The sequence below is a fragment of the Antennarius striatus genome, chromosome 6 (assembly GCF_040054535.1).
Source record: "Antennarius striatus isolate MH-2024 chromosome 6, ASM4005453v1, whole genome shotgun sequence".
Taxonomy (NCBI): Eukaryota; Metazoa; Chordata; class Actinopteri; order Lophiiformes; family Antennariidae; genus Antennarius; species Antennarius striatus.
This window is the reverse complement of record NC_090781.1, coordinates 8,511,982-8,633,708: the sequence shown is the minus strand read 5'-3', so window position 1 is coordinate 8,633,708 and position 121,727 is coordinate 8,511,982. Positions and strand designations below refer to the sequence as shown.

Below are 121,727 nucleotides of genomic sequence, written 5' to 3'. Positions count from 1 at the left end.
CAGATAGCGAGGTCCTTGAGTTTCACCTCGGAGCTTCAAAGACAGAATTATGTTGAAATTCAATAAGCAAAACTGGACATCTGGGGCGCCGAGCGAGGCAGGTGCAGCATGTGGAAATGCTAAGCAGGTGGACCGGAAGCGGGCCGTAGCAATCCGCAACCCTGACGGCTGAGATCTGGGAGGTCTGCTGTGTCTGTGTATGTCTCTTTTTCACCAACTGTGTGCATGTATGTTTGATGTTGCAAGAAATTCTTAAGAACCATCTGTTGCACTAAATCCATCTATATCAGTCATCTCAACCTTAGAATGTATGTAAGAGCCAGTTATACCATCTTAATCAAAAGTCATTCCAATGTAAACTGTTTATTCATACATGTTCCGTCCACATCTTCATTTATGTTGGCTGTCCCATTCTACTCAAAGTTGTAATTATATTTTAGTTAATATTTTAGTTATAAGTACTGACAGGGATTTAGATAAAATATCACCGTAACAGTGTGGTTCATCAAGATTGATCAACCTTATCAAAAAATCCCTTCATTTGCAAAAAAAAAAGAGCAACAATAAGCGTAAATAAAAGATGATCATGACTTGTTAGCAAAGCACAAAATCCTGACGGTTAGTTTCAGCAGTCATCAGCTTTTGTGATTTCTTCAAATAACCTACAACAAAATAGAAAACACAGAGGCTGCAATTTACCCTCACTCATTTTGACAATAAAACATTCAAGGACAGGCAGCATGGTGGCGCTGTGGGTAGCGCTGCCGCCCCATAGAAAGTCCTTGGTTTGATTCCACGTGGGCCCTTTCTTCGCAGAGTTTGTGGGTTCTCTGGCCTCCTCCCAGCTCGTAAAACATGCAACTTAGATTGGTCACACAGAAATTGTCTATAGGCGAACTCATTTAGGGAGCTCCAGTGTAATCTGTGACCCGTATTTCGGATCAGCGACTCATGACAAGATGATTACGGTCGTCTCACTATCAAGAAGACAAATGAATGATTCACGCACCATGAATGCGGTCCATGTATGAGTTACAAACCCAACCCCGGAAGAGTTAAACCATCCGTCAAATGAGGCCCAGCACATTTACTCATGCTAGACCTTTCTGACCATTAGCGTTGATGAAGAGTATGACAGCAAGATTTCTGTGGCTCTGTCAAACTCCTGGAATTCTCTTGTATTGAAAAAAAAATCAGCCTTGAACTGAAATCATGATTCACTAGTCATCCTCATCAGCCTCCATCACTAAACTCACCAAAGGCTCAGACCAGCAGCAGTTTAAACACATTAAATACTGATGTTTAGCTGTTGAAGAACTGCAGAGAGAGGGAGAGAGCGAGGACAGGACAGAATTACTGAAACAGAGACGCACTGCCTGTGGGGAAAAAGAGAAAATTTGAAGGAGGAAACAAGCGATGAAGAAAAGACAGGAGCTGGTTTATTTTAAGCACATTGCTCTTCTCCAGATGTTAAGCAGCTCACAGAGGAAACGATGTGAGTGATTGGAGGTTCGGTTGTGGTAAACAGGTTGGAGCGCTCCTCGTGAGCACTGGATTCATTCGGAAAAGTTGGGGGCAAAAAATGTGTGTTTTGCAGGATGGCGTTGGGATGGGGGGTGGAGCTAGCAATACTACTCTTTAGTCTGCTGTAAGGTTGGAGAATTTAAAATGACTCATTTACTCAAAGCAATACAGCGTGTTACCTCAACACGTCTACATACACACCAGACTGGTCGTTCTGTCGCACACAGATTGATGCAGTCGGAGCAGACAAACAGAACAGCCAAGTAACACTGATCATGGTTCAGACTTAATATAAAAAAAGCATGTTAATGTGACTAGGTATGTTAGATTCACTGAGAATTTATTTAGTAAGCAAGAGTAATAATTCCTACCCCAAATAAAACACGACAAAACAAGCGAGTTCGAGATGACCCGTCATTGAAATACGCATTCATATTTCTTCTTGTTTAAGGTCTGTTCTCCACCGTACCCAGCTTCTCCTCTTTCTGAGGACGTGTGGAAACGAATCCATCCATAATGCAGCTTCCCAGTTTACTGAGCCAGTCAGAGCTGAAACATAAACATCTGCTGCTGCTAAACAGTCTTCTGGCCACTCTGATTCGAGGCTGTATGACCAGGCAAGGGTCATGATGTGATTGAAGGTCAGATACAGTATTACTATTACTACTATTTTTTTTACAGGTTGTACTGGAATTAATAAGTGTACAAGAATTTCTCACAGGGGTGGAGGTAGGATTTTTCTAACTCAGGGGTTACACCGGGGCTGTATTTTCCATGGGGGTCAAATATATGTTCAACATTTACATGTCAATATTCAGTAATGTGTATATGGGTCATGGGTATATGGGTCTAACAAATTTGTGCAAATTGCTGTCCCACGGTAAGAAAACTACTTAACAATTAAAAATTCAGAATTTCAATATTTACAAAGATTATGTTGTGATCTAGTTAAACACAATACTGTAACTAGAGAGTAATTAAACTAAATATATACAAAATCCTCATTTACGCTACCTTTCTAGGTACTTTCTATTGGGAAGTAGTTGTCCCAATCTCCAACCCCTAAATTTCAATCCCTGAAAATAATACTTTTTTTTTTCTTTTTTTTCTTTTTTTCCAGTAGTATATTTTAAAATATATGTTTGGTTTATTTTAAACAGAATGTAAAATATTTAGATTCACTTTACAGTTTATTTTTTTTAATCACAAAACATTCTTCAATAAATGCTGTCCCACGCTTTTATGTCACAACCGTAACACAAGTTGTTTTACCACATTGGTGGAGCCTGGTTTTAGCCACACATCTGAATTTTTGGCCAGGAAGTTACACAGCATCCCTGTCCCTTATGGCGGCAAGGTGAGTCATTATCTCTCATCCTTTTTAAGTAAATGTGTTTAAAAGTCTGAAAAATCAGTATGTTACATTAGTACGTGTCACAACCGTACATAAATTGTCTACAAGTCAGTACACCTTTAAGGACTCAAAACAAAATATTATGTTGTGTTGTGTGTACAACTGTTCAAATATCTGTTTCTAGCCATTTACTTGTTAGTATGTTTGAGCTGTGCTAGAAATTGTCTAAAAATGTCTCAACCGTAACAATTTGTAACATTACAGTTGTGACAATCGTTACGGTAGTGACAACATCTAATGTTTCACACATTTAAGGCAATGTCTCATCATTATTGTAACATTATAGTCATGGTAATGATACGTAATCCAGCTTCAAAGCGGTGATGTATTTGTCAGTGTTTGTGTGTTAGTCCATCCGTCCATCCGTCCATTAGTCCACCAAATATTTTCGCAACCGTTGCAGATAGAACGATGAAACAAAAAGCACATTACTTGGGCGGCAAAGGGGATGAAAATTAGATGATGACCTTGACCTTGACAAAACTAGGTCAAGGTCAATTTTCTGTAAACTCCAGGTAAGATAGAGAGATGAGGAAGAGGGCCAGTGAAGTAGGTCAGAGGGAGGTGGGAGGTGTCACTTCATCTCCTGAGCACTGCCAAGGCGCCCTTGAGCAAGGCGCCATCCCCTTCATAAATTGCTCATTGGAGGTGCACCAGGAAGGAGCTGTTAGAGGTTATCAATTCAGTTTTTGAATAACTTGGTTATTAATGTTCTATATTTTTGCTATTTAATGTACTTTCAAGTACAAAACACGTTAGATGTTACAATAGATGTGCTGCTATGCTGAAGTAATGTAAAAGAGTAGATGACCACATTTTATTGATTATAAATATTTGTGTTTGTAAAATTCAAATTGTAAGGCATGTTATGAGTTAATGTTCAACAATATGGTTGAGGGAATACAGTACAACTTTTTGATAACATAATAATGTGATCACGACCAAGCAGTACAGTCACTACCATAACAGTGCTGTCACTACTGTAACACTGAATGTTTTGTAAAATAAAATAAGGATAAAGTCATTAAAATAAATTATATGATAACTATTAGTTAAATGTGCATTCAATGTAATAACTATTTAACTCTGAGATGTTTAATATCACTGTAATTAGTTTTACAAAAAAAGATTGCATTTAAATTTGGATGAGTCTTGGAAAACAAACTTTGATATTTGTTTAAAAATTGATTTCAAGTGATTTAATTGTAAAACCCTGCATAATGAATTTCTAAAAATATGCTTTGGAGGGTGGATTCACACACAATTTTAACAAATATAATTGTTTTTATTGCAGTGTGTGGCTGTGTTACGGTAGTGACACATTTCAGGTGCGGGAAAACATTTCAAGAACAGGCAAAGCATTAATATAAGAAATTTGACCGCTTCTTTTTGAGACGTGTGTCATAGAAAAATGGCACAATTTCTGTATGGACAAGGTTTCTGGGCAGAAAAATTTTTTTTTTTTAAATGTATCTCCAACTCCGACCTTTGCACAAATTTGGTAGAAGGGCCAACATACTGTACATTGCATTCTTTAGCTTTCAGAAAAGCCCATTAGAAATCATAATTAGATGTAATTTTGACATTTGTGCTTGCTCATGAATGTCAGAAATCTTAAAAACACTTTTGTCAGGGGAAAATGTCAAAATCTTGAATTTATTCTCAGAATTCTACCATGTTCATTTCACACTGGAATTACTAGTTCTCACCTATAAATAAGACTCAAATCACCACATGAAGTACACACAGTGTTTCTATAGGTACAAGACTATTTGTGAGTCACTTCTAAGTGACAGGACAGGAATTTCTGGGGCCAATCAAATTTCAGCTTTCGCCAACGTCCCTCTGGCCTCACCCTTTGATCCGCCCATGAAACGAGGACACTGCAGATGCTGGCCCCCGTGTCTAGTGCCCAGACTCATCAGGCTGTATTTTATGACTTACACAGTCAAAGTTCAACAAGGTCAGCAATCGGGTCAACTAACGGGCGTTATCCTGTGACGGGGCGCTCTGTCGCAGGATTACTGAGAAAATGCAATGGCCATCAACATATTATCACATTCATTTAACACCAGTAAATCATCTCAGGAAGTAAAAAAATAATTGAAATATAAAGACAAATACAAGAAAAAATAACGTGGATAATATCTGTGGACCTATAAGGAATGAACTCATGTTCTCATGCAAATCAATGACTCAGTACCTCATTACTTCTCACACTTCCATAAGTACCAGTATATTTAATTTCTGATTACATTTCCAGGTTCCGTGACCTGAAGGATTTTCCTGGCAGTGGCTTCTGTGTTTAATGCGTAGCGTGTCAGGAGTCAGAAGCTTACACCACTGAATTTGGTTTGCTGTTAAATTCTGCAGTGTGAGATTACCCTCTGTAACAGTGGATATGGGAATCTGAGGTTGTCATCAGTCTATTCCTATGTAGCTGCTTGTGCAATAATGTCCACCTCATTAATCATCTAATGATGAAAAATCACAGAAGTAGAGGAATTTTTTAAAAACTGTTTGTCAAAACTTATCTGAATTTCTTAAATTTTAAGAGTTCAGTACAATCTTTCTTCACCCTGAGAGTCGCAAGAGTTGTCTCGCACCAGCGCTGAACTGTAACTACAGGTAATGTCTGTGAAGTAATGAGGTGCCAGAGTGCAGAAAGAATTAACACCAGGGTTGGTAACTGGCACATAACTCGAATAACTGGGACAAATTACCAAACGGCAGGACATGATGCTCCTGAGATGCCCTGACACTGTCCGCAGCCTTTGCAGCTTCACTCCGGAGAAGAAGAAAAACTGAGGCAGTGAAAGGGAAAGACAGAGAGGAGGGGGAAGGCCTGGCATAAAGATTAGATTAGCACTTTAAAACATCTGTGAACTCGTCCGGCCTAAACTACTGCTTCCCCACAGATTTGGATCTGATCTCACATTTGCTTTCTTTCCTTTTCTTTGCTTCTGCTTGTTTGCACTGTTTGCTCTGCATGTCATTGGCTTTTATTTTAATAATGAGGCTGTTATTGTTTTATTTTTTATTATCTTTATTTGCAAAATCGGTCTGGTTAGGCTGATTTGCATACATCGCTGTGCCAGAGAGGCCCACTGATCTCTGAAGCGTAGCTCCTTCTAAACAGTTTTGTGTGTGATGTACTGCAGCATGAATCTGTGATGTGCTTGGCAGACTAGGGGTGTAAGAAATTTGAAATTTGTTTTTGAATGAGAACTGAAAATAAACTGAACTCACATGAAGCAATGACAAAAATGAGAACGATTCATAGGCTGAAATATTGTAATGTAAATGTACAGTTTGATTCTCTAGAATGTACCGAGCTACTGCAAAGCAATTTAGTATTGGAGATCTGGTAGATGGACTACTTGCCTCCTCACTCATGTCACATCATTAGCATACACCCACTGGAAAGAAAGTGGAAAAGGGTTTCCTCCAGCTCTTTCCCTTTAAGTATGAGCTTGTTTCCAGCAGCACTGGGCTGTATCTCCAAAGGGAGGAAGGGTGGGAACAGCATAAAGACAAAACCGATGGAAAGACTGATTATATACCCTCTAATCTTCACTGACAGGCTGTCTGAAGATGAGATGAGATGACCTGAGGCTCTTGAGGGACCAAAGGAATCCCAATCTAAAACCACAAATGTGGCCTGAATGCTCTATATTCTTACAGGAACTGCGTGATTATCTCAAGAAAGCCTTACTAGCACTGCCAGAACATCCCACAATGTAAACAGTCCCTTCAAAAGCTGTTTGGTGATGTTGATGATACTTGTTACAAGTGCAAAAGGAATCCAGACTGGAATGCAAAATACAACAGTTTTATGGGCTGTATTGTGATGTATGGAAACAGGGGCTAGGGCTGAGAGTTCTATTTCCTATTTTCCCACAGTTGTTTCACCATTTCTTCCTAATCTGTGCATTTTAAATCAGTTTGAGTACGCAACAGCAAGGGTATCTGTACTGACATCACATGAACATTAGCTCATGTGATTCAGACACACCCGACCTGAAACTGCTCCAAATAAAAGCGTGACAAAACAGATAGTGTAAAATATTTCACAAAGATAGACTCTGATTATGTCAGAGGAGGCGTTAGTCAGGTAGGTCGTCCCAGTCTGGGATCCTGTTCTGTCAGGGCATAAATTGACCTCAAATTAGAAACAGTGAAAGTTAGGGTCAGATTGAGTATCTGGATGAAAATGCTCCAAAATGAAATCAAGGACCATTATTTTAAAAAAGAAACGGTCTGAAGTCTGATTGCTAGTTGAATGTTGTGGTCATTCTGAATGGCGCACATGCTTTATAGGTCAAATTTGGGATGGGGGGGGGGGGCCTGAGGTGGGTTGCTCTAAAAATAATGTTTTTGTTGAAACACAATATTCTTAATGGTCTGCTACAAAACTCCCCTCATTTCTTAAACTGATGTACTTTCCCCCGCTGTAATGTCTACAATTCTCTGGCTGTTCTAAAATACAAACTTCCATTCAAAATCCAGCTTTTACAGACAATTTCACCATCAGCCAGATGTCCAGCCAAGATAAGTGCTTTACTGGAAGTGTGTACCGTTTTCAAATAAAAACAAGAAGTCACATTGTCACACAGATTCCCAAAACTGAGTCTGAGTGAAGATCAGGTGTGTGTGTGTGTGTGTGTGTGCGTGCGTGCGTGCGTGCGTGCGTGCGTGCGTGCGTGTGTGTGTGAGTGTATGAGGATGTGATGTACCCCACATTTGGCAGATTATAAGAACAGCTAAGTAGGAAGGAAGAGAGGAAAGGCCAACAAGAGGCCACTGAGCATTTCCATCTGGGCGCTCACGGGATATCAACAAAGACTGTTATAATAACACTGCTCCAAGCAGGTGTCCACGTAACGGCAATTTAAAGACACCTGGATAAAGAAGAATTGAGAAACAACTGTTATAAAATTCATGCGTATTTCAAAATGTTACTGAGCTTTATTTGCAGAGGTAGAGAGACATTTTGATGGTGGTTTGGTTACAGCATGGAAATGCCGAACGATGCCAATAACATAAACATGTTTCATACACCATTTGAGTTCATTTACCTTGGAGGCATTTCAGGAACCAAAGCTCTGAGGATTGACTCCATTAAATGATAGAATGACAACCGCAAGTCAGATGGAGTGTACCAGACATACCACCAAACATATGCAGCGACAGGCAAAATTGCAACGATGCAAAAAACCCAAACAGCAGATCAGACATGAATGTCAGGATCAGCAGGTCAACTGAGACAGAAGCAAGGGGAGGGGGGACAGTGACTAGAGCTAAAATATTACCACAGCTGGGTTTTAATTTACTTTGAACAAACCAAAATTGATTGTCCAAAATGATTGTCGATGAAAACGTTTATAATTTTAGATTGTGTGGTTGTTGTTATCCATGGGTGATGTGTGATGGTGCCTGTGGGCTTCAGCTTGTACCCTTGCTTTAGCAGTTTGAAATCATCGGTATGCCCTTCAAATACACACCGTAAACACTTACCTCTCTGAAATCACTTCTATTTGAAAAAAAAAAAATTCTTCTCAGAATACAGTAAGTGGTTGGTTCTATACTGCCATCGAAAGCTGATAGTAGCCCTGTAAGTGACAATAAAGGAGAATTCACCAAGGGTCAGTTAGACAATCTGAACATACAAAGATAATTATAATTTAGCAAGGGTCACTCATTAGCTAATTTGACATGAGAGACAATTTGACAACATGGGGCTTCCCTCTGGGCTGCAAAGCATTTTGTTTTAAAAGGTGTCAAAGATATTAGTCCAGCCTATTTCTAGCACATTTCAATTGTAATATGTAACATCAGTGATTGAGGCGACCATCAGTCACGTCAAGCCAGCTCTCAGTAGTCAACACTTTGTTCTGTCCAGTGGCCCCACCATCCCTCCCCGTCCCCCTTGTCCTGCTTCCCGTCATGTTTTGGACGAGGCAACGGCCCAATAACGTAAATCACAGACCTGTTTGTAGCCAAAATGAGAAAACCAAGCCTGAAGCTACAAGAGCATCTGTTCTTCCCTCTAAAAATCCACAAACATTCACAGATATGCACGCAAAACAAATGCAGGTCTGAGAACAGCCTTGAGCTGTCAACACATTGGTCCAAACCCTGCAACAGGTTTTTTTTATTTGTATTGACAGGCATGGACAGATAGACCTGAGGCATCATGGAAACCAAGAGGGAGGAGAGGATGAAAATAGAAGAATGGAAAAATAGGGGTAGAAAAAAAACATGAGAAACATTAGGAAAGACACAGAGAAGCAAAAACTGGCTGGGATAAAGGAGATATCCCGAAAACAAGCCATGACCTACATGTATCAGAGATAGAGAAGAGTAGCTAACATCACAAAGACCAGTTCTCAGTAGCATTTAAAATAAGTAAAATCTCAGGACATTTTTAGATGAGATTCAACTTTGTCAACTTTGCGTATGTTACAGGTAAAAAGCAACAAAATGCAGATTGCATCTAACCAGAAGTGCGTAAGCAGTGATTAAATAAGTATGAACAGTATATACAGGTAATGATATACTGTATATACATTTTGATAATATATTGTGTGCCATGCATTACTGGAAGATTTAAAAAGCAGTAGCTGGTAGCAATTTACATTAAAATGTTGCAGTCAGAGACTGCAACATCCCGCGACACCCCTAAATTCAACATTTGACCCTGACCTACACATTTTGTGCCTCTAGCTTCCTGAAAATGTTGATTTTTGTTTTGTGATTATATCTCATCGGGTTTCAGAGATGTGTACCTAAAAAGGTATACAGTGCGCAGTCGTTCCTCGCGGTTAATTCGTTCCAGGAACCACACGCAATTGTCGAATTCCGCGATAGAGCAACAAATTATTTATTATTTGCTGTAATTTAAGCGTTTATGAACCCTACCCATACTGATATTAAAGCACATTCTATCTGTATAACCGTTTCCCACACTTTTATCAACTGTTTAAAGCAATTTTGTGTCTCACAGAAGTCCGAGACTCACAGAACGTAGCAGCCATCAGCCAATAGAATGCGTGTACAGTATCACGTGATTGCCTCCCAAAAATCTGTGATGAGTGCAAAAGTTGAAATTTGACCTTGACCCAGCTTTCCCAAGGTCAAGGTCAAATGTCATTTTTATCTCCTTTGCTGCCCGAGTAATGTGCTTTTTCTTTCATCTTTCCATCTGCTACTGTTGTGAAGATATTCGGTGGACGGACGAACACACAAACACTGACAATTACAACACATCAACGCTTCGCCGGATGTAAAAAAGATGAAATTCATAAAACTTTCAGTTTGGGATGAAATCCCCTGTCCATAAACTTTAAAATGACAGAATTATTTTCTACACCACACAGGACTTGGGGAGCTTTTTTCCCTCTTCATTAACCTTTTCTAGTGAATAAAATGTTGCATAATCTTGAGAAGGCTTGGCACCATAGCGAGGAGGGTAATGCTGTTGCCTCATAGCCAGAAGGTTCTGGGTTTGAGTCCTCTCTGTGCAGAGTTTGCATGTTCTCCCCGTGTCTGTCTGGGTTCTTTCCTCCAACAACATGCAGTTTAGGTGAACTATTCACACCAAACTTCCCGTAGGTGTGAATGTTTGTCTTTTGTGTGGTCTGCAAATGAGCTGGCATCTTATCCAGAGTGTACCCCACCTCTCGCCTGTAGACACCTGGGATAGGCTCCAGCAGACCCGTGACATGCAGGCGGATGAGCGGCTGAAGATGAGACGATCACCAGAAACTGGATGGATGGAAAAATGTTGAGAACCACAGGTGGAAAAAGAAGTAGAAAGAGAAACTGTTGAATGTTCCGTGCTAGCTAATATGCAGTTAGCTCAAAATAAGCAAAGCAAAAACCATGCTGCTATATCATTATAATATACTGTACAGTATTTAATGACTCAGTTGTACTTCACTGTCACTTCCTTTTGTGACCCAGCCTTGAAACAAAAGCCAAATGTGTTCCAGACTTTTTCACAACATCTCTCCCTGATCTCAAACGAACAAAAAACTGAGAGGCTGCAATTCCACTGAACGGCTTCCTGAAAAGTCTATTTCTCGATGTGTGAATCTTATATAGTAAAAGAATCTGAAGTAAGTATTATTCCTTGTGTCAGCTAAAAAAATAAAAATATAAAAGGAGAAATTTTCCAGTCTCATCCGATTCCAGTTCACCTGTTTATGTCGGGAAAACATGCCATAACATCCTGAGTGACACCCTGGGAATAGTTTCTGTCAAAAGGATTAAATAAATTCTTAGAAATTTCCAGCTGTGAAATAGACTACTATCTTAGGCTTATTAGCTCATGGAGCTTTGCTGCTTGTTCATGAAAGGTGATATTATCAGGGGAAAAGGGAATTGCAACAACAAATTCTGTGACAGAATCCAGAAAGCAGAAATATTAAATAACAGCAGCCTCCATGGCACAGGGGTAAAGGTCCCTCTCTCTCTCTCTTTGATGCTATTTCTACTCATGTCAGTCTTCATAAGGTGGGAATTTGACCAACTGGAAGGGGAAGAGGAACCGCTGCCAGGAATGGCACTTCCTAAATGCTAATTCCCAGGGAAACAGGAGGGCTGGGAACAGGAAACCGCCCAGAAACAGTTCACAGAAATTAATATTTAAAAAATAAATGTGGATGTTTCTGTAGAAAGGTACCAAGAGTATAAGCAGAAGAAAGAAAGCAGAGGAAGTAAATTAAACAATGAGTAACACAGAGGAGAATTATGTGAAAGAAATCCAAAACAGCTTCTGTTTGAAATGAAGGAAAGACAGAAAAGGAAAAGAGGAAAGCAGATGGAGGAATTAAATGCAGAGAAGAATGGGAGTTTGCACAGGTGGGATGGATGGGTGGTCCGGTGGATGATGGAAAATCTTTGTCCTGTGCTTTCCCTCCTTCCTCTAATGACATGGCGGTGAATTTGCGGTAGTTTTCTTCTTCTGGTCAGTCCCCACACATAGGTGTTCAGTGCCAGATCAAATCCTACCCCAGTTTTATATCTCCCAAGGTCCACCCTGTGTTTTCATAATGTTTAAAAAGGGATATAGTTTTGTTGGGGAAACCAGCGACATGTGGTGTAGACATGTGGTAGCCATCACAACTCAGTTCAGAACTGAGGAGGATAAAAGGTGCATCTGATGATACAAATGATGAGGAAGGTGGAGAGAGAAGAAGAACAGCGTGATGTAAGAGGGAATTTAGATTACAGTATTCTATTCTAGACACTGCTAATATTCACAATTTTCGGAAGCAGACTTTGGAAACAGACCTAGCCTAATATTATTCGTTTACCATACATAGTAGGCCTTTTCTTAAAATGTTTATGGAGCTAATATTAACTGTGTGGTTTGTAAAGTAGATATAATACAGATTTGTGTAAATATAAGTTGAGTTACTAAAACTTCTGTTTCTTCAAACACCTTTAATGTCATTATTTCCTTCCAGCTGGTTCCATTACCTTACAGAATTAACTCAGACATTTATGGAAACCTTTAGTGGTTTACTTGTAGGAAATTAGACAAAGAAATCAATTTTGTCTTCTTGTTAGAAGCTAAAGCCCTTAACTTTTAGTTTATCTTAGTACAAGCAAAAAAATATTTTCTTTATTTAAAAAGTATGAATACCCAACAGCAATCCTTTTTAGAAGGATAATGATGTGCTGTTTCCAAATGTTTTGCTATCCTAACATAACAAGCAGCATGTGGTAGATTTCTGTAATCTTGAAACCAGAAAACAAACTAAAGCCTCTGATAAGTCAAAGTATTGCTTTGGTATTTATCCATGCTCATTTGAAATGAAACGTTTTCATAAAAGTCATGAGAAACAGTCACATCCTGACAAGAATCCCTAATCAAGAGGCGGCAGTCTTCCAGCAGCTGGAGGTTCTGGGCCTCCTGGTTACATCGTGGGTGGATGTCCATAAAGTTTCATAATTCAAGTGGATCCACTCACAGAATGACTCACTCTCCAGTTACTGTGTGGAGACATCACATTAATTGTCTCTTTATTAACTTACAAATTACAAGAAGGGCCAGAGCATTCAACGCTTTTTTTTTTTCTGCTATCAAGGCTCCATATGAGGCTAATGTCGCTGTCAGCTGAATTTATGAATGAAGGAGAAGTGCTTCGTGATGAAAAGGCTATTATCTGTTGAAAGTGATGAACATTAGCGATGAATAAATCCTCATGGTTTGCTTTTTTTTTCCTCAGTGGGGTTACTGACCGTTTTCAGTAATGAACGCTCCCTCCACATGGAATCATATATGTAATTGTACAGGCGTGCCTGCTCCTATGGTAGAAGTCATTGACCCTTGAGTTAGTTTCTTGTAGAAGATAAATTGCTTTCCTGAAGAACAGGCACAATGTCCATAAAGCAGAAAAAAGGGGAAAAACTAGTAGTCAAAGTAGCAGTGAAATCCTCCTAAAAGCCACGTCTACAGATTTATTACAGCTCAGGGAAAAGAAGAGGAGGCCTCTGCATGTCAGCAAAAGAAATTGAGGCAGACTTCTCTGTTTGTCCATCCACCTGTCTGCTGTAACCTCAACAAACTACTTGTGAAATTTAGGTTGTATATCTGTAATTCAAAGTATCCTGAGCGTCCTTATCCCGGTGCCTGGTTTTGCCTTCAGTGTCTAAGTTTAATCGTGTGTTTGGATCATTTCGTGGCTTCCTCCGCTTTCCCTTTCATGTCGTCTCCTGGCAGCACAGCAGACTGCAAACTTCACTGTTAGTAGCTACTGTTGCTAATAAATACAGAAGTCCTTCAGCCATTATCCAGACAACAACTCTCAGGAGAAATGAGCAAAAACAAGTGGTTTGCATCAATTTTGACAACAGTTGATGATGAAAAACTGCACAGCCTTACACTGAGCCTCCATTGAGTGCATCTAAATTGTGTTAGAAACCAGCCGGTGTGTCCACTGGCTTCACACTTGAAAGTCAGGCTGCAGAGATAGTAAGTTGGAACTGTTCTGACAGTTTGTGAGTCTGGTCCTGTCCTCCATGTGTCGGGAGGATGTTGAGATGTTGAAGAGAATCACATTCAATCTGTCCAAGGACAACCTGGAAGGTCCCCGTTTAATTTGTCTCACCGTTCCTCTCCTATTGGCTCTTTGCCACATTTTAAAGTGAATATGAACAGTCAAAATCTCTCTCTCTCTCTCTCTCTCTCTCTCTCTCAATGGAGGTGGGAGAAGACAAACAGCACAAAGGACAAAGCTGTTTGCTTTCAAATTTGGAAATGAGGATATTAACAAGGACGGAGCAACTGCTGGTTGGATTACAGCAAAAACAAAGTTGGACAACATGTTAAAAACAGTGTGATCATGTGGTTTCAAAATATTTTCCTTTCGCTCTGCCAGACGAGGTCTTCTTTATCTATGACTTTAGATGTAATGACAAATTCAAATAGAGGCCTTTTCGAACTGCAGTCTCATATGTTCGTAAATGTGCTGCAATCAGAAGTGACTGTTTTAAGGATTACTGAATGGCATAAAAGCATTTTGCTCTGAAGAAGCCTCTTGGATGAGAGACGAAAAGTCTTCAAACTGTTAAAACGAGTCCATTTGATTCTGTACAACACAAACATCCAAAACATAACTAGTGACATTGATCACGGCTTAACAGCAACTAAGCTCAGGAAGAGGCGCTGATTTAGTAATATATCGCCAAGCAACTATTTTGTGTTTAGGAACAGACTTTGTCACTGAGTTTAAGGACATATTTTATCACTGGTACCATGCTCATAAAAATAGCCTTATGCTATTGAAAAATAAAAATCATTCTGCATTAATGTGGTCCAAGTAAACAAAGAAAAACCCTCAACCCGTCGATCTCTCAATCCAACTTGTGTCCTTCTTGGGTACATAAATATGGACAGACAAGGAATAAAGAAGCACAATGTGTAACTGGAACAGTCGTCCTTGACTAAAAGGCACAGGAGTGTGGGGATTTGCCTGCAGAAAGAAGTAGATGATAGTTAACATTATTTATCTGGAACGCGACAGAACTATTGGAATAAATGGGTTTGAGACGAGACAGAACAAGAAGATAACAAGTATCTCCTAACAATACAGGAACTCCACATGAACATGGGTTACCACATTCTGATTTGTACTGCGAGCTCCTTTCAGACCTTCACATGTGAAAAAACCCTGAATACCTCTGTCTATCTCTGAATGTTGTAGCTAAACACTTGATAGTGTGTGCTACACAGAGATAGGAGGAGAGTCATCACTTCTAAGGGCCGTTATTTAGTCAGCACATCAGACAGATGCTGTCAAGCACCTGATAAAGAAGTACAGAATCATGGCACCACTGAGTGGTGATTTATAAGATTCCAATAGGAATAACTCAACTGAATAGATAAATAATTATAAACAGACTAGAGCTGGGTTGAGGTTGTGCTGCCATCTGCTGCTGGGGTTTTTTCAGCGCATTTAGATGACATCATAAGGGAAGACAAGAGATGAGGAATTACAGAGCTTCACTTCCTCAAGCATCTGTCATTCCACTTCTCAACTCTGCTGTTGTGCAGTTTCCTGAGGAGTATATTGTAATGTGTACTCTGTTTTACTTTGCAGTATTATTACTTTTGAGGATTTATATTCCTCTTTATTTGAAGCTCAAGTGATTATTACAGAGTATCAATAAATATATTTCTCTAATGTCTTTTCAATACTACAAGCAAAAACAACAAAGTACAGGCAAACTTTTCTTCGGAGGTAGATGTCATCAGTATCCAAAACATGCACAAAATGTGTCTCCACATTAATTTGAAATAATTTTGAAACCAGAAAAGAATGTTTTTAACACTTCAGTGTAGTTCATATGTTATGGACTGTATATCTTTTGTTTTTTTGGGGTTTTTTTGAACTTTTTATTACATCAAAACTTCAGCACAGTCATTTCATTTGCAACATCAACAACATCCAAAAAAAAAAAAAAAAAGGGCTGAGGGGTAAAAGACGTCTTGGCTTGTGTAGTCCCCATCCCCAAAACTCAAATCAAACTCTGCTCTCAATACAACGTTTTCAATCATTTCATACATTGAAATGTGTTGTCATTGTGGCACATTTTTGTTTCTAATTAAACAAAACATGAAGGCTGCTATCAGTTTTTCTTTGTTATTCTTTAAAATATTTTGTCAAGTATCAAAAATAAAATGTGCTTAATGTGGAACAGTGAAAACCTTTAGTGTTTCTAAAAATCTAAATTCATATTATTTGATAATAAATATTTGATGCATTAACATATAAAAAGCATTTGGTAGATGGTCGGGGGGTCGGGGGGTCTGAAATCTTTTTTCATCAGGTTTTACAGGTTAAATCATAATTTTGCAAAGAAACTAATTCAAGTAACTGTCTAATAAATAAGTATTTCATTAGATTTCTCTGATAAATATCAGAAGCATGATGTGTGCAAATTGTTCATTTGTGTATTTCAACCTTAAGTCAAAACATCATTCATTGCCATTGAAAATCTCTCTAGTCCCAGTGCGACTCACTGAATGCTGGAGGTGGAGGACGTGTGGGTATCAGATGGTCCAGATGGTTAAATGCAGGTGATCAAGTGAACTCCTTGTAGCAGAAGAACCAGGTGTTAGCAGTTAACCCATTACTGCTTTGCTTCCTCATATAAGATCAGTGCTCTGTGTTTGAAGGTACAGCTGCTGCTTCAACCAGGAGGACCTACAGAATATTAGTGAGTGCTGAGTCAAGTTTGCTGTGGTGATTTTATTTGTGGATTTTTTTTTTTTATTAAATGATTGTGCTTTAATTTTTATGCTTAGAAAATTAGCTGTTTGATGTGACATAATTCTGTAGGTCTTTTATCAAAGGTGATGTTTGGATGACTCCTGTATAAAGTCCACATATGTTTGACTTCGGAATTAACATACAAATCCAGGTGTTGCTTTTTATGACCATGTAACCTTTATTTCTCTCAGATCACAGTGAAGATGTCTGGCCGTGGGAAAAAAGTTGCACTCAAACAAAAACCTATAACGTCTCGGTCCACCAGGGCAGGGATTACTTTCCCGGTTGGTCGCATCCACAGGATGCTGAGAAAAGGCAACTATGCTGAGCGAGTTGGCAACGGTGCAGCTGTGTATCTAGCAGCTGTCCTGGAGTACCTCTGTGCTGAAATTCTGGAGCTGTCGGGAAACGCCTCCCGTGACAACAAGAAGCAACGCATTGCTCCTCGGCACATCTTGCTGGCAGTGAAAAATGATGAGGAATTGAACAGACTGCTGGCAGGAGTCACATTCTCTGATGGTGGGGTCATTCCAAATATTCATGCAAGCCTTCTCCCCAAGAAGACAAAAGCACCTAGAGATGACACTTCAGCTAAAGATGTTCAGTCTCAAGAGTTTTAATGTTTTTAATTGTTCTGTGAATTTACTGAAATTAAATAATTTTTGTTTTTAAGTGTGCATTTCATGTTTAGGAAGGGCAGATGTCTTTCTAGGGCATCGGTGTGTTCATTTAAACCACTCTAAACTAGCGTTATATCTTGTTCCTTTTGTCATCTAATGCTTCCCACATTTTGTGGCCATTTAAACATTTCAGAAAGGCAGTTTAAAAACAAGAGGGTGACAAAAATTAAGCTATCGATAACTTCTCCTCAAAATCTAGACTGGTCTTTAAACATGTGCCACAGGGCAAAGATTTCACACAGGTTGCTGACAGGAAAGTTGGGTCACTTGAAGTGGAATATTGTGATAAACTGTCTGATATGGCAAAGTGATCCAAAGTTTTGTTACTAATTACATACTGTATAAGAGGAAGTTGATTAATAGTTTAAATGTACTGTGAATTGACAGTCCATTGCTTGGACTTATACAATACTTGAGAAAAGAGAAATCGGACTTTCCAATTGGTCTTAGGAATCTTAATACATACCAAGAATTGATCAAATCTGATTTCACACTAATGGAAAGCTCAGAAAAAACTGAACATAGAATTTTAAATGTACCAAATCAACCCTTTTTTTATTTGGTTTTACAGATGTATTAATTTTCAACATCCAAATTTCAATAAATTTATATTGCGTACTGAAAAGGATTGTATGAATCTCTTTTCAGGTATATTTTATATGTGGCTGTTACAAATAGAATAGAAGCTGATGTTTTAACTTGAATGTCACTCCACGAGTGTCCAGTAGTGCAGACATTGCTGATCTTAAATAAAAATATTGGTTAACCTTTCACTTCACGTTTGACAACAGTTCTTCAGGTGATCTGTTCTCTTGAAGTACAGCACTGTCTCTGCACAAGAATGCAAACAAAAATTGTTTTTGAATAATTGTTTTTGAAATTATAATGGTAATATTTCAAAATTTAAACAAATGAAAATACAATGTCGAAATTTAGTATATATTCAATTAGCAGATTTTAAACGCGTTTCAGAACGTTTAACAAAATCGTCTCAAATATTCCCACTGATGTTTTTCGTAACCCTACGTAACACTGCGTCTGCTTGAATGCAGCCCGGCAGGTTACGACGTGATGACGTAAGACGCGTGAACAACAAACAGTTGTTAGACTTTAACAAGCTAGCGAATGGTAACGGTGGAGCATAACAGGTCCGACGCAGTTCTGCCGGACAGAGAGACACCATCCAGTCTCCTGCCTATGGGATATGTTAATAGTTTCAAATGAAATAGCAATGTAAGTACCGACAGATGTTCGGCTCACAGCGCTAACATTAGCCACCGAAACATGCTTATTTCTTGGAGCGTGACGCCAGTTTTATTTTCTGTCTGCCTTTGCTCGGCTGTTTTTTTGATGTGAGCTGATTTGCGCCACGACGGAGGGTGAGACCAAAGCCGGGGACTATTTTCTTTACACCATGTAATGGACTTTGTTGGGAGACGGAACAGATGAGCACATGCAAAGAAGCGGGCGCGCTACAGTTTTACGGGCCTGAACGTCATTGTTGGGCAACATTTGCAAGCTAGCTAATATTAGCGCACTCAAATACGTTCAAATTGATGTGTTTGATGTCGGACGGTGAGCTCAGCTTGCTAGCGTAATGGAGGCGCCCTGAGTGACGTGTGCTTTATTACCGCCCGTAATGTGTGACGACCTGTGAGTCCTGCCAGCGTCCCCAGTAGGAGCTTCACAACACGGTTCGATATACCGGGGTGATAGCTTCACAAAGTTGCCTCGTATGACACATGCATTATTACTTTAACAGTATTTAACTCAACCAAGTGTCGTTTATTTATCATTAACAATATTTGGTTAAAACTGCACTACCTGTTTTTATGGATCCATGTGGATCACATGCGACACGATAATTCAGAGTCAATACAAGTAACCTGCAAAAATGCAGTAACAATATAATATTCTGATTCCACTTGAATGGACATTAATCTTCAGGGAACTTAGACGACGTGTTTATCTACATATCTTGTCAAAGGAACAAAGTCAGGCGTATCTATTAGTTGGTCCCAAATTATTGTTTAATTCAACATACAGGCTGTGTGGCACCGTATGATACCGAGTTCCCTTGGAAATGAAAAAATGAATATCGAAGAGCAGTGTCTAGATTTGTGCAATATCAAGACTAAAAGCAATGTGGATTTGGATCACAACACTGCCAACAATACAGAAGAGGTCACCTCACAAACCTCTGAACTGACAACGGACAGTAACCTAGAAAAACAAAACACAGTTCCCTCAGAGGCCTCTGAAACATACCTGATGCCTCAACTCAACGATAACCTTCATGCAGCGGAGGAGGGAAACCAGCAGGCACTAAACACACTGGAAATTGATGAAGCCAATGGAAATCGACACAGCAGTGCCCAAGAAACACCTGTGGTAGTAAACACCACTGACTTGATTTTTTCCACTGAAGAGCAGCACAAGAGCAATATTGGGTCAGAGCAAATGAAAGGACATACAGACAAGTTTGTTTTACAAGATGATGGCGGGGAAATGGATGTGGGAGTGGATCTGAGTCTGGATGAGAGTGGGGTGTTGGAGGGCGACTCAACAAATGTCAGATCACTCTCGGACAATTCTTTAGACTCAGAATTCGTGTCTCAGGATATCCAAGTCTGCAACACAGCAGAGAGTCCATCAGATGCAAGCCAGATCAGCTGTACAGAGGATTCTACCACAGACAAGACTGGACTGTACCCCTCAGTGGAAGAGGGGGACGATGGGCACAAACCAGCTGGCAAAAGAGTGACCTTTCCCTCAGATGAGGATATTGTTTCGGGAGCAGTGGAGCCTAAGGACCCCTGGAGACACGGTACGTGTGGTGTTTGTGTGTCTGTTTTGATATGACAATGACTTCTATTTGTCTACAGTACCTGTACAAACAGGTTTTGTTGAGGGTTTAGTCTCAGCTGTTGATTGGATTTAAAATATCCACTCTTTCTCTTTCTCTCTCTCTCTCTCTCACCCTGTTTCTTGTGTTTTGTGTCAGTGCAGTTGGATGCTGCATGCTAACACTGAAACCTGAGTGGTAACTTTGAGAGGAGGTTCTGTGTTTCTTCAAACTTGTCACGTCAGACATGATCACGCTATAATCTGTTTAGTCCTCAGGCAGCACGTCTGCCCCTTGTTAGCTCTTTGGGAGTGACCAGGATGGATAGGATACATAGGTCATATACATAGGTCAGTTTGAGATGGTCAAATTATGTAGATAAGTACTTGGATTGACTTGTGTCCAGAACAAATAATATATATGAAAACACAGTAGGCCAATGTCTTACGGTGTGAATGGATCGTTCAACCACACTTTCAGGTGTGCCCTGTTCCAACGTGCACTTCCTGTTTGCTCCGTGAAAACACATCCAAAGGAAGCTCATGCAGGATATGGCACTGTTTTTACAGTGTTTATATAAGGAAAGTTGCTGCTAAAGGTATCAGTTTTTCATTTTAACGTTAAATCTTCCATGTTTCCACCACAGCAGTAGATCAGAAAGATTAACTGTAGAGAAATAGAGAAATAAGAACAAATGCAGATAGGAAAGTTAAGTATATATAGTATTTTAAATTTGTGGTTATTTGTATTAAGAATTTTTAGGAAATGCTATAATATCAAATACAGTGAATCAAGGACCAATATGCTTTGAACATATTTTTCGAGATTTATTACGTGTGCATTATTGAAAAATAATTAAAAAGTAATGTCATTGATTTGCATACTTCATGTTCATCCTCAATTTTTATGTCTCTGTGATGTCATCTTGACCAGAGATATTGTTATTCTCCTATGTTTGCTATATTTAAGTCCATTGTATCCATTGAGTTTTTCTGTCGATTTGGCCCAACCTCCATTTGAACTCAAAGATGCACTGAATTAGGTTTGCTGGTCTAAGCTCAAGGTCACTGCAACTTCATGTCCGGCTCATTTCTATGAATGCAAAATCTCAGACACCTGGAGAGACTTTGACCACATTGTGCCAACTTGTCCTGCAGCCACGTTTGTAATTAAACACAACCTTTTCTATTTGAGGAAATGTATTAATTCATGAATTGGCCAATGCGCACCATTAACCAGTTAATAACCGTCGTTCATAAAGGCATCTGTGTATTATGTTGTGATATCCAACAAGCATTTAAACACCCGTCAAACTGCTACTACTTCTTCTCCTTTTGGCTTTTCCCTTCAGGGGTTGCCACAGCAATTCAGTTGCCTACATCTAACCCTGTCTTCTGGATCCTCTTCTCTCACACCAACTACTTTCATGTCCTCTTTCACTACATCCATAAACCTCCTCTTTGGTCTTCCTCAAGGGCTCCTGCCTGGCAGTTCAAAACACAGCATCCTTCTGGGCTTACGCCAACCATTCGCCACTTCGCCAAAGGAGGAGTAAATTCCAGAGTGGCTACAAGGTTTTTAGCCAGTGTAGCCATGGTGGCGTTCTTATTTTTAGGGAAAAAAAGGCTAAAACTTACGAATTTTTTGGACTCGCGAAAATCCCCGAGCGATAACATAAGAAAACAAACTTTTTCTCTCGCAAGGCGGAGCTCTTCTTCGTCTTCTTCTTCAGGGAAATTAGTTGGCACACGTTCACATCATGCATATACATGTGTGTACAGGTCCTGAACACACAAACACACACACACATGGGGCCTGTACGCATGCAGAGGAGGGAGAGTGGCGGGCAGCTCCTTTGTGGTGCGCCCCAAATGAGCAACTTGTAAGGGGGATGGCACCTTGCTCAAGGGCGCCTGGGCAGTGCTCCGGGGGGGAGCTGACATCTCCCACTGTCAGCTCACCTCAGAGTGTTCTTTTTGGGCGGGAGCGGGAATCAAACCGTCGATCTCTGAAACATTGGACGACCCGCTCTACCACGCACTCTACCACTGAGCCACTGCCGCCATCTCCAAAACTTCTAACATGTGCTGTCCCCCTGATGTACTCATTCCTGATCCTATCCATCCTCCCAAAGAGAACCTCAGCATCTTCATCTCTGCTACCTCCAGCTCTGCCTCCTTTCTTTTCCTCGGTGACACTGTCTCTAGACCAAACAGCATCGCTGGTCTCACCACAGTTTTGTACACCTTTCCTTTAATTTTAGCTGAAACTCTTCTATCACACAATACACCTGACACTTTTCTCCACCTATTCCATCCTGCCTGTACATGCTTCTTCACCTCTTTTCCACACTCTCCATTGCTCTGGACTGTTGACCCTCAGTACTTAAAATCTTCCACCTTCTTGATCTCTTCTCTGTGTAACCTCACTCTTCCACTTGGGTTCTTCTCATTCACACACATGTACTCTGTCTTACTGCGGCTAACCTTAATTCCTCTCCTTTCCAGGACAAACCTCCACCTCTCTAGCTTCTCCTCCACCTCTTCCCTGCTCTCACTACAGATCACAATGTCATCTACAAACATCAAAGTCCAAGGAGATCCATGTATAACCTCATCTGTCAGCCTGTCCATCTCCATAGCGAACAAGAAGGGGCTGAGAGCTGATACCTGATGCAGTCCCTCCCACCTCCACCTTGAACTCCTCTGTCACACCTACAGCACACCTCACCACTGTCCTACAGTCCTCATACATGTCCTGCACCACTCTAACATACTTCTCTGCCACTCCAGACTTCCTCATATAATACCACAGTTCTTCTGTGGGCACCCTGTCATAAGCTTTCTCCAGATCTACAAAAAACAGCTCCCTCTGGCCATCTCTATACTTCTTCATCAACATCCTCAAAGCAAATACTGCATCTGTAGTACTGTTTTGTTTTGTTTTTTGGCATAAAACTATACTGCTGCTCACAAATGCTCACTTCTAGCTTCCACTACTCTTTCCCATTCCCTTAATTGTATGGCTCATCAGCTTTTTCTGTAGTTGCCACAACTCTGCACATCACCCTTGTTCTTAAAAATGGGCACCAGCACACTTGTCTTCCATTCCTCAGGCATCTTCTCATTATATAAGATTCCATTGAACAACCCAGTCAAACTCTACTGCCGCCTTTCCTAGACACATCCATACCTCCACAGATATATCATAAGGACCGAATGCCTTTCCACTCTTCATCCTTTTCAATGCCCTCCTCACTTCATCCTGACTAATCTTTGCTACTTCCTGGTCCAAAACGGCCACCTCTTCTAGTCTTTGTTCTCTCTCAACAGCCACTTCTTTTAGTCTTTGTTCTCTCAAAACACCCATCAAACTACATATAGCTGAAAATGTGATTCTGTCCACTTACAGCAAATTACATATTTGTAGAATTTGTGGCTTTACTGCTGTCGCATAACCCCACCAATGTTTCATCTTGCGTTACCCATGTCCAACCATTTATCTAGTGCTACAGCATGAGATTTCCCAAATACAGTGATACCTCTACTTACGAATGTCTCTACTTACGAAACTTTCTACTTATGAAATTTCTCAGCAGGAAAATATTACCTCTACTTTCGAAAGAAATTTCGACTTACGTAATGTAAAAACACAGTATCAGCTGATACTTGACTCCCACAGGTTCCTGAACGCAACATTCTCATAGCTGCTCTGCCATTGGCTATTACCTATTACGTATCTTCCTGGCATCCCATTGGGTAAGAGGGATGCCGCTCCACCTCTGTGTGGAGCTAGAACGGTGCTTATGGAGTTTCTCGGCATTTGGCAAACGACCCGTGAGGTAGTCTGATAGTTTTGCGCAAATATAATAAATTTTGTAATATTCGTTATGGACCCCAAGAAAGTGACGGAGAAAAGAGGAAAAGAAAAGAGTTTTTTGTCCATACAAACAAAGCAAGAGATAATAGAAAAGCATGAGAAAGGGATGTGTTTGGTTGAGAATATGCCAAAGAATATGGTCAAAAATCTACAATCGACACGTTATTAAAACAAAAGGAAGTTTAAGGAGTTTAAGGCATCGCGTGGGTGGTTGGATAAGTTCAGGAGGAGGACTGGAATTCACTCTGTTGTTTGGCATGGTGAGATAGGAGCGCATGAACCAAAGAGGGCAAAAAACAATGAGGCAATTAAAAGGTAAATGACCGTCATTATTATTTTTTATTTTTTGTTTTTTACGTGATGCACAACTCTAATTTATTGTGTAATAATCTAAAAGTAACATGTATTTGTTACATGTTTTGGTGCATTTTTATGCTTTATAAAACTTATGTCGGACTTTTTGTGGGCTTAGAAAGGATTAGGGCATTTGCATGGAAAACTCGTCTCTACTTACGTAATTTTCTACTTACGTAATTTCTTCCGGAACCAATTAATTTCGTAAGTAGAGGTACCACTGTATGGTAACCATCCCAGGATATACTGTTGTGGTGTTTCACTATTACAATATTCTAATATAGTGAAATCACTCCATTATCAACTCTGGAAGCTTGAGTAAAAAGTAAAAATCTAATCTCGCTTTATTAAAAAGTGTAGTGGTACATGAAAAAATCCAGACCAAGCATATTTTTTACCAGACAAATTTATAAATTGCATTTTTGTGTTCTTCATACATTATTTTCTATACATTTAATTGTAATAAAGTATTATGTTAAATGCAAAGTTAAAGAAGAGTCCAGAGCAAAGTTGAAGCAGATTTTTTTATATTGATGAATAGTTGAGCAATTCAAGAATTCAGGTGTTCGACTCAAAAGGAGAGAAGTCAGATGATCTACAGTCACGATAGGCATGAGTCCCTGAACAGAATGTGAGATGCTTCACCCATCATGGTCATCACCTTCTTCTTACAGTCCATATAGTCTGCATGCCCCTGACCTGCCCCTGACCTTGTGCCACAACATGAGCTCCTGATTTCTGTTGAGGCTCAGACTGAGTCCAGGACACCAACATTTGGCTACGCTAATGGTCATGGAGTTTTTCCAGTTTCATTGCTTTATTCCCAGTGATTTGAACTGTTAATGTTGTACCAATGATTGGGGGTTTCAGTAATTATCACCAATTTTGAATGAAATTGGTACCAAACATATTTAATGAAAACTTAACTATTTTGAAAATTTTTCAGCGTCCCATGATCCAGTTTTATGTATCATTGATAGAAACTGTTACCCAGTGTGGTGGAAAAACCTCTGTGATTTACTCGCCAAATGGAAATTTTAGGATGGGCGGTCAAGGAAGTGTCAGATACTTTGTGTAAAAGCAGATATAACTTGAGATGAAGCATGTTGAATGACAAATGGAGTTTTGTGATTGACATTTAAGTGCAAACTAGGATCTTTCAAAAAAACAAAGAAAAAACCAGACATGCGATGCTCACGCTCAAGGAAGGAGACGTCCAGTCTCGTTGTCGTAAACCGGAATTTAAATCTCTGACCTAGTTATTCATGTTTTCTGAGACCTTAGGAAACAAGCACCCAGTTGGCTGACATGTGAACTGAGATTATTCATCACAGCAACCTTATCATGTAGTTTATTTAAATTCCAAAAGTCCACCAGATTGAGCCATAGCTTTTGAGGTGCAAAGGCAGTCGATAGTGGTCAAGCTAGACACACAAAACAGATTCCTATCTAATGTAAGAATGGATAAAACATACATGCTACCTCAAGTAAAAAAGTAGCGCAAACAAAACTGCAGAATAAGGCGATTAATCCTAATTTTGCTGCAGCCATGTGGTTTTCCTTCTTTTTTTTAACTTTTATGTATTTATTGGAACTTTTTAATCAGCAGTGTTCAACTGCTTCAGCATTTGTGCCGACTGAAAAATGACCAATACTAAAGCTGAAGCACATCAGTTAGAAATAGTAAAAAAGGTAGAAATAGTCAAATTAATTTCCACTGATGACATCTTAAGCCATATTTAATTATCACTGTTTTAAAGACTCAGTCTGATCGCTTTTGAATTAAAATTCTGTTTGCTTTCCTTTATCAAGTTAGTTTAAACAGCAGCTATTGGTTCCCTGTGTCATTTGAAGACACAGCACAGATAATATGAATATTAATAAGCTGGAAAAACATTGTGAATAATTAAACAACATTTGATCACCCGATAATCCCTGTATGCTTGAGGTTTAATAAGTAATTGTTCAAGTAAGCAATTTCATATTGCATACATAAGGCCAAACAAAATTAGCCAAATGATATTTAAATTATATTTACATATGCTCCTTTATTATAACAAATACAAGTTACAGTGTTGAATACTGTATTTGTAGTCTGTGTACAAAATAAATTTTATTGCCACAGCTTTACTCTTGTTTGGTTCCATTTAAAGCCATTTTCAGTGTTGCATAATGCTGTTCCAGGATTCTCTGGCTGCTGCACATAGCTGGTCAGTGCCCCCAGATTTTCTTCCAACTAGCTTGGCCTTGATATGTACCCATATATTTATGTGTTTGAGTTCTGGTGAATGAGCAGGCCAGAACATCATGGATAGATGCTGCACAGTCCTTGACTGTTTTTTCAAATCTACTGGTTTATTAGCCTTTGAATTGTTCATGTTCAAACTTGTTAGCAACACTTTCTGCAGTGTATTTTGGTATTCCTCTCCATAAATGGACTTTTGCTTTGCATCAACTCACCAAGACCAGATGCAGAAAACACTCCCTGTACCACTGCCATTAGTAGAGAGTCACTGGTTTGACTTTCTCACCTGACCTTTGAAGGTAGCCCTCAGGAGCAACAGGCAACAGCTCAAAAAATGTTTGATTTTTGACTTCAATTGATTTGTGAAGTTTAGATGTTTTTGAAGATATTTTTAGGCAATTACAAATTCACTCTTTGGGCACGGGGTGGCTTCACACATTGTTCACAGAGATGAACAATGCTTATCATCTAGGTCATGATTATGTAATTCAAGTCATATTACAATTTTGTTAGTTAATTCACTTGAACTCCACACATGTGAGAGTATGTAGGCCTAAAATAAAGATTTTGAGAACGAGTACCAAAACACTTCAGAGAAGTTAAATGTAGCTGATGAAGAGCACTGATTGCCTCTGGATCTCCGAGGATTGCCTGCTTTGTTAGAGCTACTGCGCCACATTAGCTCCATGATTCATTCAGACCCTTTATCTAATAGTCGTTGTCATGTTTGTGACAGATTGTATAATCCAGGAAGCCAGAAGTACCCTAGAGAAGGGTACAGAGAGCACAGAACCTAGCGCTTTATCCTCACACACACCTGTAAGAGCAGATAGAAAGAGCTGCTTCTTTTGTGTGTTCAAATAAATTCAGAACAGGCTTTAACTTCATGGTGTCTTATATTTCTATTTCAACCATGTATCATTTAATTCTGAATTACATTTTTCATGTTTTTATTGAACATTTTTATTTTTGATTTATTCCCAATTCTTAACCTTTTCAGTCCTTCAGGAAGTTTTTCTCTCCCTCCCATCCTTACCAACTTTCCAACACGCGGTGTTGACTCCCCATTTTCCTTCCCTTCTCCTCCCCTATTCTTTCTCCTCATGCTGGCCGATTCAGTCTAGCTATAGCTCTGGTTATCATCAGCAAAGCAAGTTGTTACAAAAGCTCTGGCTCATATTTGAAGCAGGTGTATAGTCATTTTTGTTAGATTTTATCATACTTATCATTGACTGCAAACTCTAAAATACAGGTTTTTTGTATTAGGTGAAGGTAGCCACAGCAACCATAATCTGTAATGGAGTACTATAATACCTTATCATAGTATATCTTTATGTCCATGGAATTTAAATCCAACAGACTGCAGTGCAGAAAATTTCTCAAGATTCTGAGCTATTTATTATTTGTCAAGTCTTTAGCCTATGTAGCTCTATGTCATGCATGTAACACAAGCCCCACTTGGTCCCAGTTTTTTCGAGACTGAAATCCGTTAAATGTGATGTGGCTGTGGCCCAAGTTCCATACTGATAAGCAGTCTGCAGAAGGAGTAAAGCCTTTGAAATTTGAGAAGTTATCCAGTTAACTTTAGAGACAGGGAAGTGCTGAAATTCCTGGACCAGGACAGCAGTTGAGAGAAACATTTAAATACGGTATCAATAAAGTTAACATAGTTGAGTGTCAGCAGAGATTACCAGGTGTCATGTAGGGACATTAGTATTTTCTTTGGAAATTCTCTCAGGGTTACTTTTGTAATAATGTGGTGATATCACAGCTGATGTTGTTCATTTGATTAAAATATTAAACGACAATATTTTTTGTAAGGTCGAAGTACAGACCTATAGAAATATGAAAGCAGCAGGGCGCAACAGAATTCTACATACTAAATCTGTTATCTTCAAAAATTGTACTGAATCATTTCATTCAGTAGTTGAATATTAGTCAGAGTAATTTCTCTGTGTTTGAGCACTGCTGGAAATGTTTTAAATAATGGGCACAATTGAACAAATTAATGTAACAGACAATGTCACTTTGAAACAATTAGATAATGTAACGTGAAATGTTGCACATTATGTCATTGTAGACAAAGAAGAATCCAAACCAAGTAAAAAACATGTTTGGTATCCATACCTATAGGTATGCTGGATACCGGAATCTGCTCAGCCGTCAAACAGCTACTCAGGCCACGTGTTTGAATATTGTCATATTCTAGATAAACCATGTAATGAAAATGCTATTTCCAAATTGCAACATTTCAATTGTTGGATCCAAATATGCAAACAATACAATAGCACCTGCTATTAATGATAAGTTTCTGGGCTACTACATTAATCTGTTGTACCTGTCGGGAATGAAAGTTTGGTAGCTGAGTAACTGATAAAATAGTGTGAAGTAGTGTCAGTGTCTGTTTTATGATCAAACTTGTCTGCATTATAGCCCTAAAACATTATATTTACCAGTAAAGCTGAAGACTGACAACAAAATTTAGAACACAAAACAAAAACAAAGGTGAGGAACTCACTCAAATTAATGTTGCCACAGAATTCAAGCTCAATATGTCTGTCTTTCTTGTCCACATCAAACAGGAATTTCTTATTCTTAATCATCGAGAAACATTAGCTTCTCTAAACATTTTCCAAATGTCCTCGTCATTTATAAATAGCATGCAAAACTGTTGTTCACTTTCAAAGTCACCCTCCATCTGGTCTGGCAGCTTTCTCTGTCAGATGCAGTTCTGGAGTCATGGGAGTTGGAAATGAAACTGTTTATTCCTCCTTTTTGGTGGATAAAGGGTTTAGAATGTAATGACTGTAACACTATGAAAATGTTTTTGTCAATATCAAAGAATGTATAAATTAAAACAAAATTTGACATAACTGCCTAAGAGGAGAAAATGTTAGAAAGCTTCTGAAAACTTCTTTTCTGGCCAGTATCCATGGCCAAGTCCATAACTCTAGGAACAACAGATGAAAGATTGGGTCAGATTCTGAGACTGTGGTGACTGCCATCTTCTTGCTAATGTCTTGAACATGAAGCAACAAGAGGGAACACTGTGGATCATATAGCAGAAGCACCAAACACCACTGTAACCACATTTTGATTTTAAGCTGAAAGAGAAGAGCCCAAACACTTGAGCAGGGTGACCCAACCAGTCAAGGTGGATGGGTCCTGCCTAGAGTTGCTTCCTCAGTGAGGGAGTTTTTCCCCGCCGCTGTTGCTTATGCTTGCTCTGCGGGGTTCTGTTGAGTTTTTCTGTCTGTTAAAGCGCTTTGAAATGTCTGCTACCATGATTAAGCGCTTTATAAATAAAACCTGATTGACTGATTTTCTCGAATTTGCAGTGAAGGAGTAGCGATCAAAACCACTGACTGCACACACTTACCAGTAGTAAAGATCAACAGATCTGTCACTTAAGCTGCTTCATGAAGCAGGAAGAAGCTGAAGGAGGGAGTCCATCCAGAAAAGGGCTGTTAGAGATGCCTTCAGTGGGGAATGTAAATACAAATGATGCTATCAAGGTATTTGTATGTATCATTGGACTTAAAATTGTCAGATAGATGAACAGAAGTATATTATTTCATTACTTATAGAAATTACTTGTATTACAATAAAAGAACTAGAATTTTATGGCAGCAACCCTGACACTTATTTGGGTGCAAAGATTAGTGACCACACTGCAAGACACCCCTAAAACCGGTTGATCTGTTTGCTCTGGTGTTCATGCTTAATAGACTTTTGTAAAGACTTCCCATTTCTTGAACCACATTCAAAGGAGACGCACGTTTTCATTATATTTTGTTTAATGTGTATAGGCAGTGATTCACATACTTGGACTCATTTCCAATAACAACCACCGGCTTCCAAACTTTTCTAAATCGGTGTGTTTCCCTATCTTCTTTGTGTTTACCCACTCCTACTTTCTTGTCATCCAGACTTGATACCTAGCAGCAGAGGCTCAGTTCCTGCCTCCCTGCCCCACCTCTGACTGTCCCGACAGACGGCTGTCATGTGTGAATGACGCTGCTGTCACCATCCACAGAACTGTAGTGTGAAATGGCAGTAAAAGGGTGTAAAGACAGGAAGGGGTTGGACTATTTTCAATATTAGTATGTGGATGTTGAGTAATAAGAACTGTAATAAGAACTAGTCATGTTTTTCGTCACCAGCACTCTCACATCAGTTTTTTTATTTTTATATTCTCATTAATGTGTGCACTGTAAGCCTAACATATGTAACACCTTTACGATATGGTAATGTAATATATTAGCCCCACAACCCCCTTGTCTTTGTCAATACCCCCACTGGGTGTGAATACAGCCTCTTTATAGTTTATCATGCAACTGAATGACATTTTGCGATGCATTTCCCTTTTTGGATCCACCGTGTTTATCAGTGGGTAAGGACAGATTTGTAATACAGTTATATCACACCACAGATTTAATTCATGAATTGTGAAACCCCTCATTCTGTCCTAGTTGTTTTCAATAGTTTGCTTATTTTACCTTTTTTGTGTATATTTGTAGCATGTTTCTCAGACGCACAAAATGTTGGTGATATGTTCTAGCCATGAAGTTTTTCCTGAGGCAGAGGCATCTGTGTCCTTGGACAAACACTTTTTATTTGTCTTATAATGTGGAAAAAGTTTTATATAAAATTTATCTGGTAGAGTATGATATGAATGCACTGTTAGTGGAAGGGCTGCATGATTTGAATTTTGGGGCCTTGAAATTATGACCTCCATGTGTTGCTGAGTCCTGTGTGTCTGCTGCTGACCACTTTTGAACTCTCGGCAAAGAATAACTTCTTTTGAAGCATATAACCTACCTACAATGACTTGACTGCATTGACCTTTTTTATTAAAGACATGAGTTGAACAAGGGCATTACTGGATTTCCTTCAGGTTTAATAAAGAATCAATCTAAACTGTGTTGTCATGATGGAACTCCAGAGACCTCAGTTTGTTAGTTTCTTACTATCTGTGTGCTAATCCTTCTAGAGGCGTGTTCAACAGTTGATGTAACTATTTGTTCAAGTTAAAAACTAGGACAGTCAACAGTCTACCTTTTTTGACCACATTCCTTGTTATGTAACATTATAGTGCACTGATACCCCCACTGTATGCAGCACCAGATGTGTGCAGACAACAGGTCAGGTGTTTATCTGCAGAAGGCTGACTGAGGCTGATACATTCCCGGACTCCGCCAAAAGATTCTTGTGTGCATGCAGTGTTACATCATTCCTAACTAGCAATACAAGACTGTAGAGACAAGTCACACACAAAATACAGGTTAGACATTTTCATTGGAATGTCAGAGTTCTCAGCTATCTCTATTAATGTCTGCTTATATTTTTGTCCTTCTCCCTCATGCAAACATTAGTCTTGACCAGTGTTACAGACAGGAAAGTAAGCCTTTAAACAAAATTCAATAATAAGCTGTGTAAGGTTAAATTTAAATTAGATGAATGCATGGATAAATGCACATTTAGCGATATTGCTGTGCAAAAGTGTTTAGTGGAAGACTATTCAAATGCTAGTTTCTGCTTGTAAAAGAAATGGTTCATTCATGTGTTTTAACAGTGAGGGTTTGAACATATTGTGCTATCATAGGAAAAAAAATGAGCTGTAATCTCTTTTTGGCTGTTGTACACATAAAAAGAGAAAAACAGTTGTGTAAGGAATGAAATTCAAGAGCATGGAAAAGACGCTGACATTTCAGGTGAAGCTGGCGTGAACAAAGGATTGTTTTCCTCTACCTCAGTGATTCCAGTGATCATCCAGTAAGTTGTTCTACACACTGGCTGAAAATGCTAGTGGGCTTTAGTCCAGCTACCTGAAACCTGACTGTGAAGCAGGTTAAGCACTTCAGAAAGTGAATAGATGTATTGTGTTGCATTAAACAGAAAGGCAGTCCCCACTGGGATGGGAAACTGCTTCTGTGACGCATGTCTGCTACTGTTGAATTACACAATGTGTTAATTTTTCAAAGAAAACCTTCCCCTCACTTTGTGCTTGATTGTTCCTCCACAGTTAAGTTCTGGAATGGAAATACAGTAGCAGGTTTAGCTGACTGACCCTCTGCTCAATGACAGTAACATTAAAAAAGTTCTTTAGAAGGCATACTGCTAATTCATAACTCTCCTCTCCACATATGTGCCTGTACTTGTTGCAGCTCAGCTGGTGACTCAGCTTCAGTAATTAATTTGTAATTTATGGCTAGTGTACCTCCCTGTTGCCAGCAGTTTTCCCTTGCCCCTGAATCAGCAGACAGTTGTGCTACGAAGTCCATAATTTGTTCGGGTATAGTTGAAGAAGAATTGATTTATATTTATATCCAAACCTCTCTGGTATGATTGTGTGGATTCTTTCAATTTACACTTTTAAATTTGCCGATCTTGAGTGTGAAAAGGGTAGACTGTACTGTAAATTAGCAGAAGCCCATCGCCATGCAGCCACTACCATTAACTTTCTCCACTGGAATCACTGACATTTCAGTGTGAATTATTTGAATTTATCAGCATAAATGTGACATTCAAATGACCCTGATTCACCTATTTGGGTATTAGTTGTTTAGTGTAGTTGTCCGGTTTCAGTTTATCCCGGGATAAAATGTTTTCTCAGGCTTGAAAGGTGGGATTGTGTCATCTGGTTAATCGAGCATTTATTTTTTCCTGCATTAAACTATCATTACGCTAACGGTTTACCGCTGTCCAGCAGCCATCATGGGTGTGTGAAATTATAGTCGGCCTTCTTAAACTAGTTGATGGTGACAGTCACCAGTGGTGGCATGTTGTCTTTCAAATTTTTCCACACTTTAACCCTTCTGTTCTGTTTTCTAACTCTTTCAAAGATATTGTTTGGAACACTGCTCTAGAGTTTCTGCTACCTGTCTTTCTTCATTGCCACTCCTTCCATACATGTAACAGCAGAACTGGATTAAGTGCAAAGAAACAAAAGATTGAGTAAGCAGAAATAAGGCTCTTCTCTAAATAACAGAGCCAACCTGACACTAACATAGTATTTAAATGTAGATGGATAGTAATTTAATCTCTCTTTAGTACCATTTGCATCCTGAGTGGATGCAAATGAAAGATGAAAGGTCCACTGTGATAGATTTTCTTAATACAAATTAAACCAGCAGCTGTTATTCAGATTTTCTGTAGCTCTTCTCACCTTCCTTTTTTCCTGATTAAATTTTCCCTGATTACACTACTGTAATTAATTTTTTGAGAAGTATACACGGGCCTCTCATCAGCTCCACCACCAAACATTGCCTTTTCGTTCAGGAAGTGTTTACATACACACTTGGTCCACAGCGACTCTGCACAATAACACTTTTCCAAGGACACTGTGTTCATTGGAACGAACACATTGTACTGTACAAATTTACAAGACTCTCACACACTGGCAGTAGAGGCAGTTACTTGGTGTAACCCCACAGTTCTGTGTGTACATATTTTTGTAAGTAAAGCATTAATGTAAATCCCATCTAACAGAGTGGAAATTAATTATTAATCTTGTTTTTTCTAACAAATTGACTGAGATACTACTAGAATATATCAGCCTGTTTTGCGTTCTGTGATTATGGACTTAAGGAGAAGGTAGAACTGGAAAGAACCGCGTTCTTTCCAGCTGTCAGATCTCAGTGCGTCCTTCATGGGTCTGGGTTTGCGTGAATGTTGTAAACTTTTTTTTTCATCAGGTTTGACACTTGGTTCTGTGTCAAATATCATTATTGTGTTTTGCCAATAAGGACACTTTCATTTAGTACATAAATATTCTGTGCATTTTAGTCAAAGAAAAATCAAGTCATTGAAAATTGTTGGTATTTCATTCTTTTGAAGACATTGAGATGTTATCAATATTTTAGTCTTTCCAGGGTAGCCACGCAAGTTTTGAAAACAGGATTGACGAAACTTTTTCAAATTGGCGTTTTTATTTCAGGAGGACACTCGCATAAAGATGATGGGGAGACTGTAGTGATATAGAAGTATAACGGTCTGCACGTCAGTCTTTTAAAAGCATTCTCTATGCATACTATACCAGCTTAGAGATAGGCTTAATTACCAGATAAAACCTGAGACGAAGCTCTAGCTATCCTAAAGGAAACTTCCGACAGAACCAGCTGCTAGCTTCTTTGATCAGACTATTGCTCCTTTTTCCTGGTTGAATGAAAAATTTGCAACCCAGTTCAGCAACAGGGCTCATCAATTTCCTCAGGCTTTTCCCTGAGTAAGCATAGTTCACCATCTTCGGGTCCTGTCCAGAGAGACAAAGATCCTTCCCTCAACCAGCATAGCCAGGATACAAAAGGGCGTCACACTCCAGCCTGTGAACAGAATTTTTTTTTTTAAATATCTTTTTTTTTTTTTTTGTTAAAATGCATAGACATTTTGTTAAACTAAATGTTTTTAATTTCCATTTAGTCATTTTTGTCAATAATATTCCTTGTTGAATCATAGTCACAGTTAGTATTCAAAATAGGCATCTTCTCACCATTTTGTCACAGTAATGTAAAAAAAAAAGGTCTATCCATAAATCAACACATGAACTGGCATTAAAAGTAAGAAAATGTAATGGAGGGGGTGTTGGTGTAACTGAAGTGAAGACTTGAAGATAATTAAAGACGTCATACAAACATGGGCTCTTCTTTTTTAACAGCAGTGTTCTGCAAGTGGCTGTTGGTTTCATTGAACAGCAATAGGTTGGCATGAGGAGGCTTTGTAAGGGTGTATGATGGGACAGGAGGGAATCTCCCATCCTTCACCACAGAAACACAGGGTTCCTGTCAAAACTCCGGTTTGGTCATGTACTCAACACACAAACCTAACAATGCCCCGGCAACTGATGCAGTAATTCATGCAAAAAGGAGGCCTGATCAACTATTGAGTGAATAAATGAACATAGTTCTCAGACTTTCGACTTCTTGTCTTAAAATAAAATATTCTAATAGTTCGTGATACCATGTTTTTGAATTTTAAGAGCTGTTGTAATATTTGAATTACATTACAAAAAGAAAGTTAATTAATCTATTATACTCATTTATTTGTTTTGATTATGCACCTGTGTTTAAATGTCAGAAATACCGCCCTGTACTTCTGTCACAGCCTGGGGTCATCTTAGCAAGTTATCTTTACTTTAACATTCATTTAAATGTCACCAGGACCTAAATCTCTTTTATTTTACATGAATTCAGGACTAAAACAAGCATGACAGCAGTCATCTTTATCTGTTTATATGTCAACACCTGCCGTTACATCTATGACTATGGCTAAGAAGGAATTGGTGCGGTTTTATTCATGCATTTTAGCAACAGAAATTCTTAAACAACCTAACTACCATACTTTTTCAGAAGACCAATGAGGATATCCTTATGTTTGAAGTTTAGGTGCGTGTCTGTACAGTCAGTAAGTTTTAAGGTTTAGTGTTTCAACCCTTTGTAACTTGATTTCTGTCCGTTTGAGTAGATTTCTGATCTGGATCTCAAAACAGTTTAAAGATGTGTTGTGGCTATTCCTAAGTTATTGATGTGGCACTGACTCACTCTTTCATTTAGCAATACATGGCATTACCTCAGACTCCCGCACTATGATCTCTTGTAGTATTTTCAGCCATGGTCTTACTCGTACATTTCTTTGATTCTGTGACTAACACAATAGATCAGACTTCCATATGTGCTCATGCAGGTCTTTAACTGCTAGTAGCTTATTCACTCAGACCTCTGTCTACACAAATACTTTAATACACATACAGATTGAACCATCGGAATCCAGCTTGTGCTGCTACTGAAGTCAGTACTTAAACTATTTGTGAAAGAAAACAGAGGTTTTATTATAATTTCCACATTTAGGTTTTTCCAGTTGGTCCAGTCTGCTCAGATATCCTGGACAGGTAGGCGAGTGACTAATAGAATGACGGGAATTTCAACAAAAATGAGGAAATTGTGAAGAAGTGAAGAGTAGTAGAGATTAATACAAACAAAGAGGAAGTGGACAAATTCTCAGTCTCAGGAAAGTGCTGACTGCAGCACCAAATCTGATTTCAGTCATGTATTAATATAATAGAGACATAAGCACATTTTATACTTACATGACTACATTTAAGTCCATGGGATTGCATATAATTATATAAGGCTTTAACAGAATGAAGTTTTTCTTCTGGACTTTTGCACACTTTGACATCTTTCCTTTTTTCGAAATCCTCTGCCGGATTTCTTCTTGCAATAAAGTACCTCCATCAGAAAAGTCTGAATGTTGCCCAGTCAGCTGATTGGAGTTAGCCCCTGCAACAGTTCTGGAAAGTAGCAGCCTGACCCCTCGACAAACACATCAAGAACAATGCCCTCTTTTTGCTAACTTGAGTATAAGAGCCCTTCAAGGGGTTATCATTTATGTTTTTCTCTGTGAAGAAAGCTCTCCAAGACAGTCACACAAGCACACCACATTTTGAGATACAGTAAATTTCCAATGGTCTCCCAGTCTTAGATTTCAAGGTGATCATTTCAGTTGGAATAGTTTTGCCTGAAATGCGTGATCATCATTAAAAGTGTTCGTAAACACCATCTCAGTTAGTTGCACTGTTCACACAAGAGGCTCCACGTGTCTTCCTCGTGATGTATAAGCAAGAGATGTGAGACTGAAAACATAAGCAATGCAGTTCAATATTACAACTTTGGTGTATTTGAAATTCAGTTTTCTCGAGACGAAAAAGAAATTCATTAATGCCATCCATTCCCTACAATATAAAAAATAATTTAAAGACATGTATTTCACTTCAACCTGGATTGATTGCATATATCTACTGTGCAGCTGCATTATGTTGATACAGAAATAAATACAAATAAATATTGTCATCACACAGCCAGTAATATTCCACAATGCCTAGGGATGTGGTTGGTGTATTTTTTTTCTCATGTGATTTTTATGATTCATATTTGTTTTTCTTTCAATGGACTGACAGATGTGATCCATAACTAATCCAAACTGATCCAAAACAGCAAAACTGTAAGTCAAGCTAACCTATTCAATTTTCTCTGTTTTGCAGCTCACAACGTGACAGTGGAGGAAATCATCTCTACCTACAAACAGGCCTGTCAGAAACTCAACTGTAAACCCATATCCAAAGTGCTCAAACAGATACAGGTGAAGTTCAGTTAGACATCTCCCAGATTCACTGTGATGTAATAACGACATACAGCCAGTGTGCGAGGTACACCTAGCTACACCTAGTACACCTAGCTACAGCACTGAAATAAATGGGCTGTGTAACAGAATGTTACACGTGTTTCTGTGTAATTCAGAATTCAGTCACAGCAAAGACCGCATCCTTCAAAATAGTCACAGCTGATTCAACACTTCTCTAAAGCGGTGTCAATAAAAATTCAGTCTTATACCCTTCATGAGGATGGTAAACAACCTGGGCTTGCGCTAGCCGATCGCCACCATGCCATAGGTGAAGTAAATTCCAGAGTGGCTACAAGGTTTTTAGCCTGTGTATCCACAGTGGCGTTCTTATTTTTAAGAAGAAAAGGCTAAAACTTACAACTTTTTTGGACTCGCGAAAATCCCCGAGCGATAACAAAAGAAAACAAACTTTTTCACTCGCTCTCACTGTTTTTCCTCTCGATCTTTCCAACGCTTGTCAGCGCAGCTTGTTTGGACACAGAATGTGGCTTTTTGTGGCTTACTCAATTCTTTTACACTGAGCCACAGTGGGTTAGTCATACTACCTCCTAGTGCAAGCCCAGACAACTGAAGGGATCGTGTATTAGAGTCTATATGTTTTATTAAGGGCAGCACAGTGGCTCAGTGAGTAGCGCTTTCACCCCACAGCTAGAAGGTTTCAGGTTCTAGTTCTTTTGTCCAGTTCTCCGGCTTCCTCCCACCTCCAAAAGCGTGCACTTCATGTGAATTGATAGTTCCACATAGCTCATAGATGTGAGTTTGCTCCAGACTGGTCGTCTTCCATGTGGCTCCGCAGTGCACCGGCGTCGCGCTACGAGTGTCCCCCACCTCTCGCCCATAAGTAAGCTGGGATAGACTCCAGCAAGTGGACGAGGCGGAAGCGGAAGAAACTGATAAGAAGATGAATGTTTTATTAAATTGTCCTTAATAATGTGGGGATTTAATTCTCCTCAGAATAGATTTTTTCCCCTCTTGTACATCTTGGGAGGTTTTTAAGTCTATTTGCAGGTTCTTCGGAAATCTGCATTTCAACCAAAGAGAAACCTAAATGCTGAAAATAATCTAAAAGAGCGTGATGAATAAGTACGACTGTTTCTACTTGCAATACTTGTAATTGTTATTTGCCACTTCTGGTGGAATTTTATAATTCCCTTTTTAAATCCTTGGCAGAGTTGAAAACCATCACAGCCCCAGCCTGCTGAGTTTATGCCTTTTACTCCTTGTCACTCCAGTTTGATGTGGCGAGTTCCTCTGTGCAGTCCTTGTCCCTGCAAACGCTGTTCTCACAAAGATCCCAAAAGATGCTAATGATAAATGCTTCAACAAGAGAGCAAATTATAACCAAAATTATACAATGAACATTATTAGAAACATAATGTGGTTAATCATAACAAAAATGCTACCTTTTGGAAGGATGCACTGGTTGTCCCTGTATTCACAGTTGCAAGGATATGATGGGCGACATCTGAACACACAGCAGGGCCATGAATCGTGCTTTACATACATGCAAAACGTCCATTAGAGCTGGTCATATTCAACTCCTGCCCTAAGTTGTCAAATATGTCATAAGAATGTGTGAATACAAACGTATTATAGTTTCAACACCGCTGGGTGTGGAAATAACTACATGTATCTCCAGGCTGCATTGCATTATAATGAGTGCACGTAAAACTACAACTGTTGCTGAGCAGCAGCTCAAAAAGTGATTTTCAGCCAGTTATACAGTTAGTATTCCTTCCAGTGATGAGAAACTCATGTGAAGTCTGTCATGGACAGCTGGGTAGGAGTTATCGCAGTGTAAAGAAGAAAAGCGTCTTTTTGAGCAAAGGTTGTTTTTGCTTTCAGTAGGCAGACGAGTGTTTCATGTCTTTTCCTCTCCTTTTCAGTGCTTTCCAGTAGAGTCATGTGCCTTGTAATCCCTCTGTGTAAGATGATTGGGAGGGTAGCAGCCACGGGATTGTTTTTTTATAAAAACAGTATTTTCCGCACTGTAAGGCACACTTAAAAGCCTTTAATTTTCTCAGAAACCAAGAGTGCGCCTATAATCCAGTGCGCCTTTATATCTAAAAAGTTTTTAAAAGGCAATACATTGAATGTGCGCCTTATAGTGCGAAAAATACTGTGCATGCCAACCTTGTGCTATTATGTGTGAAGCATCTTGTGCTGGATCTGTATTATAATCGTTAAAATGTTTCATCATGTTGGAGCTGTTTCCTAAGTTGAGATGTAAGCTGGACAGGAAACAAGAGTTAATGGCTGAAGGAAATAAAAAGGTCCTTTTAGCTTCCTCGTCAGGTAGGTGTAAACTGATGTCTGCTAATACTCAACTAAATGATACTGAAGAGGTTTATTGTGCAGACAAGATTGAAGAAGCCTCATCACAGGTTTCTGGGTTTCTGTATAACAATATGTTTCATGTGTATGTGTTGAAATGCCTAATGACCTGTGACAGGGCCTCCTTTGTGTGTTAGTGTATAAATGACCCAGTCATTACTGGAATTTTTTTTGTTCTGTGAAACTGTACATGCAATTTTTCAGCCATGAGGCTCTCTAAACCAGTTATTATTGGCTAATGGAGACATTTGTGATATTAGCCATTGTAGCAGGAACATAGTAGCAGTTTCTCTTATTTGTTCTGTGGCAAAGTCACTGCAGCACATTCTCATAAACCCAAAACCGCACCTCTCAAGCAGTGCTTTGCACGTTCTTACATGCAGGTGTGTCCAGGTGAGTGGTGATGTTGAAATGAAGAAGAGCCCCCAATGGAAACACACTTGCAATTTGCAAATTTCACCACACAACCCACCAGCTGAAAGGAAGAAGTTATTTTGACCTATCAGCCTCTTGTGGAAATGAACATGCCTGTGCCAAACTGCTGCTGTGTTCTGTGTTTCTTCCAGCAGTCGGTACATTTCCACAGGGCGTTAGCTGCCGTGGGATTTCTGGTCATCACAAAGGGGTTATAGCTTCTCTTAGCCATATCCTGCCTTTTCACGATTCCTCATGTTTGCATTGCCTTGCCATGCCCCGTCGCTCACCACCTGAGTGGTCTTTGAGCCCACAACCACCCCCCTCTCATTTCTGCTTGGTCATCCTTGCAGTAACTAGCCACATAAACAAGCCAGTCAGACCGAATGGCTGAACAGTGAAAGGGCGGTATGCAAGAGGAGCTCAGCCGCTAGTTTTCCTTCTTCCCTCTAAATGCTTTCTTTATTAAGTCGAACTGAAATGTACACGTGGCGGCCCGCCAAGGGCCTGAGGTTATGCTCACTTCTCTCCAGTCGTTTGTGTCTGTGTGTTTATAAGGCTCGCTGTTTAACACCTGGCTGTTGAATGCCTGCTCAGCAGTGAGCACCGCCAGCATCTTCAGACCGGGGCACTTGTTAGCCTTGTGTCACATTTCTGCTGTCACCATTTGTTCAGGGACAAGTGGTTCCATATTATGTGATGCCTCACATGCAGCTAGTGTTCACACTGCCACAGTATGCAGAAGATCGTTCACTAGACTGGTTCATTCATCATATCTGTTATTGGGAAATATTCGGCAAATGTCTGTAAAATGAAGTATATATCAATGTGATGTATGTACATTGAGTCATACAGTTACACACTGTTATCGATGCATCGCCACCTGTCCATTGAGATCAACTCTCAGATGTCATAATTCTTTACTAACTTGAGACAATTGTCACTAAATTGAGATAGATTTACAAATCTTATAGTGGCAACACCATGCCCCGCCCATCTCTGCTCTCATTGGCTCAGTATGATGATGACAATTCTCACGTGGGTCCTAGATCTTTTGGTGGTGTTGGTTATGTGTGAAATATCATCAGTAGGGTGAGTCATCAGACTGTGATAACATTTGTAAAATAGAAAAATCTAAATCTCTACCCTCTTCAGTATGAACATAAAAATCCAATCACCTGCTCCCCTTCTCAGGGTGGAGGAATGAAAATCATCAGGATGAGAATCAGTCGCTGATGCGGTCCGACCACAACACACACACACACACACACACACACACACACGCAAACATATAGTTGCAGAGTCACCGTCATGTACTATTTTTGGCCTCTGGCAGTGAGGTATTTACATAAACTCATGCTCACTGCTACTTGTATTTTAAGATTGTCTTGCTGCTCAATTCATGTTTGTGTAGTGAAAGAAGACTGTTGTTTTTTTTCTCATGTTGTTCTACCTAAAGTGAACTGTTGTTAGTTTAGAAGCTCATCTGTGTAACTGCTATGAACTGTTTAGTATTCGTGTTTCCTGTTTGCTTTATGAGAAAACAGCTTTTTACCTGGAACTTAGTCTTTTTAGAGCCTTTTGAGTTATGCAGGAGCCATGTAGCTTCAGTACAACTAAACCATCACTGCCATATTCAAACACAAACATAAAGGGATTGGAGTGTGGCACGAGGGCAGAGGTTATGGAGTTCATGCTGAATTGGCTGTGCAGTCAACTAGAGAGGGATTTGTTGGTACATAGTTTTGAGGGCAGGGATGTGTTTTTGTGTTTGAGCCTGTATTTGGGTGTTTTGCTCAGGCCAAGTTGATAAATATCTTTTCCACTTCTTGATTTGTGATCCTTTTGCTCGTGGTGTGGTTTTGTCAATGGCAATGTCAAGTCCAACAAACAGACTTACAGACAGCTATAACAGTCAGTCTATGTGGGACACATTTCACATTTTATACCTGAGTTATCTTGTTTCAATGGGGCAGAGCTGTGATTCATAGGCTCGCACTTAACTGGTAGCTCTACACTTGTGGTCGTGCTGCTGATTTTTAAAAAAGGATGTTGCTGCAAGCAACCAAACAAACATTTCCTGCTGCAGTTTTCCCACCAGCAAACTAAAGGAAGGGATTAATACGGATCAGCTATAGGAAATGCACTTTGTCACCAGGATGGCCTCAATAACTGGGCCACTTGAAGTACAGTAATGAACATTTGTTAAAACAGAAATGGACATGATTTACACTATAATACAAGCAGAAACTTGAAGCTGCTGGATGACAAACTGCAAATATTGGACTCTAATGAGGTCATCTTTGAGATTAGCATTTTTAATCCCCAGCTCTAATTATTTTAAATCCCTTTTGTGATGTCAGACTTTCAACATGTGAAAGCAAATCTTGACTAATATCAAGCTGATGCTGATTCTTTTTTCTCTGCAGGAACTGAAAGACCTGACACAAAGAAATGAATGCTTAGATCTGAAAGGTAAGATCTTAAACAAGTCACAGACAATGTTATTCGTGTAACTTGTGCAAATCACCTGCTTCCAAGCCTCTTCATTTTGAAAAATGATTTTTTTACTAAATTTGTCTCTGTTGTCTCCTTTTTTATATATAATTTAAATCTAACATACGTAAAGCAATCTTATCAAAATGCTTAATTGTTCAATGTGGGTTTTTTTCTTTAGGTGAAAAGCTAGATTACAAAGCATGTGAGTCTCTGGAAGAAATTTTGAAGAGGGTCCAGTTTAAAGTCATAGACTTGGAGCAGACCAACCTGGATGAAGATGTAAGAAGAGCTTCTAAAATCTATCTCCATCTCATTTCTGTTGATACAGCCAACACACGTCTAGCCATCACGTTCACTGCTTGCTTGTCCGTCCCTCTCACCTTCTCCAATGTTGCTCTCTGCCTCCGATCATACTCGTGTCCTTTGCCTCACTCTTCATCACTGGTGGCCCAGGGAGTATTTGTTACGGGGTTGTGATTACTCCAGATGTCCACTTGTGTAAACATCATTAGGGACGGCTGTGGACACACAGATACAGACAGTGCTGCAGCAGAGCAGAGGGGACAGAGCCTGTCACCACTTCCTGTCTGGCAAAGCTCCAAATATGCTGCAGAGCAATTTATCACATATGAACACAAGAAATAGGTCAACTTCTATCGCAGAATATCTCAGGGTTTCCCTTCTTCCTTATCACTTTTTTAGTGTTCACATAATGAAGAACATAATGTACTGTGGTGAATAACTGTAACCATGTAGACTAATAAAAAGTGTCTTTACCTTATCAGTATGTGAATAGGGTCTTGTCAATAGCTTCAGATCCAGTCATAGCAGCTAATAAACCAGGTGTTTAAAATCCTGAGCCATAATACCATTAGTTTAAAAGAACTGTTTGTTCTCTCTGACTGGGGGCATACTGGAAGCCTCCCCTGGAAGCCTCCACCTATCGCCACTACGCCATAGGTGAAGTAAATTCCAGAGTGGCTCCAAGGTTTTTAGCCTGTGTAGCCACAGTGGCGTTCTTATTTTCAGGAAAAAAAAGGCTAAAACTTACCTTTTTTGGACTCGCGAAAATCCCCGAGCGATAAAATAAGTAAACAAACTTTTTCTCTCGCTAGGCGGCGCGCATGCCGACGGAAACAGCCGAAGTAACCCGAACGCTCCCAATCATTAAATACGCACTCGGATCATGACCTCCTCTCATCCAATGAAAAAAAAGGATTCTATTTTTACAAGCTAAACCTGTGAATTGGTGTTCGACGAGGCGAGGACAATCAATCAAAAGAAAATGAGAATGGAATGTTTTACAGTAGATTTAGTGTTAAAATTCTAAATGAACACCTAATGGTAAATGCTGAGTGGTGGTAGGAGTGGTGACAGTGGTAATTGATGCTAATTCTTTTTTCTTGCCAAGAATCAAAATTACTGAAATAAAAGTGTAAGTCAAAGTTAAAATGTCTTCTAGTGCAAGTACAACTTAAAAGTAAACATTGAGTAATATTTTGTATGACTGTATCTTCCGCGGTGGTCTGGCTCCCCATGACCCACTGCGGCGGATATAGCGGAGGTAATCTGAAGATGACTGACTGTATCTTCACATAGTGAATGCAAGTTTTCAATTGTTGAATCTCACATTTATACCTGCATAAAGTAGGATAGAAATCAAGATCGTTCAGCTTGAACTTTAGTGTATTTTTGTAGGTAAACTGAACAGAAGATTTTGCCCTCAGAATGCAGGAAAACAACCCCATTTTCTAAAAAATTTCAGGTGTTGCTCGTCGTCGCGGCGCCGCTGTCTTGGACACACAATGTGGCTTTTTGTGGCTTACTCAATTCTTTTACACTGAGCCACAGTGGCTTAGTCATACTACATCCTAATGCAAGCCCAGCTCCCACTAAGCTCATAGCTTTGTTTGTTCTTTTATTTAGCTCAAAGTTGTCCTTAAAATCATTTTTTTTCCTCAAACTACATCTATTCCAATTCTGGAGTTAGTTTCATTGTATTAATAGATTTATATATTAGCTAGTCAACAAAAAGTGCAAAGAACTTCTCATAATCCAAAAATACAGAGTGACTTTTGTTTTCTGTATTTGCATATATTCTGTCCTGTGATTGTGAACTAAGTGTAGTAGTTGAATGATTCTGTGATTTATTCAGTTGAGAGCAGGATGTCATTCAGAGATAAGTGTCTCGCCTTGGTAACATGAAATGAGGCACTGAAAGGAGAAAGGCTGGGGAAATATTGCTGGAGGAGACAGAACAGAGGAAGTTGGAATAGGACAGGAATCAAAAGGGAGAGATGTCAGCTTGATTTCCTGGAACTAACAGGGGTTATCTTGTCTGAATGATTTGGGAGGAGTCATGGCCTCCCACATGATGACAAGATGTAACTCATCTCCCCCCTTGTGTGTGAAAAAAGACTTGATTACTGTATGTTCAGTAATGTCCCTCATTAAACAACAAGCGAACAAAGATTAATGAAACGCTGAAGCAACCTGTATGCTTTTAAAACGTCTCATCAGCTTCAGCAGCTCTTGCTTTCATTTCGCTGTTTTCATTCTGAGTGAAATGAAGATGACTCGACTACCTGCATTCAAACTGATCACACCCCACTGAACAATTTTTTTCCTCTGGCTGAGTTCACAAGAACTGAGAAGAAATTGGTCATAACTAATTATAGATTTTTTTTTTCCAGAATCATAAAATTCGAAAAAACATCTCCAGGCCAGTTTTAAGAACATGATGCTTTAAGCCAAGCGGCACCAGAACATGAACCAGATTTGTTTTGAATGCCTGAACGTTTTTTTTTTGCATTTACTGCCAGTGACCAAGACATATGTGTCTTTGACCCCCACCTGGCCTTCCACCTGTTCTGAGAGAATCCAGATTGGCAGCATCTTTTTACACAGATTCCAACCGGCAGATTTGCTTCAATCTTTTGTATTTTTTGAACTGATATTTGATCTTAGTGTTTCTATTTTCTCACGCTTTTATTTGCATCTCTATTTCTTAGGGTGCATCATCTCTCTTTGACATGATTGAATACTACGAGTCGGCCACGCACCTCAACATCTCCTTCAACAAGCACATTGGAACACGAGGATGGCAGGCTGCAGCTCATATGATGAGAAAGGTGAGAGATCGCCCCTCCACCAGTGGACAACATTACAGATCAGACAAAAATACTGGTATCTGTGGAACAATGGGACACAGCATTGCAAAGAAAAACATGATCCACACCACATTAACACACCTCCTCAAAAAATTCACTGCAGAATTCACCTGTATTCCACACATGCTTGGCCGGGGCCTTAAAGTTGTATTGTGGTTATTGCTTTCTACAGTTTGCTGACTTTAATAAATTTAAACTCATATTTGAGTTGACCTTTCTGGATGTGGACTATCCACATCAGCACACATTGAATGTTTCTAGAAACAGGGCCACGAAAAAAAAAGAAGGAAAAAAAAACACAAGAGAAAGACCTGGTTCAAAATATTCTTTGTTATTCATGCTCAGTTGTCAATTATCAACTGATAACAGCATGAAGTCAATTAATGGATTAGCAAATCAAAAGAAATGTGGTTTGTTAACCAATTTCATAAAATTAATAAATTGGTTGTGCTGTGTCATACATTTTATTTTGGTCAGAAAAAAATATTTCTGACTTAAACTGGCAGTAGGCTAATTTTTTTTAACAGTGCAGTCTTCACTTTCAAAATTTCTGAATGACTACTAACTTGTGATTCAGTCTGGCCAGCAGGTTGTTATCAAGTGTTTCTGCTTTCATGTCACTGCTGCAGGATAAAGGAGTTAAGGTTCTTGTTGGTCGCAGTTCCTCTAAATTTGTAATTGTTGCTTGATGCCCAGGGGAGACGAGGAATTTCTCCATTTCTGTTTCATGTTTTTCTTTCTTTCTGGCTGAACGTGTGTTATTTAGCACTGTGTCAATTCTGATGCTTCACAAAAATAAAAGGTCAAAAGGTTTGCCTCTGCCCATTACCCAATCCAGGAATCTGTCACCACATATTACTTTTAGGATTACAAATACATCAGACAAGACACAAATAAAAGCAAAATATTAAAAGGAACTTCATAGAAATGAGGACGGTAGAAGCGCTCTACTTATCATTTTATACTGCTACTTGTAGTGGCTCTCATTTAAGGGATTAGGTGAGATGATACATTCAAGAATTCATATCATAAAATATAAGGTTAATTAAAGTCTATATGTGTGCATATATGTTTGTATTCATGTGTACAGTATATGTATTTGTTTATGCATATGTTTATCAGTGAGTGGGCATGTATGAATGAACAGGCAGAATTCTGTGAGACTGCCGTTCATATATATTCTGAAGGAGCTGGTATTCAGTCTTATAGTTGCTTATGTATTGTAAATGTTATAACATGTATGACTGTGTGGAGCAGACGGGAGAGATTTGATTTATAATCACCCAATAAATCCTATGCATAGACAGCAGGGTCTTCTGAGTGCTTCGCAGTGAGATGGGTGATGCTTTTAACAGCATCGTCAGTATCCCCCCCGTCTTTAAATGGTCGAGTGCCTGTTTGACCTCGTGATTAAGCACAAATGCTGTCTACATATTCAGTCCAAGTCCGAGCCACAGGTCTAAATAGTTATCGTCACTGGAACCTGGTTCCTCAGGTACTGCAGCTACAAAAGTTGTTGTTTTTTTTCCTCTGGAGGGTAGAAACAGTGTGAAGGTACACTGACTGCTGGAAACTGGGAGTACCAAACTGGAATGAGCTCCTCTGCACCGGAGTTTAATATCACTGCAGAAATTACATCAGAACCAGTGGGTTGCTGCTAAATGCTAATGCATTTAAAAACAGACTCTTGTGTGGAGCAAAATAAAAAGATCCTACTACATGGATCATCTGAGATGGTTCCAGTTATGTTCCTATAGTCCTTGGGGAAATCATGTTCATCACATTTGAACAAAAATCATTAAGCTCATTTGTTTCTGTCAGATCATTCTCTCACATGGCATGTCTGAGCTGGGAGCATGTTGGTTCTAGTTGTCACGCGTGTGAAGCTCTGTTGTGAAACATCCTTGTGGTACTTCCTGGCGTCTCCCTGTATCTGGTTAAGTTCCTTTTGCATAGGTTTAATTCCAGTAATTTGTCATTATATTCACTTCATCTCTTTCCTGTTCAAGCAGTCATTAACACTCTTAGTTGTAGATGTTGTAACCACATTGTCAACAAAAAAATTGATGCAGTCTGTCATTGTTTCAGTGGCCTCATTTATTGCAAGGTTGTAAAATATGTCCCAGTTTGTGCAGAGGAAAGATCCGTTCACTGTTCCTCTGTCCCACACAGTCACTCTCTTGTATGGTGGCTCGTTCTTTTTAAGAACAGTGTCGTAGTTCCAGGTTACAATACTTAAAGTCCCCTAAAATCATATAGAGGCTCTACATTTGCACTGCAGCTGCAAGTGAACAAACTCTGCACTTCGCAATGCAGTTCTTGTTCCACCAGAGTTTGAAATATTCCCAAACCTTCTGGGGTGCGGCTGTATGTGAACATCTTGGATGACACTCACTTTTACTTCAGTCATCACAAACCTGATCTTCAGGCTATAACATTATTTGCAGCATTTATTATGAGTATAGTATTTGTTTTTAAAGATTTTTTTGTCTTTCAAGAAGGAAAAACGTCACAATCTTAACGGTTAGTAATTATACTTCTGTAATCACAAGAACTGTTGTCATATGATCAGCCCGGCATCCCCCCCTTCACAAACATTTGATTTAAGCCTAGAGGTGACACAGATATAGCTGTACTGGTGATTTTGTTGTTTTTATTTTGTGTCGCAGCTTGACAGTTAAGTTTTAATGGCTCACTTAAATAAGAATGTGTTCAGAATGTGTGTCTTCACATCAGCTTCATCATCCATATCTGCTCGTTTCCTCCTCAGACCAGCTCCCTGCAGTATCTCGATGCTCGTAACACTCCCCTTCTGGACAACTCGGCTCCCTTTGTCGCTCGAGCGCTCAGGATCAGTGGCAGCCTGGCTGTCCTTCACCTGGAGAACGCCGGCCTGTCTGGCAGACCGCTCATGTTGCTAGGTGAGATGTGCAGAGCACTAACAGGATGTTTTGTACTAAAGGAAGAGCTCCTCCTTCAGTTTGCATTAATCCTGATCCCTGAGATTTTGGGAAGGATTTTTTGACTCTTATCTCCTTTCTTCACCTCTTGTCATCTACAGCTACAGCTCTAAAGATGAACATGAACCTGCGGGAGTTGTACCTGGCAGATAATAAGCTTAATTGCCTGCAAGATTCAGCCCAGCTCGGCAACTTGCTCAAATTCAACTACAATATTCAGATTCTGGACCTGCGCAATAACCACATCCTGGACTCTGGTACCCCATGATAAGACAACACTAATACATACAGTAGCCTCATTCATATGCAGTGTGGTATTGGTTTCTTACTGGGTAGCTGTCATATTAAGTTTTTTTTGCCAATAATCATCCTCAGTCATCAGTCATTGTGGGGAAGTTATCATTTATTACAGTCATGTCAACATATATATGAAAGGCAGTTAGAGAAAGCATTTTTTGATATTAATTTAGGATTTTCCGCAGGAAAAAGTTGGAGAAAACCAAAGTGACAATGAGTGATTTACTGAGTAAAAAACAACCAAAAGTTAATGAATAGAAAGAGACAGATATTACTGTGGATAGTACGGAAGAAGATGTAGAAGAAGCCAAGCGAAAACCAGCAAGAATCCGAACATTTGTATCGCAATGGACGCGATAGGTGAGGCTTGGCTAAATGTCAGCATCCAAGACAAAATGCAGCTTAGAAAAAATGTGTGTGGAGAAGGTTCTGTCAGCTTGGTGCAGTGCCTACAGGAGAATATATGAATTAAAGGCAAGGAAAAAATATTGAGTGAAAAGCAAAAGGGAAAAAAAAACTATTAAATCTTTATTTCTTAATTTTTTTTTTCTTTTAAGAATGACTACCAGGCTTTAATATTTTGATAAAAATATGTAATTTTTCTTTTTTTTTCTTTTTACTTAAACAGTTAAAACATTATTAATGAAATCATTAAAATTAACAGTTTGTTTAGTTTTTATATTGTACTATTGGCAAAACTCAATCCTTACGTTTCTACCGTATATTCTGTGCCTACTTTTGGGATGTATAAACAACATGTTGGGGTGCACAAATTTTTGTTGAAGCGCATCCCAGGGATGCACTACTTACTTGATTTAAAATGAACTCTGATCTCTGTGAACAGTATGTGATGAGTCCGATGTTTTAAAATAACCTGTTTAAGTTACAACATTTTGTGTGTGTTCTGGTCGTCACAGGTCTGGCCTATGTGTGTGAAGGGTTAAAAGAGCAGAGGAAAGGCCTCGTCACTTTGGTGCTATGGAACAACCAGCTCACACACAACGGCATGGGCTACCTCGCCGCTGCACTGGTACACACACAGACACACACACGCACAACATTAGCCAATCCCATAATGAGCAATTGTGTGAAAAAAAAACAGCTCAGATGAAGGAGAATTACATTTTGTCCTCATTACTTTATCTGAGAAGTGAACACAGTAAATCTTTTCTCTACATGAACAGGTCACACAGAATATAAATGCTAAAACAACCAGTGGGTGTTCTGTTGCTCTTCCTCTGTACACGGGTGGGATTATTCCCACAGCGGCTGAACGTCAAGGCAGAGTCCACAGAGCAGATGATGACAACTTCTTGACGTTACACTAGTCAGCAAGCGAAATGTTTATTATCTATAACGCATTGAAACCATACTAAAAGATCAGTTTATCAAATACCTGTTAAACAAACGCAGCAATAACTTGTACAGTCACGTCTTCAGCTGCTTGTCCTCTTTCCCCACATCCGGTTTGTTTTACACACATTCTTTATGCTAATGCCTGAAAGCGAACTGCATCTGTCAAAACTGAGGACTTTGTCACCAAAACATAACATGACATTAATTAAATGGAGTAGAGCTGGATTTCTCAGAGGTGATAAAGTGAAACTTAAGACAACGTGCCATCAGTCCGTGTCAACGCAAAACAGAGAAAATCATTTCCTCTACCTGAAAATGTTCCATATTGTAACCAGTCACAAGGCAAGTGGGCGGCTGAATTATGAATCAGGAAACATTTGAGCGGTTTTTGTACAAATTACTCACCAACTTTGATCCTAATTTCCTCCCATAATTCCTTTGTGGATGATAAAGAATACATCACTGGTGTGCTGAAAAGCAGCTAAAGCAACAAGAATGCCTCCATTGGTGTAGATTCCCTCTGTCGTCTGTTTCTGTGATCACAGTGACTAACAGCAGCTTTTCTTGTGCCACAGCCAGGTGGACTAAAATAGTAACGTCCTACAAATACAGCAGAAGTTAGCTGACAGACACAATGTAATCTGTTTTTATTGTACGTCTAGGTTTCACAAAATGCATGAAAAAATTTTCATCTTGCCTGTTTTTGTCAAACTTAATGATATATTTTAATAATTTGAAAAAAGACAGTAGTAAGGTAATTCAACTATTCAGCAGTTTCCAAAGGATGTTTGGTTTATTACTCATATTTCTCTGAAGATCCTGCTTCCTTGTGTAAATTCAAGGCTGACAGGTGTACAGATGAGAAATGACCTCACTGAGTTGATAACAGTTAAGGCGTCCACCATGACCCAGTATTTCCACATTAGCTACATCGATACGCCTGACTGTGTGCGGTGAGCAGGTGTGAGGCCTCGGTCTTTGTGTCGCTCCAATCCCTCATCGCTTCCAGGTTCAGATTCTCAGCAGTCATCAACAGACAATCCATCACTGAAGGCACCGTTTGCATGTCTGTTGTTTGTGATAGAGCCGTTATCTTCAGACTTAGTTCCCTCCTTGTTTCCCTGCTGCTGTTTTATCATTACAGCCTCAGCCTTATCAAAAGATCGACCTGCTAATGTTCACTAGTTTATCATAAAAACCGTACATTTGTGACAGAAGATGATTTAGGCATTTATAGTATGGTGCTATAAATTCCTCTGTTTTTAGCGAGAGCAGCATTAAATGAATACTGTTCATGTTTGAGAAGCCAATAACTCTGAATTCATCTGCATATTTTAACTTAATCCACTATTCCAGTCCAGTATTAGTATTATTTTTCACAGGGACACAGTTGTCATTAATCAAACCAACAAAACGTGCTTCATTGTTTGTTTATATGATACATCATTGTGACATGTTGTTGTAGAAACAGTAATTGGTAGCATTTATTGTTGTGTGTCAGTATAAATCATCTAATCTGTTCTACAGACAAGTAGCGACAACCAAGAAAAACCTGTATAATCTACAACTAGTCTGACAATTGATGGAGAGGAAATGTAGTGTTTACCTTGTGTATAATGGCTGCCTAAGATAAAATAATTTTCTTTCTCAGCATTAAAGTTAATCCTCTGAAACGAAACTAAATTCATATGTAGATCTTGCTAAACTCCATATATTTCATCTGCAGTAAATTGAATTAATGCGTCACACAATATGAAGGCACAGAAGTCTATAAATAAAATACTGTAAAAGACTAAACATGCTTTTTTCTTATGTCTTTAATAAATAAATAAAAAAAAATTTTTATTACTGGTTCTGAACAAGTTAACTTATTTTTGCATGATGTTTCATAATTCCATGTTCCTGTTTTTAAATGGAAGTTCTTTCATGTCTATCCACATCCCTCTGTTGTTCCAGCCATGCACCCAGAGTCTGGAGACTCTGAACCTCGGCCATAACTCGGTGGGTAATGAAGGTGTCCACAAGCTGAAGGACGGGCTGATCGCCAACCGCTCTGTTCTCAGACTGGGACTGGCTTCCACAAAACTGTCCTGTGAAGGTAGGAATTAGTGTCTGTTTGTGTCTCAGCTTCAGGTTTAGAAGAGGAATTTTACATGATGGGATACAATTACAAGTACATGGTTTTGTAGGGGGAGTATGATCCATATTTCCTCAAATGTTGATGGACAGTAGCTGGGGCATCGGTGTCCTCAGATACTTCACCTCCTGTCCTCCTGTGCCGTAGGCGCTGTAGCTGTGGCTGAATTCATCGCTGAGAGCCCTCGGCTGCTTCGTCTCGACCTTCGAGAGAATGAGATCAAGACGGGTGGACTAATGGCTCTGTCACTCGCCCTGAAAGTCAACACGTCTCTGCTGCGTCTCGACCTGGACCGGGAGCCCAAGAAAGAAACTGTGAGTGTGGGGAAGGGGCTACAGGAGTGTCTGAATGAACTGAATGTTTGCTTTGTTTATTTCTCTATGTCATCAGTTTGACCTAAAATAGCATCAACGACTCACAGGATGAAATAAACTTTATGTGGACACGATAATTTAGTTTGAGTTGATCCCAAATATTCCAGCATGCTGCTGTAAATACTAAAGTACAAAGTCAGCAGTAGAAATGTTTCCCAAAAATTTATATTTTTCTTTTAACCTCCTGGCTGCCAGGGCTTTGTAGCAATTTGTCTCCTTTGGCGGACTTCCTCCGACACTCCAGACATTTATCAGTGTTTTCTTTCTGTTCTTGAATGATCACATGATGCTTTAAAAAAAAACTGGTGGTTCATAAGAGTCTGTAGGAATGGCTTTGATTTCGTGTTTGAGATCCGTTGTTTTTTGCTCAGGTGAAGAGTTTCATTGAGACTCAACGCGCCCTGCTGTCTGAGATCCAGAATGGCTGTAAGAGGAACTTCATCCTTGCTAAGGAGAAGGAGGAAACGGAGCAGAAAATGCGACTGTCTGCATCCATGGCCGAAATCGCCACAGAAGACGGGACCAGAGAAGAAGAGGAGCAGCGAGCGCCAGAGAAGAAAGTATGTAGGGAAGGGAAAGAGGGAGATCAAAGTAAAACCATAAAAAATGAAGAACAGACGACCAACCAGTCAGAAGGAGGTAACGAAGTCACGGTCCCTCAAATCAACATGGAGTCAGACTCAGACACTGAGGATGAGGAGGAAGAGGAGGTGGTAACAAAGTCCTCTTTTAGCTCAAACTCATCCAATCACCTGCAGCAGCTCGCTCCTCAGACCCAGACGGAGGCGTCACAGCCCCTCCTCAGCCCCGCCCTCACATCCCCATCCCAAACCACCCCACCCAGCAGCGGGATCACCATCGTATCCGGAATCACCGTCACAGAAACGACGTCCTCTCCCAGTGCCCCCCCATCACCCGGTCGCTGTATATCTGTCTCTAGTCCCGGGAGGGGCCATAAGATTTTCATGGTTACTCGGGTGGAGAGCCCACCTGAGCAGCAGCAGCAGCAGCTTCCCCTCCAGCTGAGCACATCTGCAGCCCCCAGCCAGGCTGACCAGACTTCAAAGGAACCTAAAGATGGAGCCCCACCCACAGCACAGCAGACACAGCTGCCCCCCCCATCACTAACGCCTGTGCAAACACAACTGACACCAGAGGAGGTGAAGCAGAGCTCACCTCCTCTGTCGACAGACTGCAAACTGACAGAACAGAGTTCTGCAGAGACTCAGCCCCACACACTAGACCCTCAGTCTGCAAGTCAGCCCACAGACGATGTCACAGCGAGCACTTTAGACCTGGGGGGGGCTGATCCGAGTCGACCAGCACCAGGCCTGCCTTCAGATTCCCCAGAGCGCACTGAGAGACCCCAACCCGAGCCCGTACGTGTGGAAGGGAAGCAGGGAGGAGGAAATGAGGAAGGTCTGAGGGATGATGGAGGACAGGTGAGCACAGAAGGACCAGGTGACCTGAGTCAAACCCAGATGAGCATCCTGGTAGAAACACAACAGCAGCCGTTAGCGTCGGCTCTGGAGCAGCTGGAGAGTGAGCTGGCGTCCGCGTCGGAGGAGACCCTGTCGCGAACTAATGAAGAAGACGAGGCTCCGGACCCCGCTCCAGTCAGCTGGGCAGAAAATGAAAAGCCCGTTTTCACGGAGACCGAGTGCCAGCGGCCCATCCAGGAGGAGTCGTGTCCGACCGAGGCAGAACCACCAAGCGTGGAGGCGGTTCTCCTTGTTGCTCAGGAGTCAAATCCTCCGGCAGGAGACTCGAGTAGCCCCAGACCGGCCTCCACTGTGTCCGTGTCCCCGGTCAAAGGGGAGGATTCGTCTGATGACAGCTCCACAGACGACGGCGAGTGTTTTACCGACGCTCCGGAGGACGTGGTCGGCTCGGCTCTGCCCAACGGCCTGAAGCAGGAGTTCTCCCTCCACCTCCTCGACGACAGCCCCAAGCCCGGCAGCTGCGTGATGGAGCACGGTGAGTCGGCGTCATCGTGCAAACGGTGAATTCACGCATGAACATCCTGGTGGTAATGAGTCTCTATTCCACAGTGAGCGTCAGCTGTGGACAAGAGTTGGAGGAGCTTCTGCTAGAAGCCAGTCTGGAGACGGGGCGAGACGCACCATGAGGTAAATATTCACAAACGTATCCATAGGGATGTTGATGACGTGAGCCGGACGGGTGATCACTCCCATCGTCTGCCCTCAGCAGCGGCGTGGATCAGCAGGATGCAGAACGTCCTACTGATCGCCTTTTAAAGGATCGAACAGTAAATAATAGAAAGTAATCAATCCTACAGACATGTAGGCAGTGGTGACGTTACGGCTGCACTGTTTTGTTCTTATCACTACATGTGAAAGTAATGGGATTGTAATGAGACATGTTTTAAGACTTGATCATCCTGAAGACACTTTTCCACTCAGATACGATGATCATGCTTTTCTTATCACTGCATTCAGTCCTGATTTGTTTCTTCTTCCGCAGTGAGGACGAGTGAAAACGGATCTCAGACGGTTCCTCCGGCTCGACCTCATGACTGGTTCCCCCCTTTCAACGTTCTTGTCGTTTCTTTGACTTTACCACCAATAAAACTTTTCCACAAAAGACAGAAGCCCAGTCGTAACAAACAAGGAGTCATCTACATACACACTACGTGGACACACACTTACATCTGCACATCTGGTATGAGGAGTTTGTCACTACATTCTTGTTCATCCGTGATCTTTACAAACAAGCAGCTGCCTGTGAGAGGTGAGAGAAGAGAGGTGGGAGAATATAACACTAACCAAAGACCCAACAGACCGTTCTCACAGCTCTACTTGCACTTGTATAGATTCCCACTGTAGATTGGGGGAAATAACTAGTAATGAACGTTTTTGTCAGATCCCACAGAGACGTAACGGTGATACTGGGAAAAGTGGGGTCGATGACACAGTCAGAGGATGGCGTAACAGCTGAGTGCACCTGCAGGCTTTAAACTCTTGTTCTTTAGGTGCACATAGGTCACGTAAAAGGCTTTTATATCCAAGGAAGCTGAAGATGTTTGTCTGTTTATTCGTCCATGTTTCATGTGTGTGTCCCCATCTCGTGTCCACTGTACCCCCCTGTGGGAAAAAGGAAAAGAAGCTCTAAGGGACCTCTGCCAAAGTGACTTCCCTCTTCTCTGGTTTCCCATCCTCATCTCACCTTGGCCTCAGGAATCAGTGTACCCCCCCCCCACACACACACACACGCACACACACACGCCCCAGTTGGGTTCCTCTGCATGCATCCACTTTTAAAAGTCACAAAGTTGGGCCCAGCTTCAAAAACAAAAGCTGGAACTTCTGAATGTAGGCAAGATGCTGGTTTTTGATTTAAGTTTTTTTTCCTTAAATCATTGATTTTCGGTCACTTTATTGTTGTTTATTTGGCAACCAGTCGTTGTTGTTTTGAAGTCCTGAAAGTGAAGCAGCTGTGTGTGTCGTCTCCTCGGTCCTCCCTCCTCTCCCCTAGTCTTCCACTGGTACACCGCTGCCATCTCACCTCTCCACTCCAGCTGATCATCTGTGTTGCCTTCAAACTCACCATTTCACATTCAGTCAGTGTGTTTTGTTTGAGAAATCAATTACTTTGTTTTTGTTTTATACCTGTATGAGCCTTTTTTCTGATTTTCTCTCCTCTTAAATTTCTTTTTTTTTTGTCCCATTTCAGGATTGCTTTTAAATATTAGCCCCATTTTTGATGTATATTTCAGATTCAAACTAGAGCAAATATTTAGTTTTTTGGGAGGGGTGATCTTTGCTAGGGGTACGGGTTCTATTTGAATGCTTGACAATGGTAGCAATCAGGGTGCAGTACTGAAAGTAAACACATGGAGGCAGCAAACCAATGCTTTTTTTTTTGTTTGTTTCTGAACGCTTGCCTGCTGGATAAAAGTCAATCCACAAGGGGGCGCTGGAGGCAGGGCTCATGTCGTTCTGAAAAAGCATGATGTCTGGTTTCAAAGCCAACTCCTGTCCTGAATTTTGCAAAGCAAGGTGGTCAAACATGAATTGTTAAGTTCATGCAGAGAGCTGGTTTACCCTGTGTGAACTTTTCACTGAAGCAGACTCGGGCGGGTGTGTGGTCTTCTTCTCCACGAAAGAAGCAGACTCCCATCATGTTTGCTCTCCTCCACCCAACAGATCATTGGCACCATTGTTTTGTTATGCTTTATTTTATAGAAATTTTTAATAAGAATTTGTTAACTTAATTGAAATGTGCTGGTAATCACAAAGATATGTATGACGAAATCTGTTCCTCTTAAATAAACTGCATGTAATAACGAATGATAAAGACTGAATGCTTTAATGAAATGACTTTGATTCAGAAATTCTGCAGACAAATGCATAAATAACAAAGAAATGCAGATAGCTGACAGCTGGTGTATTTTGTTTGATCTATTGAATATGATCTCTGACCAGTTTTACAGACGTACCAGCTGGATATTTATAAAATAAGTACTGTTGCTATAAAGTGATTTTTTATTTTCATTCTCCTTTGGATTCTGCATTCTTCTCACAAATGTCCTGTGTGGAAGCATTTGACAGAAATCTGTCAGCCATGAGGGACTTCTATTCCCAAATCTTTTTTTTTTCGTGAATATAATTTAAATATTTTTCCTACCTTTTAAAAAAAAAAAGAAGATTCTATAAAACAAATGCTAAACCACCACCATCACAGCTGCTTTGACCCCCACTCCTAGTGACTGATACCCCAGGGTGAGGGTGTGTTTCAGTAGCGGGAGGTCAACCAGAGGGTGGGAATTCTGTACATGTTACTGAAATCCTCCTCTGAAGGAATTCCTCGCTGCACTAATCCACTCCCACCCAGTTACACTCAAACACTACAGAGACAGATTTGTGAGACACAAGTTACTAAAATGTGATGTTATGTAACTACAATTTTGGTCAAATGTCTTACATGGAACATAAGAACATCTGTTTTTTCAACTAAAACTGCAATGAACTAGTGTCCCTGTGTTCACGTGATCACGCTGAACAAATATAACTGCTTGAAGTAGCATCATGTGATCTACAGACAGAGACGTGTCTGTCTACAAGAAAGAAAAAACTATTTTCTCAAAAGTGACAAACTTCCTTTACATCATCATCTGACCCGAGGTTGTTCGATGTAAAGTATCCATACCTTTTTCTTTTTTTTAAAGAGCATAAATGTTGAACTATTTGCCTCCTGAAGCCTCCCTCTCTATGCAAGTGTTTGAAAGTCTATCCGCACGTAATTCACACGATCGCCACCACAGAGAAGGTCGCTTAAAGAGACCTTTATTTTCAAGAGTTTGCCATTCTTCCTGAGTATTTGGTCACGTGATTAGAGTTCAGAGCAAAGGTCATGGGTGAGCCAATCAAACCAGGGTGTTCAGAGGAAAAGGTCTTTGCTGCTGAATTCAAGGGTTTCATATCTGAATCATTCCTGCAGGCCTGTAGTCATAAATGTGCCATACTGTGATTGTAGTTTGATGTTATTGAATGTAGTTTCAGTTTGGATTCTGTCTGAGCACAGAAACCTTTCAACACTGTCCGGTTGCAAAGTTTGTTCTTAAAACTTTGGGAGCATCATTAGGTTTAGGTTTATTCTATCTATGGAGTCCTGTAAAAATTCTGATTGAAATAAATCACTGCGTTTGGCCTCAGCCTGCTGTGTTTCATTGCTGCTCACTCTGACGCTGCTGCTGCTGCTGACCTCCGTCTCCACGTCTCTACGTCACCCCGAAATGAAAACTCGCCGCATGACGACTTCCACCACTGTGAAATTTTCCTCCTGTGACTTTGTTCTCAGACAAGTTGCTTTCATGTTCTCAGTTGCACACCAGTAGCAACTTGTATAAATTACATAACACTTAATGACGGTGTGTAAAAATGTGTCAATTATTGCCCCCACCTAGAGGGCAGTGATTTCAACCACGTCTGTCTGTGGGTGTATTTGTCACAAGGAACTGAAAAAGGAGGAAAACCTGATGAAATTATTTTCTTTTGATCAAGGATTAAGTAAATTTGTTGAGTTTGAAGGTTGACTTGTGGAATTTAATCATCCAAATGAAGAACGGATCAACAAGAAGAGTCCATCTGTCTTTGTGTAGCTCTTATTTCTCTTGCAGCAAGAGGGACTACAAGTCAGGACCAGGGATTAAGTTAAAGGAACAAAGAAAATGTATTCATGGTGGAGGGTCCAGAAAGTCGTCTTCTGCCCAGAGACAGAGATTAAATTTAACAGTATGGAGTCTCAAGAGAAATGAACGTAATTTATTGCTAAGTTTAGGTTATGTCGACAACATGCAGGCATGCGCCCCGTGAAGCTGGCCTCCGTCCATCTAAAATTAACACAGAAGCGCCTCTGGATCTGGTTTAAATACACAGAGACGCCCAAGACAGAATCATGTCTGTTTTTAAAGCAGGACCAAAAGGTGGTCCAGACGTCCCCCCGTCTCTGAACCTGTTGGTGATTGGAAGCATTCTCCCTAAACAATCTTCTCTTAACACTGTCCAAACTTTTTTTTTTTTTTTAAGTGGAATCAAATTCAAAAAGGGACATGTTTAAAAATAAGTGATATTCTCATTTCTGATATTTGATACATTGTCTTTGAATTAAATATGAGTTTTCAATGTTTTATAAATCTTTAAATTCTCCTTCCATCAATATATATATACGGCATTCTGAATTTTTAAAACTTCTGTAAATATTACACTTGGAAAGATTTTATTGACCCATAAATCAGCCTCTGATGATGCTCAGAAATTTACTGTCAAATGTAAGCGTCCAAAATAAGGGTTACTGCTTCTGTTTTAGGGTCAGACATGCAGTTTAAAAAAGAAATTTAAATTTGACCTTTAAACCTTAAATTGTTTAAATTCCACTCTGGAAGTTGATTCCCCTGTTGGGCTGCCCCCAGCACCAACCTGCAGACACTTAACTTTCATTTGCTCCATATTTTCCTTACACAAATATGGAGGATACAATATGGACTGTTAAAAAAAAAAAAATTCCCACTACAAAGTAGTAATTTAATTAAAATAATTAATTTACTTAAATTTTCAAAACGTCTAAACTTGGAATCCTCAAAATAACTTTTTATTTTGATATTTTGTTCTATGTGGTATTTATTGGACGGGGGAATATTTTCGATTCTTACTGCGTCCTTTCCCCAAATGTCAGACTAGTGTGAACTAAAGTTCAAACAAAGTCCATGTGATAAAACGTTGCCACACATTTATCTGTAAACCAACAGCTTCCACACGTGTGAAGGATCAACATCTGTCATCTGGACAGAGGTCTCCCTCTGTAATGATTCACCGCTGATCTCAGGACAGTGGTTGTAAGTGAAGCTGCTTTACAAAGACAAGCTGCGGTTTATATCTGTATCAATGGAACACATCTGACGATGCCACTCGCCCATCCACAATCCCCCTCCACTGCTCACATGACTGTGATTATAGCAGAGGAGGAGTGTGGTGGGACACAGGGGGGGGGGAGCACTGTGACTGATTATCTCTCCACTCGGATCACATCCAGGAGTCCACTCCACATCTGACCACAGGCTGAGGACCGATCACGTCTCTGGGGTAAAGAAACTTTAACAGACAGCAATAACTTTCACTCTCTGCACTGATTTTTACAATTTTTGTGTTTGTTTTTTCATTTCCGGGTTTATGTGTGCAGATAATTTGTTGTGTGATTCAAACGCAACTGGTTTACTGTTGGGATTAGTAAACAGAGTAAATCCAACACACATTAAAGCTTTTAACCAAGACATAAAAAGTGTTAAAAGTTTAGTACAGGTTTGAGTGATGTCGTGTTCTGCTGCATACTTTAGACTCCACTGCAAATTCTACTTTTACCCTGGATATGATGCCAACAGATTTCATTAATGAAACAACTAACGTCATTATTGATTTTGCTTCATAATGGGATTGTTTATCTATTTGTTGAGTCCTGATCAGTTTCCAGATATACCCAGGAACAGGGTTAGGGGTCAAGGCTAGGAGATAGGGGTTTGGACTAGGAGTAGGGGTTAGGGGCTAGTGCTAGGGTTAGATTTAGTTAGGATTAGACTTTAGGGTTAGGAGAAGTAAGAGAAAATGAAACCATTCCGAATACGTCCCATGTACAGTAGGATTAAACTCCACGTGGAGCATGTTGGACTTTTATACTGTAGAAAAGCTGCTGTAACCAAACTCACCTTAAAATTCAAACTTCCTTGGAAATTACTGGAAATAAAACTTGTAAATTCAACGTGTGAAAAGGCACAACTACCTACCAACGGGGTTTATCTGTAGATGGAAACAGGGGCAGTTCTAGATGTAGGCAGCTCAGCATCTAGATGAAGGGTGGGTGGAACACAATACAACATAAACGCAGACGTTGAACGCTGAACACACCCGTGGACCCTGGTTTGGAGGGAACATCCAAACGTGTTTTTGAAGAACTGCTTAGTGTGTGCTTTACGCTCTCAGTTGCAGGCATGAGGCTGTTGTACTGGTGCATGCTGGTCCTGACCATCCTGCTGCTGGTATGTGAGGTCACTGTCAGTCAGCTCTGCAACTCCTTCATCACCCTGATTGATGGTTTCCATTCACTCTTCATCCTCATGCGAATGGCTCTTACTCCTCAAAATCCTCCTCTCTCCTCTTTGGACCCCCCTACATCGACTTCACATCCTCCCTCCTCCCCAGCAAGACCTCCTGCCAACCAGCCTAAAGACTCCTCCATCCAACCTCTACATGACACCCAGACCACCACTGTAGGTTCAGATCTTCCAGATCAACCCCCCACTGCCCCCGTCCACAGCAGCCTGTCCTACCCCGACTGCAGGATTCAGCTTGTGGGCGACTTCTTCTCTGCCCTCCTCCTGGTCTCTCTGTGCGTCTCGTACATTCTGGAAATTATCAGCTGTTCCCAGGAGATAAAACCCATACGGAATTCACTGACGCTTGTGGAGGTTAGCGTTGTGAGTCTGCTCCATAAAATACTGGTGCTGTGGCTGAACTGGGATCAGCGACGGGCCTCAGAGACTACATCTCCCACTGGAGGAAACCCCACAGGTAACATTACTGCTTCAGTTTCCTACAACCATGAGGATTCACACCTTCATCACGTTTACATCAGCTACAACATCGGAAAAATAAAGGGCTGATGGGTAGAAGCCATTAGGCTTGTGAAATTCCCGTCCCCCAGAATCAACAAACATCTCTCTCATGATGGGCGGTTCGATTCCCGCTCCCGCCGAGTCATTTGTCGTTGTGTCCTTGGGCAAGACACTTTACCCTCCTTGCCTCCAGTGGGGTATTCGCTGGTATGTGAATGTGTGTGATTGTTCCGCTGGTGGTCGGAGGGGCCGTTGGCCCAGATTGACAGCCACGCCTCCGTCAGTCTGCCCCAGGGCAGCTGTGGATACATACGTAGTTACCATCACCAAGTAGGAATGAGGAGTGAATGAATAACGGATCCAATGTAAAGCGTCTTTAAGTGTCCAGAAAAGTTATATATAAATCTAATCCATTATAATTATTATTATTATTATTACAATATGTTGTCGACCAACTCGTTAATTAAATATTTTCAACCAGTTCATACATTGTGACACACGTTCATACCCTTATCCACGTCCAGATAGAGTATTAGCCTTTGTCCCAGACACAACCTGGACCATAACCATGTTTACATTCTTCCTAGGAACAGAAAGGTTTGTTAACATTACAGACAGTCTAAACTAGAAGCTGACCTTGCCAGTGTTCCCCAAAAGAATATAATGATCATATTCACCTCTGTCAGCGGACAGACAGTGTTTATCCAAGAATTAACCCGTTTGTTACAGACACTTAACAGCTACACATGCTATTATATGGTCAACAGATATCAACATGCTCTTTAAAGTCTCAAACTTAATGTTTCCCTCTAATAAGAAATCCATGTTTTTTGTGCTTTGTCCATGTTTCTGACATTTAGGTTGTTGAATGGTTTTTTCAACTGTTCTATGGAATCCTTGATGTGTCCAAAATTGGTGTAGAGGCTCCCACCATTGAACTGATTCTGTTGTACAGATCTTTGATGTAATGATAACTATTGATCATCTTTATTGCTCGTGTTTCACCAACTCCTCTGCACTCCTGATCATCATTGTTTTAATCTGGTCCAGAGAAAACCCCTTTGTTTTGATGAAGATCCTGCAGTTGTTCGTCCAGGTGTTGTCGATCAATCGATTCTTCTTTAGTTGTCGAGCGTTTTTAGCGTTATCCGCTATCGTGGGTTATGGGGTGCTGGAGCTTATCCCAGGTGGCTTAGGGTGTGAGGCAGGGGGAAATCCGGGTGCGACACTGATGCACCGCGTACAAGAACTTGTTTCAGTTCCTAAATGTTATGTATTTAAAAAGCAAATGCAGAAGAACGTGACAAAGGAAACAGATGAAATCATGCACATGTTGAAATAAAATCTGAAACTTCACATTTGGTGCTTCAAAAAATGTTTTTCCAAAGTTTCGCAGGACGTTGTTCACCTCGAAAAAAGCAGTTGCAGCAAACAAAGCATTAGCGTAGCATTGTTATCACTAGGGAAACAGAAGAATGTGCTTGTGATAATACTTACTGTCAAATTTTATTTGGAAATACAAAAAATTTCAACGTAAAATGAAATCAAACGTCCGTTTTTGTTTTTCATTCCTGTTTGGCTCCATGCAGCCGTGGGTAATACGGAGGCCCGAGGCGAGGCCTGGTTGGAGCGACTCCAGTACGACCCCAGACAAGCCCAGTCAGCTGTGGATGGTGCAGTTCACAACGGGGAACTTGTCTTTTGTAACCTGAAAGCCTCCATCATCCCTGGAACTGACTGTGAAACCCCAGAACCGGACTCGACTGCTCCCCACCGGAACAGCGTTTCAGATTTGAAACGTTCAGCAGACATCATGGAGATGGACGCAGACGGCACCTGCATGAGGCCTCGTAGGTTCAGCTGAGATCCTGGGACCTGTCTCGTGTTTTTATCCTTTAAATGTATTCATATCAAGTTGATCCAATGTAACTTTAAATTTTTATGACATTCACAAGTTACTTGTGTTACTCGTGATGATTATCATGTTGTCTATCTGTGCTGAGTCAGCTGAATCTGTGTTAAAAACATCATGTTTTCCAGCCCTTCAGGCACTCAAACTGCATGTAACATCTCCACAGTCTGCAAGTCACATGTCAGTGGGGGGCCCGTGCCCCCCGACCCCTGGCTGGTTGGTCTCCTGACGTTGGTCCGTGTCGTTCAGGGCCTCTGCACCTCCCTCTTCGCCCTGATCATCAGCCTGGTGACGCTCCTGATTGGTCCACACTGCCCTCGCAGCTCTGGAACCTGCAGCTTCCTGGTTTACCTGGATCCGGGCCTCTCCCTGCTGGCTATTATCGTTCTCATTGCCACAGCTGCACCACAGGTCCGTCAGAAGATCATCGCAATGGTTTATTTGTGTTGCTCATAGCTGCTGCAGCTGTATCCCGACCTGCGTGACCTTTGCCGTTGTTCCACCATCTCCCCAGCTGCACAGGTATGGACTGCTGCTGCTACAGGCCACGCCCCCACACATTTGCGTGTCTGATCTTGCGAGCAGGATCGCCAGCATCCCCAGGGTGAAGGGTGTGCATGAACTCCACATCTGGCAGTTAAATGAATCCATCATGGTGGCCTCTGTCCATCTACACTGCCATGCCGGCTTTGCGGTGCACAGGTGAAATGGGAAGGTTTTACATTTCCACCGGTGGTTCTAACACTCAGACCTGATCAGATGGAAGGTGGAGTTATAAATCACAAGGTTATAAATAGATAGAAAAGCAATCATTTTAACTCACTTTAACGCCTACAGCCAATTTAACCAGTTCATTTATATTACATGGTTATGGGAGTAACCTGGAGAACCTGCAGAAAATTCACGCAGACAAGAGGAGAATATGCTAACTCAGAGAGTTCCCGTGTCCTCAGGTGGATTTTGAACCCACAGTGAAACCCCTCGGAGAAAACGGATTTTAAATCCCCCTCATCAAGATTATAACCATCTGTTTTATTGACAGGGTTGCTGATGTGATGTCAGGGGTCACCGAGGTGCTACAGAGTGTCGGAGTGGATTTCTGCACAATACAGCCAGAGCTTGTTTCCTGCTCTGGTTCCTCTGCAGGCAATGACGAAGATGCCTCCCCGCCTCGTCTCCTGGCTTGCAGCCTGGCTTGCTCAGCAGCGTGTTCTGACAGTATGTGCTGTTCTGTCGAGGACAAGACCCTGCAGAAGCCACCAGCTGGAGAACCAAAGGAAGTGCCTCAGGGGCTGGTCGTTGAGAACACATTCCATCGATGACTATTTTGACCAAATAATAGCAATGGAGAAAAATCATTGACTTATTTGATATGAACCAAAGTGAAAACAAAGATGATGAGTGTCGTCTGTCTCAAGTTGTTGCCTGCATTTTGCATGTAAATGTTCTTGTCTGACATAAACATGGTGCTGCCGAAGTTTTCTGTCGTTGACCCCATATTTTTTTATTAAATTCATTGGCCCCATCCAAACATCTAAACAGTGACAGAAAGAAAAATAATCAAAGATAGAACAAATCTGATACTTTATTATGGACTCTATTATTACTGCTTCATACTCAAGAATTATCTTTAAATATATTCAATTTTAAGTGAATTAAAGATATTATAATTATAAGTATTATTATTGTTGTTAATATAATTATAATTATGATTATTATTATAATTATTATTATTATTATTACTATTACTATTATTAGCTGGAGGTAGTAGAGATGAAGATGCTGGGGTTCTCTTTTGGGAGTGACCAGGAAGGATTGGATTAGAAATGAGTACATCAGAGGGACAGCACATGTTAGAGGTTTTGGAGGTAAAGTCAGAGATTATTATTGTTATTATTATCATTATTATTTACGTTTAATTTGATCAGGTTGTCCATGAATGTGAAAACTTCATCCTCAAATTACACTGACCATTTAACCACAGCAATGACAGGAACAGGGATGATCTCAATCTGACTGGATCAAGCAGATTACAACAGTCAAATGAAAACAATAATTATCAGGCAAGTCATTGGCCAAAGAATTTTCCTTTTATGATAAATAATACTCCCATCTCAACATAACTATTATCTGGTGGGTTTGAGCTGCAAATAATTGCACATATTAAAAAGTTATGTGTGCAATGTATCTAGGATAAGATGCATAAAGCACATGGTGTGAAAGCGTCTGTAGATACTGATAACTAGACTTGAGGCTGGTTGATAAGACTGGAGACATGTCTTATCCGTCCTTGCTGGAAAAGGAGTTTAACAAAAGGAAAATGAATTGAACACAGACATTATTATCATCACCGGCAAGTGATGTTCCTCCTTCTGTGACATTTCAGTTTATGATAAACCTTAATCTGAACATGTGATTTTACCTGTAATGCGTCACACCTTTCCGCGTTCAGACAGCCAATCACGGTGTTTCTGCTTTGCATAATTCAGGAAATGGAACTCTGTGTTTGTCCTTTAACGTGTTTTAATAACATAAACGTGCTTCGGAACATTCGGAGAGTGACGCGACTGGATGTTACTTTAATTGTGTGTTCACGTCGTGATAAAATCCACGGTGTGAGTGAAACCCTAACAGAGACGGACGCCCCTAATGGAAGATATATATTCGCCTGTGACGCGTCGACCAAGTGCCCGGATGAGCCTCGGTGGTCCGGGGTGCAGGCTTCAAACCTGTAGCTGCTTAGCGGCAGAGTGGTTCAATTCCACCTTTCGGGCGATTATTAATTTATAAAGCTGATGTAGTAATGATGTCATTTCACCATAAATAGAATTTTGAACACACTAAATGGTAAAAAAAAAAAAAAAAATTCTGATCGCGTCCACTGTTTCGCAAGCAGCATAATCAAGTTGTTTCTTTTATTGTAATATCCTAATTTTTAAATCTACCTAGTTATGAAACTTGAAAATTCACTGTCAAACCAAATTCGTGTAAAACAGCCAAAAAAAAATCTTAATATAAAATCAGTGTTATTACTGGGTACGGATGAGAGGACAGAATTCGTGAATTTTGCACAAATATATCTAAACAAGCTACAACCATTTTTGCAAACGATTCAATTGATTGACAGCGTCTACAACCCAATGAAAGACAACTTCCGCTCCACTATCCAATCACCTTTCTGATCCATGTGGGCAGGTCCGTTAATGCGGAAATCATTCTGTGTGTCTCGAGATGCGTGATGTCCTTGCTTTCGAGTTGATTTTGGAATAATGTGATTTAGAAACTCAACCTGTACTCGGAGTTTGTTTGTTTTTATTTTATTTTACGGTAAGATGGGTTATTTCAGTGTATTTCAATTGTATCACGTAATCGTAGAATTTTATTTCTTGAAAAATAAACTGAAGAACTGTTGTTAGCCATTGCCGTGGAGTGTTCCGCTTGTTGGCAAATCGTTATTCAAGCTAATCACTTGTGTTGCAGAAACTCTTTAGACACAAGATTCTGGACGTAGTTATTCATTTAAACATTTATATTCTGTATAAGGAAAAATAGAAGAGATCTTTCCCTTGCTGATTTTTTTTTTCTGCACAGGTTGAAAAATACTGTGTTCAGAGGGAACTGTTTAATAATAATAATAATAATAATAATAATCCACCTTTAATAGTCCACACAATGGGGAAATTATGTTTGTTTGTTTGTTTGTTATGTTTACCTCATGTCCTGTGTTTCATCCTGACATTCTCCTCATCCTCTTTTCTTCAGACAGGTTTCTTCAGCCCAATATGCCTTTTCATAAATACCCCCCCAAAATCTGGGAAGCCATGAAGTTGAAGGAGGGCATCTATTCTCGCCTCCCTAAACACTACCTGAGGTCCCTGGAGGTGAGAGAGCCCACTCCTGTCCACTGGAAGCCTCTGGGAATCCAGTACCGGGCCAATCCCGAGACGGGCCAGAGGGAACGGGTACAAGACGTCCCGGTCCCCATCTACTACCCCCCAGCCTCACAGACGGGCCTGTGGGGAGGGGAGGGCTGGATATCAGGCTTCAGATACGCAAACAATGACAAAGTAGGTCTCCAAGAAGATCTGTTCTTTAGTTCGCAACATATTTTGAGGGTAAACTCTCTAAATACAACATTTCTCAGAATGTTATTAAACACACTTATTTATCAATTTATTATAATGCGCTGAAATGTGTCTAACAATATAAGAGACGTTGAATTTTCACCTTGTATCTGGGTTCAGACCAATTTTCGCTGAATGTCATTTAAGTTGTTAATTTTTTTGTAGTAGTTTTGTCCAGCAGCGGTCTGCAAAAGATAATGGCCCACAAAAGTAAATAATTGGGACATGTCTACTTCTAGTTGTCTTTAAGTCTAGTTGTCATTTTTATTATTTCTTGCTGTTTTATTTTATTTCTGGATTGTCTCCTTGCAAAGATGTCGAATCGTCTCAAGAAGACCTGGAAACCACAGTTGTTCAAGAGGGAGTTGTACAGCGAGATTCTCGACCACATGTTCACCATCCAAGTCACAGCACGCGCGTTGGACCTCATTGATGCTGCTTATGGATTTGACTTTTATATTCTCAAGGTAAGATAGCACCATTTATGTGATTAAAATGAAGTTTTCCCCCAGTGTTTTTTTTTAATGTAACTGTAATCATCCACCTTCCATCAGACACCAAAAGAAGACCTGAGTTCCAAACTGGGGATGGACTTGAAGAGGGCCATGTTGCTGCGCCTGGCACGCAGAAACACAGATCTGTACCCAAACGACCCCGTCAAAAGACAGAAGGTCTATGATAAATACAAAGTAGGTGGGATGTGTTCGCTGAGCGACGTTAAGTTATCAGGAACGGTGAATTTGTGTTGACTAACTAACTTTCTGGGTTTAAAACCATATCCATGTGTCTTTCTCTGCGTCTTCCCATCTGAGTAGCAGTTTGAGATCCCAGAGGAGGAGGCAGAGTGGGTGGGTCTGAGTCTGGAGGAGGCCGTGGAGAAACAGAGGCAGCTGGAGTACAAAGTAATCCAGTCCTCAAATATTTCACAACACAGCAGCTTCGAATCAAATACGTTTAGCTCAAGGAATTTATAAATGGTTCAAACAGTATAAACAAGCTTCGATTAATGTGATGAACAAAATGAGCTCTATTGGATTAGTGATAAATGAATCCAACACACATTTGAAGACTCAGTGTGCTAACCTGTCCTGTTTGTTCTGCCTCTGCTGTCCAGGAGCCCGTCCCCCTGTTTAAGGTCTATGTGGAAGAACTGGTGAAGGAGGTGCAAATGCAAAAACTCGCAGAACCACTTTGTGTAGAGAAGAAGTGACCGCCTCGGCCATCTGAGTGGGATCACAAGGAGCTTTTCTCACTGAAATATGAAGCAGGTTGAACAGTGATGCTTCTGCGGATGATGGTGGGAGTCACCAAGTGTCTGAACATTTGGACTGAGGGGTCAACGCCCAGGGCGACCTCCTGCAGTTAAACATGTGTCTTCATCTGGGGGCAACAAAGGGTGGGAGAGTGATTAAGGATAAGAGTATAATTTATTTCCATCTGCATTTAAGATCTATATATAAAACATCTAAGGAACCAAGGGACGAGTCTCCATCGGTGTAAGTACTCCCTTAGAAGCAGTGGTCCTTGTACAAAACAATAAAAGATGACTCTTTTTTCACGTGTCATGTCTCTGCTCACTTGTTTTTTAATAACCAACAGTTCACTGAGTAATACGCCGTCTAATTCACTGTGATTTATAAGTTAATACAAGTTGAATTAAAAGGTGTTGGACTTTTAGCAACACACTTTTTCCTTCCCTGGCTGAGAGATGAGACAATTGACAACACCTTCATGCTTTTAGCGGCTGCTGAATTAGTATTAAAATTAGTTATCTTTATTCTTGATTATTTTTGACAGTCATTGATCAAACCGTGGCTCAAACTGCTGAAGAAGTTAATGCTGGTTCTGATAGAAATGTGTCAGAAAACACAGGGTGTTGTAGTTTGTTGTGCGTAGCTGCAGACCAGTCATCAAACTACCCAAAATCAGTGAAGTAGTTACTCCCTGATCAGCTGCATTAACGTTGAAATGCTGGGTATGTTGATCTTTTTGACAGCAGCCTTTTAGGTCAGTGATGAATCTTGTTGATGCTTGGTTCTAAACATTGTCTCTGTGGCCTTCCTCTCAATGAATTTTGAATGCAACACTTTAGTTTTTAATGCAGTTCTTTTACATAGTGGTACGATTATCTCTGAGAGTTTTAGCACTTCCTATGAGGACTTCTTGTCATCTAAGGTCATGCTCTGTGTTTCACCAGCAGAAGGCGCTATAATCTAAATGTGTAACCTCACTGGTCACTAAATTATGGAATATACTTTGTTTTATTGAGATCAAATCACAACAAAAACAAAGACATTAGTGAAGTTAACAGCAGTTAAGTGAATCACACCGTGTTCCCACCTGTGAACGGAAGTTAAATGTGGTGTAGCTTCAGAAACAGAAAGCAGTGTTTTCTTATTTATTTTATTTTATTTATTTCTTATTTAACCAGGCAAGCAATTAAGAACAGGTTGTTATTTACAAATGCAGCCTGAACATGGAGACGTGAGAATTGAACTAATAACATCCTCCTGATCAACCACCAATCTGCCCCAACAGGCCTTTAACTCAGGTCTGTCTGCAGCGCTTTGAGTGGAATGAAACAAGAACAGAAGGTTCATGAAAACATAAACAGCCGTTTACTGCCTGGTTTCATTTTCAACATCTTTCTCATCTGTTTGGCTGAACCGGTGTGGTTTGTGGTTGCAGCATGCTATTCTGGTTGAACGGGGAATCCCTGCTGATGCGGGGACTCCCTGTGGGAGTTGTAACCTGACAACCAAGAAAAAAGAAAAATGATATTACTAGGTGAAGAAATACAACCTGCGTGTAGAATTACCTTCATATAGAGAGATAAAAGCCCAAATTGCTAACTACCCAGCAGATTTTAGAGGAATTATCTTTATTTCCAGTCTCCTTAGCTGAACATGGCTTATAAATTAGAAAAGATTTAAGTAGATACTTATAGTATTATAAATGTTTTGGATATTTTGAGCTGTTTGTCACAGACAGTTTTCATTCTCTGTCATCCCAGCTTATATTTTCTCTCCATGCATCATCGAAAGTTCTTATCCTCTCTGAGGTCATGGGTGGCTGGACGCTTTGCAAATATTCATTATGGGAGGTGTCGTCTTCCCGATTCCCATCCCAGTCCAACCTTGATGAAAAATAATACTTTTATTATGTTCTTATGCATCAAAAATGGTGAGAAATGAAAAAAAACACACACCATCCACCACCATACTATCAATCCACTTCCATCTTTGTGCTCCTATGAGCGCAACATTTGATGTCTTGAGTGAAACGTTAGAAGCTCTTAGCATCGGGATTGGAGGCGGAAGTCATGACGATCATAGAACTCTTTATCAGCAGGCCAAAGTTTAATTTGGCATTATGGTCATTTATCTGTAAGGAGGCTTATATATTAATATTACTAATTAAGACTTTCTATTCTATTAAAAATTTTATTGAAATTCTAAGAGATTGTCATTTGTCAATGTCGTTAAATTGATTTGAAATATTTACAAAACTTCCACTTCTACATTTTCCAAATCAGCAGCAGTTCAATCTGAAACCGTCCACACAAGCAGGACGTGTTCTAGCAGGAGTGAGCGGTGGTGTCCTTTCACAGGAAATAATGTCTAACTGTGCACATTAGATAAACGCCTTGGAAACCACCCAGAGTGGAGTTTCCCATTGGCTGTGGTCTGGTCAGGTCAGCGGGGAGTAACACCTTCTCTAACCAGCTTCACCCAACAGCTCACCAGGTGACCGGACGCAGAGAAGGAGGACTAGCAATAAGTACTTCAAAAATCATCTGTCACCAGTCTTTGTTGGCTTTAAAATGAAATGTTTACAGATGACAGTGAACAGACCTCATAATCAGTTCAATAATAATTAACTAGAAGATAAATCAGGAGTATTTTTTCAGAAACATGACAGATGATCTGTGTATGTTTTATGAATCAGATATATACACTGCAGACCTGAATATACCCATGAGTGTCCTTCACACTGACCATCAGGTCCTGGGACATTTAAGTGTGTGTTGAGGCAGACCTTAAGTACATAAAAACCCACACTTGTCTGCTCTGGTGTTAAACATTAAACACACATCATTGTATTATCTCATGATGTCACTCCTCTGGATCGTATCACCTCAGCATCCAGCATCGTGAGGAATCTGAGATCACCTTTGGTCAAAATACGTCCTTTAACAACCACATGAGAGGAATTATGATCAACGGTGTGTGTGCTCCTACGAAAACAAGCACATCCTCTCTGAAAAGAATAGTCCAACAATAATAGTCCATAGACTAAGAAACTCCAGCTGTGACAATAAGTCACTTCAGACTCTCCAACTGATCCGGAACGTTGCTGCTGACCTGAAGCAGACTGGATCAGATTCCTTCCATATTAGCTGCTCTACACTGGCTCACATGCCACTGACTGGTCAAGCACCAGCATGTCTTAACCGTCTCTCATAACTGGACGTAGGTTCACTGGTAGGCCTGGGAGTGTCCAACGGTAGAACAGGGATCTTCAGTTATGATCTTCAGTTGATGCAGCATGCTAAGGTCTCTCTTACACCGGCCTACACCGGTCTCTGCAGGCTTGGGGTGCAGAGGGACATTTTGGCACCAAGGCAGATGAATGAATTCAGGACTTTTTCGAAACTATCATGAATTAAGTACTGTAATGATTTCTGAGTGATCGCTTGCCTTTTGTGTGGCCCCGTGATCAGGTGGTGTCTCATCCAGGGTGTAAATAATATATATTATTATATACATCATATATATATATATATATATATATATATACATATATAAATAGAATAAAAACTGTGTTATTATTACTCATTATATAGCTTCATTTTTTTCAGCTTTTGATTCCAATCCTGAAATCGGACAATAACAAATTATGTAATATCATCGGTCCCAATTTCAATAAAATTCAGAAGTGTTGTAAAACATTGGAAAAAAAGTTTGGGGCTTTACCCAGAAACCACTGAATCAACAACAGGAAATAAATGTAAATTTCATGGACTGTTTGAGAGAAAAAGGTTTTGGACCAGCCGGGTGTTTCATAAATAGAGAAGAACATAAAGACCTCCACATACCGTTTCCAACATTGATTGTAATTTTGAATGAATATGTACAGAATTTACTTTGTCAGGCAGCTGAAGGAAAAACACTGAACACAGTAATCCGTTTTTAAGGTTTAAGAGAGAATTAAATTACAAAAGCAGGAAGTAGTTTCATAGGAGCTGGACAGAAACAACTTTATTAATAACATTTTATGATTTCTTGAAATACTCACATATCTACACCACTACAATGAGAAGGGGGGTGGGAGGGTGGGGGCAAGGTGCTTCTGACATGGGGATGAAAGTGCCACAGGAACAGGAACTGATCCAGACAGACTGATGAATGAGGACTGGTTTCTATTGGACTGAAGCAGATTAGATATCAAACAAGCCCACTAATGTGTGTGTGTGTGTGTGTGTGTGTGCAGGCGAGGACAATGTGAAATGACTATTTAAGACGTTTAAACCCGAAAAATGACCATCCCTTCACACCTGAGAGCAGGTAATCCGAGCAGACCTCACACACAAACGTGTTTCGGTCACATCAATGATTGAATACATCAGACAAGAATTGATGGAAGGCTTTCGACTCCTCTAAAGGTCACATGTTCTACAGTTTTACTTCTAAGCTCCCTTTTTTATTGTGCGACTCACCTTCATCTGACCGTAAGCCTGAAGATTAATGCTAGCAGCATTTAAGATTTAGGAATGTTAACCTACGCCTGGATGTGTAAACCTTGACCTGCAAGGCATTCTGGGGTTTAGGAGCGGATAACATGACTTCTCTCTATATCTGTGTGAAGCATCTGAAGCTGCAGCTAGCTGATGTTAGCATGAAACCAGCTCTGTCCAAACGCCGTAAGCATAATGCCCAGTAATGATTATTCTGTTTAGGTGAAGGAGACGGACGTCCTTATAGCTCCTCCTCTGTCTTCACCTGGACCATGATGGCGGCGCCGTCCTGTGCGTCCGACTGTTGTGGGTGACTCTCATTGACCAGCATGTTGAACTGCAGGTCGTTGTAGTGAGAGAAGTCCTGAGGATACGAGCCAAAGATCGGGTTGTTTAAGTTAATATCCATGTTGCCGATCATAGAGTTGACGTCGGGCTCCTGCTCAAAGCCGGGCGGCATGGACGCGGTGAGGCTCGGGTCAGAAATCATATCCCACAGGGAGGGGATGTCGAGCAGCTGGTTCAGGATGGCCGTGGCGTCGGAGCCGTTGTTTGAGTCCTGGAGATCGCTGTAACACATTTCCACTAAACCGGACGCTCCCGGCTGCGAGGCGCAGAGCCGCTCCTCCGGAGTCGTGGTCTGACGCTGAGGGAAGAGGAAGGACAGCTCTGCAGCCGACGCGTTCTCTGCTGCAGGACGAGGAAACAGAAATTAGAGGAAAAAACGCCACCTTAGAAATAAAATGTGAGAATTTTTAAAAAAAAATCACTGATTCTGTTCTTGAAGAACGACTGAATAGAATAAAGTGGGTGTCGTCACACTTAGTGTGTCTGCTGTGTCGCTTGAATTCTGTTGTTTAAATAAATTTACAGCTCATAAATTGTGGGGCTCCCTTCTTGGTTGTGCTCCTTAGCTGGGCAGAACACTAGATTGACAGGAATTGCACAGTGTGTGCGCTTTAAATAGAATTGATAATATTAATATTGTGTGTATGTGTGAACTTGCCCTGTTGAATGGTTTTAGCGTCGAACTGCCTCTGCCTCCCCGGTAACACCCTCGGAGCCTCACCCGTCACACACGGCTTCTCCCTGAAGCTGATGTCCGACTTGATCTTCCTCTTCCGCTTCACCGCGTACGGATCTGAAACGGGGATGGAAACGCTTGAATTGTCCTTCTCTTCTTGTTTCTGGCTGAATAATTCTCAGCCAGGCGTTTAGCGCCATCTTGACTGACCTGGGTTGGGAGGGAGGTAGGTGAAGGTGACGGGCTCGCTCTCCATCTGGTCAGAGAGGCGACGCAGAGTGACGCCGACCTCCACCTCTTCCGTGATGTTCTGGTCCTGGTAGGTCGGAGTCTTAAACACGATGGCGATCTGCCGGTGCACGTCTGTCTGGGCGAACTCGCCGCTCGCCTTCCATGACCCACGCCTGAAAATGATCTCTATGTCATCTGGGGAAGGAGGCAGAACCATATGGGTCAGGGAAAAGGAGGAAAATGTATGAAAAATCTGAGGACGAGTCTTGTATTTCTGTTATTATTGTCTTCATGGAAGGTTTCCTTCAAGTTCAGTTTAATAATTACTGATAACGGTTTTTACGTTTGAGCACAGTTGGTAGACGCAATGCTGATAAGATGTACAGAAAGAAGATTGCACAATTATTTAAATCGGGTTAAAAAAATTAGTGTAATACTCCGAATGCAGCGCACTTCCAGATGCTGTCAGCCAATAGAATGCACGTACAGTATCATGTGACTACCTACTAAAAATTCGCAATGAGGTGAAGCCGGGCATCTTGAAGCACGAATGTGCGAGGGATTACTGTACCATGAAGACAGTCAGAACAATAAAAGTGTCTGAAAAGCAAAGATGTTGACTCTGAAGGTAGATTCAAAGAGAAGCGAACATCTGAATCGCTCCAGTTCACAGGAAAAACTAGAATGAAGATATGGTAAACACGGACGTAACGTTACGTGTTGGTTTGTTGTAAGGATCGCTGTTGAGTCCTAAAGATTTTAACGTGAAGGAGCTCCTTTATTTTACTCCAAATGTCATCGTTTCACCCACTAGAGGCAGTCAGACTGGTGCAGACCTTCTGGATCCGTTAGTGTCATCGTTCTACTCTAGATGTCCACCTCCTGGAATCGTTCTGATCCAGGAGGATGTTTTATAGCTGAGCCACGACTTCTGTTCTCCTCTGTCTGTAGAAACAAACCTTCTGTTTACCTTTCTGCACTTTGTCACACAGCATGAAGATCTCCGTCTTGCTGTTACAAGGACCGCTGTAATGGTTCAGGCAGTAGATCTTCAGCTGAGATGTAGTCGTGGCCTCTGGCGTGAGAAGCATAAAGTACGTTTACACTAAAGCGACCAGACGATCAGGTGTTATGGGTGTGTGCTGGCAGATGTCTTACTCTTGTCATAAATGGGGTGCGACACCACCGGGCTCAGACAGTCTTTCTTGCCGTCGTCCCACTCAAACTCACACTGGAAACACAGACGCACGGCGTTCATGTCGATGTCCTCGATGCCTTTTGTGTCACCAGCTGAGAAATAAAGACGATTAGAAAGTCAGTTTCCAAGGAGTCAGCGTGGATTTTAACAGTAAGAAGGGAGGAGAGTGTAGATGTCAGAGAAAGATGGACACAACAACCCTGCTGGGACGCGTCATACTTTGAAAGGGGTCGATGTTTTGGCTTCTTCTCCTCTGCAGTGACATGTCCAGCTCTTTCCTCCTGACACACTGAATACCAAGGTTGGCAAAGCTGCCGGTCCAGGAGGGAAGCAGAAAAACACGTTTTTGTCAGAGGGTTTTCACATAATCATGGAGAAAATGAGTAAATGTTCAATCACAAATCTGTGACTGGACATGAGATACACACCTGTGATGTCGGTTGCTGTGAGGATTGATGGTAACAACGCAGATTCCTGAACCGTTTGGGCAGTCCTTACCCACAAGGCAGTGGGGGTGCGGTCTGTGCGGAGGGTCTTTGGTCACCAGAGAAACAGTGACTGTGACCCGTTTCACGTGATCGATGGGACCTTGAATCTGACAGAGGGACCGGGAACGCCAGGTGAGAAACAGAACACATCATTTCATTACCTCATGGTGACAACAAGGGGATCAGATTTGTGATCCTCAGAGCTGGAACAGTTTTGTCTTTCCACACCAGTGGGACACATTCTCTGTAAGTATCATAATAAATCTTTTCCATTTTATTCTTTATGACTGACATCTGGGACACTTTTTTATACACTGTTAGATACCAACAGTTCCAGATGGAGACGACGACCTGTTTACAAATCAAACCAACCGATCTAACCAGAGCTTTAAGCGACAGCGTGACTTACAGAAGGTGTTTCTTTAACGATGCACTGATTTAGGATTTTAAATCCCAACGTGCCTCAAATGTGACCCTGATTTTTTTTGTTTGTTTGTTTGAGGTGAAGTTGAAGGCTTCAGGCCTGAACCACCTGTCTTTAAACGCTCTTCAGCTGGGACTTAAGGGGACTTTCTAACAAACCACATCCTTCCAGTTCCACCCACCAGCCCCCAGTCAATTGTGGGGGTTCAAGTTAACAACCCTCCCAAACTGTGAAGCCCCTTTTAGGCCCCCGCACACAGACTAACGGGTCTACCTCTATGGCGGGCTGCGTCTTGTTGGTTTCGGTGCTGGACGCCCCCAGGATGCTGCCGGCCGAACGTCCCTCACACTCGTATCGAAACCTCATGCCTCTCTCCTTGGGCTCCTCCACCACCACCAGTTTGGGCTTCTGCAGAATACACTCCAGCGCCTCGGTGTCACCCACTCGGTTCTGCGAGGACACGCCTCCGGTAGGGACCGGCAAACGCGAGGAGCCTCGAACGCGATGGGAAGAACTGGATGGAGAGACGTCTCCCTGTAAAGGATGAGCCATCTCCCTGGAGGGGCAGGAGTGCTGCAGGGGCTGAGGGAAGGTGGAGGTCGGCTGCAGATTTAAAGGAAGAAAAAAAGAACATACGCAAAAAGAAAATAAAAACTGGAAACTTTGGAAAGACCGAATACAGTAGCATAAAAAATGTGTGTCTGGAGTAAGAAGCAGTCTTACTTCTGTTTCTTACACAAGTTTATCGACATTGATTCAACCAGATGCGTAAATTTTTTAATTCTTAGTAGCGTCTAGGTTTGATCTGATACATCTAGAACTCCTCTAAACATCTCTTGTGACACAACAGAGTCAATCATCCAAACCTTCTCAATCAGGCCAAAAAATTTGAGTTTCCCACCATCGCAGATCTTCGGACCATTTAGAAGGACCAGAACCGCAGGTTGACAAATAACTTAGCCCTGCCACCCCTAAATAAAATCATTAAAACCACCTCAAACAGCTACAGCAGTAAAATTCTAGTGACACATTGACGCACTAGCCCCAACAATCTGACCTCGGTCACAGAGGCCCATCCCTTAATACACCTGCATGAAACTTTACCTGCAGAACAAATCTAAACGCTGGACTTTTTTTAGAGGTAAAGAAGTATTTCTAGTGATCCTGACGTCTACAGGCTTCCCTCACCATCCACTCATCCACTCTAGCAGATGTAGCTTTCAGCATCACAACCAGGCTGGAGTAAAGCCGCCTGACTTCCCTTCATACATGTGGTTTCCATCAACACATTCAACCAAACGCTCTGCTGACTCCTCCCCCTCCCCTCTGACTCCTCCCCCTGAGCTGAGCTGTGTTTCTGATCAGGAGCTCTTGTCTCACCGGATCCTGTCGAGCCGCTGGTATCGGTGTTTGCGAGCGACTTGTCCTTCAAACACACTCAAACAAAGGCCGAGCTGAACAGGAAGTGGGACTTCAGCTCAACCTGACACGCATCCACCAATCACAGAAGAGCAGGATGAGGAACGTGACTGACCGACAACCCCACACACACACACACAAAGGAAGACAAACTGAAAGTACGAGTCAGATTACAGTTCTTTCGCTGCTGCTGCTGCTCCTCCTCCTCCTCCTCCTCCTCACGGGGGAGCAGTGGGGTAGTGTGTCAGACCAGTCGCTGTTAACACACTATTTCACATGCATGCTCTTCCCTTCTTCACAACAGTCTGTGATGACACCACCTCAGACGTGGCTCATGTCTGTAAACCATGTGACTCCCGGTAAGACCTGGACTCATCCGACTGCTGACAGCTATGTGCAACAGCAACACAACAAACCTCCTTCACACAGAACGTCTGCGTGCCACCAAGGTGAAACAGAACAGTTCGTCTTCACTAATCGCTCGCCACAAAAGAACCTCGAGGTCACTTCAGCACAAAGACAGAAAAACAGCTCCAAGGGTCCAAAAGTCCCCCAGGAAACCTTTAAATGTCCCGGTGTGAGCGCCTGAACATTCCTGCTCTGCTGTCAATGAGGAAACGTTCCTCTATATGAAAACAACACACCATCATTACAGGTAGAGGAACTGGTCTGATGACATCCTGACATTAAACCAGTCTGACTCCCACTGATTTATGTCCCTATGGATCTGACACAATGGAGTCTTCAACTACAATCAACTCATTTTATCATCATTTCATCAGGTGATCGTAGTTTAAGTCATTCTGAAGTTTAAAAATCATTGAAATCCTTTCACAGTGAGTCAGTTTTAATATAATACTTCATAATATATATAAAACTTTGTAATAACTAATGGATAAATATTTAACAGGAACCAATGCAGTCAGAGACTGCAACATCCCGCATTCTGGATTCAAAATTTTACCTTGACCTACTTGCATAGGTCAAAGGTCAAAGTTAGTGCTCCGACCTACTGTCATTGATCAAAGCACCAGCTTTGATTTATGGTCTTTCACTTGCCTTCTCCCTCGTTTTTCTATCTTATCCGGATCCTGAGTGTACAAAAGTTGAAATTTGACCTTGACCTAGGTTTCAAAAGGTCAAGGTCATCATCTCATTTTGATCCCCTTTTCTGCCTGAGTAATGTGCTTTTTGTTTCATTATTCTATCTGCAACGGCTGCAAAGATATTTGGTGTACAAACTAACGGACGAACACACAAACGTTTACAATTACAATACACCACTGCTTTGAAGAGGGATGTAATAATTTTTTAATAACACATTTGTCTGAAAGAGTATTCCAAACTGCTAATGATCATTCTGGGGGATTTATCCTATCAGTATTGATATCTGACAAACGGTAAATAAAGTTTACATGCAGAGGTGGGAAGACAGTAATTATAATGATTTCAACAATTCATCTGAAAAGTAGTCATGAATGACTTGAGAAAACCTCCAGAGTGTGTGGGCACACACTGCCACCAAACAGACAACAGCAACACAAACACACACGCTTGTCTGCTCACCTGGCACGCCGTGCCCCTCGCCACCAGCTGGCACTGAGACGGCGGGGAGGGGCCCTGCCGGAGCCTCCTGTGGCCCCCGCTGGACGATTGACAGAGAAGGCCGGCAGGAGGCGGAGGGGGTCCGGGGAGGGAGGCAGCCTGCCGCTCGTTGTACTCTGTGATTATTTCTTCTATGAGGTCTGCAAAACAACGTGGTTGAGAGTCTCAGAGGATAAACTATGAAACATCTGAGAACAATGATTATCAATATATCGTCAATATCATCAATATCAGCTATGGAGAGCTATAGTACGAATGTGTAAAATGTCATTGATTCACCATCACTGTTTACCAAAAATTTAAATGTGTTGTATCAGCTAGTCAATTAGTTAGTGAAATAGTTGGTCAGTCAGTTAAACCCATAGTTATCATCACTGCACAACGGCCCAATCACTGGTGAAGGTAACCAAACGGAAACGATCATTTCCTGCAGCGTTACACCTCAATGGACATTTCTTTTTTTTCTTTATTTGCAATGATTTATGTAAATAAGTGACTGCATCTCCAATCAATATGCTAATGAGCTGCAAACAATGCATGCAGGAAGAAGCTTGGGGTTATTTAGGAGTTGTTGGTGACATTTCTCACTATTTTCTAAACTTTTATCCAAGTAGATGAGAAAATGAAAGTCATTCAGTCTAGATCACAGCTTTAAACACAATAAACACATACGTGTTCATTCAAGGGGTTTACATTTGGGGGGCTGATTTGAGGAACTCTTTTCTCTATTGAAACTGGCTGCAGAGCTCTGTCCCATAGGAGGACACACAGGAGGACACATCGGAGGACACACAGGAGGACACATCGGAGGACACACAGGAGGACACATAAGAGGACACACAGGAGGACACATCGGAGGACACATAAGAGGACACACAGGAGGACACATCGGAGGACACATAAGAGGACACACAGGAGGACACATGACAGCCGTGCCAGATGGTAATGGGTAAATGATGGTAAAACACTAGACAAACACCTGTGTGTAGTTACGTCCCTTCAGTGGATGCTCAGAGGTGTAGTTGAGTCTCACAGGTCTACTGAACACAGCAGAATAAGGAAGTAGAATTAAAACCAACAAAAAGTTTGAACTCCACTCACCAAAGTCTGTCTGGTCTCGATCTGCAGGACAGACAGACAGCAAACCGTCAGTGAACACACACACACACACACACACACACACACACACACACACACACACACACACATCACTGAGCCGGGCGATGGGTGTTGGCTCCTCTGCGCTGACGAATCACGTGCTTGGTGATGACGTCACCCAACTTTCTCTCTCTCTTTCTTTCTTTCTCACATAAAAGTAACGCGAAGTATTCAAACATACCGGGAGTCCCATTGTAGACGTTCATGTCTTTCATCGCATGTATTTCTGGATCAAACGCCGCCGTCGTGAAGCTGAATTGTTTTTTGAACCAGATAATGTCCGGTTCGGTCTTCTCTTCTGGGTCGGAATTTGTTTCCTCCCGTTCCGAACCAGCTGAGGGGATGGGTCCTTCAGGCAGCAGACTCCGTGGCGGTGCGGGGGACGGCGTCAGGCGGGCTGCTAGCCATGTGTTGTGTCGGGTGCCGTCTGCGCGTCTTCTGTACAGGCAACGTGTTGCGTGTTTCCGCTGCTGCCTCGATCTGATTGGCTGGTTCGACGTGTGGAAATCCCCTCAACATTACGTCATCACTCAGACATCACCCTGAGAGGTGACGCCCCCACCCGATTAACCTGTTTAACTCATTTGAATACTATCACCCGGAGCCTAAAGGGGACGGATGGAAGCAATTAATATAAATACAACCAACACATACGTACATCAATTCTGATTTCATCTTGAATAATATACAGTATTAACTACTCCATCTCCTAATGACGTAATCGCGTCCCTTCTCACCGGTTTGGACGGGTTTTTTTTTTTTGCTGAAGTCGAGGAGCGACACCTGCCGGCGATACAGAGAACTGTCGATTTAACGGAAATAAAGACTAATATACAATCAAAATTTTGTTTAAAAAAAAACTAAAACTATGTCAGAAACTAATAGTGATATGAATGGTATGTTCATAAATGTTTATTTGAATTTTTGCTGAATGAAAGAGAAAAAAAATCAGCTGCTATGGTGTTACCTTTGGAAATTATGCAAATTTATAAGTTAACTTGAGGGTTTCATTGTCTGGATGAAACTGGACAAGTTCTGGTAGAGTATTAAATCATAGTTCTCCATAATGAAAGAGGATTCACAAGGTGGAGGAGAATAAAATGTCTCAGAAGTGCTGAATGTTCCAGAATGTTAGGACAAAGAACTCTGCGGGGGTCAAGGCTCCCATTGGCCTCATGTCACTATTGTTTCAATATGAAGTGTTTATCTAGTGTGGAACAACAGGGTCTGTTTATCTTTTGAATGTTTCATTTTTGTTTCAGATATACCAAATAAGGAAAAAGGAAGTGTTATTTATGTTTTGATCTTCAAATACAACCAAATGTAAGTTATTTTTCATCATTTTTTAGTAACAGACAATATAACTTGGAAAGAACTGCTTTTGGACGTCAGATATAAGGCTCAGATGACTCCAGGATGAATATGTGGAACATTCTGTTCTAAGCTGACAGTGTGAAACTAATAACCGCTGCTCTTGTTTTGTAGTCAGTTGATCATAACTGATCTCTGGAAACTGAAAAATACAAAACCTTTTTCTGTTTCTACTGATTTTGTTAGTTCCAAGAAGAAGGGTAGTTTAATTATTTCATGACTCCGTTTTGCGTTCTAGTTAAGAAAATGCCAATTTATGGTTTTATATTGAAAAAAAAAAGACCACCTCCTTTTTCTGACATTTCTGAAACAAAAATCCAATTACCTGTACTAAAAAAACAGACTTAATATGCAATGCATAACAGTAATTGCACATTTAAGCAATTTAAAATAAAGCATGAATTCATAAAAGATAGAATACCCATTAGTCATTCCCTTTGTGAAATAATTTATACCACTGTTACTTGATGTATTCATTCAAAACACATCTTTGTTCTCAAGTAACATTTGATAATGCTTAGCTTCACAGTATTAAACATGTAAAATCCCACATTGATATATTTTGTGCAAAGTCACAAGGACAGTGCTGCTTGAATATTTACAGTGACCGACTAAAAAAGCCAGTTTTAATCTCTTGGGCATTTTACATCAGTAGTTAAGTCAGCTTCTTCTAAATAAGATTGTCCACATTTTTTGAAAGAAACTTTGTCCTGCCATGTTGTCATCCCTCAGAATGGAATCAGAATTTACTGGAACACAAGATAAACTGGGTTTATGGACGCTCCTCACGCTACAGCTCAAAATCAGTCCTCAGAGGACAAACTGCTCTACAGGATAACAGAATTTTCCAGACAATAACTTTGGGACTAAATTAAAGGTTAGATAAACTTGTGTGTAGGGCATACAAATATATCTGTCCAACTGTTGTGGAAGAAGAGTAAAAAGTCAAATAAAGGAAAGCTTTCCATAGATTTTAAATCACACTTAATTTTTACTATAAACATGAATTAATCAAAATTTAATATATACCAACATGAAACCCTTCCGTCTTTACAGCAGCCAAAACTATAACAGATACTGTAAATCTTCCGGCGCACGCCTGACACCCGTCTCCACTTTGTCGGGGTGATCTTGTTAGTGTGAAAGGAAAACAATTTGAAAACCAGAAGTCCAGCTCAGGGGAAAGAGAAATTAACCTGCAACTTAAGGTACTGTGAACAGTTTCGACATTGGTAGTATCAACAGGACATGAAATTCTGTACAGTTCGATGACATAGAAAATAATTGTTCTGCAACTGTAAAACAAAAAGTAAATCATTGACAATATTAATATTTATATTAATACCAACAAGGCTGTTATTTTTTCATGTTCAAGATTAGAACATTTACATTTGTTTAAAATCGAGGGTAGCAGTCACTGTCTTTCTTGTAAAGTCCTCCATCCCGTCTCCAGTCACCAACCCTAAGGATTCCTCCTCAGACACAGCCCGGGGGTCGTTCCAGTTTTCTCCAGCACTACTCACCAGCTCCCAATGAAGGGAAACGTGGTGCACACATGGAATGAAAAGAAAATCCACAAGGAATCTACACAAACAACAAAGTTGCACTTAGCTTCTTTCTTCCTTGTATATAAAAAAAAAATGTATCAACTGTGACATGTTCCCCTCCGAACTTCGACTCCAGGACATTGTTACCCTCTGAGAAATCATACAGAATACAGTACATCACATTTTGTTTTACTTCACTTGAACTGCAAAACAAGTGGGCGGGGAGCAGAAATGAGAATTTACCAAGTCTACACTGAACATGATTTCTGTGGGTCCACACAGAAATCACAGAGAACAGTTGAACTGCATTTTTTTTTTTTTTTGTAGTTGCGTCCATAACAGCAAAGCGACGACTCTCCCTCTCTGCCTAATTTCCACAAGTCTTCCCCCCCACCCCAGCAGAGCGGGCAAGGGAGGCTGACAGAGACGGGGCCCTGCTTAGTCATTCTTCTTTTCCTCCTCTGGTTTGTCTGTGATGGAGGCGGCCGTCGCGGGAGCAGTGCCTGCCGCTGCGCTGTCATTCTGGATCTGGTCCACTCCGCTGGTGCCAAACTCATTGACCCGGTTGGGATCGACCCGATAGATCCAACGCTGGTACAGGTAGATGAAGAACACCACGTCTGGAGAGGAGAGGAAACACGACAGTCCAATAAAAACTTGAATCTATAGTACTTTTAATACAGCGAGACCAAGAACAAATAAATTTAAAGGTTGTAAAGAACGTGTTTGGAGGAGGAAAGTAGATCCAGATCCATTATGGAAAATCATTCGTGTTGATGGTTCAAACTATACAGCTGATTGAAAAGTCTGAGTAGTTTTCCAAGGTCAAGGATTTTGTTGGCAGCATTGTTCTTCTGTGAGCTACTCAGACCCAAATGGAATGTTGTGCAGAGCTAACTCTTTGAGAGGCATGTTGACATAATATTATCAAAGGATTCTGCTTTGGCAGAGCCTGAAAATCATTTTCTGATTAAATCTAGGAGAAGTGGTGAGGTATTGTGATTGTCGGCGTTTGTGTGTCCGTCCGTCCACCAAATATCTTCACAACCGTTGCAGATAGAAAGATGAAACAAAAAGCACATTACTCAGGCAGCAAAGGGGAGAAAATGAGATGATGACCATGTCAAATTTCAACTTTTGTACACTCAAAAGACCATAGATCAAACGAGATATTTTCTATCCTTGTATATTTTTTCACATATCTCAGGAACCGGATGAGATAGAAAGACGAAACAAAAGGCGTTATATTCAGGGAGGCAATGGGATGAAAACTGGATCACAACATTGATATCTCTGAAACCTCATGACAACTAGAAGACACCAGCTACATGCGGATCATGTGACTTTTATTAAATGACCCTGACTTATGAAAGTCAGGGTAAAATTTTGAATTCAGGAGGTGTCACGGGATGTTGCAGTCTCTAAATGCCTAGTTGTGTTTTATAGATGGAAGTGCTGCATGTTGCTTTCTGGGCTTCAAAAGCTCGGGTTATAGAAGTGAATGTTACTGAACTAAACAAACACTTACAAACATTACGATGAAGACATACCGTCTCTGAGGCATCCTATCCTGTACATCATGGGCATCTTGATGACGAAGGCAAACAGGTCATCAATGAAAGTGTTCAGGGCCTTGTATGTGAGCATCCTCCACGGGAGGTGGGCCACAGACTTCATTTTGTAGTTGATGAAAAGCTGTGGCGTCATTGTAATGAAACCTGACACACCCCAATAAAAAAACACAAGAGTGAAGGTCATTCACTGCATTGGCAAGGTCACATAAAGACGACCACAGAAGCAGAGAGCTGGACAGCAGGCGACAAGCCTTCTCTTATAAAGTCTGTTTATATACAGCGCACTGGCAGCCTCTACTGGGAATTGGACTTGCAACCATGACGCAAGCATGAAAACAGAGTGAAAGCTTTTACAGAGACAAGATAATTAAGAGAGTGAATAATAACCGACCTCTTCTCTTTCCTTTCCTCTGATTTCTTTTCTCTTATAATTGCAACTTTATGATTTTTCTGAACATGCTGAAAGCTGCATATATTTCTACTCTTCCTTAAATATTTGTCTTAATGTTGAAACTTTAAACATTAGATTTACTTTTGTATCACACACTATACAGGTCATTACATGGGTACCGTGGGATTCACCATGCTCATCTGTGTGATTTCACTGCTATTTGTATTTTCATGCAGGTCATATAATTCTACCAGCACAGTCTTCAGATGATCTTACCAAAGGTTAACAAGAAGCCATAGAGCATGCTGAGCACCCATGAGTACCAGCCTTTGTGCTCTACATACAATAAACTGTAGAAGGCATAGCAGCCAAACAGAGGGTAGAGCAGCCACGACAAGTACTTGAAGGCCATCTGTTCAAGTAAGAAAAAGAAATGTCAGAAAAAAAAGAGTAAATGTACTCTTTATTAGTTCAACATTTATCGTCCATCTCAACAGAGAAATATCTCTTTGGGCCTGCCTTTGTTAGAGTATTGAACTTACATCATCATAGATTTTGGTCGAGGACTCCACGTATGTCGACTTGTCTTTGAATACCAATCTTGGGATTATTCCAGCAATTCTGTTCTCTCTGTCCAACTACAGCAGGACAAACGTAGACGGTTAGTTAGAGCATAACAGGAAGTGGAGTAGACAATAGGTTGAGGAAGCATTGGTTATGATCCCACTTTTTAGAAGGTGAGAAGTGCAGCTTTAGGTTGGCCTCATTCTTCACATACTGACCGACTCGAAAAGAAAACTGCTTCAAATGTTTTTCGCACTGTGCTTGGAAACACAAACTGTTTGCTCGACTTACTCTGACATCCATGACTTTGGTGATTTTCCACATGTCGATCAGGAGGCCGATGAAGACGCTGACCTGCACCACAAAGTTGGTCTCGTTGTCCAGAATGTAGAGTAGAACCACCAGAGACTGAAAGACTCCAAATATGATGGAGCGCACCGACAGGCCTTCCAGGGACTGCCTGCTGTTCCAGAACTGGATGTCTGAGGAGGAGATGACAGCGAGATGAAGGAGGAGTGAACAGACTCCTCACATGCTGCTCGTGTGTCGTGACCTCACCGTTCTTAAAGGCAAGAAACTCAAAGATGCTGTGGACGATGGAAACAACGATGGTGAGACCCAGCAGGTAGGGGTTGGTTTCCAAAAGGGCCACCTATGCACAGAGAGCCTTTTATTAAAAACATACATTGGCAACAAAATCTACATTTTTAATTAAAGACAAAAAGGTTACATTTAAATGAAGCTCTTACGTAGGCACTAACTGATAACAGTGAGCAGCTCGCTGTGTTTTAGTATATCCACTATTGATGGTGTCTATTATTAAATAGGTACATTAAATTGAAAGAATCAAATATCACACCACGTCCACAATAAATATAGAGTAGGCCTGAATCTCAATTGTGTTATAAGATAATCCACACTGCTCAGGTTACATTATTTATTACCCAATTATCTACTTACCAAATGTCCAATATTTGAAAAAACGGGGGGCATTTTATAGCAACAACTCAAAACTGCTGTGGAAGAAATAAAGTATACGTGAATCTCATCTCATCCAATCTACTCTCTCACCTTAACCGAGTCCTGGTCTTCGTCAGATTGCTCGTAGGTGTCTTCTGGCAGGAAATTCCAAGGAGAACGTGCATTTTGGGCGGCGTACAGCTGTGACCGCCACAACGACAGCGGGCAGTAACAGAGGCGGAGTGGGAGTGTTTTAAGGGTGTCGTTGATGGGATAGTAATCCTTCTGGAGGTTCCAGTAGTCGTTGAAGTAGATGATGGGATAGTAATCGCCACTTACTGCATCAAACTTAACATCTAAGGAAAGACAAGGTGACAAAGGAGATGGCATGTCAGAATAAAACAAAATTAGACTCTTGAAGAAAATAAAAGTCTGTTGGTCTCAGTCTTTTAAATCTTGTGGCAGGAAGGAGAAACTTACGTTGGTCCAGAGGTGGGGGAACGGATCCCTTGACCCAGGCAGTGTGGTCATCCACCATGTTGATGGTGAGATTAGGATGCCAATGAGAGATGACCTCCACTGGACCATGGCTCTCTGCCCGCTGTGAGGAAACAAACTCTTTACTCAGATCTTTCACTCTCATATTTTTGAGATTTAGATGAAAATTAGTTTCATGAGACAAAGACTCAACTTTTCTGTCATCAAAACAGTCTAAGTTATTGTGTGGGAACATTTAGGTAGAAACTTTATTCGCCAGCAGCGAGTTGCCACTGATTAAATGGCATCATGCATTATGACAGTCATTCATAACGCACAGGCTACCATAGTTTCAAAAATAAAAAGCTACTGATACAGGTGTGGATGTTCTGTCAAATGTTTCAGAATAGGAAAAATATCAATTCTGAGCCAATCAAATCAACTTCACAGCTCTGTCTGATGGAAACTACACTGCTATTATCTTCTGACTTATTAACTGATATATTCAATGATGCAATATGCTCAGTAACAACCATGAGGAATAATCATAGTGCTGTAGTGCAAATGAAATACAAAATATTAACCTTGATCATTTCTGGATCTGCCTCTGTCTCTCCTGTTAGCAAATTCTTGGTCTTCAAAAACTTTCTTCGCTTGAACTTATTCAACACTAAAAGAGGAAAGCAGTGATAGTTAGCAGAGAAACGATCACACGCAAACACATTATCATGGCTTTGGTGTTCGGTGTTTTCCAACGCGAGCTTACTTCGTGTGGCGTGAACTGTTGCCAATCTGCGATACTGGCCTTTGCGTTTGGGGTCTGGGTGGAATCCACTTTTAGTGAAGTAGACGTGCATGAAAAGGGAACCATTGTTCTGCACTTTCTGAAAATATGCGTCAAACACAGAATAGTGTGAAAATCTCAGATGAGTCAACATCAATGGTACAAATCTGTCATGTTTATAACTAAGCTGTCATTCTTGCTCTTCTTTCTTCTCTGTTTTCCCAACCTAATATCTGTTCCTTCTCGACATCCATCTCTGCCCTCCTCCTCTCCCTGATTATGCCTCACGTTGCCCTACCCGTCCACCCTCAGTCGTCCCCACCTCTGGGATCTCCATCTCCTTGTAGTGTTCATAACAGCCATCCCCGTTCTCCCCTGTAATCCAGTCGCCATAGACTAGATCCCTCTGGAACCAGAATAGGGTTTCTGTGTTGTTGAATTCAGTGAACACCTCTTCCTGAGACACGAACACATAAAGGTCCTGCAGGGATGGTGAGAAAATAAAGATGTTAGTTGTGAAAGAAGCACAGGGGGGGGGGGGGTGTCAATTCAATTAAAGGATGTTTGATGGAGTGGCTGGCCCGGATCGGTGTAGTACCATAAGGGTGTCTTTGGGGAAGAGGTTCCTACTAGGTACTCTTGGGGCCCCAGCTGGAGTGTTGGGGTCTGGAGTCGAAGGCCCTCGACGGAACCAGCTACTGATTGCCCAGATTATAAAAATTCTGGAGGAGCAAAAAAACAAAAACCCATTTTATAAGGACTGGTTTTAAGTTAATAATGAAAGCTGAAACATGAATAAAAGAAACTATAAACTAAGAAGATAGGACAAAGAAATGATTGGGGGGGGGGGTGAGCTGGATTAGGGGCCAGCTTTCAGATTTCAAGTAAAACCCTTTTTACTTGAAATCTGAAGAGTTGTTGGAAACCACAAGGAAGCTAATCTGATTGAACTGTTTTCCAGTCAAACCACATTACATTCACACTTTCATGAAATGTGCCTGGAATGCGCAACAAATGAGCAAAATAAAAATGTACAAAGGAAAGAGAAACACCAGAATGAGAGTGAACAAACACACCAGACTAGTCATGGAGCAAAACTCACCTAAAGAGGACTCCTTTAATAACCTGCCATGCATTAGGTGCTTGTTGCTGCTGCTGTTGCTGCTGTTGGGGATCCTGTGCATTTCCAGCCGTCTGCACAGCCTGACCATCTGTTGTTGCTGCAGTTCCATTGCTGCTCACCTACAAACACACACACACACACAAAGGACAGTTCAGCCAAAGAAAGCAAAAAACACAAACCTGCAACATTACGGAGTGACACATAGGAAGGAGCTGCTGTGCATCACTGAGAGTGTGAATCGGTAACATGATGACGTGTAAACACAAATTTGTGGAGCGGAAAGTGCACATAAGGTGACAAAACTATTCAAATTAGATTTGAACATGAAATGTCAAATACATTATATATACAGTATATATAATTATATATATATATATATTTATAATCTCAAACCATGTCTCAAACTTAAGCTTCAGTAGTGTTACTTTTCATTAAATTATAAAATATAACGTAGCGCTTTGGAAAACAGATTTTAAAAATGTTCAAAAGAGGATTTGACCTTTGTTTTTTTTTGCTGCAAATATCACTTGAATTAATTAGACTGACAATAATGATACTGACAGGTTATAATTTAATAAGCAGGATCCAAAGAAAGCCTCTGTGGTTTTGTACAAATTTAATAACTCCTCTGAGGCCACATTCATGCAAACACCCTGCATGCTCGCATGAAGAAGATAGCATCACGACTCCTCTTCCGCACGGAACTCCTCACCTTTCCAGTACGGTCACAATCTTTACACGGTCCAAAGCAACAGGATCAGCCATTAGACTCATTAACTATCTAAATATCTGATCCTCCCCCATTCTCAACACAACAGGTCAGACCAGCAGTTGGACATTCAGTACGTTATCATTTATAATGGTACCACGATCTGTGCAAGATGAGTCAACAGAGAATTGACAGAGAATTTCAAGGGCAAGGACGTGACTCAAGAGCTTTCCCCCCTCCTTGCTCTGTCTTGTGTTAAAATAGAACCGATTCTATTACCACAGACCTGGATCTCCATCTCCTGGAGGAATCGATTCTATAATCATGACGGCAATATATTAACTAACAACAGCAAAATCTGTTACTGGAAAAAAACAACTGAAAGTGATCAAAGATCGATACCAATCACAAGGTACACACCTTGAAGCAAAAATTCTACCAGAAGTGTATCATCCCTGTAATGCAAGAGTGAGTACAGACTTACCTAGAGGCAATGGGGAGCCTTAGCGCCCCTTGTGTTTGGAGCAATGAAAACAGTGAAGGATGCTTTTTTTCATCTCATGATAATCATTTACAATTTACACACTGACCAAAGATTAACAATTAACCCCCTATTCAGGCGTAAATACTCACTGTCACTCTGACAAAGGGAGGGCAAAGGGTTCACAAAAAGTAGTCATTCACAGATAAGTGGAGATTGTTCTAGCAAAGTTTGTACACACACGACAGGATCTCCAACACAGAGGAACCAAGAAAGGAATATTAAGGAAAAAAATGGCCATTAAGATCCTTAAGCCTTGTGTTCAATGTTCAAAGAAAGAAAAAAATAAATCAGGATGTTCATTCTGATCAACTCCAGCAACTTAATGGGTTCATCCTTGATATATTCCCAACAGTCCTACAAAGTTTCACCCAAAGTGGAAACTTACAAAGTGGTTAATAATAATAACAATAATAATCCTTTATTTTCCCACAGTGGGGAAATTTTTGCGATCGAGGCAGCGGGGGGGGGGGGGGTCCATACATAAATACTTAAATAATATAAATAAATATTAACATATGCAACATATGACATACACATATTCACACATTGTAAACATATTAACATACATCACAGTATCAGAAATTTACAGTTATATTTACACTGCAAAAAAAATACACTACAGACTGCAGAACTGCAGATTACACTGGTTTACGGATTTAGAATGTTTTGTTCTTTGAGTGGTCTGCTGGGAGGATCGCTGGTTATACGCTGGTTAATGTGTAATTAACAGAAATGGTGAAAAACACCCCATCTTGCAACAATACACAGTGGAAGAAACTCATGAATCTGCCTTGTTTTATGGATCTGCTCATAGATGAAGTGGGTTCTTCTCTGTAAAATGTCAGACACACCCGTGTAATTTAATAGAAAGTCACAGCACAGACTGATTTAGCTAATACAGGACAAAGACTGGCTTTACCTCTTTGGCACGAAATCTCATCTGGTTCCTGATGTTTCCCCTTAGACTCCTATCGGTCTCATCTATAACTAATAATCACATCTGATCTGACAGCCTCGTGCCCTTGAGTCTATCACCGTTCATTCCCATTTCAATTGAACCAGTGTTCGTCTTTTATTCCTACTGATCTGTAAAAATAAATACATAAATTGTACTTGTTTCCATTTGTTCTAAAAATAGAACATACATTTTTAAAATTTTTCTAATTTTTTTACTCTAGTGACTGATGATTGTGTTAATACCCTCAGGACAGTGGTAAAACTTTGCTTTACTTACATTCATACTGTTTCAATGTAACTTGAATCCAAAACCAGAAACATTTAAAAAGACCAAAACTGGAATCATGTCTGCCACAAAAGTCATTAACTTAGAAATCATTAATATGATTATATAAACTCAGTGCTGATCTGTAACAACCTCTGATCTCAGTTCAACCAATCAGGACAGGAAAATACCATTTCAGAGAATTAATAAGACGAATAATCTTTGAATCCAATCAATCCAAAATGAGCTCATCAAACCTAAACTCCTTACCTGTGTGTGTGTGTGTGTGTGTGTGTGTGTGTGTGTGTGTGCGTGTGTGTGTGTGTGTGTGTGTGTGTGTGTGGTTTTTTTTTGCTGGAGACTGGCCTGGTTAGTCAAGCTGCGTGTCTCTGGCTCAGGCCTCGTTCCAGCCACTTTAAGTGACACTGCAGCAGTCAGCTGGCAGCTCTTTCCCACTTCCACGTCATTATTCGTGTCTGGATGAGATCCACGAACACCGTTCCTACTGCTCTCATCCCGGCCGTCTGCCCGCTAACACCGAGGAGTTCTTTAAACGCAGCACAGGGCTGCTTCAAAGCCAGCCGGCACTGACAACGTCACTGGGACCCGTGTGACGACCGGAGGGGAAACGTTACAACAACGGTCGCACTTTAAACGCTCAAACGCACAAAACGGGCCCGTTCGACCGGGCGTGAGGAGTACAGAGGAGTGTAGTTCATTTTTACCTCGCCATTGCTCACGGTAGCTTTGGTTGCTTCGCTCTCCTGCGTCGCCATCTTTCCTTGTCTCTATCACGCACACTACACTGAGCCAGCTGGGGAAACCACGTGTCCTCTCGCGAGACTTCAACTTCACGCCACTGCCGTGACGTAGGCTCTCAGGGAGTGTGAGGAAGTATGGGACTGGTGAACGTCATGAACTGCGTCTGATGAAACACAGCTGGACTTACCACATAAATAATACTTTTTTTTTTCGTTTATTAAACTATACCAGGACACTAGGCATACATTGCGAATACTATATGTTACGCATATGAATTTTTAAACACCTCCACCTATATAACTAAATAAACTCACTTGAAAACCTCACGCTGTCACGCTTCCGGTGTCTACCCGGAAGTTCGGGCCACTAGCCGAGTTAGTTCCGGTCTTCACATTTGTCCATGCCTGTCACTTACGGAGCCGTTCCGGCTTCGTCGGGGTGGTTTGTTTTCTTGTGACAGCGAAAGAAAAAAAATCAGTCTGATATTCTTGTTTTATTGTGGAGTTTCCACGGGTTCCCCGCTAGTCCGTCAGACGCATCATGACAAAAGACTTCAATAAAATTTGACATTGAAAAAAACATCCACTGAAAAGAGGCAAGACGTTCAGACAAAAAAATATTTTATTTAATTTTGACAGGCCCATTGTTTTCATTGAACATAGCAAAATGAAAAGTTTATTTTTTTAGTCAATAGGAAAAATAGGGTTGGCAAAAAAAAAAAAAAATCAACTTATCTCAGTCCAGGATAACCACCCTGGAGATAATGTGTGGGGCTTTTGTCACCCACGGTCCCCAGCACTTGAAAGATTACCAGTTATTTTAAGACTGAAGAGAATACTACATTTTTTGTTCACATGGAACTGATGTGTCACCTCAAGAAAGCAACTCTTCAATTGAAGATTTTTTTTCTTGAGTTTTGTGGTAGGAACCTAAAACAACAATCCATGAATAAGGCAGATCATTCTCCAAATCGCTTTCTGTGTTCTTATAGACAGTTAACGGATTAATGGAGCTACCTACATATTATGGTTCAGAAAGTGAACCCAGAACCATGCACTGCACCATGCAAGACACTGGAGTGACAAACAGAAAGTTCTACAGCGGATGCCATTCGATTTTTATTTTTTTGCGCAGTACTACTTGATCCAACAGGTATTAATGGTAAACAAAGATCTACATCTAATGTACATTGCAAATTTTACACACATTTTCATTTATGTGATAATTTGGAAATTATTACATAACAAATGTAATAACAAATGATATTTAACTCTGTTAGAAGAGATTCCGATTGTTGCCATGTATACTGTAATTTCCTTTCAGCAATTATTTAATTCCCTGTTCATTTGACTTATGGACAGTTGAATTAATAATTCTAAACAATGCTTAATTCATATAGAGATGTATGCCATGTGTGTTTTCACATTACTCTATAATAATTCCAATTTTTAACTGCCAACAAATTTCTGAAGGATTTTGAACCATCCATCAGTTACTTAGTCATGAAAAAACCACATGGGTCTATAAAAACAGTTTACACAGTAATTTTTGCACAAGCCGATACACTAAAAGACTCAAATCTTCAATCGAAACAGAAGCCCCGCAAAGTGCTGCCGGCCCAGGCCAAGAGTGACATGATGATGATGATCATGATGATGATGAGGATAAACCTCATGTATGATGAAAAAAAAAATTGCAGAAAAGAAAAATTACTGTTGAACAGTGCAGACAAATGTGCTTTTGGTTTCTACAGTTGGAGACCACAGAACTTTGTAACGCTTCCTCCTCCTGTGTGAAACCAGTCTACGCAAGACCTTCAGGAACCACTCTTTGGATCACGTCTTCCAGAAAAGTAACGAATAAACGAAACATTTCATTTTAACAAAAGTTATGTTTTTCCTTTAGCTTGCTGGCGAATGGGTAAACGTAATGTTAAAAGTCCTATTTCAGGGCAGAAAATCTTCTACTCCTTCGTTGGTTACAACTGTCCTACATCTCATCTAAACCATAATCCTCCTCTGGGAAGTCTCCTACAGTCACATACTGTGGCTTTACAAATCCACCGTATTTGTCCTCACATTCAAAGTACTGCTTCCCTTCAACGCTGGGGAGACACAAGGGATGACAATACAGGGTCAAAGACGAAATCAAGGTCATCGTGATCCAAACTCAACTGATTTTTAGAAAGAAGATGGTGCTCTTACGTTCCATTGTTTTTTCCCAGGGGCTCATCATACTTCACACCCACCCAGTAGCCTGGCTTGAAATCTGTTGTACCTGCAAAGAATATTAAATCATCAATCTTACCTGCTAGACCTCCAGCTCTCGTTTGCTTATATATTAAAAGTTCAGGCTAATCAGATACTCCATGGTAAATTAGTATCATTATTTAATAGTTTGAAATGTTTCTTTATGTAGACATTATCAAATCTCCAGCTGAAACCGATTACAAAAAGCAGCAACTGCTTTCAACAAGGAGAACAACTTAAAAAACTCCTCCTACATTTCTTGATTCTGAAATGGATTTCCAGAAGTTCCAGCCAAGTCTGCACTGATGGAAAGAAACCCTTAAAATGTGCTAATCAAAAAGCCAGCCAGCTAAGCTTTAACCACCCTTACCAACAAACATGACTGTGCCAAGCTTTGTGGGCTGTTTAGGGGCCTGCACTTTGCATCGACTTCCAACAGAAATGTCCTCAGCTGCAGCCTTTTCTCGTTCCTGTTGAGCAGCACTCTCAGCTTTCTTCTTAGCCACTTCTTCCTCATTAAAGTGACCAATATGATGTTTTTTCATGAATGCCCTCGCAGAATCTGAAAGAAAGAAAGCTGACTAATATCACGGGATTTTTGCGACGACTGCAAAACTGCAGAACATCTATCAGATAAAATGCATAATTCTTTAACAACACTGCAATAGCTTTGATAGCATTTAGACATAACATTATAGAAACATATCTTTAGTATCAAAAGCAGGAGAAAAACAGTTGATGTGAATGTAATCATTAGAGAGACTTGAGAATTTTAGAGCATACCGCTTCTCTTATCGTAAGAATCCTCTGACATTTCATACTTCTCCACTTTGGACACATCCTCAAACTCTCCCATCAGTCTTCCACTTGTATCGATAACCTGTAAGTCAGGATGAGACAGCCACTTTAAAAAAAAGACCACGTAATTAATTTTACATGTTTGTCAAAAACATCTTGTCACTTAAGGTTGAGATAAGCAAAATAATATTGGCAACAAAGAGATTTTTAGTTTTATCATTTGTGTTGCAAAATAAATGAAAAGCTTTTGCATGTCCATGAAAAGTGCTCTGTAGTTTCTCCAAGTAGTAATGTTTTATCTCTGCTCAAGAGGGTATGTGATGGTTGGATTTGTTTTTCTGATTTTTAGGAGGATTGTGCCAAAACTAATTGATGGATTGACATGAAACTCACCAAAGGTGGATCCTAGCATATCTGAGTGGTAATTACATTTCAGTGATAATTTCTCATAAGATCTGAATCTGGGAATCTGTCCACTGTATAGGCAGCATAGCATTCTCACAGGCCTTGTTCAGATTAGTCACCTATATCCGATTTTTAGCCCATCCAGATTGATATTGCATATCTTGTTTGTAGCCAGATTGCATTTGGACACTTGCTAAAAACAGTGTAAACAGTCATCCCCAAAAATCTTAATATGGAAGGAAATCTGATATGCCTGCAGTCTGAATGCAACCATAATGAAATCAGTTGATAAATAATGGCTTTCACACCTATTGTGATGAAATGTTACCATAAATCTGTCCTTATCAAATGCATTTCTTTTTTTTTTAAATTGTTTTGGGAACAAAAAGTCTAAAGTTAAAAAAAAGTTGCTGCTTATATTATTAAAATAAAATACAGTACAGTCTGTCCCTACATATATAACGCATAGGGCCGTGACATACATGTATTCTGCAGTTGTCATCCACAGGATAGGAACCCAGTAAGGCTTCATTGTCATCTATCTTCTGCAAAAACTTATCAGAAACATCAAACAGCTCCAGGTCCATGGAGGAGGCAGATCCTCCCACAAGCATCTCCAAGTTTCTCTATTGACAATATAAATGTAAAAAAAATGCATGTAAAACCATGACTATTACGACTTCTTAGATCAAAAATACAGCAACTTAGACAATTTCAGTATCAAGTGTAATGCACGGGTTGAGTCATCTCAGTCCCACCTTCAGGTCTGCTACAGTGACGCCTCTGTTGAACCTGCGGTTCGACACAAACGACGTCTGGGGGCTCGTCACCCGCACGTTCACCATCGGATTGGTCACCACGATCACCTCGCTGTCCGTCATGACGCAGTTGCGGACGCAGTTATTGTTCAATTACTGAAAACAACACAAGAAAAGGGGCACAATAGTCACTGGAACTGAAATCGATTCAAATATTGTAGTGTCGTTGGTGACTTTCTACCTCTATCAAATCATTAAGACGTTTTTACCGGTAAAAATAAACATCAAACCTTTTTGATGTTTCAAAACCGGTAGTGTTTACACTTAGCATCATGTTAGCTAGCTAGAAAGCTAGCCTTAATGACGCTGAATGTTGGGGCGGCTATCAGCAACACAGTCACGCTTGGATATACACCGACTTTCCTTCATGGAGACGGAAACATTAACGGAGGAGCACAGATATATCTGGCTCGAAGCAGATCATTTGATTCCATACCTACCTCTCGAAACACAAGCTGGAGACGTTTTGACCGTCTGCGACACGCCGTACAGTTGTTTCCTGCTCCGCCCAAAGCTGGAACGTTATGCCCACCCCGGACAGTAAATCACCAATCACGTCAGAGACTGATTTACTTTAACCAATAGGATTACGGAACGAAAAAGAAGGCGGTGACAGAGGAGTGACACGCTTTTGAACCAACCAACTTACGTGAGCGCAGATGTTGGAATTCCCACACAGTGGCGCCGTCCTCAATTTCTCCAGTCAGTCTGAATGAAGTTATTTTATGAGAAACGTTTCACCATTACACAATTAACAAGGAATCATGATTTATAGGTTCGTATATTATATTATAGATGTGAATATTACATGTTATCCTAATGGGGTGTGATGAAAAATGATAATCAGAAACGATTTGCTGCATGAAAAGCACGACTTTCCTTCGAAAAACACAAAAAATGATCAAAGAAAGCACAGCGTTATGGGAGGGGGGTGCCATTAGATATTCGTGGCACTTACAGTATATAACCACGTCATAAAATAAAACTATCCTTTCTGGTTTTTGGCAGTCAGCTGTCCGTTTTTATCATCAAAATAAAAAATAATAATTTTTCGTTGAATTTCATATAAATGACTTGCATTGGATTGACTGTATCGATGTAGTTAAATGTTCTAGGGCGTTCTCTGGTTTTAACAAAGATGATGCACACCTGTCTAAAAGACCCACACATACTAGTTGCAAATGCAAATTATACCTTTTGTTTAGTCACCATTATAATTGTCTTTCTTTACACTGACAGTATTTGCATAGGAAACCACGTCAGTCACAACCATTGGATCCGGTTGAAAACTGGGACGACGACAATTCTTATTATAACCAGGACTGTTTGTTGTTGTTGTTGTTTTGTCTTTTTTTAGGGTTTAGTTATTTATTTTTGGCTGCACGTGTGAAAAATGCAACATAAAATATATTTCCGGGCGCTGAGATATGTCATTTTTGTAGAATATGACCGATTAATTAAACGGTTAATTAATTAGTTGATTAGGATGAAAGTTCATGAAGAAGAGGTTGGTTGTACACTCTTGTAGTACATTAGTAATAACACACAGGGATTTTTCTGTCATTCAGTGACATCTGTCAAACAATTATATGATTATGTTTGGCAGTGGATGTCAATGACGCTTGATGGGAGGTTTGGTATTATATTTTCAAATGTCGACTGTCCTTTCTCAGGGTATGACGAATGGATCTTGATGGGTAAAAAATCCAACATGAATATTTATGTGCATTTATTTTAAGTAAATGGAACTCTCTATTAATTATCAATCAGTTGACTACAAATATATATAACCCGAAAATTTTTTGCATTTTACCTTGACAAATAAGTTAAAGTGAAATGATTAATTGCTTATGAAAATCAATTAAACTAATAGAAAATTTGCTCGGCAATTGTTTTCACATTTCGTTGCATAGTATTGAATTCTGTGGGAACGAATCAGACTTTAAAACTTGTGTGTTTTTAAAAAAAAAAAAAAGATTAGGCATGAAAACACGATGCCAACGTGAGGGACGCCAAACAAGCGAACGTCACGTGACCTGAAAAAAGACGAGCTGAAACAAAAGCGCCGCGGAGTCAGAAGAAGGGGCGTGGCCTCGGGCTCCAGCTGCGTTCACTGCCCGCTCGGCTGGCGGAGAGTGGGAGACGCAGCGGAGGGAAGGCGAGCGAGGAGGAGGAACTACGGGAAGAAGAAAGTTAAAGTAAAAAATGGCTTCCTTGTCGCTGGAATCCACCGAACAATCAGAAAACAGCGCAGAGGAGCCAACGGCAACAGAGTTTAAAGAAGAGAACGATCCCGTCCAAGTTTCGGAACAATTACTCCAAAGTTTCCAAAAGTCGGCTCTGAGTTTTTCCACTGACCAAGTATCATGTCTCTGCGAGGCCCTCCTGCAAGCGGGCAATGTGGATCGCCTGTGGAGGTTTCTGTCCACCATACCGCCGTCGTCCGAGCTGCTACGTGGCAACGAGACGCTGCTGAAGGCCCAGGCACTGGTGGCTTTCCACCGGGAAGAATTCAAGGAGCTTTACGGCATTCTGGAGAGCTACGTGTTCCACCCATCTAACCACGGGTTCCTGCAGGACCTGTACCTGAAAGCCCGCTACAAGGAGGCGGAGAGGACCCGGGGCCGCAGCCTGGGGGCGGTGGACAAATACCGGCTCAGGAAGAAGTTCCCCCTGCCCAAGACGATCTGGGACGGAGAGGAGACCGTGTACTGCTTCAAAGAGAAATCACGCAATGCCCTGAAGGAGTGCTACAAGAGCAACAGGTATCCCACTCCGGACGAGAAGAAGAACCTGGCCAAAGTCACCGGGCTGTCCCTCACGCAGGTCAGCAACTGGTTCAAGAACCGCAGGCAGAGGGACAGGACCCCGTCCGGGACCCACAGCAAAAGGCAAGACCCACCTCACCCCAAACACACGCCTTGCTTCTGTGTGGTGTTACTAATGGGGGGGGGGGGGGGGGATCTCAGCCACTATCAGCTCTGATCGTTCCTTTGTGTGTGTTGGTTTACCTCCGTGTTTGGTGACATCATCCAGGAGAGCAGACCAAACCTTCATGGTAAACAAAGACATCAAGGGAAGCATGAAGTGTGTACACAGTGCATTCAAACAGCATCCTCCTACCTGCAGCCAGATGGACAAGGGGCTGCGTCTTGACAGCACTAAAGCCACACAGGTTTTAGACCAGGAGCATGTTGCTTTGTTATGAAATGTGAGATCCAAAGGCGCCCACCATGGCTCAAGTTTCCAGAAACCCTTGCATTGCTGCCTGGGGCCTGCAGGGTGGTGAGACTGGAGGGAAAGATTCAACTACCTCAGTCAGAGTTGGTGAACAGGAGGAAAGAAAACTCTAAAACCAATCATATACAGCCTGATTAATCTTGTCTTGTGGGTCTGTGGTGGTCTGGCAGGCTGTCAATCTGTGACCAGGCTGCTTTACTTTGTGGCACACATTAACCAGCACACAGGCACTAAAAAGAGAAGCCAGCACATAGCGGTGAAAAGTTGAACGTATATAAAAGTTGAATTACTTTCAAATCAGTTTCAGACTTTTAGTGGTTGGCAAAGTCATATGAGGAGTTTATATGTTCTTCCCGTGTTAACATGTGTTCCCTCCAGGTGCTCTGGCTTCAGTCCACAATCCAGAATCGCACCATTAGATGAATGGAGCGTGTTCAGAGAGGATGCATGCTGACTTCTTGTTTTTTATTTAGAAAAGGCTGCTTTTGCAAAAAAAAAGTTTTTGAATCATCAGTGACACGAAAATATTGAAGGTGTGTCAGAGCTGCATTTAAAAAAAACACCCTAAAGTAGCAGGATTATTTACTGAGTGGTTAGTTAAATAATTTAATTGCTGAAATATTGTCAGGAGGAACATTAGCACATGTGCCTTCCAGGAAGGTCATGAGTTCAGATCCACGTGAGAACTGGGGACTTTCTCCGTCTGTCTGCGGGGTTACCTGTTGGGCCCCCACCTTCCTCCCCGAGTCTCTGGTGACTCTAGATTTTGTGCTTGGTTTTCATGGTTTTTGGTGCTGTGATGAACAGGGGGGTGGCTTGTGCAATGTTTCCCCCCGCCTCTCAACCAAAGGCAGCCGGGATACGGCCCCCGCTGCAAAACAGATCAGGATAAACAGTTACAGATGATTTATAGGTGGATGAAAGGCCGTGTTTAATCCGACTTTTGCTCGGTTTCACACACGTATTATTCCTTAAGCAGGAAAAAAGGAAAAATTACAGACGTCTTAAGAAAATATTAGAATATTTAATTACTTGATAATTGTAGCTACAAATTAATGCATGAGGAAAAGATCTAGAAAGGATCTTTTAACTGGAAATTACTTTGTATTGAGGATCATACCAAACTTAGAAAAAAGAAAGTGCATTTTTAAAAGCTGTCTTGAAGGGCTGCAAAACTTATTTCAGCAGGAACGATGTGTGTGTGTGTGTGTGTGTGTGTGTGTGTGTGTGTGTGTGTGTGTGTGTGTGTGTGTGTGTGTGTGTGTGTGTGTGTGTGTGCTCGCGCAATAGTCCAATCAGAGGCAAGCTAACTCAATATTGTGTTATGGCTCTTTGGTGACAAGATAATCTGTTACCTTTTCAGTCTAATGGAGTTTTGAGTAATAATCCAGGCTGCTTTTCGTATTTGCTTCTCATTTATCCGGTTATTAGTTCAAGTGAGTTGTATTATTGTGTTAGCCAAATCACAAAAAAGAATGTCCAGAGACCAAACAGTGTCCTCATGAGTTAGAAGATGGAGCCGGGGAGGAAAAACTGCCTTTTATCAGACAGAAACCTCAAGCAAATCCAATCTAATGTGATAATAATGATCATAATAATAGTTTTGATGACGATGTTGACTGTCTGCCATCGTCCCAGCAGGTAATCAATCCACTGTGTGATGACAGCACAAAGACTCCAGGGAAGAATTAAGTTATTGATATGAATTAATGAGACATGAATGTGTGGAGAAGAAGAGAGAGGAGCTCAGTGCATCATGGGATGTCCCCCAGCAGTCTTAGTCCATAGCAGCATAGCTAAGGACTAGACCAAGCCAAACTAGATAAAGCTTGATCAAAAACCAAAGTTTTAATCCTCCTCTTAATCGTGGAGTGGGTGTCTGTGTCTCGTACTGAGTTTGGAATGTAGTTCCACAGTAGAGGAGTCTGATAAGTGGACAGGTTCTAATTTTGGACGCCGAGGGATCACAAGTACAACTGCATCCTTTAAGTGTTGAAGTCGGGTAGTAGGATAGTAGGGTACTGCAGGTTCTTAAGACATGTTGATGTCTGACCGTTATAGGCTTTAACACAGGGAACCAACACTGGTGTGTGTCTGCGAGGAACAGTAGAGACTGGAGAGTCTTTTAAGACTCATTTGAACGTCTTGATAATAAGGAATTTCAATAGTCCGACGTGGAATAAACAAATGCATGGATTCATTTCTCTGAATCTCTTTGTGATGGATTTGCCTGATTGTGAAGGAAAGCAGTCTTATAAATGTGTTTTATTTGGGAACTAGAGGACATCTTTTATTTGACCCCTTTATTTTTCCTCTGTTCCAGTGAGTCTGATGGGAACCACAGCACCGAGGATGAAGCCAGCCCCATGGACGACACCCCCGACAAGCCGGAGGAGGCTGCTGGCTCCACAGCCTCCATCATCTCCCTGTCTGCCGTCCCCTGTAGCAACGGAGGGCAGCTCATCCTCAACGGCTCCGGTGGTTTCCTCACCACCTCCCAGTCGTTACTTCTTAATGGAAACCCACTCATCTCCAGCACGGGGGCCGGTGTCATAATTAATGGGTTAAACTTGGGGGATTGCCAGACGGTTACTCTGAGTCCCGTGGCAGCCAACCCCCCTCTGATACTGAATGGGGCTCAGGTCATAACCAAACCAGGCCTCAGTGTGCAGCCGCAGCAGGACGTGTCCGTTCCACAGACGGAGGTTTCCTCCATGGAGGCCAAGCCGAGCGTCCTTCCGGCAGTCATTTTGAGCACGAACACAACACCGGCGTCAAACCCTCCATCCATCATCGCTAATCCCGTACGAGCGAAGACAGACAGTGACAATGCGATGGATTTCATCAGTGCCCCTGATACAGACAGAGGAAGCCAGACAGCATCGTCCTCTTCTTCATCTTTATCCCCCTCCTCCCCAACTCTGACGTCCCCAAACAGCATGCCTTCAATAGTCTTAGCACAAAACACCCGACAACAAGACTCCCTCGCCCTCCCAGCGTCTCTGCCATCTACAGGCATGGTGTTCTCTTCTTCCGCCCTACCTCTGTCCAGTCCACAAGGAGAGTATGTTACCTTTGCCTCTGCTGGCTCCCAGTTGAACCAGTGCAGCTCCGTGGTTTCGCCCAGTAACTCCATCCCTCAAGTGTTGTCCCTGCCCCAGGTTGTGCCTTCCATCCAGGGTATCCCCGTTTCCCAGCTGGTCCAGCATTCCTCAGGAGCCCAGGTGTCCTCTTGCCCTCAGCTGGTGCCAGTAGCCCCCCTGACCTCCTCAGCTCCCCAGTTCCAAAACACAAGCAACAGACTGGTGCACCATCAGGATGCTTCCACAAGCCTGCCTGAAGGCGCTACAACCATAGTGTCCATCTCACAGCTGAACCCTCAGCTCCCTCAGCAGACGACACACCCGCAGGGCAACCAAGCCTCAGACGCCATCAGCAAAATCCAGGTCCCCCAAGTTATTTCCATCTCTTCCCCGACAAAAGTCGTCCCAGGCCCCCAAGCCAAATGCACCCCATCAGCACAGTTGGTCCCCCTCTCCATGCCTCAGCTGGTACCAGTGTCCCCTATCCAAACTTCGTCCGCCATCTCTTTCCCACAAGTGGTACCTGCCAGCCCGTCTCTCTCCATCTCCTCCGCCGGAGTGCCTCTACAGATCCTGACTTCAGCTCCCGCAGCTGGAGGAGTCCCACAGGGGCCACTCAGGATAAACCAGCTGAGGCCCCTTCAGAGCGTGGGCCCCCCAACCAGCATGGCCCCTGGGGTGCAGCTTCTCAACTCTGGGATCATTCAGCTCCCCTCCGCTCCTCCAGGTACTCCCAAATCACTGTTGAATTCAAGATCTTGAATCTTGAATTTAAATTCAAGTGAAGTAATACTAAAATTCACTTTTATTTCTGACATCACCAGTGATTCATTCAGCTGAGTAATCAATAATGTGTAATAACAGTAACATGAATTTATTTGGGGGATAAAAAAAAGATTTTTTTATATTTACATGGCCCTACCGCCACTCTAAACGAGTGGCGGTAGGGCTGATGGCGGTGCCACATCTCATATGAGTGTCTTTGTGTCCCCCCCCCCATAGGTAACCTTCTCCTGGGTGGGGGCCCCTACCTGAGCGTCCAGCAGGGTAAGCTGATTCTGACCATCCCTGCAGGCATTCAGCTGGCCAGCCTACCCCTGAAACCTGTTCCAGACGCCCCCCCCATCCCTGTTAATGGAGTCAGTCCCACTCTCAACCCTCCCGCAGCCTCCCAGCCCGCCGCCACCTCGGACCCCACCCCCGCCCCCACCGGCCTAACGTCTCCCCTCAGCTTCATCAACTCGTCTCCACCATACTCCGCTGCTGACGCCGGGACGCCCACCATCCCCTCCCCCCACATGCTGGACCACTCAGTGGCCCCCACAACTCTAAACGCCCTCACGCCAGAAAGCATGCTCACCCTCAGCCCCATGTACAGCGGGGTGACACCCACCCCCCTGCTGCCACAACCCACCTGGAGCCCCGTCCCCCTTTCCACCTCAGCTAGCCTAACTTTGTTTGACGTCCGCGGAAAGGGGGACCTGCCTGTGGACCCCGCTTTGTTGGGTCTTCCTGGGGGGGAGTCGCTGCTCCTGGGGAGCCCCTCGCCAGAGCAGGATGTGGAAGCCAGCTCCGCCCTGGGGAATCCAGAGGAGATGGACGGGGAGTCCAAGATTCTCACCCAGCTCCAGTCGGTCCCGGTGGATGAAGAGTTGGGCTTGTAGTGTGTTTACGTTGCTGGTTGGCAACCCCAAGTCTCCAAAAACAAAAAAACCCCACAAAGTTGCAGAATTTTGAGGTTTGTTTCTCATTTGCAGTTGCCTGAGACCTAAATATCTCTGACATGATGTTTAGATGAAATAATGAGGCCGTCTCATCGGGGCGTGATGACGTCGTGGTCTTAGCTGGCACTTTTCAGACACCTTCTCTGCAGCTGTGTTTCCCATGGATGGGCAGGTTCTATGAGACGTTCACCTGCTTATTCCATCTAACTGTTCTCCTCTGGGGTTTTCCTGACAGTTTAACATCTCAGAGTTTTGTTTTTTTCTTGAAATTCGTATGTGCCTTTCCTGATTTATCAGATCCAGACTGAACAGCTAGGATGAATTATTGTACTTGGCCCGGTTACAGCTCCTTCAAAAGAGGAATATTTCATTTAATGTGTTATGGCTTTGCCTATTCCCACTGCTATTTGTAGTTCTGTGGATTGCAAACCCATTTTTAGCTGTACTTGGAAAAGATGTTTGGGTTTTTTCTTTTCTGAGAGGAGAACTTCCCCGTGGATCGCCACAGTAACGACACACCAGTCGATCTGGGAAAGACACGCATCTAGAAAGAAGACTGTTTCCTGTCTGTCCAGACCAGAACTGAGATTCAGGGTGTCGTTCTTCACAGTTCACAGCCTCAGTTTTATTCCTCTTCCCGTACTCCCAACAGTGATTGTCTTCAGCGACAGAGCGCAGTTGGGTCGGTTGAATTTTATGTGATCCTCAGCTGTTGTTACAAAATGGCTCCAAAGGCTGTAAAATAGTATTTTAGGACTGCGAGTTACTGAATTGGCTGTTTATGTGCGTAGATTCCGCCCTCCATTAGTACAAATAACACAGGAACTAAAACTCTATGCAAAGCCCATTTAGTTCTTTGTAGGGCACCGTTGAAAACCAGAAGCATAGCCGTGCATCGCCATGAATGTTTGTGGTCATAGAGTTCAGCAAATGCTTCCAAAATGACTGTTGACAATAAGTGCCTTATTTTAAAGCGTACTGTTTTTATGTAAAATAAAGATAAACCTGTAGATTTTTTTTGCAATTTCTATAAATCCTACAGAGCTGAACCTAATTGTTGGATTCACTTTATGGAGCGTGTGTGTTGTATACCCATATGACTGTCTGTCTGCTCTTCCACAAGTTCTTTGTGGGGGGTTTTTTGTTGTTTTTTTTTGTATATTTTGCACCTTTCATTCACACAATGTTTACACCGCTCTGCCGTGTTGTCATGACAGTGGCTGAACTCGTGTTCTCCTGACGGTTCCTTATCCCTCTTAATTGGCGCCTGAGAATTCCCAGTCCACAAAGTAAATGAGAGAACACGATCGTATTTAAAAAAATTTTTAAAATGCCCATCCTCGTTATTTTTCCACTGTCGTAACACAGGTAGCAGTCGACCTTTGGCCAATCATGGTACACAACAATACACTTCAGTATCACATCTAGTTAAAACAATGGTCTTGTGTTTTGTTTTTTTTATAAGTGTTTGTTGGTTGTTTTTGTACATTTAATCTATTTAAAGCATGTATCAATCAGTTTGTCATTTTAACTGAAAGACGAGGTGAGTCCTTGAGGGAAAATGCGAATAGGAATATATTCTGAGCATATACAATCTTATGCTACAGTTATTCAGTTTTTTAAGCGGCTTTTTGGGAAGTTTATGAAATGACATGGTAGATTAAACTTTACTGAGCATTTAAATTAGATTAGGGTAAAGGGAAACGTGTCCTATGTAAAATTCAGAATCCAGCGTTTTGTTTTGTTTTTTTGTATGAGCCATTTCTTACCAAAGTGTGTAGTCATTAAAGCCCCTGTGGGCTTTTGCACATTGTCGCCTGTATGTTTGTAGCCTGGGAAACGTTTTTACTCTAAATGACAGACGACGTGTCTGACTCCTGACGTAACCAAAGATAATGTATTTTCATCGGGTTCTTCATAGTCGTGAGTGGGGATGATTTTGTCCGAGGTTGTTGTTTTCTCAGTTTTATATTCAAATGCATTCTATTTTTTATATTACATAATAATGAAATAAACTGCATTTACATAAAGGTTTGGCTTCTCTGACTTCTCTCCACGCATCACGAGTTATCGACAGACCGAAACCCATCTGACCATACGCTTTGCTTCTGATTTGGAAAGGAAAATTTCATTCAAATTTGACTTTCTGCACTCCACAACCATCAGCATGTCTCACTGGTGAAGGCCGGCATGATGGCAGAGAATGTGAGAGTGAACAAGAGGAGGGATGTATGGTGAGTTGTAAAACATCGATACACTCATGTTACCCGTGATGTGATTATGCAGAGTCATGATAAACATATGTTTACGAAGGCTTTGTCATTTCTCAAAGTCTCAATACACAGACATTCTGTGTTAAGAGTTCAGACCACATGTGTCAAACTCATGGCCCGAGGGCCAAATCTGGCCCACCGCATCATTTTATGTGGCCCACGAGAGGTCAGAGTGTCTAAAATAGGTCAAAAGCGTGCTTTGACCATAAACTACATTTCCCACAATGCAGTAATTAGGACCATTTCAACTCTTAAACAAAAACATTTTGAAAAAGTTAATGTCCTAACTTTTTTCGATATTGTTCTTTATTCACTTGGATAGTCTGATCCTTGATTGATGGACTTCTGTGGGTTTCATAACCTGACAAAAGGATTTGTTATAACAGAGAAACAAGCAAACATATTTTTTCTGTTTAAATGTAATATTTGTTACTCGAATAAGTAATAAATTCAAAGTTATTTAGCATTAATGATTAGTTACGTTTATTTTACATTACATTGAGTAACAGTTACATTTCTTAGTTACACCTGGCCCTTGGAGGACAGCCATTATGCTGATGTTGCCTCCAGTGAAAATGAGTTTGACACCCCTGATTTAGGCTAAAGCCCGGTTTCCAGATGATCTTCACAGCAGAGCAGGAAGCTTGTGTGTGTGACGGTCTCAGTCTTCCTCCACACTCTTCCTCCTTTGTTGACCTCTTCATCGTGTCATCAGGTTTTAAGAGGGCTTAATGGGTGGTGTGAAGAACACATGCTGCATGGAGGAGATTGTCACAGCCTACAGGAAATCAGTGACCCTACATTTAATCAACGTCTTTTAGTTTTATGGTACTTGTTGAACAAATGTTGAAAGTTTTTTTTTCTTGTAGACCAACGCTGCTGGAGACTCAACATCCAGACTTACAGAGCTCCTCTGACTTCATTTATTCAGTAACAGGAAAAGTTCAAGTTTGGTTTTGTGTGTCAGATAAATGCTAAAATATGTTCATGAAGTATTTAAATGTTGTATTTCAAGGCAGATTTTAAGGAGCAATATTTATTTCAACATTTTAAAAAAATCTAAACTTGCATGAAAATCTCAGTGACACCGAATGACTGGAAACCATTTGGACTTTATTGCAGATGTTTTATTTCACCATTCACATGGTGTAAATGAACATTTGTTGGATTTTCACTCGATTAACAATATTGCACTGATGTAAAATGTGCAGTTTAGCCGAACAGCACAGGTAGCAACGATAGCAGCAGCTTGTATGGCTGAGACGATCCTCGCCCAAATGAATGAATGAAATATTCACAGATGCAGACGACCACGTTCACCAGTGTCACCGTTCACAACTCCCCTAACAACTCTCCTCTGAGCAGACATTAGTGCATCTCAGTGACACCAACACATTAAATAAACGACACAGCTTTTATTTCACAGGAATGGAAGAAAAAAAAGAAAAAGAAACAAAAGCAAAAAGCAGCAATGAAACAACAGACTTCTCCAGACTGTTCTTTCATAACTGTTCCCAGAGCAACATTAAGACCCTGTCTCCGTGTCACATTCCCAGGTATTCAGGCAGGGATCTCCAGGTCATTGTTCACATAAAAAACAAAGGAACCTGGTCTGGTTAACTGGTGTCTCTGAACGCCAATGACAACACAGCGTGGATCACCAGGTTTTTCTTTTGTGCTTTTGAGTCCAATCCATGCTGATCATGTAACGTTCACATGCTATCTGTATGACAAACAGTCGTTGTGCCTCAGAATGGGGTCAAAAAATGAGTCTTCATGTCCGCTGGGTCGACCTTTACCACCAAACGTTCATCGACCACCAAAGGTTCATCAGCGTTTGGTTCAGATGCCCAGGTATTCTGCCAGAAACACAGCCAGGATTTTGGTCAGGTTCAAAATGGTTGGGCGGTGCATGTTCTCCTCTGTGTCATCCAGTGTGTGCCAGAACTGTGGAAAAGGCGTGGTGATGATATGAAGCACAGGAACACCTATAAACAAGAAGGGGTTCATTATGAAAGAAGAGGAAGACAGTGAGGAGGAGAGGCAACGTATTCTATTCAAAATACGCACATCCTCACAGGTGAGACGTTTGTCTGAACTCACCTCTGTGAAGGAATGGGATGTGGTCGTCCTGGACGGGTCCGAGGTACACATCCTTCCTAAAATACATCTGCTCTGAGGGGTGAGACGTCAGAAGACCCTGTCGGTGGAGTCTCTTCTCTTGAATGTGGGGTAAAGGGTTGCGTTAAAGTGTGCAATGACGAGGGCCTTTCAAATCCACGTTAAAAAGTCATGTGCATCGCTTACCTGCATCGATCAGACGGTCGAACCAGCGTGCTGTGTTATCAAAATGATTTGCAATCAGAGGATCAGGACCTCCAAGAAGGTCCAGCAGTACAAAGAGATCCTAGAGAAACAGTTAAAACAAAGACCAGTGGGTAATGAGTTCTATTTTAATCACGGCTCATGCTGCTAAGATGTAAAAACACTGATGTTCCATGACAACAAATGAATGACTCAAAGCCATTTTGTGCAATTAAATTACAATAAATAAAGACATGATAGCAGTGCTGTCATGGCAGTCAGCTCATTTCTGCTCAGGCATAATTTAGTCTGGATCAGGATCTATTAATAACCATGTCAATAGTTTCCTCACCAGAGCATGAAGCATTGTGGAGTGTGCCGAGCCGGAAGGGTGCGGCGTGTCGGCCATGCGCTTGGCCAGGTGACGGGAGCCATAAAGCGAGTCGGTGGCGGTCCACTCCTTAAACGACTCCTCACCATCGAAAAACACCAGCTGGAGAGACACCGGCAGCTTCTGGAAGGCAAAATGAAAAAGTTGTCACAGCAGTTGAGACCACTCTTTACTTTCTGCAGCGTAACATAAATCACAGCTTCTGGAGAGATTCTGTTATGAAATGATGACTGCTGCAAAGTGTCAGCTATTTCTGTCCTGAGCTGTGGCCACAGAGGTAAGAAGAGACACCTGAAAGTCCAAACTGGAGCATTCCAGTTCAAACACACAAATCTCAGCCTAAATGACCAAAGAAGCTAAATGAAGATAAATGAAGTTATAAATTGAGAACATTTTAATGAGATGCAGAGTTTGGGAAATGTGTGCTGTGAAGGGATCTTCCTTTTCTGCTCTGATCGTCAGAACAGGAACACGCCTGCAAACAGCTTCATCTCTCCAGAGATTCTAACCCAGGTCCTCAAGACAATCCACAGACCCGGCTGTCAGCAGTTTCATGTAGGAGTTATTTTCTTTCTGCGTCACCGTGCAGGAAGAAATGGGCTTGTACTCATTAATGAGAGGTTAGCTGGTTAAGCTAATTGCATCCTGGCTTGTGTCGAGTCTCTCATCCGTGAGGAGCTGCATGTTTTCTACTGCATGGTGATAAGATGAGGTTCAGTAGAAAAAAAAATTGGTTCCTACATGAAAATGGTCAGGAAAATGCTCAGTTTGTGTCTGTGGGTTAATCACCACAAATCCCAGCGAAACAATGTAGCTGAAAAAAATAGCAGATGGTAGGAAAGAGAAGGTTTTTGGCTTCTCTTCACATACCTGCTGCTTGAATGATCTCAGCTGAGAATCCAGGGAGGAGGCGAGCTCCAGGATCATAGCACAGGGCACCGCCGAGTCACTGGCCCCCAGGAACACCCTCTGTTGATCTCGTGGGTCTGGAGGCAAAGCCTTGGAGTCATAGTGGCAGGCCAGGAGTAGCCTGCGAGGGGCCGAAGGGTCCAGAGTGGCAATGATGTTGGTAAATGTGACCTGGCCGTTTGGGGTTGAAGAGTGGAAGGTGTCTAAGTCTATGGTCCAGCCAGCGGACAGCGCAGACAGGGAGGAGGTGATGTGCTGAAGCAGAATAAGGAGGGCGTATTAAATATGGCATTTAAGCAGAATGTTAATGGTGTAGAAGTAGTGACACACCTGCCGTACCGCCCGGCTGCCTTGTGTCCCCGGGAGCCGCTCTATCAGGATGGGCCTCAGGTAGGTCTCCCACAGACGAGTACCGTCCACCTGAGATGCCAGGCGCTCAATCTGAGGCGGGGAGCATTTACTGGGTTTGTGGGACAGCTGGACAGACGTAAGAGAGGATTTATAAATGATACATACATATATCCAAAAAGTTGGGCAACGATCTGCAATGACAACACAGAAAACTCCCGATCTGATTCATGCATGTGTCCCATTTATTTACACCCTGTTGATTGTTATAATTTATTTATGCCTGTTTGGTTCAGTAACTCCTGTATGTTCACCTTCTTGAGGTTTCTCTGTATTATTTCCCCATAAAATTTTTCATTTCATGTTTTAACTCATCATAAGATGTAAAACAAGAGATTGTCAAAATCTGCTGCATCGATCACACCCCTGGAGGCGCATTTCATCTGCAGATGTTTCTCTGCAATGTATCTGAATTGAATCTGGAATTGAATACAGCTCGATTCCAACAGGAAGAATGCTGAAAAAAAAATATTAATTTTAATGGTTTTACAAATTTAACGATGACAAGTCGTTAAAAAAAACAAAACAAATGAAAAATATAATAATTTTCAAATTTTTATCAAGTGCTTAACATTACATATAAGGCAGCAAATAAAAGCAATATAATGAATTCAAAATATTTTTGTTTAAACTGGGAGGGTAAAATATCAATAGTAATACATGTTAGTCCCATAATCACACCATTATAATAGTCATACTGAAGGAAGATATATGCATGAACACGTTTTTCCAAATCCCACTGAGTCATCAGTCTTTTATTGCATGATAAAGTGTATTCTAGTAGAGTGGGTGTATAATTATCTCAGTGTGACTGCTGTATTTCAGGTTTGAGTCCATGAATACACCCAGTGTGGCTTTTAACTTTGAAACTGGAGCTCAGCAAAGACTTTTAATATTTATTCTACATTACCAAAACATTTATTTAATCTTATTTTTTTAATTGAGGGGAGAGAAAAAAAACCAGCACCATCAGCTCACAGGTTTGTGACAGGACTATTTGAAGGTTATCTTCAATGAAAACTCTCTGGTGGTTAGTGTAAGTGTTTTCTATACAATTCTAGCATTACTGTATTTATTGTTTTCATGTGTGTGTGTGTGTGTGTGTGTGTGTGTGTGTTACCCTGTCTTTGGTCAGATCGATGACAGGCATGTGGTTCCCCGGCCCGCTGCTGGTGTCGTTGGACAGGAACACCCCCAGCACCACCGCCAGCACCAGAACCGCGAGCAGGCAGAGCAGCAGTGCCCGGGCCCGGGGCATCCGAACCCGGTCACACCCGGGGAAAGGGCCGCCGGTGTCGGTCTGGTGCAGAGGCTTGAACCTCCGGCTGGACCTGGACATGACTCGGATGCTGTGACTCTAACACTACGTGTCCTAGCGGCGCGGGGGACGAACCCTCACGGGAAGAGGAGGAGGGACGCGGGAACAGAACCGAACGCGACACATTGTTTTTAACTCCAGCGTCCGCAGATTAGCGTGTAAACACACCTGACCGCAGCTAAACCCGTTTCCATCCGCTGACAGAGCCACTCCGTAACAACATCAGCGTGCTGTAAACTTTTCATGAGTCTTTAGTTGCAGTAACTTTGGCTAAAAGACGTCTCTCATATCGGGACATTTGCAGTTTCCTGATGTGTGACTTCTTCTTCTTGTCGCAGCGGTGAACTTTCTAGGTCATGCTGCCCCCTACAGGTCGTAAAAAGGCATGAATTCAGTGAGGTCAATAGAATATAAAAAATAATAATAAATAATAATAATAATAGTAATAATAATAATAATAATAATAATAATAATAATATAATGATAAAAGTCTCCTCCAAGAGCTGCCATCTTATCATGATGGGGGAGTTTGAGTGCCCGAATGATCCCAGGAGCTATGTTTATGCTCCCAACAATTATAATAATTATTGTTATTTAATCTTAATTCAATTTAAAATTAACTTCCAAAATTAATTTAAAGAAACTCTAAATTTAATTATAAATAAATAAATGTAACTACATTTCAATTAGATTAAAATTCAATTAAAGTTATTATTTATTTTAAACGATCCTTTTCTTCATCTCATTTTCTTTCTGTTTGTCATCGATGTAACAGAGTACTGGGTATCACATCTAACTCTACAAAGCATGTACATATCAAAATATTAGTACACAAAACATCTAAAAAAATTTTTTATTCTTCTTATATAATTTTAAACATTTTAAGTGTTCAGATTAGACCAGTGACCTTTCACCTCGATGGTATTATTAATAATGTATGGGCATGCAAAAACGATAGTTAAGTAAATTTGTTTCCTAAACTTCCCTTTTCCTTACACGTATCATATAATTTAACCAGCAGCTCATCGATGTGATTGATAGATGATTAGCATAGTCCAGATAAATGAGTAAACAAATTGATTCACACATATTGAAAATATTGCGTCACAATTACACAAAAATTGTTTCACAACCCCATTTCTCCATCCCGCCATATTTTCGTTCGGGCGGAAAAAAAAAAAATGAACGGAACAGGAAGTTGACAATTTAAATAGATTTGATTCGCTCTCAAGAAGGAAGTCCCGTGTTTTCTTGCTACTGATTGGTCGAAACATCTGCCTATCCCACCCCCTACGTCAGTCACCTCCTTCTGTACAAATTGAGCATCAGCGGTGTTCTGAGGAATCATTCGCGCGTTCTGGTCCCCTGAAGTCGGAGGAGGTTGTTGTTGGACACACGTTGAGACGCAGAAAAGACGACAAACTAGGACCGCTGCTGTTCTCTCTGAAGACCAGTCACTCCACACGTTGACGGCATGCATGTGATAAAGCGAGGTGAGCTCCCGTTGTGTCATTACGGGCCAATGTGGAGTGTTCGAGTTAACTTCTGTAGTCTAAAGTTACATGAAATGACGACCTCCTCTGTCCGACATGGAGGCTTTGACTAAAGCATCGACAAGCGGCTGATGTTAGCTAGGTTTCTTTGTTTTTGCCTCGTCGGTCAGTTCTATGCAGCAGGTTTGTCTTATTATGTTAATTACATGTCTCTCAAAAGCAGGTCGTTTTAAGGGATTCATATTGGTTTGCCCCCCGTTAAAAACAAATAAACATTGACTAAAATAAGTGTTGATTTCTCCATTCCGCTGTACTGAGTGTTAGCTTGAAGTCTGCGTTAACCTACGTCTTTGTCGTGATTGGCGCCAAAAGCCTGACGTTCATCAGGATCGTCGTCACGACAGTGTGTCGGAAAACATTTGTTTTATTATTATTTACATCTTGTCTTCACACAAGAACAGTGAATGTTTAAAAAAAAGTATCATCAGAAGAGAAATTTTAAAAAAAACTTCAGCCTGAAGACAATGTTCCAAATAAGTGATTATAGGTAAAGTCATTTAAATCCACATTTCAACCTATACAATGATGTTGGGGTTCATAATAATTCAGCATAAGGCAGTAAATGGGACTCATTTCTGACTTACACAGGATGTCCTTCCTTGTGATGTCGTAACGGGGTTGCCTGTTGCCAAATAAACTTTCTGTGTGATTTTCAGTTGACGATGGAATCGGAAATGATTGCATTCCGTTTTTAATTGACATTTTAGACTGAAGTACAGACAACTATAAATGTTCATGCTTCAACCTTGCTGGTGTCATTGTGATTGATGTGAGGTACATCATCTGATGGTTTAACATTTAGTTTGGTGATTTTCTTATTTTGCTGAAACCTTAGTCTTTGAATATTGAGTTGATGGAGTGGTTACTTTTTGAATTTACAGATGGACGCCAGGAGCGTGTCATGTTCGATAAAATCACCTCTCGTATCCAGAAGCTGTGCTACGGCCTTAACTCTGACTTTGTGGATCCTGCCCAGATCACCATGAAGGTGATCCAAGGTTTGTACAACGGTGTCACTACTGTGGAGCTCGACACATTGGCAGCAGAAATTGCCGCTACTCTCACAACCAAGCACCCTGACTATGCCATCCTTGCTGCTCGGATCGCTGTGTCAAACCTGCACAAAGAGACGAAGAAGGTGTTCAGTGAAGTGATGGATGATCTGTACAACTATGTAAACCCCTTAAATAAACGCCATTCTCCCATGATCTCCAAGGAGACTCTTGACATCGTTTTACAGAACAAAGACCGACTTAACTCAGCCATAATTTATGACCGCGATTTTTCCTACAACTTCTTTGGATTCAAGACCCTGGAACGATCCTACTTGTTGAAGATCAATGGCAAAGTGGCTGAACGACCGCAGCATATGCTCATGAGGGTATCTGTTGGTATCCACCAGACAGATATCGAGGCAGCCATAGAGACCTACAACCTGCTGTCAGAGAAGTGGTTCACCCACGCCTCCCCTACTCTCTTCAACGCAGGAACCAACAGGCCACAGCTGTCCAGCTGCTTCCTGCTCGCCATGAAAGACGACAGCATCGATGGTATTTATGATACGCTGAAGCAATGTGCTCTTATCTCCAAGTCAGCTGGAGGAATCGGCGTGGCGGTCAGCTGCATCAGATCAACAGGGAGCTACATTGCTGGCACCAACGGCAACTCCAATGGGCTAGTCCCGATGTTGAGAGTGTACAACAACACAGCGCGTTACGTCGACCAAGGTGGAAACAAGAGACCCGGAGCCTTTGCCATGTACCTGGAGCCCTGGCACTTTGATGTGTTTGACTTCCTCGAGCTGAAGAAGAACACAGGAAAGGAAGAACAGCGAGCCAGAGACCTTTTCTACGCTTTGTGGATCCCTGACCTGTTCATGAAGAGGGTGGAGAGCAACCAGGATTGGTCTCTGATGTGTCCAAATGAGTGTCCCGGGCTGGATGAGTGTTGGGGCGAGGAGTTTGAGAAGCTGTACACTGCGTATGAGAAAGAAGGGAGAATCAAGCGGGTGGTGAAAGCTCAGCTGCTGTGGCACGCCATTATCGAGTCCCAGACTGAAACTGGTACGCCGTACATGCTGTACAAAGACTCCTGCAACAGGAAGAGCAACCAGCAGAATCTCGGCACCATCAAAAGCAGCAACCTGTGCACGGAAATTATCGAATACACCAGCAGTGATGAGGTCGCTGTGTGTAATCTGGCCTCCATCGCGCTCAACATGTACGTCACCCCAGAGCGGACTTATGACTTCAAAAGACTTGCACACGTCACCAAAGTAATTGTCAAAAACTTGAATAAGATCATCGAGATTAATTACTATCCGGTGCCTGAAGCCGAAAAGTCCAACAAGCGTCACAGACCAATAGGAATTGGCGTCCAAGGTTTGGCGGACGCGTTCATCCTCATGCGTTACCCGTTTGAGAGCCCCGAGGCTCAGCTGCTGAACTCTCAGATCTTTGAGACCATCTACTACGCCTCTCTGGAGGCCAGCTGTGAGTTGGCAGCTGAACTCGGCCCCTACGAGACCTACGAAGGCTCCCCAGTCAGCAAGGGAATCCTCCAGTATGACATGTGGGACAAGACCCCCACTGACCTGTGGGACTGGAAGCTGCTGAAGGAGAAGATCGCCAAACACGGTGTGAGGAACAGCCTGCTGCTGGCTCCAATGCCCACCGCCTCCACCGCCCAGATCCTGGGAAACAACGAGTCTATTGAAGCCTACACCAGTAACATCTACACCCGCAGGGTCCTCTCTGGAGAGTTTCAGATCGTCAATCCTCATCTGCTTAAAGACCTGACGGAGAGGGGGCTGTGGAGCGAGGACATGAAGAACCAGCTGATAGCTCACAACGGGTCCATTCAGGTAACCCATCCAACTCCCGTCAGGAGTTGAACTTCTTATACCTGTTTCCGTGGGGCTCATTTTTTTATTCTATATGTACAGTTGAATTTCACTGTAGTGTATTTAAAAAATCTGCTTTATAATGGTTTATATTAACCAAAGAAACAGAATTTTCAAAGGAAGATGAACCTTCATTTGTCATTTGACTGTTTTCAGTCAGAGTGAAGTGGCGAGTCCTTAAAGTTGTTCTTATGTTTTTGGTGTTTCGTAACTTGATTTGAACAGAATATCGAGGAGATTCCTGATGACCTGAAGCAGCTGTATAAAACCGTGTGGGAAATCTCCCAGAAGACTGTCATCAAGATGGCTGCTGATCGTGGAGCCTTCATCGACCAGAGCCAGTCCCTGAACATCCACATCGCAGAGCCCAACTATGGAAAACTGACCAGCATGCACTTCTACGGCTGGAAACAAGTAAGTGAGACACAGGAGGAATGATGTTGCAGGGACAACGAAGGAGAACAGACGACTAATGGATCCTTAAATGTCATAAATTCGCTTCTTCTCGTCACAGGGTCTGAAGACTGGGATGTACTACCTGAGGACGAAGCCCGCTGCTAACCCCATCCAGTTCACTCTGAACAAAGAGAAGCTGAAGGAGTCGCAGGAGCCGGTCCAGGCCTCTGAGGAGGTGGTTAAAGAACGCAACATTGCTGCCATGGTGTGTTCTCTGCAGAACCGAGACGACTGCCTCATGTGTGGATCTTAATCAGTCCTCCCTCCTAACGCTGACCTGTCCTGCATAAGAATGTATGACATTCAAGCTTTGGGAGATGACATCCCGGGAATCCTTGAGCAAAATCGTTCAGCAGATTGAAGCACTTGGTGAGGTTAATACAATATAAAGAATTAAAATCATTAAGGCTTTTAACTCACTTATGATGCAAATACTTGAACACAATGTATTTTATGTTTGTAATGGAAAATAAAATATGTAGATGCACATCTAGTTGTGTGTGTGTGTGTGTGTGTGTGTGTGTTTCGGGGGGTGTTAATCATCTTTATTAAAGGTAAGGGTCTAAGACTGGTTAATTTTTTTAGATTTAAGACAAGTATGTTTTACTGGTGTATTTAATGAATTGTGCATTAATGTCACCTTTTTCAAAGAGCAAAACCAAGACGGTGCATGAACTCGCATGAAATAACATTCCTTACAAATCTGTGACTTCTGCTGTTATTGAGAGATCAATTCAGATATGTGTGGCTTCACCTTGGGTAGTGCTACTCTTATGTCATTTTCACAGCAAAGTCTGTTTCTTTTGTTTTCCATGCAGCTTAAGGAAGTGTTCCTTTATTTTTGCCAGTGCGGGACTAGAATCGCTCAAACATGACATTGCAAATCATGCAGAACGCTGACTCCCATCATGTTCCGTTATACAGTACATGTAAATTCACGTTGCACGTATTCGACCATTTTCTTTTTTTGCTCAACATAGTTACTATGAATTAGAATCAGAGGTTTTTTATTGTCATGCTGACACACGTTTACATATGACAGTACGAAATATGTCTCTGAAGGTCCCAGTAAGCCCGGTTGATAAATAAGATTAAGATAAATAAAATAAGTTAAGAAAAGATGGGTTAAAAATATAAGATAAATAGGAGAACAGAGAAAAGTTAAGAATTGTAAAGTGTAAATTGAGAAGTGTCTGAACAGCAAAGTCTATTTACAGTGTAGCAGATGGATGTGGGTAAGTGTGTAGGTGCTCCATCCATTGCACCTGATGAAGCACCATATTGCACCAGATCCCTGTGTGTCTGTGGTGACACTCGGGGCGTTGTGAGGGTGACTACAGAGCACCACTGGAGTTTAGCTGTCTAACAGCCTCCGGGAAGAAGCTGTTCCTCAGCCTGGTGGTCCTGCTCTGGATGCTCCGTAGTCTCCTGCCTGAGGGGAGGGGTTGGAAAAAACTGCTGGGTGGGTGGGGTCTCTCATGATGTAGGTGGCCATCCTTCTACACCTACTTGTGTAGATTTCTGTGGTGGTAGGTAGGCCACCCCCTTCAGTCCTCTGTGCAGCCTTCACAACCCTCTGCAGAGCTTTCCTGTCTGCTGCAGAGCAGCTGCTGTGCCACACGGTGATGCTGGTGGTGAGGATGCTCTCCACCGCTCCCCTGTAGAAAGCCTTCAGGACGGCACTCCCCAATCCACGCCTCAGCTTCCTGAGGAAGTACAGCTGCTGGTGGGCCTTCCTGAGCAGGTAGGAGGTGTTACAGCTCCAGATGAGGTCCTCAGTGAGTTGAACCCCCAAGTACCTGTAGCTGTGCAGGAGGGGAGGGGAGTGTCTCTTCCTCCTGAAGTCCACCACCATCTCCTTGGTCCTCCCCACGTTGATGCAGAGGTTGTTGTGTCCACCAGTGAACCAGGTGCTCCACCTCCTCTCTGTATTTGGACTCATCATTGTTGTGGATGTGTCCCACCACTACTGTGTCGTCTGCGACACAGTAGTGGTGGGTAGTCCTAGTCCACAGTAGTCCTAAATCAATCAGATGATGTACCATCATGATAGGCATAAATCTACTGAGTGCGCAAAATCCCATGTAGCACAGGTAGGCTAATCGATGTAGCATGGTCACCTCCAGCCAGGGATGGCTAAGGGGGGCGTGTCATCACGAATTGACATGATGTGTCAAACGTACACTGATTTGTGTATGCTCGGCAAAAACACCCGACATGATGTGTTGGGTATTTTTTCTTGACCCCCTCTCCGCCAAACCCCTGACACTGACTCACCGAACCCATAGGGTTTGATCGAACCCAGGTTAAGAACCACTGGTCTAAGATGAGACAGCAGAACACCTCATTGCTGCTGCAGGAACCAAGTCTCAATACTCATTGGTATCATCCGTTTCGAGCTGGTTATCTTCAACAATCATGGGTGTAAAGAGGTTTAGATAGCATATGTTTGTCTGCCCAACACTCAAAAGCAACACCAAAACAATCGTCAGGCCATCTCTTTTCGGCTTTTCTCTTCAGGGGTCGCCACAACGAATTAGTTGCCTCCATCTAACACTGTCTTCTGCATCCTCTTCTCTCACACCAACTACTTTGATGTCCTCTTTCACTACATTCATAAATCTCTGGTCTTCCTCTAGGCCTCCTGCCTGACAGTTCAAAACTCAGCATCCTTCTACCAATATATTCACTATCTCTCCTGGACATGTCAAACCATCTCAGTCTGGCCTCTCTGACTTTATCTCCAAAACCTCTAACATGTGCTGTCCCTCTGATGTACTCATTCCTGAGAGAATTTTGGTAAAGCAGCAAATTCTTAATGTATTTTTTGCTCAAAAGTCACAATTTCAGAGACACTTCCAACTATCACCATTCGATAATTTTTTATGCTCTATTTATTTAAAAAAAAAACTTGTTTCAGTTGGTTTAGGTTTGGTCATTCTTTGATGATTTTTTTCTAAGAAATTTGAAAGATTTTTAA

At 41.4% G+C, this 121,727-nt stretch overlaps 10 protein-coding genes and 1 non-coding gene across 13 annotated transcripts; 7 read left to right on the top strand and 4 right to left on the bottom strand.

Annotated features, from left to right (window-relative positions):
- The first annotated feature begins 16,925 nt into the window (after positions 1 to 16,925).
- Positions 16,926 to 17,342, top strand: LOC137596865 (histone H2A-like). The gene has a single exon (XM_068317643.1). It carries the CDS (start codon positions 16,926 to 16,928, stop codon positions 17,340 to 17,342), a length of 417 nt encoding a protein of 138 aa, XP_068173744.1.
- A 1,156-nt stretch (positions 17,343 to 18,498) lies between these two features.
- Positions 18,499 to 57,958, top strand: ppp1r37 (protein phosphatase 1, regulatory subunit 37). The gene is made up of 13 exons (XM_068316868.1): positions 18,499 to 20,229; positions 37,764 to 37,861; positions 43,081 to 43,126; positions 43,329 to 43,429; positions 46,162 to 46,281; positions 49,091 to 49,241; positions 49,382 to 49,537; positions 50,495 to 50,607; positions 52,890 to 53,031; positions 53,218 to 53,384; positions 53,816 to 55,421; positions 55,496 to 55,573; positions 55,929 to 57,958. Exons 1-12 carry the CDS (start codon positions 19,464 to 19,466, stop codon positions 55,570 to 55,572), a joined length of 3,543 nt encoding a protein of 1,180 aa, XP_068172969.1. The 5' UTR covers positions 18,499 to 19,463; the 3' UTR covers position 55,573; positions 55,929 to 57,958.
- A 2,906-nt stretch (positions 57,959 to 60,864) lies between these two features.
- On the top strand, positions 60,865 to 65,950 carry LOC137596979 (proton-coupled zinc antiporter SLC30A1). The gene is made up of 6 exons (XM_068317832.1): positions 60,865 to 61,045; positions 61,937 to 62,524; positions 64,158 to 64,418; positions 64,647 to 64,891; positions 64,995 to 65,182; positions 65,523 to 65,950. Exons 2-6 carry the CDS (start codon positions 61,945 to 61,947, stop codon positions 65,800 to 65,802), a joined length of 1,554 nt encoding a protein of 517 aa, XP_068173933.1. The 5' UTR covers positions 60,865 to 61,045; positions 61,937 to 61,944; the 3' UTR covers positions 65,803 to 65,950.
- A 1,218-nt stretch (positions 65,951 to 67,168) lies between these two features.
- Positions 67,169 to 67,255, top strand: trnastop-uca (transfer RNA opal suppressor (anticodon UCA)). Its single transcript has one exon. It is a non-coding gene; the product is annotated as a tRNA-Sec (tRNA).
- Positions 67,256 to 67,670: 415 nt separating this feature from the next.
- mrpl28 (mitochondrial ribosomal protein L28) lies at positions 67,671 to 70,166 on the top strand. Of its 2 annotated transcripts, none has more exons than XM_068317815.1 (6): positions 67,671 to 67,807; positions 68,243 to 68,547; positions 68,919 to 69,071; positions 69,159 to 69,293; positions 69,420 to 69,506; positions 69,719 to 70,166. In XM_068317815.1, exons 2-6 carry the CDS (start codon positions 68,263 to 68,265, stop codon positions 69,812 to 69,814), a joined length of 756 nt encoding a protein of 251 aa, XP_068173916.1. In that variant the 5' UTR covers positions 67,671 to 67,807; positions 68,243 to 68,262; the 3' UTR covers positions 69,815 to 70,166. The 2 variants fall into 2 exon arrangements, with proteins under 2 accessions (XP_068173916.1, XP_068173917.1); XM_068317816.1 differs by having other exon boundaries at positions 67,723 to 67,807; positions 68,247 to 68,547.
- Positions 70,167 to 73,906: 3,740 nt separating this feature from the next.
- On the bottom strand, positions 73,907 to 82,548 carry relb (v-rel avian reticuloendotheliosis viral oncogene homolog B). Its single transcript, XM_068317514.1, has 12 exons — positions 82,543 to 82,548; positions 82,070 to 82,376; positions 81,832 to 81,852; positions 80,692 to 80,870; positions 77,980 to 78,309; positions 77,223 to 77,389; positions 77,014 to 77,105; positions 76,755 to 76,886; positions 76,567 to 76,671; positions 75,576 to 75,791; positions 75,411 to 75,482; positions 73,907 to 75,031 (listed from the first exon to the last, which is right to left on the bottom strand). Exons 1-12 carry the CDS (start codon positions 82,546 to 82,548, stop codon positions 74,583 to 74,585), a joined length of 2,076 nt encoding a protein of 691 aa, XP_068173615.1. The 3' UTR covers positions 73,907 to 74,582.
- Positions 82,549 to 84,262: 1,714 nt separating this feature from the next.
- clptm1 (CLPTM1 regulator of GABA type A receptor forward trafficking) lies at positions 84,263 to 93,968 on the bottom strand. The gene is made up of 14 exons (XM_068317249.1): positions 93,880 to 93,968; positions 90,659 to 90,798; positions 90,155 to 90,278; positions 89,879 to 90,037; positions 89,539 to 89,656; positions 89,357 to 89,442; positions 88,776 to 88,896; positions 88,407 to 88,651; positions 87,894 to 87,987; positions 87,627 to 87,817; positions 87,314 to 87,409; positions 87,048 to 87,183; positions 86,357 to 86,524; positions 84,263 to 85,426 (listed from the first exon to the last, which is right to left on the bottom strand). The coding sequence occupies exons 1-14, from the start codon at positions 93,928 to 93,930 to the stop codon at positions 85,245 to 85,247; spliced, it is 1,911 nt and encodes a 636-aa protein (XP_068173350.1). The 5' UTR covers positions 93,931 to 93,968; the 3' UTR covers positions 84,263 to 85,244.
- Positions 93,969 to 95,021: 1,053 nt separating this feature from the next.
- tbcb (tubulin folding cofactor B) lies at positions 95,022 to 98,714 on the bottom strand. Of its 2 annotated transcripts, none has more exons than XM_068317528.1 (7): positions 98,627 to 98,714; positions 98,127 to 98,282; positions 97,851 to 97,994; positions 96,949 to 97,045; positions 96,536 to 96,727; positions 96,121 to 96,193; positions 95,022 to 96,020 (listed from the first exon to the last, which is right to left on the bottom strand). In XM_068317528.1, exons 2-7 carry the CDS (start codon positions 98,247 to 98,249, stop codon positions 95,906 to 95,908), a joined length of 744 nt encoding a protein of 247 aa, XP_068173629.1. In that variant the 5' UTR covers positions 98,250 to 98,282; positions 98,627 to 98,714; the 3' UTR covers positions 95,022 to 95,905. The 2 variants fall into 2 exon arrangements, with proteins under 2 accessions (XP_068173629.1, XP_068173630.1); XM_068317529.1 differs by lacking the exon at positions 98,627 to 98,714 and adding an exon at positions 98,417 to 98,568.
- Positions 98,715 to 100,262: 1,548 nt separating this feature from the next.
- six5 (SIX homeobox 5) lies at positions 100,263 to 108,207 on the top strand. The gene is made up of 3 exons (XM_068317526.1): positions 100,263 to 101,077; positions 103,750 to 105,236; positions 105,512 to 108,207. Exons 1-3 carry the CDS (start codon positions 100,392 to 100,394, stop codon positions 106,171 to 106,173), a joined length of 2,835 nt encoding a protein of 944 aa, XP_068173627.1. The 5' UTR covers positions 100,263 to 100,391; the 3' UTR covers positions 106,174 to 108,207.
- A 1,400-nt stretch (positions 108,208 to 109,607) lies between these two features.
- Positions 109,608 to 114,160, bottom strand: qpctla (glutaminyl-peptide cyclotransferase-like a). Its single transcript, XM_068317631.1, has 7 exons — positions 113,639 to 114,160; positions 112,441 to 112,587; positions 112,072 to 112,365; positions 111,163 to 111,324; positions 110,814 to 110,913; positions 110,610 to 110,726; positions 109,608 to 110,494 (listed from the first exon to the last, which is right to left on the bottom strand). Exons 1-7 carry the CDS (start codon positions 113,855 to 113,857, stop codon positions 110,349 to 110,351), a joined length of 1,185 nt encoding a protein of 394 aa, XP_068173732.1. The 5' UTR covers positions 113,858 to 114,160; the 3' UTR covers positions 109,608 to 110,348.
- A 1,001-nt stretch (positions 114,161 to 115,161) lies between these two features.
- On the top strand, positions 115,162 to 119,229 carry LOC137596545 (ribonucleoside-diphosphate reductase large subunit). Its single transcript, XM_068317185.1, has 4 exons — positions 115,162 to 115,329; positions 116,271 to 118,252; positions 118,517 to 118,705; positions 118,806 to 119,229. The coding sequence occupies exons 1-4, from the start codon at positions 115,311 to 115,313 to the stop codon at positions 118,998 to 119,000; spliced, it is 2,385 nt and encodes a 794-aa protein (XP_068173286.1). The 5' UTR covers positions 115,162 to 115,310; the 3' UTR covers positions 119,001 to 119,229.
- The last annotated feature ends 2,498 nt before the right edge of the window (positions 119,230 to 121,727 follow it).

Bases quoted from the DNA above. Each gene is read 5' to 3' on its own strand.
- LOC137596865 (XM_068317643.1), top strand. From the start codon at position 16,926: ATGTCTGGCCGTGGGAAAAAAGTTGCACTCAAACAAAAACCTATAACG.
- ppp1r37 (XM_068316868.1), top strand. From the start codon at position 19,464: ATGATACCGAGTTCCCTTGGAAATGAAAAAATGAATATCGAAGAGCAG. The intron at 49,242-49,381 runs GTGAGATGTGCA...TGTCATCTACAG, and splicing joins CAGACCGCTCATGTTGCTAG to CTACAGCTCTAAAGATGAAC. The intron at 55,422-55,495 runs GTGAGTCGGCGT...TCTATTCCACAG, and splicing joins CAGCTGCGTGATGGAGCACG to TGAGCGTCAGCTGTGGACAA.
- LOC137596979 (XM_068317832.1), top strand. From the start codon at position 61,945: ATGAGGCTGTTGTACTGGTGCATGCTGGTCCTGACCATCCTGCTGCTG. The intron at 62,525-64,157 runs GTAACATTACTG...GGCTCCATGCAG, and splicing joins CACTGGAGGAAACCCCACAG to CCGTGGGTAATACGGAGGCC. The intron at 65,183-65,522 runs GTGAAATGGGAA...TTTTATTGACAG, and splicing joins GCCGGCTTTGCGGTGCACAG to GGTTGCTGATGTGATGTCAG.
- mrpl28 (XM_068317815.1), top strand. From the start codon at position 68,263: ATGCCTTTTCATAAATACCCCCCCAAAATCTGGGAAGCCATGAAGTTG. The intron at 68,548-68,918 runs GTAGGTCTCCAA...CTCCTTGCAAAG, and splicing joins GATACGCAAACAATGACAAA to ATGTCGAATCGTCTCAAGAA. The intron at 69,072-69,158 runs GTAAGATAGCAC...ACCTTCCATCAG, and splicing joins TTGACTTTTATATTCTCAAG to ACACCAAAAGAAGACCTGAG.
- relb (XM_068317514.1), bottom strand. The intron at 77,106-77,222 runs GTGTGTATCTCA...CTGGACCGGCAG, and splicing joins CACAGCAACCGACATCACAG to CTTTGCCAACCTTGGTATTC. The intron at 76,887-77,013 runs GTATGACGCGTC...TTTATTTCTCAG, and splicing joins AAACATCGACCCCTTTCAAA to CTGGTGACACAAAAGGCATC.
- clptm1 (XM_068317249.1), bottom strand. From the start codon at position 93,930: ATGGCGACGCAGGAGAGCGAAGCAACCAAAGCTACCGTGAGCAATGGC. The intron at 87,184-87,313 runs GTAAGTTCAATA...TTACTTGAACAG, and splicing joins CGACCAAAATCTATGATGAT to ATGGCCTTCAAGTACTTGTC. The intron at 85,427-86,356 runs GTATGTCTTCAT...TCTCCTCTCCAG, and splicing joins GATAGGATGCCTCAGAGACG to ACGTGGTGTTCTTCATCTAC.
- tbcb (XM_068317528.1), bottom strand. From the start codon at position 98,249: ATGACGGACAGCGAGGTGATCGTGGTGACCAATCCGATGGTGAACGTG. The intron at 97,046-97,850 runs GTATGTCACGGC...CCTGACTTACAG, and splicing joins ATGACAACTGCAGAATACAT to GTTATCGATACAAGTGGAAG. The intron at 96,194-96,535 runs GTAAGGGTGGTT...TATTCTTTGCAG, and splicing joins TGGCACAGTCATGTTTGTTG to GTACAACAGATTTCAAGCCA.
- six5 (XM_068317526.1), top strand. From the start codon at position 100,392: ATGGCTTCCTTGTCGCTGGAATCCACCGAACAATCAGAAAACAGCGCA. The intron at 101,078-103,749 runs GCAAGACCCACC...CCTCTGTTCCAG, and splicing joins TCCGGGACCCACAGCAAAAG to TGAGTCTGATGGGAACCACA. The intron at 105,237-105,511 runs GTACTCCCAAAT...CCCCCCCCATAG, and splicing joins GCTCCCCTCCGCTCCTCCAG to GTAACCTTCTCCTGGGTGGG.
- qpctla (XM_068317631.1), bottom strand. From the start codon at position 113,857: ATGTCCAGGTCCAGCCGGAGGTTCAAGCCTCTGCACCAGACCGACACC. The intron at 110,914-111,162 runs GTGAGGAAACTA...CTGTTTCTCTAG, and splicing joins CCACAATGCTTCATGCTCTG to GATCTCTTTGTACTGCTGGA. The intron at 110,727-110,813 runs GTAAGCGATGCA...CCCACATTCAAG, and splicing joins CGACCGTCTGATCGATGCAG to AGAAGAGACTCCACCGACAG.
- LOC137596545 (XM_068317185.1), top strand. The intron at 118,253-118,516 runs GTAACCCATCCA...TGATTTGAACAG, and splicing joins CTCACAACGGGTCCATTCAG to AATATCGAGGAGATTCCTGA. The intron at 118,706-118,805 runs GTAAGTGAGACA...TTCTCGTCACAG, and splicing joins ACTTCTACGGCTGGAAACAA to GGTCTGAAGACTGGGATGTA.